Below are 144,179 nucleotides of genomic sequence, written 5' to 3' on the forward strand. Positions count from 1 at the left end.
GCATCACTAGGTATGTAAATCAGGTGTTAGATTAGTGGCACAAAGGCATTTAACCCCTTAAAAATTGCTGTTACTTATTCAAATCTGTGAAAATGTACGATTTGCCCACTTTGATGCCAGTTCTGATGCCCAGAACCCATTTGTGCCAGGCTGAAGTGATTTGACTTTGATGTGGGGCATCAGTAGGTATGTAAATCAGGTGTTAGATTAGTGGCACAAAGGCATTTAACCCCTTAAAAATTGCTGTTACTTATTCAAATCTGTGAAAATGTACGATTTGCCCACTTTGATGCCAGTTCTGATGCCCAGAACCCATTTGTGCCAGGCTGAAGTGATTTGACTTTGATGTGGGGCATCACTAGGTATGTAAATCAGGTGTTAGATTAGTGGCACAAAGGCATTTAACCCCTCAAAAATAGCTGTTACTTATTCGCATGTGTGAAAATTGGTTCTCTGCCCACTTTGATGCCAGTTTTGATGCCCAGAACCCATTTGTGCCAGGCTGGAGTGACATGGATTTCATGTGGGGCATCAGTAGGTATGTAAATCAGGTGTTAGATCAGTGGCACAAAGGCATTTAACCCCTTAAAAATAGCTGTTACTTATTCAAATCTGTGAAAATGTGCAATTTGCCCACTTTGATGCCAGTTCTGTTGCCCAGAACCCATTTGTGCCAGGCTGGAGTGACATGGATTTCATGTGGGGCATCAGTAAATATGTAAATCAGGTGTTAAATCAGTGGCACAAAGGCATTTAACCCCTTCAATACCATACCTCAGTGCCCACTTTGATGCCCATTTTTGTGCCAGCCTTCTAAATTTTGTTATTATATACTCAGAATGGTTTATTTTTATACCAAAACCTGAAAAAAACAGAAAATAAAAAATAGCCGAATAAGAAACTGCTGAATAAGAAACCAACTTCAGCCCGAATAAGAAACTGAACGAATAAGAAACCAACTTCAGCATCGTGGCTTATACTCGAGTATATACGGTATATATATTTGCATTTTTTACATTTTAAAAAGTACAAAAAGGAAAAGGGGGAGATGTGTGCGCTCAGATAACTTTGACCCAGGTTTCACACCTTAATTATCCTGTTAGGGTTATCGCTTGTTCGCTATCATTGTTAGGAAAGGTCAGGTGATGCAAATTTCCCAACTTTGTAAAAACCCAGCCTCCTCTAACCTTGTGCCAAAAACCAGCAGCCATGGGTTCTAAGCAGCTGCCGAGCTCTGACAATGGTGGAGGCCACAAAGCAGGAGGAGGATAGAAGAAGATAACAAAGTGTTTACAAGTTGCCCTTTCCTCAGGTTGGAATGTAATTAAGAAATAGCAGTTACCAGGAACAGTGGAGGTCAAGATAAGGTCTGGAAGACCAAGCAATATATTTCTAATATTAATGCGCCAGTAATGGGGAATCTCCACATACCTTCACCTGCAGAGCCGCACACCACATATATGGCAGTTCTGTGCGCACAGGACCTGTGATGAGGTCACAGGAGGGGAGGAGTCAGGGGTCACATGATCAGGGGCCTCAGTGTATGCAGGACTGTGCTGTGCTGGTTGTCATGGTGCTGGATGAGGGGAAGTTTATGTGTGAGGTCAGGAGGGGTTTACAGTGTGGATGTAGCTAAGCAGTGCGTACAAGGTGTACGGAGCGGAGCCGTGTGGGTACGAGGTGTACGGAGCAGAGCCGTGTGTGTATGAGGTGTATGGAGCGGAGCCGTGTGAGTACGAGGTGTATGAAGTGGAGCCATGTGTGTACGAGGTGTATGGAGCGGAGCCGTTTGTGTACGAGGTGTACTGAGCGGAGCCGTGTGGGTACGAGGTGTGCAGAGCGGAGCCATGTTGTACGGAGTGGAGCCGTGTGTGTACGAGGTGTACAGAGCGGAGCCGTGTGTGTACGAGGTGTACAGAGCGGAGCCGTGTGGGTACGAGGTGTGCAGAGCGAAGCCATTTGTGTACGGAGCGGAGCCATGTGTGTACGGAGTGGAGCCGTGTGTGTACGAGGTGTACGGAGCAGAGCCGTGTGTGTACGAGGTGTACGGAGCGGAGCCGTGTGGGTACGAGGTGTACTGAGCGGAGCCGTGTGGGTACGAGGTGTGCAGAGCGAAGCCATGTGTGTACGGAGCGGAGCCATGTGTGTACGAAGTGTACGGAGTGGAGCCGTGTGTGTACGAGGTGTACGGAGCGGAGCCGTGTGGGTACGAGGTGTACTGAGCGGAGCCGTGTGGGTACGAGGTGTGCAGAGCGAAGCCATGTGTGTACGGAGCGGAGCCATGTGTGTACGAAGTGTACAGAGCGGAGCCGTGTGTGTACGAGGTGTACGGAGCAGAGCCGTGTGGGTACGAGGTGTACAGAGTGGAGCCATGTGTGTACGAGGTGTATAGAGCGGAGCCATGTGTGTACGGAGCGGAGCCGTTTAGGTATGAGGTGTACAGAGCAGAGCCATGTGTGTATGGAGTGGAGCCGTGTGTGTACGAGGTGTACAAAGCAGAGCTGTGTGTGTACGAAGTGTGCGGAGCCATGTGGGGACGAGGTGTACAGAGCGGAGCCATGTGTGTACGGAGCGGAGCCGTGTGTGTAAGAGGTGTACAGAGCGGAGCCGTGTGTGTACGAGGTGTACAGAGCGGAGCCATGTGTGTACGGAGCGAAGCTGTGTGGGTACGAGGTGTACAGAGTGGAGCCATGTGTGTACGGAGCAGAGCCGTGTGTGTACGAGGTGTATAGAGCGGAGCCATGTGTGTACGGAGCGGAGCCGTTTGGGTATGAGGTGTACAGTGGGGAGCCATGTGTGTATGGAGCGGAGCCGTGTGTGTACGAGGTGTACAGAGCGGAGCTGTGTGTGTACGAGGTGTGCGGAGCCGTGTGTGTACAAAGTGTACGGAGCGGAGCCATGTGGGGACGAGGTGTACAGAGCGGAGCCGTGTGGGTACGAGGTGTGCAGAGCGAAGCCATTTGTGTACGGAGCGGAGCCATGTGTGTACGAAGTGTACGGAGTGGAGCCGTGTGTGTACGAGGTGTACGGAGCAGAGCCGTGTGGGTACGAGGTGTACAGAGCGGAGCCGTGTGGGTACAAGGTGTGCAGAGCGAAGCCATGTGTGTACGGAGCGGAGCCATGTGTGTACGGAGTGGAGCCGTGTGTGTACGAGGTGTACGGAGCAGAGCCGTGTGTGTACGAGGTGTACGGAGCGGAGCCGTGTGGGTACGAGGTGTGCAGAGCGAAGCCATGTGTGTACGGAGCGGAGCCATGTGTGTACGAAGTGTACGGAGTGGAGCCGTGTGTGTACGAGGTGTACGGAGCGGAGCCGTGTGGGTACGAGGTGTACTGAGCGGAGCCGTGTGGGTACGAGGTGTGCAGAGCGAAGCCATGTGTGTACGGAGCGGAGCCATGTGTGTACGAAGTGTACAGAGCGGAGCCGTGTGTGTACGAGGTGTACGGAGCAGAGCCGTGTGGGTACGAGGTGTACAGAGTGGAGCCATGTGTGTACGAGGTGTATAGAGCGGAGCCATGTGTGTACGGAGCGGAGCCGTTTAGGTATGAGGTGTACAGAGCAGAGCCATGTGTGTATGGAGTGGAGCCGTGTGTGTACGAGGTGTACAAAGCAGAGCTGTGTGCGGAGCCATGTGGGGACGAGGTGTACAGAGCGGAGCCATGTGTGTACGGAGCGAAGCTGTGTGGGTACGAGGTGTACAGAGCGGAGCCGTGTGTGTACGAGGTGTACAGAGCGGAGCCATGTGTGTAGACAGGTGCACGCAGCTCACACACACGCACGCAGCTCACACACGCACGCAGCTCACACACACACATGCACGCAGCTCACACACACACATGCACAGCCCCACTGTGTAATGACATACCCACACAGCCCCACTGTATAATGACACATGCACGCAGCTCTCACACACACACGCACGCAGCTCTCACACACACACGCACGCAGCTCTCACGCACACACGCACGCAGCTCTCACGCACACACGCACGCAGCTCTCACGCACACACGCACGCAGCTCTCACACACACACACACGCACGCAGCTCTCACACACACACACGCACGCAGCTCTCACACGCACTCAGCTCTCACACACACACGCACGCAGCTCACACACACGCAGCTCACACACACACGCACGCAGCTCACACACACATGCACGCAGCTCACACACACATGCACGCAGCTCACACACGCAGCTCACACACGCACGCAGCTCACACACACATGCACGCAGCTCACACACACAGCTCACACACATGCACGCAGCTCACACACACATGCACGCAGCTCACACACACATGCACGCAGCTCACACACGCAGCTCACACACGCACGCAGCTCACACACACACATGCACGCAGCTCACACACACACATGCACAGCCCCACTGTATAATGACAGGCACACGCACAACCCCACTGTATAATGACACACACATGCAGCTCACACACACGAACGCAGCTCTCACACACACACACGCACGCACGCAGCTCACACACACACACACGCACGCAGCTCTCACACACACACGAACGCAGCTCTCACACACACACACGCACGCAGCTCTCACACACACACGCACGCAGCTCTCACACACACACGCACGCAGCTCTCACACACACACGCAGCTCTCACACACACACGCACGCACACAGCTCACACACACATGCATGCAGCTCACACACACACCAGTTACCTCAAACACACACGCACGCAGCTCACACACACATCACACACCAGTTACCTCATACACACATCACACACACCAGTTACCTCATACACACATCACACACTCTCCTCATACACACATCACACACTCTTCTCTGTGGTGCAGGGGCGACTGATGTCCATGTGCAGCTCTTCAGTTTCTCCTGCTCACAGCTCTGCACTGTCCCGGGCCCCGGCACTTCCCCCGTCTCTCCTTCTCTGCCGGGATAGCAGATAAGAGCAGGAGAAGCCGGAGCTCTGTGCACACACAGGCCGGTATGCTGACCTTTCATCTTGGCTGCTGGCTCTCTCCCTCAGAGTGGCAGTGGCGCATAGGAGCCTGCTCATCACATACCCCTGCAGCCTGCATGTCAGGGCTGCTGGCGGGATGACACCACCGCGCACTACAGGTGCGCTATGTATTAGTCACTGCCAGACCTCCAGCGGCCCTGTGCAGCTGCTTAGACACCGGCCCGGGGGGCATATGCATTTCTGCCACCCAGCCCAGCCCGCCCCTGCTCCATAGTATACGCCTGCGCAAGGCAAGATTGCACTATGCAGGCGTGTACTACGGAGGACAGAGAATGAACTTCAATCCAATATTGCAGCCAACATGCAGCCAGCGGGTAAGGAAAGGGTGAATCAAAAACCCCAAAACCCCGCCTCCATGGCTGAAGATTGTTCCCTCCAAATTCAGGTGACAGAGTCCCTTTAAAATTTAAAGTTTATTTTAATACAGATATGGTAAGCAATAATCCACAAAAAATATATAATATTAAAAAAAAATATATATATCACATAATTAATACACAAACTACGCACGTATGTTGGACCAAGAAAACGTGCCAACTGCATCAATATAGGCCGAATTTTAATACAAGGGAACCCCTGGAAAAATAATAAATATAATAAAATCCATATGCTATAAAAATCGAAGGGTAAGGTAACACAATTGTGTGTACAAAAAAAGAGCGGGTGTTAATACCACATATAGTAAGGTGAGGACTAAAAAATATATATATAAGTAAAAAAAAGTTATATATAAAAAATTCATATGCCTCACAAAGTGCACAGTGACAAATACTCCTCAATATAAAGTGAAGGTCCGCTGACCCTGCACAGAGAGTGAGGGCCGTTACACCTCAGAACCAAAATAAAGTGAACCAGTGCATATAAAGGAAAAAGATCGTTCATACAGCAATAAAAAATATATATACCTTCCAGGGGTTAATAGGTCCAGTGGTACGTGCGCAAAATTCGGCCTATATTGATGTAGTTGGCACGTTTTCTTGGTCCAGCATACGTGCGTAGTTTGTGTATTAATTATGTGATATATATATATTTTTTAATATTATATATTTTTTGTGGATTATTGCTTACCATATCTGTATTAAAATAAACTTTAAATTTTAAACATCACCTATTTGCTTGATTGGGTCCCTTGTTTATCCATTGCTCACATTCTGGTGATATTGATATATGCTGAAGTGGGTTCCACTTATTCTTTTCTCTCTTTGGCACAATAGAAGAGATAGATGTGAATATATACGGATATATATGTGTATGTATTTAGGTATATATATATATATATACTTTCACCTTTTAATATAAATAAGTGCTACTGTGCCTTTTTGAGTGTCTTTATAATTAGTGTGTACTGGGTGTACGGTGCTGAGCCATGTGTGATATATGGAGTGAAGCCGCCTGTGTACTGGGTGTACGGTGCTGAGCCGTGAGTGTACTGTGTGTACAGAGCAGAGTTGTTTGTGTATGGACTGCAGCCATGTTTGTACGGCGCGAAGCTGTATGTCTACGACATGTACTGAGCAGAGCTGTGTGTATGAGGTGTATGGAGCGGAGCCGTGTGTGTATGGAGCGGAGCTTTTTTCGTTTAATAAGTAGATTTTTTTTTATAAAACAATGATTGGATCCATCTCAATATTACATGTATTGTTCTCCAATATTTCCTCCCTATTATTCCTATCTGTGTATTATCGTCTTGCGTCTTTTTCCTTCTTAATATTATTCTATGTTCCGCAGCAGCAGGAGTAAATGGCGAAAGTAATTACTATCATGAAGGAGAATCTTCTCCAGGCACAGGCAAGGGTCTATGCCCAATCAGCGAGACTGAGGCAGTTCCAGCCCGGGAACCCCATGCTAGTGCTTTCACATGTAAAGCGCCATGGATTAAATGGCGCTATAAAAATGTATAATAATAATAAAAAAATAATAATAGTGCTTATTTGTATGGCAGAGAGCAAGTTCTTAGCTAAGTGGAAAGGCCCATATGAGGTGGTGGAAAAACTGGGTGAAGTTATTTACAAGGTACACAGCTGGGCCGAAGGAAGCCGCACCAAGTCTCATCATGTGAACTTGCTAAAACCTTGGTGAGACCGAGAATCGCTGGACGTCCCTTGCCTGGGGGCCAGTCCCAAAGCCACAGTGGATGAAGTCACTGTTGCGGAGACTCTTACACCCACCCAGAGGCAACGGTGTCGGGAGCTGTTGCAGCAGAACCATGACCTGTTCTCGGAGCTGACAGGGCATACTCAGGTGGTAGAGCATGACATGTTAACAGGACCGCATGTCAGGGTGAACCTCAATCCCTATAGAATTCCGGAAGCACGTCAGGAGGTGATTTCAAATGAGGTGAAGAGGATGCTAGATCTCAGGGTCTTACTTGTGCCAAAGCCTGATGGTGAGTGGTTGTTCTGAAACGACTACAGCAAGCTGAATGAAGTCTAAAGATTTGATGCATACCCGATGTCTTATGTGGACGAGCTCATCGGGAGACTTGGTCCCGCAAGGTACATTACAACCCTAGACCTGACGAAGGGCTATTGGTAAATCCCCATGTCCCATAGTGTCAAGGAGAAGATGGCCTTCTCGATGCCTGATGGGTGTTTTCAATACACCAGAATGTCCTTCGGTCTTCAGTGGGCCACGGTAACCTTCCAGAGGGGGATGGATCGGATCCTGACTCTGCATAAGTATGCCGCAGTGTACATCGATGACATTGTGGTCTTTAGCCCTGACTGGGCTTGTCATCAGCCAAAAGTACAATTATGGATGCTTTAAGAAATGCGGGGTTCACCATAATTCTGAAAAAATATGCCAAGTACCTAGGCTATGTCGTTTGGAGGGGCGAAATTAAGCTACAAATAAACAAGATCGAGGCAATTCAAGACTGGATGCAACCACTTTCCAAGAAGCAAGTGAGGGCATTTCTTGGAATTGTGGGTACTATCTGCTATTCATTCTGAGTTTCGCTATAGCAGCCGCGCCATTGATAGATCTTCTTAAAGGCACCTGTTAGAAAAAATAACAATTTCTTACTTTTTAACTAAGAGCACAGTGAGGATAGAAATGAAAACAATATTGAATTGTGTGGATAAAACAAATATTGTTTAAAGTTTTTTCAAAAAATTGATTAGAAAAATGAAGAAAAGTAAGTTCATAGCACCCAAAAATATGTATTAGATTATAGAAGAGAAAACAAGCATTCAGTGGTTCTTACATATGGTCTTGAGGTTGTTGTGGTCTGGGTTGGAGATTCTCAAGGTATGAGAGCTCTGTCTGAACAGGAGTTAGGTCGGCTTATGTACTATTTTGACCCATAGACTTACATTGGTTGCTCTTTTTCCTGTCTCATAACCACATATGGCGATTTGCCGCTATATTCATAGCCTCTACCATATTAGAACAACACTAGTAACTTATGGAATATGATTTTTAATTATTTGCACATTACCTCATTTTATAATATAAACCTATGACCTTTGTGAACCATTTACTATCTCCAAATAGACACATATTGACAGTTCTGACAAAAGTCCTATAGTTCTGACAAACAGTGAACAGATGTATCTACCAAAGTCCTCAGAATAACTCAGTCGCCCACTAACCAGAGTTAGACTTAACTGCATATGTTAAGTAATCTATATTTTTTATAATTGAAATAAATATTTTGCATTCCCCCGATTATGATTTGAGAAATATTATAATCAATCCTAAACTCATTCTCTCACCATTCATATCACATTCATTCTTTATTCTGAAAACTTTGTATCAACCCCAAAATCGAAGGTGAGCTGAGCCCACCGGCATCAGGGGCTTATCTACAGCATTTTGCAATGCTGTAGATAAGCCTCCTTTGTATCCTGAAAGATGAGAAAAAGAGGTTAGATTATACTCACCTGGGCGGGCGGTCCGATCCGATGGGCGTCGCGGTCCAGGGCATCCCATCTTCTTACGATGACGTCATCTTCTTGTCATCATGCTGCGGCTCCGGCGCTGGTGTACTTTGTCTTCCCTGTTGAGGGCAGAGCAGAGTACTGCAGCGCCCACATGCTAGGACTCTCTGACCTTTCCCGGCGCCTGCGAACTGCAGTATTTTGCTCTGCCCTCAACAGGGGAGACAAAGTACGCCTGCGCCGAAGCTGCAGCATGAAGACAAGAAGAGGATATCATCGTAAGAAGATGGGAGGCCCTGGACCGTGACGCCCATCAGATCGGACCACAGCGGGACTGCCCCTGGGTGAGTATAATATAACCTATTTTTTTATCTTTCAGGATAAATCGAGGGCTTATCTACAGCATTACATAATGCTGTAGATATGCCCCTGATGCTGGTGGCCTTAGCTCACCTTCAATTTTGGGGGTGACAGGTTCCCTTTAACAAACTCTTGTCTTTCTTTATCTCATTTGTCCACATATCCCAAGGAAAATTATTTGTGACAAACTGAACTGTATCGGGACGATTTTCAGATTTCTTGTGCCTGTTGATGTAATATTCATACTTTCTTCCTTTTTTGAGAGTTTTCACATTTTCTTCAATACAATATAAACCTATTGTCAGACTTTCAGCTTGTACACAAGATGAAAAGAAGGCAGAAACAACTTTTTCTGCCATAACTTTGAAACAAATCTTGTCAGCGCTTACTGGTGTCACCAAGTCATGTATCGTGTGTACATTCTCCACTCTGGCATGTCATGAGGTATGATTATGGAAACATGAATAATAATGACTTTATCCTATCCAGGTAGACACATTACCTTAGAAACAACATTTAAGCATGAAGAAATGTCTAATTGTTCAGTGTTTGTGCCATCAAATGCAAAATCTGTGTCCTGTAATTGATAATATAGCAATTGTGTTGGACTAACAGGAATTCCCAGAAGTTATAGGAACCAGGGTTTCTTCTCTTCCCGACAACCATTGTTCTATTCCCATTTCCATGTTAATGAGATGTAATTGATACTGGGGATATCTAGAAGATTATTTTCCAGTTAGACATGTTAAAAGTCCATATCATAGTCATAAACACTCCATCTTGTAATAAAGGTTTAGATTGGAATTGATTGATTTGGAAAGGAGTAGATGGTTGAAACCTTGTCTACTGCTGACCATCCAGTTCACATTCACATCTTTACATTGTTTGTAGTTATTTTTACTTAAAAGCAACATTGGTACAGTCCAGATTCCTAAGGAGGTGGATTATCTACAGAGAAAATAAAATTCTTATTCAACCAACTCACATTACCGGATTCACCTCTGTGTATAACATTTATTGGACCATTCGAAAAACTTCCCAAAAATAATCTATCTTTGGTCCATGTCAACAGAGATTCTGAAGGTAATTCTAACCTTGTGTTGCATTTTAATAATAAAAGGAGACATATTTTCTTGACTATTTACTGCTTGTGGTGTAACCCTTACTTCTGGAGCTAGAGTATTTGTTACTGTAAAAACTACAGCTACCTGTACTTGTACTGGTTCTCTGTAAGTTCCATGTTTTTACCCAGTCTTCATCTCCTTCTGTAGCAGAAAGTAATGAAGGATCCAAAATTTTCCAAAAAAGTTGTGTCGTTAGCCAAATATGTTTTGGATCTTCCATCTTTCCGTTTTGTGATCATATCATTTGTTATATCACCTGAGCACACAGCTTTTTCTTCACCTCTTACCTCTATATTCCAGTATAACAGATCTGTAGGATTACATTCCCATGTGCCTGTCTTATTATTGTGTATATAATCTCCTTGTAACTGTATAAACCCAGTCTTAGGTCCTGTGGTAGCATGCAATATTATGTCAGTGTTGTGTATGAAGTGTAGCTCAATACAGCATTTTACACCATAACCTGTTGTGAATTCTGCTCTTGGGTTCCCTCCAGTGGTTGTAGGTGGGAATGCAGTTGTCTCTGAGTCACAGTCCTGGCCAGGTGTATCTGCTAATTGATGTTCGGACTGGGATATTTAAGTGTGCAGGATTCATTAGCCCTTGCTAGTTGTCAATGTTTCTTTAAAAGTATTGGATCTCTGCCTGGCCTCACCTGCTTAGCTGCCAGTTCAGCAAAGATAAGTGTCTGTTTCTTTTTCTGAAGCACACTTGCTGTGTGCTTATTTTCAGTGCTGATCTTTTGTTTCTATTTGTCCAACTTAGACTGTGTCAGCTGTTTTTCTCAGTCTGGTTGGATTCTCTGGAGTTGCAGTTATACTCTCCACGTCTTTAGTTAGATGGTGGAGTTTTTGTATTTTCTGCTGTGGATATTTTGGAAGGGTTTTAACACTAATTTCTAATTCTCTTAATCTCCTGGCTCTAACTGAAACCTGGATCCAGCAGTCAGACACCACCGCTGCTGCTGCTCTTTCATATGGTGGACTACACTTTTCTCATACCCCAAGATCAGACAACAGAGCAGGTGGAGGCGTTGGTCTGCTCCTTTCACCCAAATGTACTTTCCAAGTTATCCCCCAAGTACCCTCACTTGTCTTCCCTTCCTTTGAGGTCCATGTGGTCAGACTCTACGTCCCCTTCTCCATGCGAGTGGCGGTGGTGTATCGTCCTCCCGGCCCCTCTCATCAGTTCCTGGATCACTTTGCCACCTGGCTTCCACACTTTCTCTCCTGTGACACCCCCACCCTTATCATGGGTGATTTCAACATCCCCATTGCCTCTCCCCTCTCCCCATCTGCTTCTCACCTTTTATCTCTATCCTCCTCTTTTGGCCTCTCGCAGCATACTAACTCTCCAACACATGAGGATGGAAACTCCCTTGACTTGGTCTTCTCCCGACTTTGCTCAGTGGATGACTTCACAAACTCCCCTCTCCCGCTCTCTGACCACAACCTTCTTTCATTCTCTATCAAGAACTGCCATCCCGCTCAGGTCACCCCCACTTTCCACACCTATAGAAACATACAGGCCATTAACACCCAGAAACTTATGATGAACTTGCAGTCCTCATTGGCCCCTATTTCCTCCATCTCATGTCCTGATTCTGCATTGAAGCATTACAATGAAACCCTGCAAAGTGCTCTGGATGAAGCTGCTCCTCCTATACATAAAACAACTCGGCACAGACGGCAACAACCGTGGCACACGCTGCAAACACGTTTCCTGCAGCGGTGCTCCAGGTGCGCAGAACGTCTGTGGAGAAAATCTAATCTACCCGAAGATTTCATCCATTATAAGTTCATGCTAAAGACATACAATTCTGCCCTTCACCTCTCCAAACAAACCTACTTCAACACCCTCATCACCTCCCTGTCCAATAACCCTAAACGTCTCTTTGACACGTTCCAGTCCCTACTCAACCCAAGAGAGCAGGCCCCAACCACGGATCTCCGTGCTGACGATCTGGCCAATTACTTCAAAGAAAAAATTGACCACATTCGACAGGAAATCATCTCCCAATCTCTTCATACCATGCACTGTCCTCCCTCCCCCACTGCATCTAGTTCACTCTCTGACTTTGAAGCAGTTACAGAAGAAGAAGTAAGCAGGCTCCTTGCATCTTCGCGCCCGACCACTTGCACCAGTGACCCCATTCCGTCACATCTCCTCCAGTCCCTTTCCCCGGCTATCACCTCTCACCTAACAAAAATATTCAACCTTTCCCTCACTTCCGGTATTTTTCCCTCCTCATTTAAGCATGCCATCATACATCCATTACTTAAAAAACCATCCCTCGATCAAAACTGTGCCGCTAATTATAGACCTGTCTCTAATCTTCCCTTCATCTCTAAACTCCTCGAACGCCTGGTCCACTCCCGTCTTACCCGCTATCTCTCAGATAACTCTCTTCTCGACCCTCTTCAATCTGGCTTCCGCTCTTTACACTCTACTGAAACTGCCCTCATTAAAGTCTCTAATGACCTACTAACAGCTAAATCTAATGGTCACTACTCCATGCTAATTCTCTTGGATCTCTCTGCAGCATTTGACACTGTGGATCATCAGCTCCTCCTCACTATGCTCCGCTCCATCGGCCTCAAGGACACCGTTCTCTCCTGGTTCTCCTCCTATCTCTCTGACCGATCCTTCACTGTATGTTTTGCTGGTTCCTCCTCCTCTCACCTTCCCCTTACTGTTGGGGTTCCTCAAGGATCAGTCCTAGGCCCCCTACTCTTCTCGTTGTATACTGCCCCTATTGGACAAACAATCAGTAGATTTGGTTTCCAGTACCATCTCTATGCTGACGACACCCAATTATACACTTCTGCTCCCGATATCACACCGACCTTTTTAGAAAACACCAGTGATTGTCTTACCGCTGTCTCTAACATCATGTCCTCCCTCTATCTGAAACTAAACCTGTCAAAAACTGAACTCCTCGTGTTCTCTCCCTCTACTAACCTACCTTTGCCTGACATTGCCATCTCCGTGTGCGGTTCCACCATTACTCCAAAGCAACATGCCCGCTGCCTTGGGGTCATCCTTGATTCTGACCTTTCATTCACCCCCTACATCCGATCACTGGCTCGCTCTTCTTACCTGCATCTCAAAAACATTTCTAGAATTCGCCCTTTTCTTAATTTCGACTCTGCAAAAACTCTGACTGTTTCACTTATTCATTCTCGTCTGGACTATTGTAACTCTCTACTAATCGGTCTCCCTCTTGCAAAACTCTCCCCGCTCCAATCTGTCCTGAATGCTGCAGCCAGGATCATATTCCTCACCAACCGTTACACCGATGCCTCTACCCTGTGCCAGTCATTACACTGGCTACCCATCCACTCCAGAATCCAGTACAAAACTACTACCCTCATCCACAAAGCACTCCATGGCTCAGCACCACCCTACATCTCCTCCCTGGTATCAGTCTACCACCCTACCCGTGCCCTCCGCTCCGCTAATGACCTCAGGTTAGCATCCTCAATAATCAGAACCTCCCACTCCCGTCTCCAAGACTTTACACGTGCTGCGCCGATTCTTTGGAATGCACTACCTAGGTTAATACGATTAATCCCCAATCCCCACAGTTTTAAGCGTGCCCTAAAAACTCATTTGTTCAGACTGGCCTACCGCCTCAATGCATTAACCTAACGATCCCTGTGTGGCCTATTTATAATAAAAAAAAAAAAAAAAAAAGGTTCCTCGCATCATGTTCTCATACACTTTATGCAGTATTAGCCCTCTGTGTCTGTACTGCTACATACTTAGGCAGGTAACTGGTTCATGCAGCTTTACATGAACACCTGAGCCTTACACTATAGCTGGTCCGAATAACTAAAGCAATTGTTACCATCCACCTCTCGTGTCTCCCCTTTTCCCCATAGTTTGTAAGCTTGCGAGCAGGGCCCTCACTCCTCCTGGTATCTGTTTTGAACTGTATTTCTGTTATGCTGTAATGTTTATTGTCTGTACAAGTCCCCTCTATAATTTGTAAAGCGCTGCGGAATATGTTGGCGCTATATAAATAAAATTATTATTATTATAACACTGACCGCATAGAACTCTGTCCTGTCCTTTTCTATTTAGCTAGAAGTGGCCTCCTTTGCTAAGCCTGTTTTCTGCCTGCGTGTGTCTTTTCCTCTCCAACTCACAGTCAATATTTGTGGGGGGCTGCCTATCCTTTGGGGGTCTACTCTGAGGCAAGATAGTTTTCCTATTTCCATCTTTTGGGGTATTTAGTCCTCCGGCTGTGTCGAGGTGTCTAGGTTTTGTTAGGTACACCCCACGGCTACTTCTAGTTGCGGTGATAAGATCAGGGTTTGCGGTCAGTATAAGTTACCACCTACTCCAGAGAAGGTTTTCATGCTGCTCCAAGGCCACCTGATCATAACAATAACCCATGCAAATGTTTCGGGTAATATCTACTGAATCGTCCAGTATTTCTTTATCTATTAGGTTTTGTAGACTAGATCCTCTTGGTTTCTGTGAACGTAGAGTTCTTTTGAAAGGTTCATTCATTTCACTAGTATTCGTTCCATGATGTAAAATATCTTCGGCATAGATCACAGTTGAAATAGTACAAAGAAGCAGAAATTTAATTCCCATCAGATTGTAGGTTTTCCTGGGAAACCTTGTCCCATGGTTTCGATTATCTCAAAGGGACCTTCCCATTTACTTTCCCATGGTCCACTCTTCCTGAAAGTTTTAATCATCACTAGAGCCCCTTTCTTGAATTTGGATTCATATGGTGGCTCCATTCTCTGCATTCTTGATGCAACACGTGGAAGAATAGTTTTCAAGTTTTCTGGCAACAATTACAACCATTTGGATCTTGCAACAGCATCTTTTTGAGGTGTGGACAAAAATGGTTCATGTGGAAAAATCAATGGCATTTTTCTTCCTGTCATTAGTTCAAAAGGAGTAAATTGAGTTGTGGAAGAAGTTGTTCCTCTCACTCTCAACAGTACAAAAGGTACGGCATCAACCCAAGTATTGCCTTTGTCCAATAACATCTTGGCAATTCTCGATTTTATTGTTCTATTCATCCTTTCCACAATACCAGCAGACTGTGGATGGTAATGTACATGGGACTGTTGTTGTACCCCTAGAATAGCACATACTTGCATGATTTTTCCTGTAAAGTGACTTCCTTGATCAGAGGATATCATTCTTGGGATCCCCCAAGTACAAAAGACATGATTAACTAATGCTCTAGCTGTAGACAAAGCATCATCTTTCCTGACAGGTAAAATTTCTATCCATTTAGAAAAAACAACTACTACAATCAATACATACCTGAGACCATTTTTACCTGATGATAACAGACCAATGTAGTCGATTTGTAACATAGACCATGGACCATCTGCAGGTGTGGTTCAGAGTAGTTTCTTTCCTTTTGGTCTTGGAATAATTTGGGCACAAGTGAAACATAATTGAATAATACTTTGTACTGTCTCTTCCATCTTTACCCAGTAAAATTTCTCTCTGAGAATGCCTAACAAATACTGTTGGCCCAAATGACCCCAACTTTCATGATTATGGAGCGCCCCCAGACACAGGGCCACGCGTTTCGGTACCGGGCCTCTCTGGTTCGGTTCTGAGGCTGTCACGGTGGCTGGACCCGGTCATGACCCTGCTAAGGGGCGTCCAATGAAAATGGTAGTACAGTCTGTCAGGAGTTCGTGACACCACCTGTGGTGTTCGGTAAGGGTGACCGACGCTGCTGTGGGGTCCGCTGGGGTGATGGAATAGCAGCCGGATGGTATACCTTCCCACAGGTGAAGTATGTCCCTAGGGCTTCCCAGTAAGGTAGATGGTGATGGTGTGAGGTGCAGGCAATAACGAGGACACATGGTTGCAGTCTCTTTACCTTTTACTGAAGGCTTCAGTACACTCAGTCCAGAGAAAGTTCAACCGGGCTATCAGAGACCGGCCGGTCCGATGGGCACATCCAGAGTTTCCCTCGCAGATGGAAATCGTTGCCTACCAATAGCGCCTGTGTGTTGTAGTCCTACCCTGCTGAGCATTCGGAATAGTCCTCACAACTGCTGCTCTCGTTCGTTCGTTCTCTACAGCTTCCTCTCTCTCTCTCTCGTTCTTTGGTTCCAGATGTTGTTAGTTTCTAACGTCCCCCAGATAAAGTATGGCTAGGACGCCACCCGTTTGACGGGAAGGCTTGGAGGTCTTCCGGGACCCTAGAGACGCCCCTCTCCCAATGTTGCCCCCTATGTCTTCGTAGGTGTAGAAGGTAGACAGCCAACCTATAATTGACTGTCCAGCGGAATTTGAAGTAAGGCCTGAAGTCAGTTACTCCTACGGTGATCCGGCCACCGACTACTCGCCTCAGTAAGATGTTGCCTTCTTCTCTCGGCACGACTCTTACTGGCTCTCCTTTGTGCTGATCTCGTTTACACTGTTCCACAATATTCTTCCCCTCTTGTCTCTTTCTTAGGATACCGCCGCAAGGTGAGCAGGCGCGGTTCCGGAACGTTCTGTTCTGTTCGCTAGGCACCTGCCAGGTTCCCATGCCTGACAGGGACCCCCCTGTGTCTTCTCCCCGCAACACCCCCTGCCACGGGATGTTGCCTGGTTCCAACCCAGTCAGCTTCTCTCTAACTTCCTCCCCAGCCCCTAGTTTTACCAGTGTGGGGAGTGGCCCAATAAATGAAGCCTTTTCCTCCCCCTAGTGGCCGGAGTGTGAAGTGTAATGTGTTCTGGTGATACCTGGTCAGGAGAGCTCCTTAGTGCCATCGGACGTACCGCTACTCGCCTTGGGGCCATACTGCAACGACCAGGTCTCTGGGGCGCTGCACTTATATCTTGTGAACTCAACTTGCAGATGTTTTGGTACAACAGGACACAACTCCCCATTTAAGTCATGACACAAAACCCTGTTTTCACAAACAAAGGGAGGTTTTGGATAAACCTGGTAAGCAACAAGAGATGTGTCTTCTTGTTTTTCCACAAAAGAAGGGATATTCGTGTCTGTTCTTTGAACTGCTGAAACCTCTAGAGGCTCAGGTTCAAACACTTCTTTTCCTGTCAGGCTGCCTCTTTGGCAAAAATATCTGTGGTGGCATTTCCAACAGATAATTCATCATCAGATTTTTTATGGGCAGGGACTTTGCAATAGCGAAAACATTAGGGTTTTTTGATGCCATCTCAAAACTTGTTTTCAGCATATCACTATGTACAAAAGTCTTATTAGAAGAATCTACATAGCCTGTTTTTTTCCCAAACTGGCAAGTAATCTGTCAATGATCTAACAACATAGGAGCTATTGATTATTATTATTATTTATTTATATAGCACCATTGATTCCATGGTGCTGTACATAAGAAGGGGTTACATACAAAATACAGTAAGCAAACTAACAATTACAGACTGATACAGAGGGGCGAGGACCCTGCCTTTGCTGGCTTACATTCTACAGGATGGTGGGGATTGAGACAATAGGACGAGGGTTGCAGGAGCTCCGGTAGTGGTGAGGCGGTAGCTGCAGTAGTGTTGAGGCAGCGGGGTCAGTGCAGGCTGTAAGCTTTCCTGAAGAGGTGGGTTTTCAGGTTCCGTCTGAAGGATTCGAAAGTGGTTGATAGTCGGACATGTTGGGCAAAGAATTCCAGAGGATGGGGGATATTCCGGAGAAGTCTTGGAGGCGGTTGCATGAGGAGCGAATAAGTGTGGAGGACAGGAGGTCTTGGGAGGACAGGAAATTACGCAAGGGAAGCTATCGGGAGATTAGTTCAGAGATATATGGAGGAGACAGGTTATGGATGGCTTTGTAGGTCAGTATTAGTAATTTGAACTAAATAAGCTGAGGGAATGGGAGCCAGTGAAGAGCTATCACTGTAGATTACAATGGGACACTGATATCAGCTTTGTTCACCTGTAGTACCATTTTTTACCGCTTCTAGCACTGCCCTTTGAGCTGAAAAATGACTCAGCAATTTGCGTTTCACAACCTGTCCTCTTTTGAGATAAAAAATGGCATATCCTGAATAATGGTGCCCATCTGAATAGAATCTGGAACCATCTACAAAAATTGTTTCATCTGTTACCTCTGCCTTCCGTCTGAAAAGCGATGGACTAGGATCCTGAAAATACTGTAGACAATCAAGAGTTTGCCCTTCATATTGTATCAACAGAGGAAGAACATATTTGGCCTTATAATCTACCCAGAGGTGTAGCTAGGGTTTTGGTCCATGGGGGTTCGAAGCTTCTGAGTGGGCCCCTAGCCAGGTAACCTTGATTACAACTGGATGACGCACCCTTAGGGTATGTACACATGTCCGGACTTTTAGCGTTTTTTTGCGGAATTTCCCGATAAAAACGCTATAAAATCGCTAAAAAAACGCAAACATTATGCATCCTATCATTTAGAATGCATTCCGCATTTTTTGTGCATATGTTTGCGTTTTTTTCCGCAAAAAAAAACGCATACCGCAAAAAAAACGGACATGTTCATTATTTTTGCAGATTTTTTACAGATTTCCTATCAAATTGGAGTGTCCGGAAAAAAACGCAAAAAATCCGCAAAAAAAGCGTCAAAAACGCGCAAATTCCGCACAAAAAAGCACGCGAATTTCTGGCAGAAAATTCAGGATTTTGTCAGGAAAAAATCCTGACGTGTGCACATAGCCTAATAGTGGAGGAGAACCTCAGCAGATGACCGCGCTGTTGCTGAAGATAATCTCTATATAAAGACCAATATGGATATTACCACCATATGGTCAGTGGTAGATACCAGCCCTACAGAACATATAACAGATCACAGCACAGTTACAGATAATGACTTACCGCTGAAGTCCTTTCTGATGGAATCGTTCATTTTTCCCATCTTTTCCATCTGGCCCAGACTGACATGACAACTTCTTCCAGCAACGACTCACCTGCAGAGAATACAACAAAGACCCATTTCACTTATATTACAGCCCCATCACCATCTATTCCCAACCTGCACAATCTCCTCATCCTGCTGAAACCCCAATACTGAGCCGCTGCTGCCGTATGTGTCCCTATTACTGCCCCTGATACCCCAATACTGAGCCGCTGCTGCCATGTGTCCCTATTACTGCCCCTGATACCCCAATACTGAGCCGCTGCTGCCGTATGTGTCCCCATTACTGCACCTGATATCCCAATACTGAGCCGCTGCTGCCATGTGTCCCTATTACTCCACCTGATACCCCAATACTGAGCCGCTGCTGCCGTATGTGTCCCTATTACTGCACCTGATACCCCAATACTGAACCGCTGCTGCCGTATGTGTCCCTATTACTCCACTGATACCCCAATACTGAGCCGCTGCTGCCGTATGTGTCCCTATTACTGCCCCTGATACCCCAATAGTGAGCCGCTGCTGTCATATGTATCCCTATTACTGCACCTGCTACCCCAAGACTGAGCCAGCGGCTGCTGTATGTGTCCCTATTACTCCACCTGATACCCCAATACTGAGCCGCTGCTGTCGTATGTGTCCCTATTACTCCACCTGATACCCCAATACTGAGCTGCTGCTGCCGTATGTGTCCCTATTACTCCACCTGATAACCCAATACTGAGCCGCTGCTGCCGTATGTGTCCCTATTACTGCACCTGATACCCCAATACTGAGTCGCTGCTGCTGTATGTGTCCCTATTACTCCACCTGATACCCCAATACTGAGCCGCTGCTGCCGTATGTGTCCCTATTACTGCACCTGATACCCCAATACTGAGTCGCTGCTGCCGTATGTGTCCCTATTACTCCACCTTATACCCCAATATTGAGCTGCTGATGCCGTATGTGTCCCTATTACTCCACCTGATACCCCAATACTGAGCCGCTGCTGCCGTATGTGTCCCTATTACTGCACCTGATACCCCAATACTGAGTCGCTGCTGCCATATGTGTCCCTATTACTGCCCCTGATACCCCAATACTGAGGCGCTGTTGCCGTATGTGTCCCTATTAGGGTTGAGCGAAACGGATCGTTCATTTTCATAAGTCGCCGACTTTTGGCAAAGTCGGGTTTCATGAAACCCGACCCGATCCCTGTGTGGGGTCGGCCATGCGGTACGCGATTTTCGCGCCAAAGTCGCGTTTCAATGACATGAAAAGCGCCATTTCTCAGCCAATGAAGGTGGACGCAGAGTGTGGGCAGCGTGATGACATAGGTCTCAGTCCCCACCATCTTAGAGAAGGGCATTGCAGTGATTGGCTTGCTGTCTGCGGCGTCACAGGGGCTATAAAGGGGCGTTCCCGCCGACCGCCATCTTACTGCTGCTGATCTGAGCATAGGGAGAGGTTGCTGCCGCTTCGTCAGAAGCAGGGATAGCGTTAGGCAGGGTACATTAACCCCCAAACCGCTTGTGCTGTAGCGATTTCCACTGTCCAGCACCACCTTTTCTTAGCAGGGACAGTGGAGGCTAGATTTTTGTTCCTCAGCTCTGTAGCTCATTGGGCTGCCCTAGAAGGCTCCCTGATAGCTGCATTGCTGTTTGTACACCGCTGTGCAAACCAACTGCTTTTTTCAAAGCACAAATCCTGTTGTTCCTTCCTTTCTGCACAGCTATCTTGTTTGTTTGTCCACACTTTTGATTTAATTTGTGCAGCAGTCCACTCCTTGTTATTGCTGCCTGCCATACCTGGCAGAGATTACTGCAGGGAGATAGTAATTGTAGGACAGTCCCTTTTTTTTTTTTTTCTCGTTACATCTCTTCAAGCCACTTTCTGCCACAGAAAATATACTCTAATACAGTGGCCCACATTTATTCACTAGTCTCCCTGAATTAAAAAAAAGGGTGCAGATTAAAATTGGCAAATCTGCATCAGTGGCAGTCCTGTGTGTAGCATCTGTGTCTCATTTTCTGGCACGGAAAACATACAGTCTAACAGTGGGCCTGATTTCTTGCCAATTCTCCCAGAAATAAAAAAAAAAAAAATAGTGGGAGATTAAGATTGGCATTTCTGCTTGAGTGGCAGTCCTGTGTGTGCCATCTCTCTCAAATTTTGGTGCACAGAAAGCCTAGTGTCTAATACTGTTTTTTTTTTTTTTTTTTAAATTCTCCCTGAAAAAAAAAAAAAATAGTGGGAGATTAATATTGGCATTTGTGCTTGAGTGCCAGTCGTGTGTGCCATCTCTCTCAAATTGTGGGGCACAGAAAACCTAGTGTCTAAGGCTGGTTTCACACATGCGTTTGGTAGAAAAAATGCATGGTGAAAAAACGCATGTAAACGCATGCACAAAAAAACGCATGCGTTTTTATATTAAAAAAACAGAAAACAGACTGATATGCCACCCTCCACCATAAAGGTGATAAAGGGGATCATAAACCTAACCCTAACCCTAAAGGGATCCTAACCCTAACCCTAAAGAGATCCTAACCCTAACCCTAACTGTTACTGTGATTCAGAGCCACAATAGACCTAGTGATTAAGAGCACACAAAGTGACCTGATAGTTACTAACATAGGACGAGCTCTGAGACGTGGTAACTCTGCTGACCGCAATCCCTAATCCTATCACACCACACTAGAGGTAGCCATGGAGCGCTCCTGACCAGACCTAGGCGCCTCGGGCACAGCTTGAGAAACTAGCTAGCCCTGAAGATAGAAAAATAAGCCTACCTTGCCTCAGAGAAATTCCCCAAAGGAAAAGGCAGCCCCCACATATAATGACTGTGAGTTAAGATGAAAATACAAACACAGAGATGAAATAGATTTTAGCAAAGTGAGGCCCGACTTACTGAATAGACCGAGTATAGGAAAAATAGCTTTGCGGTCAACACATAAACCTACAAACAACCACGCAGAGGGCGCAAAAAGACCCTCCGCACTGACTAACGGTACAGAGGTGCTCCCTCTGCGTCTCAGAGCTTCCAGCAAGCAAGAAAAACCAATATAGCAAGCTGGACAGAAAATATAGCAAACAAAAGTAACACAAGCAAAACTTAGCTTATGCAGAGCAGACAGGCCACAAGAACGATCCAGGAGAGAGAGCAAGACCAATACTGTAACATTGACTGGAGGCCAGGAACAAAGAACTAGGTGGAGTTAAATAGAGCAGCACCTAACGACTTAACCTCGTCACCTGAGGAAGGAAACTCAGAAGCCGCAGCCACACTCACATCCACCAGAGGAAGCTCATAGACAGAACCAGCCGAAGTACCACTCATGACCACAGGAGGGAGCTTGACCACAATATTCACAACAGTACCCCCCCCCCCTTGAGGAGGGGTCACCGAACCCTCACCAGAGCCCCCAGGCCGACCAGGATGAGCCAAATGAAAGGCACGAACCAGATCGGCAGCATGAACATCAGAGGCAAAGACCCAGGAATTATCTTCCTGACCATAACCCTTCCACTTAACCAGGTACTGGAGTTTCCGTCTCGAAATACGAGAATCCAAAATCTTCTCCACTATATACTCCAACTCCCCCTCAACCAAAACCGGGGCAGGAGGATCAACGGATGGAACCACAGGTGCCACGTATCTCCGCAACAATGACCTATGGAATAGGTTATGGATGGAAAAAGAGGCTGGAAGGGTCAAACGAAAAGACACAGGATTAAGAACCTCAGAAATCCTATACGGACCAATGAAACGAGGCTTAAACTTAGGAGTGGAAACTTTCATAGGAATATAACGAAATGACAACCAAACCAAATCCCCAACACGAAGTCGGGGACCCACACAGCGCCTGCGGTTAGCGAAACGTTGAGCCTTCTCCTGGAACAATGTCAAATTGTCCACTACATGAGTCCAAATCTGCTGCAACCTATCCACCACAGTATCCACACCAGGACAGTCTGAAGACTCAACCTGTCCTGAAGAGAAACGAGGATGGAAACCAGAATTACAGAAAAACGGCGAAACCAAAGTAGCCGAGCTGGCCCGATTATTAAGGGCGAACTCAGCCAAAGGCAAAAAGGACACCCAATCATCCTGATCAGCAGAAACAAAGCATCTCAGATATGTTTCCAAGGTCTGATTGGTTCGTTCAGTCTGGCCATTTGTCTGAGGATGGAAAGCCGAGGAAAAAGAAAAATCAATGCCCATCCTAGCACAAAAGGCTCGCCAAAACCTCGAAACAAACTGGGAACCCCTGTCAGAAACAATGTTCTCCGGAATGCCATGTAAACGAACCACATGCTGGAAAAACAATGGCACCAAATCAGAGGAGGAAGGCAATTTAGACAAGGGTACCAAATGGACCATCTTAGAGAAACTATCACAAACCACCCAAATGACCAACATTTTTTGAGAGACGGGGAGATCCGAAATAAAATCCATAGAGATATGTGTCCAAGGCCTCTTCGGGACTGGCAAGGGCAAAAGCAACCCACTGGCACGAGAACAGCAGGGCTTAGCCCGAGCACAAATCCCACAGGACTGCACAAACGAACGCACATCCCGCGACAGAGACGGCCACCAAAAGGATCTAGCCACCAAATCTCTGGTACCAAAGATTCCAGGGTGACCAGACAACACCGAACAATGAACCTCAGAGATAACTCTACTCGTCCATTTATCAGGAACAAACAGTTTCTCCGCTGGGCAACGGTCAGGTCTATTAGCCTGAAATTTTTGCAGCACCCGCCGCAAATCAGGGGAGATGGCAGGCAAAATCACCCCCTCTTTGAGAATACCTGCCGACTCACGCAAACCCGGAGAGTCGGGCACAAAACTCCTAGACAGGGCATCCGCCTTCACATTTTTAGAGCCCGGAAGGTACGAAACCACAAAGTCAAAACGGGAGAAAAACAGCGACCAACGAGCCTGTCTAGGATTCAACCGTTTGGCAGACTCAAAATAAGTCAGGTTCTTGTGATCAGTCAAGACCACCACGCGATGCTTAGCTCCTTCAAGCCAATGACGCCACTCCTCGAATGCCCACTTCATGGCCAGCAACTCTCGATTGCCAACATCATAATTACGCTCAGCAGGCAAAAACTTCCTGGAAAAGAAGGCACACGGTTTCATCACTGAGCCATCGGAACTTCTTTGCGACAAAACAGCCCCTGCTCCAATTTCAGAAGCATCCTCCTCGACCTGGAACGGGAGCGAAACATCTGGCTGGCACAACACAGGGGCAGAAGAAAAACGACACTTCAACTCCTGAAAAGCTTCCACAGCAGCAGAAGACCAATTGACCACATTAGCACCCTTCTTGGTTAAATCAGTCAACGGTTTAGCAATACTAGAAAAATTATTGATGAAGCGACGATAAAAATTAGCAAAGCCCAGGAACTTTTGCAGACTCTTCAGAGATGTCGGCTGAGTCCAATCATAAATGGCCTGAACTTTAACAGGGTCCATCTCGATAGTAGAAGGGGAAAAAATGAAACCCAAAAATGAAATCTTCTGAACACCAAAGAGACACTTTGACCCCTTCACAAACAAAGAATTCGCACGCAGGACCTGGAACACCATTCTAACCTGCTTCACGTGTGACTCCCAATCATCCGAGAAGACCAAAATATCATCCAAGTATACAATCAGGAATTTATCCAGGTACTCTCGGAAGATGTCATGCATAAAGGACTGAAATACTGATGGAGCATTGGAAAGCCCGAATGGCATAACCAGATACTCAAAATGACCTTCGGGCGTATTAAATGCTGTTTTCCATTCATCGCCCTGTTTTATACGCACAAGATTATACGCACCACGAAGATCTATCTTGGTGAACCAACTAGCCCCCTTAATCCGAGCAAACAAATCAGACAGCAGTGGCAAGGGGTACTGAAATTTGACTGTGATTTTATTTAGAAGGCGGTAATCAATACAAGGTCTCAACGAACCATCCTTCTTGGCCACAAAAAAGAACCCTGCCCCCAATGGCGACGACGACGGGCGAATATGACCCTTCTCCAAGGATTCCTTTACGTAACTCCGCATAGCGGCGTGCTCAGGTACAGACAAATTAAACAGTCGACCTTTAGGAAACTTACTACCAGGAATCAAATCGATAGCACAATCACAATTCCTATGCGGAGGTAGGGCATTGGACTTGGGCTCATCAAATACATCCCGGTAATCTGACAAGAACTCTGGGACCTCAGAAGGAGTAGATGATGAAATAGACAGAAATGGAACATCACCATGTACCCCCTGACAACCCCAGCTGGACACAGACATTGATCTCCAATCCAATACTGGGTCATGGACTTGTAGCCATGGCAACCCCAACACGACCACATCATGCAGATTCTGCAACACCAAAAAGCGAATATCCTCCTGATGCGCAGGAGCCATGCACATGGTCAGATGGGTCCAATACTGAGGCTTATTCTTGGCCAAAGGTGTAGCATCAATTCCTCTCAATGGAATAGGATGCTGCAAGGGCTCCAAGAAAAACCCACAGCACCTAGCAAACTCCAAGTCCATCAAATTCAGGGCAGCGCCTGAATCCACAAATGCCATGACAGAATAGGATGACAAAGAGCAGATCAAAGTAACGGACAAAAGAAATTTTGACTGTACCGTACCAATGGTGGCAGACCTAGCGAACCGCTTAGTGCGCTTAGGACAATCGGAGATAGCATGAGTGGAATCACCACAGTAAAAACACAGCCCATTCCGACGTCTGTGTTCTTGCCGTTCAGCTCTAGTCAAAGTCCTATTACATTGCATAGGCTCAGGTTTATGCTCAGATAATACCGCCAAATGGTGCACAGTTTTACGCTCACGTAAGCGTCGATCGATCTGAATGGCCAAAGACATAGACTCATTCAGACCAGCAGGCATAGGAAATCCCACCATGATATCCTTAAGGGCTTCAGAGAGACCCTTTCTGAAAATTGCTGCCAGAGCACATTCATTCCATTGAGTGAGCACAGACCACTTCCTAAACTTCTGACAATATATCTCAACCTCATCTTGACCCTGACACAGAGCCAGCAAGATTTTCTCTGCCTGATCCACTGAATTAGGTTCATAATAAAGTAACCCGAGCGCCAGAAAAAACGCATCAGTATCACAATCAGTATCACATAATGCATGATCTGCTGGCGCAAGGGAAAATGCCCAGTCTTGAGGATCGCCACGTAATAAAGAAATATTGATCTTTACTTGTTGAACTGGGTCACCAGAGGAGCGGGGTTTCAAAGCCAGAAATAGTTTACAATTATTTTTGAAATTCAGAAACTTAGCTCTATCTCCAGAAAATAACTCAGGAATAGGAATTTTAGGTTCTAACATAGGATTCTGAACCACTAAATCTTGAATGTTCTGTACACTTATAGCGAGATTATCCATCAAAGAGGACAGACCCTGAATGTCCATGTCTACACCTGTGTTCTGAACCACCCTGATGTAAAGGGGAAAAGAAAGACAAAACACAGTGCAAAGAAAAAAAAATGGTCTCAGAACTTCTCTTTTCCCTCTATTGAGAAGCATTAGTACTTTGGGCCTCCAGTACTGTTATGAACTGGTGATTCAGAACCACAATAGACCTAGTGATTAACCCCTTCCCGACCTTTGACGCATACGCTGCGTCATGAAAGTCGGTGCCATTCCGACCCATGACGCAGCATATGCGTCATGGAATGATCGCGTCCCTGCAGATCGGGTGAAAGGGTTAACTCCCATTTCACCCGATCTGCAGGGACAGGGGGAGTGGTAGTTTAGCCCAGGGGGGGTGGCTTCACCCCCTCGTGGCTACGATCGCTCTGATTGGCTGTTGAAAGTGAAACTGCCAATCAGAGCGATTTGTAATATTTCACCTAAAAAAATGGTGAAATATTACAATCCAGCCATGGCCGATGCTGCAATATCATCGGCCATGGCTGGACACACTAATGTGCACCCACCCCACCGATCGCCCCCCCAGCCCCCCGATCTGTGGTCCGCTCCCCTCGGTCCTGCGCTCCGCTCCCCCGTCCTCCTGCCCGCTCCCCCTGTGCTCCAATCACACCCCCCGTGCTCCAATCAAACCCCCCCGCACTCCGATCCCCCCCGCACAGCGATCCCCCCCCCGCACAGCGATCCCCCCCGTGCTCCGATCCACCCGCCCGCACAGCGATCCCCCACTCCGTGCTGCAATCCAGCTCCCCGTGTTCCGATCCACCCCCCCGTGCTCCGACGCCCCCCCATGGTCCCCCCCCACCCCATCATACTTACCGATCCAGCCGGGGTCCCGTCCGTCTTCTGCCTGGGCGCCGCCATCTTCCAAAATGGCGGGCGCATGTGCAGTGCGCCCGCCGAATCTGCCGGCCGGCAGATTCGTTCCAGAGTGAATTTTGATCACTGAGATAGGTTATATCTCAGTGATCAAAATAAAAAAAAAAGTAAATGACCCCCCCCCCCCTTTGTCACCCCCATAGGTAGGGACAATAAAAACATTTTTTTTTTTCCACTAAGGTTGGGGTAAGGACTAGGGTTAGGGTTAGGGTTAGGGGTAGGGTTAGGGGTAGGGTTAGGGGTAGGGTTAGGGTTTCGGTATGTGCACACGTATTCTGGTCCTCTGCGGATTTTTCTGCTGCGGATTTGATAAATCCGCAGTGCTAAACCGCTGCGGATTTATGACGGATTTACAATGTTTTTTCTGCGCATTTCAATGCGGTTTTACAACAGCGATTTTCTATTTGAGCAGTTGTAAAACCGCTGCGGAATCCGCACAAAGAAGTGACATGCTGTGGAATGTAAACCGCTGCGTTTCCGTGCAGTTTTTCTGCAGCATGTGTACAGCGATTTTTGTTTCCCGTAGGTTTGCATTGAACTGTAAACTCATGGGAAACTGCTGCGGATCCGCAGCGTGTGCACATACCTTTAGAATTAGGCTATGTGCACACGGTGCAGATTTGGCTGCGGATCCGCAGCAGTGTTCCATCAGGTTTACAGTACCATGTAAACATATGGAAAGCCAAATCCGCTGTGCCCATGGTGCGGAAAATACCGCGCGGAAACGCTGCGTTGTATTTTCCGCAGCATGTCAATTCTTTGTGCGGATTCCGCAGCGTTTTACACCTGTTCCTCAATAGGAATCCACAGGTGAAATCCGGACAAAAAACACTGGAAATCCGCGGTAAATCCGCAGGTAAAACACAGTGCCTTTTACCCGCGGATTTTTCAAAAATGGTGCGGAAATATCTCACACGAATCCGCAACGGGGGCACATAGCCTTAGGGCTAGGGTTGGGTTGGAATTAGGGTTGTGGTTAGGGTTAGGGGTGTGTTGGGGTTACGGGTGTGTTGGGGTTAGGGTTGTGATTAGGGTTACGGCTACAGTTGGGATAAGGTTTAGGGGTGTGTTGGAGTTAGAATTGAGGGGTTTCCACTGTTTAGGCACATCAGGGGGTCTCCAAACGCAACATGGCGCCACCATTGATTCCAGCCAATCTTGTATTCAAAAAGTCAAATGGTGCTCCCTCACTTCCGAGCCCCGACGTGTGCCCAAACAGTGGTTTACCCCCACATATGGGGTACCAGCATACTCAGGACAAACTGCGCAACAATTACTGGGGTCCAATTTCTACTGTTACCCTTGAGAAAATAAAAAATTGCTTGCTAAAACATCATTTTTGAGGAAAGAAAAATGATTTTTTATTTTCATGGCTCTGCGTTGTAAACGTCTGTGAAGCACTTGGGGGTTCAAAGTGCTCACCACATATCTAGATAAGTTCCTTGGGGGGTCTAGTTTCCAAAATGGGGTCACTTGTGGGGGGTTTCTACTGTTTAGGCACACCAGGGGCTCTGCAAACGCAACATGACGTCCGCAGACCATTCCATCAAAGTCTGCATTTCAAAAGTCACTACTTCCCTTCTGAGCCCCGACGTGTGCCCAAACAGTGGTTTACCCCCACATATGGGGTATCAGCGTACTCAGGAGAAACTGGACAACAACTTTTGGGGTCCAATTTCTCCTGTAACCCTTGGGAAAAAAAAAATTCTGGGCTAAAAAATTATTTTTGAGGAAAGAAAACGTATTTATTATTTTCACGGCTCTGTTATAAACTTCTGTAAAGCACTTGGGGGTTGAAAGTGCTCACCACATATCTAGATAAGTTCCTTTGGGGGTCTAGTTTCCAAAATGGGGTCACTTGTGTGGGGTTTCTACTGTTTAGGCACACCAGGGGCTCTGCAAACGCAACGTGACGCCCGCAGACCATTCCATCAAAGTCTGCATTTCAAAAGTCACTACTTCCCTTCTGAGCCCCGACGTGTGCCCAAACAGTGGTTTACCCCCACACATGGGGTATCAGCTTACTCAGGAGAAACTGGACAACAACTTTTGGGGTCCAATTTCTCCTGTAACCCTTGGGAAAATAAAAAATTCTGGGCTAAAAAATTATTTTTGAGGAAAGAAAACGTATTTATTATTTTCACTGCTCTGTGTTATGAACTTCTGTGAAGCACTTGGGGGTTCAAAGTGCTCACCTCACATCTAGATAAGTTCCTTTCGGGGTCTAGTTTCCAAAATGGGGTCACTTGTGGGGGGTTTCTACTGTTTAGCCACATCAGGGGCTCTGCAAACGCAACGTGACGCCCGAAGAGCATTCCATCAAAGTCTGCATTTCAAAACGTCACTTCTTCACTTCCGAGCCCCAGCATGTGCCTAAACAGTGGTTTACACCCACATATTGGGTATCAGCGTACTCAGGAGAAACTGGACAACAACTTTTGGGGTCAAATTTCTCCTGTTACCCTTGGGAAAATAAAAAATTGCGGGCTAAAAAATTATTTTTGAGAAAAGAATTTTTTTTTTTTTCATGGCTCTGTGTTATAAACTTCTGTGAAGCACTTGAGGGTTCAAAGTGCTCACCACACATCTAGATTAGTTCCTTTGGGGGTCTAGTTTCCAAAATGGGGTCATTTGTGGGGGATCTCTAATGTTTAGGCACACAGGGGCTCTCCAAACGCGACATGGTGTCCGCTAATGATTGGAGCTAATTTTCCATTTAAAAAGCCAAATGGCGTGCCTTCCCTTCTGAGCCCTCCCGTGCGCCCAAACAGTGGTTTACCCCCACATATGGGGTATCAGCATACTCAGGACAAACTGGACAACAACATTTGTGGTCCAATTTCTCCTATTACCATTGGAAAAATAGGAAATTCCAGGCTAAAAAATCATTTTTGAGAAAAGAAAAATTATTTTTTATTTTCATGGCCCTGCATTATAAACTTCTGTGAAGCACCTGGGGGTTTAAAGTGCTCAGTATGCATCTAGATAAGTTCCTTGGGGGGTCTAGTTTCCAAAATGGGGTCACTTGTGGGGGAGCTCCATTGCATAGGCACACAGGGGCTCTCCAAATTCGACATGGTGTCCGCTAACAAATGGAGCTAATTTTTCATTCAAAAAGTCAAAAGGCGCGCCTTCCCTCCCGAGCCCTGTCGTGTGCCCAAACAGTGGTTTACCCCCACATATGAGGTATCGGCGTACTCGGGAGAAATTGCTCAACAAATTTTAGAATCCATTTTATCCTATTTCCCATGTGAAAATGAAAAAATTGAGACGAAAAGAAATTTTTTGTGAAAAAAAAGCACTTTTTCATTTTTACGGATCAATTTGTGAAGCACCTGAGGGTTTAAAGTGCTCACTAGGCATCTAGATAAGTTCCTTGGGGGGTCCAGTTTCCAAAATGGGGTCACTTGTGGGGGAGCTCCAATGTTTAAGCACACAGGGTCTCTCCAAACGCGACATGGTGTCCGCTAACGATGGAGATAATTTTTCATTCAAAAAGTCAAATGGCGCTCCTTCCCTTCCGAGCCTTACCATGTGCCCAAACAGTGGTTTACCCCCACATGTGAGGTATCGGTGTGCTCAGGAGAAATTGCCAAACAAATTTTAGGATCCATTTTATCCTGTTGTCCATGTGAAAATGAAAAAATTGAGGCTAAAAGAATTTTTTTTGTGAAAAAATAGTACTTTTTCATTTTTAAGGATCAATTTGTGAAGCAGCTGGGGGTTTAAAGGGCTCACTATGCATCTAGATAAGTTCCTTGGGGCGTCTAGTTTCCAAAATGGGGTCACTTGTGGGGGAGCTCCAATTTTTAGGCACACGGGGGCTCTCCAAACTTGACATGGTGTCAGCTAAAGAGTGCAGCCAATTTTTCATTCAAAAAGTCAAATGGCGCTCCTTCCCTTCCAAGCACTGACGTGCGCCCAAACAGTGGTTTACCCCCACATATGAGGTATCAGCGTACTCAGGACAAATTGGACAACAACTTCCGTGGTTCAGTTTCTCCTTTTACCATTGGGAAAATACAAAAATTGTTGCTGAAAAATCATTTTTGTGACTAAAAAGTTAAATGTTCATTTTTTCCTTCCATGTTGCTTCTGCTGCTGTGAAGCACCTGAAGGGTTAATAAACTTCTTGAATGTGGTTTTGTGCACCTTGAGGGGTGCAGTTTTTAGAATGGTGTCACTTTTGGGTATTTTCAGCCATATAGACCCCTCAAACTGACTTCAAATGTGAGGTGGTCCCTAAAAAAAATGGTTTTGTAAATTTCGTTGTAAAAATGAGAAATCGCTGGTCAAATTTTAACCCTTATAACTTCCTAGCAAAAAAAAATTTTGTTTCCAAAATTGTGCTGATGGAAAGTAGACGTGTGGGAAATGTTATTTATTAACTATTTTGTGTCACATACCTCTCTGGTTTAACAGAATAAAAATTCAAAATGTGAAAATTGCGAAATTTTCAAAATTTTCGCCAAATTTCCGTTTTTATCACAAATAAACACAGAATTTATTGACCTAAATTTACCACTAACATGAAGCCCAATATGTCACGAAAAAACAATCTCAGAACCGCTAGGATCCATTGAAGCGTTCCTGAGTTATTACCTCATAAAGGGACACTGGTCAGAATTGCAAAAAACGGCAAGGTCTTTAAGGTCAAAATAGGCTGGGTCATGAAGGGGTTAAGAGCACACAAAGTGACCTGATAGTTACTAACATAGGACGAGCTCTGAGACGTGGGAACTCTGCTGACCGCAATCCCTAATCCTATCACACCACACTAGAGGTAGCCTGTTGTGAATTCTGTGGCAGAGCTCCCTCCTGTGGTCACAAGTGGTACTTCGGCTGATTCTGTCTATGAGCTTCCGTTGGTGGATGTGAGTGGTACTGCGGCTTCTGAGTTTCCTTCCTCAGGTGATGTGGTGAAGTCGTTAGGTGCTGCTCTATTTAACTCCACCTAGTGCTTTGCTCCTGGCCTCCAGTCAATGTTCTAGTATTGGTCTTGCTTCCTCCTGGATCGTTCCTGTGGCCTGTCTGCTCTGCATAAGCTAAGTTTTGCTTGTGTTATTTTTGTTTGCTATTTTTTCTGTCCAGCTTGCTTAATTGGTTTTTCTGGCTTGCTGGAAGCTCTGGGACGCAGAGGGAGCACCTCCGTACCGTAAGTCGGTGTGGAGGGTCTTTTTGCCCCCTCTGCGTGGTTGTTTGTAGGGTTTTGTGTTGACCGCAAAGTTATCTTTCCTATCTTCGGTCTGTACAGTAAGTTGGGCCTCACTTTGCTAAATCTATTTCATCTCTGCGTTTGTATTTTCATCTCTACTCACAGTCATTATATGTGGGGGGCTGCCTTTTACTTTGGGGTATTTCTCTGAGGCAAGGTAGGCTTATTTTTCTATTTTAGGCCTAGCTAGTTTCTCAGGCTGTGCCGAGTTGCATAGGGAGCGTTAGACGCAATCCACGGCTGCCTCTAGTGTGGTTGGATAGGATTAGGGATTGCGGTCAGAAGAGTTCCCACGTCTCAGAGCTCGTCCTATGTCTTTTGGTTATTGTCAGGTCACTTTGTGTGCTCTGAACTTCAAGGTCCATTGTGGTTCTGAATTACCTAATCATAACAGTACTGGAGGCCCAAAGTACTAATGCTTCTCAATAGAGGGAAAAAAGAAGTTCTGAGACCATTTTTTTTTTTCTTTGCACTGTGTTTTGCCTTTTTTTCCCCCTAGACATTTGGGTGGTTCAGGACACAGGTGTAGTGATGCACATTAAAGGTCTGTCTTCATGTGTGGATCATCTCACTGCAAGAGTACAAAATATTCAAGACTTTGTGGTTCAGAATTCTATGTTAGAACCAAGAATTCCTATTCCTGATTTGTTTTCTGGAGATAGAGCTAAATTTCTGAGTTTTAAAAATAATTGTAAACTGTTTCTGGCTTTGAAACCTCGCTCCTCTGGTGACCCAGTTCAACAAGTTAGGATAATTATTTCTTTATTACGTGGCGACCCTCAAGACTGGGCATTTTCCCTTGCGCCAGGAGATCCTGCATTATGTAATATTGATGCGTTTTTCCTGGCGCTCGGATTGCTGTACGATGAACCTAATTCGGTGGATCAGGCAGAGAAAAATTTGCTGGCTCTGTGTCAGGGTCAGGATGAGATAGAGATTTATTGTCAGAAGTTTAGAAAGTGGTCCGTGCTCACTCAATGGAATGAAGGTGCGCTGGCAGCTATTTTCATGGCATTTGTGGATTCAGGCGCTGCCCTGAATTTGATGGACTTGGAGTATGCTAGGCGTTGTGGGTTTTTCTTGGAGCCCTTGCAGTGTCCTATTCCATTGAGAGGAATTGATGCTACGCCTTTGGCCAAGAATAAGCCTCAGTACTGGACCCAGCTGACCATGTGCATGGCTCCTGCACATCAGGAGGATATTCGCTTTCTGGTGTTGCATAATCTGCATGATGTGGTCGTGTTGGGGTTGCCACGGCTACAAGTCCATAACCCAGTATTAGATTGGAAATCAATGTCTGTGTCCAGCTGGGGTTGTCAGGGGGTACATGGTGATGTTCCATTTCTGTCTATTTCGTCATCCACCCCTTCTGAGGTCCCAGAGTTCTTGTCTGATTACCGGGATGTATTTGATGAGCCCAAGTCCAATGCCCTACCTCCGCATAGGGATTGTGATTGTGCTATCGATTTGATTCCTGGTAGTAAGTTTCCTAAATGTCGACTGTTTAGTTTATCTGTACCTGAGCACGCCGCTATGCGGAGTTACGTGAAGGAGTCCTTGGAGAAAGGTCATATTCGCCCATCATCGTCGCCATTGGGAGCGGGGTTCTTTTTTGTGGCCAAGAAGGATGGTTCGCTGAGACCTTGTATAGATTACCGCCTTCTAAATAAAATCACGGTCAAATTTCAGAATCCTTTGCCGCTGCTATCTGATTTGTTTGCTCGGATCAAGGGGGCTAGTTGGTTCACCAAGATAGATCTTCGTGGTGCATATAATCTTGTGCGTATTAAGCGGGCCGATGAATGGAAAACAGCATTTAATACGCCCGAGGGCCATTTTGAGTACCTAGTTATGCCATTCGGACTTGCCAATGCTCCATCGGTGTTTCAGTCCTTTATGCATGACATCTTCCGAGAGTACCTGGATAAATTCCTGATTGTATACTTGGATGATATTTTGGTCTTCTCGGATGATTGGGAGTATCATGTGAAGCAGGTCAGAATGGTGTTCCAGGTCCTGCGTGCTAATTCTTTGTTTGTGAAGGGATCAAAGTGTCTCTTTGGTGTTCAGAAGGTTTCATTTTTGGGGTTCATTTTTTCCCCTTCTACTATCGAGATGGACCCTGTTAAGGTCCAGGCCATCTATGATTGGACTCAGCCGACATCTCTGAAAAGTCTGCAAAAGTTCCTGGGCTTTGCTAATTTTTATCGTCGCTTCATCTGTAATTTTTCTAGTATTGCTAAACCATTGACCGATTTGACCAAGAAGGGTGCTGATGTGGTCAATTAGTCTTCTGCTGCTGTGGAAGCTTTTCAAGAGTTAAAGCGTCGTTTTTCTTCTGCCCCTGTGTTGTGTCAACCAGATGTTTCGCTTCCGTTCCAGGTCGAGGTTGATGCTTCTGAAATTGGAGCGGGGGCTGTTTTGTCGCAGAGAAGTTCTGATTGCTCGGTGATGAAACCATGCGCCTTCTTTTCCAGGAAGTTTTCGCCTGCTGAGCGAAATTATGATGTTGGCAATCGAGAGTTGCTGGCCATGAAGTGGGCATTCGAGGAGTGGCATCATTGGCTTGAAGGAGCTAAGCATCGATTGGTGGTCTTGACTGATCACAAGAACCTGACTTATCTCGAGTCTGCCTAACGGTTGAATCCTAGACAGGCTCGTTGGTCGCTGTTTTTCTCCCGTTTTGACTTTGTGGTTTCGTACCTTCCGGGCTCTAAAAATGTGAAGGCGGATGCCCTGTCTAGGAGTTTTGTGCCCGACTCTCCGAGTGTGTCTGAGCCGGCGGGTATTCTCAAAGAGGGAGTAATTTTGTCTGCCATCTCCCCTGATTTGCGGCGGGTGCTGCAAAAATTTCAGGCTAATAAACCTGATCGTTGCCCAGCGGAGAAACTGTTTGTCCCTGATAGGTGGACGAATAAAGTTATCTCTGAGGTTCATTGTTCGGTGTTGGCTGGTCATCCTGGAATCTTTGGTACCAGAGATTTAGTGGCTAGATCCTTTTGGTGGCCGTCTCTGTCGCGGGATGTGCGTTCTTTTGTGCAGTCATGTGGGATTTGTGCTCGGGCTAAGCCCTGCTGTTCTCGTGCCAGTGGGTTGCTTTTGCCCTTGCCGGTCCCGAAGAGGCCTTGGACACATATCTCTATGGATTTTATTTCGGATCTCCCCGTCTCTCAAAAAATGTCGGTCATTTGGGTGGTTTGTGATCGCTTCTCTAAGATGATCCATTTGGTACCCTTGTCTAAATTACCTTCCTCCTCTGATTTGGTGCCATTGTTCTTCCAGCATGTGGTTCGTTTACATGGCATTCCAGAGAACATCGTTTCTGACAGAGGTTCCCAGTTTGTTTCGAGGTTTTGGCGAGCTTTTTGTGCTAGGATGGGCATTGATTTTTCTTTTTCCTCAGCTTTCCATCCTCAGACTAATGGCCAGATCGAACGAACCAATCAGACCTTGGAAACATATCTGAGATGCTTTGTTTCTGCTGATCAGGATGATTGGGTGTCCTTCTTGCCTTTGGCTGAGTTCGCCCTTAATAATCGGGCCAGCTCAGCTACCTTGGTTTCGCCGTTTTTCTGCAACTCTGGGTTCCATCCTCGTTTCTCTTCAGGGCAGGTTGAGTCTTTGGACTGTCCTGGTGTGGATACGGTGGTGGACAGGTTACAGCAGATTTGGACTCATGTAGTGGACAATTTGACCTTGTCCCAGGAGAAGGCTCAACGTTTCGCTAATCGCAGACGCTGTGTGGGTCCCCGACTTCGTGTTGGGGATTTGGTTTGGTTGTCATCTCGTCATATTCCTATGAAGGTTTCCTCTCCTAAGTTTAAGCCTCGTTTCATTGGTCCGTATAGGATTTCTGAGGTTCTTAATCCTGTGTCTTTTCGTTTGACCCTTCCAGATTCTTTTTCCATCCATAACGTATTCCATAGGTCATTGTTGCGGAGATACGTGGCACCTATGGTTCCATCTGTTGATCCTCCTGCCCCGGTTTTGGTGGAGGGGGAGTTGGAGTATATTGTGGAGAAGATTTTGGATTCTCGTGTTTCGAGACGGAAACTCCAGTATCTGGTTAAGTGGAAGGGTTATGGTCAGGAAGATAATTCCTGGGTATTTGCCTCTGATGTCCATGCTGCCGATCTTGTTCGTGCCTTTCATATGGCTCATCCTGGTCGGCCTGGGGGCTCTGGTGAGGGTTCGGTGACCCCTCCTCAAGGGGAGGGTACGGTTGTGAATTCTGTGGCAGAGCTCCCTCCTGTGGTCACAAGTGGTACTTCGGCTGATTCTGTCTATGAGCTTCCGTTGGTGGATGTGAGTGGTACTGCGGCTTCTGAGTTTCCTTCCTCAGGTGATGTGGTGAAGTCGTTAGGTGCTGCTCTATTTAACTCCACCTCGTGCTTTGCTCCTGGCCTCCAGTCAATGTTCTAGTATTGGTCTTGCTTCCTCCTGGATCGTTCCTGTGGCCTGTCTGCTCTGCATAAGCTAAGTTTTGCTTGTATTATTTTTGTTTGCTATTTTTTCTGTCCAGCTTGCTTAATTGGTTTTTCTGGCTTGCTGGAAGCTCTGGGACGCAGAGGGAGCACCTCCGTACCGTCAGTCGGTGCGGAGGGTCTTTTTGCCCCCTCTGCGTGGTTGTTTGTAGGGTTTTGTGTTGACCGCAAAGTTATCTTTCCTATCTTCGGTCTGTTTAGTAAGTTGGGCCTCACTTTGCTAAATCTATTTCATCTCTGCGTTTGTATTTTCATCTCTACTCACAGTCATTATATGTGGGGGGCTGCCTTTTCCTTTGGGGTATTTCTCTGAGGCAAGGTAGGCTTATTTTTCTATCTTAGGCCTAGCTAGTTTTACAGGCTGTGCGGAGTTGCATAGGGAGCGTTAGGCGCAATCCACGGCTGCCTCTAGTGTGGTTGGATAGGATTAGGGATTGCGGTCAGCAGAGTTCCCAAGTCTCAGAGCTCGTCCTATGTCTTTTGGTTATTGTCAGGTCACTTTGTGTGCTCTGAACTTCAAGGTCCATTGTGGTTCTGAATTACCTAATCATAACAGTAGCCGTGGAGCGCTCCTGACCAGACCTAGGCGCCTCGGGCACAGCTTGAGAAACTAGCTAGCCCTGAAGATAGAAAAATAAGCCTACCTTGCCTCAGAGAAATTCACCAAAGGAAAAGGCAGCCCTCCACATATAATGACTGTGAGTTAAGATGAAAATACAAACACAGAGATGAAATAGATTTTAGCAAAGTGAGGCCCGACTTACTGAATAGACCGAGGATAGGAAAGATAGCTTTGCGGTCAACACAAAAAAATACAAACAACCACGCAGAGGGCGCAAAAAGACCCTCCGCACCGACTAGCGGTACGGAGGTGCTCCCTCTGGGTCTCAGAGCTTCCAGCAAGCAAGAAAAACCAATATAGCAAGCTGGACAGAAAATATAGCAAACAAAAGTAACACAAGCAAAACTTAGCTTATGCAGGGCAGACAGGCCACAAGAACGATCCAGGAGAGAGAGCAAGACCAATACTGGAACATTGACTGGAGGCCAGGAACAAAGAACTAGGTGGAGTTAAATAGAGCAGCACCTAACGACTTAACCTCGTCACCTGAGGAAGGAAACTCAGAAGCCGCAGCCCCACTCACATCCACCAGAGGAAGCTCATAGACAGAACCAGCCGAAGTACCACTCATGACCACAGGAGGGAGCTTGACCACAGAATTCACAACACCTAACCCTAAAGGGATCCTAACCCTAACCCTAAAGGGATCCTAACCCTAACCCTACCCCTAACCCTACCCCTAATCCCTTTATTGTTAGGGGTAGGGTTAGGGTTAGGATCCCTTTAGGGTTAGGGTTAGGATCCCTTTAGGGTTAGGGTTATGGTTAGGATCCCTTTAGGGTTAGGGTTAGGATCCCCTTAGGGGTAGGGGTAGGATCCCTTTAGGGTTAGGGGTAGGGTTAGGATCCCTGTAAGGTTAGGGTTAGGATCCCTTTAGGGTTAGGGTTAGGATCCCCTTTATCACCTTTATGGTGGAGGGTGGCAAATCAGTGTGTTTTCTGTTTTTTTAATATAAAAACGCATGCGTTTTTAACGCAAACAAACGCATGCACAAAAAACGCATGCGTTTCCATTGACTCCAATGTATTTTTTGGCCCTCAAAAAACGCATGAAAACGCATTTGTGCTTGAGTGCCAGTCGTGTGTGCCATCTCTCTCAAATTGTGGGGCACAGAAAGCCTAGTGTCTATAAGGCCGGTGTCACACTAGTGAGTTTTACGGACGTATGAGTGCATAAAATACGTCCGTAAAACTCGCCTAACAAACGTCCCAATTATTCTCTGTGCCCCTGCTCCTATCTGCCGTATTTTACTGATCAGTATTATACGGCCGAAGAAAATCGCAGCATGCTGCTTTTGTCACCTTATTGTGCAAAAAAAATGAAAGTCTATGGAAGCCCCAAAAATACGGATTACACACGGACCAGCAGTGTGACTTGCGAGAAATACGCAGCGCTGTTAGAGAGAAAAGCCGGCAATTCAGTGCAGTGTACAGTAAAATCACACTGACAGCTTACAATAGAATAGGTAGAATAAATGTGTACACATAGAATAGTTATATATATATATATATCAGTGAGACACATATATGTATATATATTATTACTTCATACAGTGCCAGATAGCTTTAAAGCCGGTAATTCAATTACCGGCTTTTGCTATCTCCTTCCTAAACCCGACATGATATGAGACATGGTTTACATACAGTAAACCATCTCATATCACCATTTTTTTTGCATATTCCACACTACTGATGTTAGTAGTGTGTATGTGCAAAATTTGGCCGTTCTAGCTATTAAATTAAAGGGTTAAATGGCGGAAAAAATTGGCGTGGGCTCACGCGCAATTTTCTCCGCCAGAGTGGTAAAGCCAGTGACTGAGGGCAGATATTAATAGCCTGGAGAGTCCCCCAGCCACCCCAGAAAAGGCACATCTGGAAGATGCGCCTATTCTGGCACTTGGCCACTCTCTTCCCATTCCCGTGTAGCGGTAGGATATGGGGTAATGAAGGGTTAATTCCTAGAAAGCTCCCAGGCTCGAGTTCATATGAGGACAACCAGCAGAGGGCGCCCTCATATGAACTCGAGCCTGGGAGCTTTCTAGGAAAGTTCCCACTCTCCAGGAACAGCCAGCAGAGGGCGCCTCACCGCAAATGAAGGTAAATATAGGTCATTGACCTACTTTACTTTCATTCTCCGGGGTTTTGCAGCACGGAGCAGCGCTGCATTAGCAGAGCTCCTGGCTGCAAAATATTTTAACCCCTTCAGATGGATTTACATCGTGGGACCTTACAGATCTTCGGAAGGTATGTATATTGTTGGTTTATTATTTTTACTTTGTTACAGAGCGAAGGTCTTCAGAAGGATTGAGCAAAGAATAAATTATTACAACAACCTTTGTTTTTATTTCATTAAAATAATTTTTAATAATGTGTGTGTGTTTTTTTTTAACCCTTTACTAGTATTGGATTAATAATGGATAGGTGTCATAATTGACGCCTCTCCATTATTAATTTGGCTTAATGTCACCTTACAATAGCAAGGTGGCATTAACCCTTCATTACCCCATATCCCACCGCTACACGGGAATGGGAAGAGGGTGGCCAAGTGCCAGAATAAGCGCATCTTCCAGATGTGCCTTTTCTGGGGTGGCTGGGGGCAGGTGTTTTTAGCCAGGGGGGGGGCAATAACCGTGGACCCTCTCCAGGCTATTAATATCTGCCCTCAGTCACTGGCTTTACTACTCTGGCGGAGAAAATTGCGTGGGAGGCCACGCCAATTTTTTCCGCCATGTAACCCTTTAATTTAATAGCTAGAACGGCCAAATTTTGCACATACACACTACTAACATCAGTAGTGTGGAATATGCAAAAAATGGTGATATGAGATGGTTTACTGTATGTAAACCATGTCTCATATCATGTCGGGTTTAGGAAGGAGAGAGCAAAAGCCGGTAATTGAATTACCGGCTTTAAAGCTATCTAGCGCTTTATGAAGTAATAATATATATACATATATGTGTCTACTGACTATATATATATATATATATATATATATATATATACACAGTATATATGGTTTTTTTTTTTTAATCACATGGATCCCTTGTATAGCCGTATTTCGGTTTTGCAAGCCAGCGAGAAAAACGCGCAGTACGGATGCCATACGGATTACATACGGAGGATGCCATGCGCAAAAGACGCTGAAACACCCTGCCTACGGAGGAGCTACGGACCACTATTTTGGGGACTTTTCAGCGTATTACGGCCGTAATATACGGACCGTATTGTCTTACGCTGAGTGTGACTCCAGCCTAATACTGTTTTTTTTTTTTTTTTAATTCTCCGTTTAAAAAAATAAATTGTGGGAGATTAATATTGGCATTTGTGCTTGAGTGCCAGTCCTGCGTGTGTAGCATCTCTCTCATTTTGTGCCACAGAAAACCTAGTGTTTAACATTGTGCCTGATTTTCCTTGCAGTCTCACCCACCTATAAAGGGATATCTAAATCCTACAGAAGTTAGAGTTCACCTTGTAAGTTGTTTTACAGTAACAAATACCTTTACTTTGGTTACGTTTTTCAAACAATGAGGAAGTCTGGTGGAAGAGGTCGTGGCCGTGGGCCAGCTGGTAATGATGGTAGTGGTAGTGGAGCATCAGGTGGTCGTGGGATAAGCAATATAGCACCTAAGTCTCGAGTTGTGGAGCCAGGTTCGTCGTCTGGCTACACAAGGCCTCGAACGCTCCCTTTTCTGGGAGTAGGAAAACCGCTTTTAAAGCCGAAGCAGCAAGAGCAAGTTTTGGCTTTCCTTGCTGACTCAGACTCTAGCTCTTTTGCCTCCTCTTCTGAAACTGGTAAATGTAAAAGCAGCGCGTCGTTAGTGGATGTTCACGGTCAGGGACAAGTCGCTTCCTTGTCCTCTTCAGCAAAAACAACAACAGAGAAGGATGCGTCAGGCGACACAACGGGTTACTCCATGGAGCTCTTTACATATACCGTTCCTGGGTTAGAAAGTGAAACAGTTAACAGGCCATGCCCATTACAAGTTGAATCGGACATGGAGTGCACAGATGCACAGCCAGATTACTATGCTGTTCCTTTGACTTAGACCACAACATTGATCCAGAATCAGACCCTGTTGAGACTATGGTGTCCCGTCACGAACGCTATACCACCGGCTTACATGGTGACACAGACGAAGTTACACACGAGATAGAAGAGGAGGTCATAGATGACCCAGTTGTTGACCCCGATTGGCAGCCATTGGGGGAACAGGGTGCAGGCAGCAGTAGTTCTGAAGCGGAGGAGGAGGGGCCGCAGCAGGCATCAACATCGCAACAGGTTCCATCTGCCGGGCCCATATCTGGCCCAAAACGCGTGGCAAAGCCAAAACCAGTTGGAGGACAGCGTGGCCATCCGGTTAAAGAAGCTCAGTCTGCAATGCCTGAAAAGGTATCCGATGGTAGAAAGAGTGCAGTCTGGCATTTTTTTAAACAACATCCAAATGATCAGCGCAAAGTCATCTGTCAAAAATGTTCAACTACCTTAAGCAGAGGTCAGAATCTGAAAAGTCTAAATACAAGTTGCATGCATAGACATTTAACCACCATGCATTTGCAAGCCTGGACTAACTACCAAACGTCAATTAAGGTTGTAGCACCCTCGGCCAATGAAGCTAGTCAGCAACGCTACATCCCTTCCGTCACTGTAAGGCCACCATTTCCCGCACCACCTGCAGTATCTGTGCAGGTTTTGTTGCCAGGCCAAAGCAGTCAGGGTCAGGGAATCACCAGTTTCGTAGTAGGAAACACCGGCAAGAATACCGTCTCCAACCGTCTCTCAGTCTGCCATGTCCACCGGCACCCCAGCTAGTTCCACGATCTCCAGCTCTCCAGTCCAGCTCACCCTACATGAGACTCTTGTTAGAAAAAGGAAGTACTTAGCCTCGCATCCGCGTACACAGGGTTTGAACGCCCACATTGCTAGACTAATCTCGTTAGAGATGATGCCCTACCGGTTAGTTGAAAGCAAAGCTTTCAAAGCCCTGATGGACTACGCTGTACCACGCTACGAGCAACCCAGTCGACACTTCTTTTTGAGAAAAGCCATCCCAGCCCTCCACCAGCATGTTAAAGAGCGCATCGTCCATGCACTCAGGCAATCTGTGAGTACAAAGGTGCACCTGACAACAGATGCATGGACCAGTAGGCATGGCCAGGGACGTTACGTGTCCATCACGGCACACTGGTTGAATGTGGTGGATGCAGGGTCCACAGGGGACAGTTCTGCCTAGCCCACGGTCTAGGAAACAGTTGGCTGTAGCCGTTTGCACCCCCTCCTCCTCCTTCTCCTGCAGAAGAGAGAGCTCGTCCACAGACTGCAGTCGCACAACCACTCCATCCGCAGCTGCCACTGTTGCACACCAGGTGTCCCATTATGGGGGAGCTACTGGCAAGCGTCAGCAGGCTGTATTGGCTATAAAGTGTTTGGGCGACAAAAGACACACCGCGGAAGTTCTGTCCGAGTTCTTGCAGAAAGAAACGCAGTCGTGGCTGGGCACTGTAGATCTTGAGGCAGGCAAGGTAGTGAGTGATAACGGAAGGAATTTCATGGCTGCCATCTCCCTTTCCCAACTGAAACACATTCCTTGCCTGGCTCACACCTTAAACCTGGTGGTGCAGTGCTTCCTGAAAAGTTATCCAGGGTTATCCGACCTGCTCCTCAAAGTGCGCAGACTTTGCTTGCATATCCGCCGTTCGCCCGTACACTCCAGCCGTATGCAGAACTATCAGCGGTCTTTGAACCTTCCCCAGCATCGCCTAATCATCGACGTTGCAACAAGGTGGAACTCAACACTGCACATGCTTCAGAGACTGTGCGAACACAGGCGTGCTGTTATGTATTTGTGGGAGGATACACATACACGGGCAGGCAGTTGGATGGCAAACATGGAGTTGTCAGGTGTGCAGTGGTCGAAGGTACAAGACATGTGTCAAGTCCTTCAGTGTTTTGAGGAATGCACACGGCTGGTTAGTGCAGACAACGCCATAATAAGCATGAGCATCCCCCTAATGCGTCTGCTGATGCAAAGTTTGACGCACATAAAGGAGCAGGCGTCTGCAGCAGAGGAAGAGGAAAGCCTTGATGACAGTCAGCCATTGTCTGGTCAGGTCAGTGTACAGGACGAGGTAGCGGGCGAACAGGAGGAAGAGGACGAGGAGGATGATGGGGATGAGTATTTTTTTAATGAGGAAGCTTCTCCGGGGCCAATGGAAAGTAGTGGCGTGGCAAGGCCGGGTTCTGTTTTTTTGAGGGACACAAGTGACGTAGATTTGCCTGTAACTGCCCCTCAACCCAGCACAACCGCAGATTTGACAACTGGAACTTTGGCCCACATGGCGGATTCTGCCTTACGTATCCTCAAAAGGGACCCATGCATTATTAAAATGATGACCGATGACGATTACTGGTTGGCCTGCCTCATTGATCCTCACTATAAAGGCAAATTGCAAAATATTATGCCACATGAGAACCTGGAACAAATATTAGCAACCAAACAATCAACTCTTGTTGACCGTTTGATTCAGGCATTCCCTGCACACAGCGCCGGTGATGGTTCTCACACGAGCTGCAGGGGCAGCAGACCAGAGGTGTTAGAGGTGCACAAATCAGAAGTGGCGTTGGACAGAGGGGTTTTCTGACCAGGTTGTGGAGTGATTTTGCTATGACCGCAGACAGGACAGGTACTGCAGCATCAATTCAAAGTGACAGGAGACAACATTTGTCCAGTATGGTTACTAACTATTTTTCATCCCTTATCGATGTTTTCCCTCAACCGTCATTCCCATTTGATTACTGGGCATCCAAATTAGACACCTGGCCAGAATTGGCAGAATATGCATTGCAGGAGCTTGCTTGCCCAGCAGCTAGTGTGCTATCAGAAAGAGTATTCAGTGCTGCTGGTTCAATATTAACCGAAAAAAGGACTCGTCTGGCTACCCAAAATGTTGATGATCTAACCTTCATTAAAATGAACCACTCCTGGATTTCAAATTATTTTGCCCCACCTTTCCCGGTTGACACCTAGCTTTCCTATGAAAAGGTCTTGCTTGTGGACTGGTCAAACTGAGTTTTCCAATCTCGTAATTTGCAGCAGCTGTTTGTCCAGCATACGACATGTTTACACCTCCCTAAATGGGCAAACTCCCCCCAAGGGGCCGTGGTCTCGCCACTTGGCGCAAGCACCCGTGAGAATGCCGTTTGTCTGAAGAGGTGGGTGTGCACGCTTTTGGTCGACGGCACTGCCACTGGGTCCCTCATAGTACAATAAAGTGTCTCTGGCGGTGGTGGCGCGCAACCAACGTCAAACACACCGTTGTAACATGAGGGGCCCTGGGCCTGTACCGCCGGCCACAAGACAGTTCCCCCCCCCCAGCTCAAACAGTGCTCTACGATTTGCAAAATTATCTCTCACAGCTCCACCAATGTTTAGTCTATGCGCTGACATCCTTCAATGCCTGGCACTGACAATACCAATGTTTTGACATGTATGATGCTACTTAAAATAGTCAGGGGCAGTGTCCTATATTTACACCAGTAAATACTTAGCGCCAAATTACTAGGTCTGAAACTCAGCAGAGGAGCCCACCCCTGTACCTAAGTATGCCACCATTTTGTTTTTTGGTTTTGTTGTATTGCGAGACATTAACATCTATTTATTTTTTGTGAGTACTAACTGTCAGACACTCCTTACAATCGGCCTCCGCTGACAACACCAATGCTGCCTGTGTACCCCTGCAAGATAATTCCAAGTGCATAGAGCCTACTTTTGTTATGTTAGGCCTACTAAGTCTGTCTGCGGTCCATAATAGAAATTGTCCTTCACTGACCACACCACTGCTGCCCGTGTACCCCTGGAACCTATTTTAAATTGCATGGAGCATACTTTTTTTAATTGTAGGCGTACTAAGTCTGTCTGCGGTCCATAATTGAAATTGTCCTCCACTGACCAGAACAATGCTGGCCGTGTACCCCTGGAACCTAGTTGAAAGTGCATACAGCCTACTTTTTTTCTTTATTTTATATTTATAAAGCCCAGATGAACTACGCTGTACCACTGTACAAGCCACCCAGTCGACACTTCTTTTGCGAGAAAAGCCATCCCAGCCCTACACCAGCATGTAAAAGTCCGCATTGTCCATGCACTCAGGCAATCTAAGAGTAGAAAGGTGCACCTGACAACAGATGCATGGACCAGTAGGCATGTCCACGGAAGGTTACGTGTCCATTACGGCGCACTGGGTTAATGTGGTGGATGCATGGTCCACAGGGGACAGCCTACTATGTCTGTCTGCAGTCGCTAATTCAAATTGTCCTCCGCTGACCACACCAATGCTGCCTGTGTACCACTGTAACCTTTTTTAAACTGCATTGAGCCAAATTTTTTGTTTAAGGCCTACTACCTGTGTCTGTCTGCGCCACTCAATACAGCTGTCCTCCTCTGAAAAAAGCTGAGCGTCAATTGTCTGGTCTTCAGCCTATAGGAATTTGAAAACTGCATTGGGGCTACTACTTCGGTAGGGCCTACTAACGGTGTCTGCCGTTCCAAGGTGTTCTCCTGGTAGCATTTCCTGAGCTTCAATTTTCAGGCTCTCATTGAAGAGTTTTTTTTAATTTAAAAACTGCAGTGGGCGTACTTGTTTGGTTGGGTTCTAGAAACGGTGTCTGCCGCTCCAAGGTGTTCTCCAGGTTGCCTTTCCTTAGCTTCAATTTTGAGGCTCTCGTTAAATTTTGTAATCTAACAATGCATTTGGCCTATTGTTTTGTTGGCCCTACTAACGGTGTCTGCCGCTCCTTGCTGTTCTCCACTGAACAAACCAGTGCCGCCTGTTTACTTCTGTTTCCAATTTTGAACTGCATTTAGCCTACTTACTGATTTGGGCCTACTCAGTGTGTCAGCCTCTCACTACAGTTGTCCTCCACTGAACAAAGCAATGCCCCCTGGTTAGTCCTGTTACCAATTTTGAACTGCATTTAGCCCACTTTATTCTTTGGGCCTATATCTGTGTTTCCTCCTCATCCTGCCCATTGCCCAGCCAGTGATAGATGAGTCTGCTGGTACATTGCCCCAGACCACTACATTTTCCTTGCACGCTACACAGCCAGAATCTGACCCTGCTGAAATTCAGGTTCCCCTTCCCACATACTATACCACCTTACAAGGGGACAAAGAGGAAGGTGAAGATGAAAGTGCAAGTTCCATCATCAGGTGGGGGGGGCATACTCGTTGGCGGCGTCACTGGCACAGGGCCCCTCATAGTACGCAAAAGTGTCGCTGCCGGTGGGAGGCGACCCCGCCGTGCAAACACACCGCCGTACTTTGAGGGGCCCTGTGCCAGTGCCAACAAGTGCCCCCCCCCCCTGCTTGCTCAGGATCACAGCACTTGCAAAGTTTAAATACTTACCTCGCCCTGCTCCACTGCCGTGACGTGGTCCAGATTTCCTGGGCCCACAAAATACTTGAACCAGCCCTACCCCCAACAACTTTAGCCAAATGACCCCCAGTTTCCAATGCCTAACTATTATTGTAAGGGAAATTAAGATTGACAAGCTTCATTCAGAAGAATGGATGTTTTTGCCATTAAAATGGGCACTCTAGGTGTTTTCCTGGCCCCCACTCACTGCCGACTATGCTGCCCCATTGACTTGCATTGGGTTTCGTATTTCGGTCGATCCCGACTTTACGACATAATCAGCCGATTTCACTCGACCCGACTTTTGAGATAGTCGGGTTTTGGAAAACCCGACTCGACTCTAAAAAAGTCAAGGTCGCTCAACCCTAGTCCCTATTACTGCACCTGACACCCCAATACTGAGCCGCTGCTGCCATATGTGTCCCTATTACTGGTTCTCTGTGCCCTCTAAATTCTAAAGCAACGCTCTATAATATAGTAATGCCAGGTGCAAGTGCCTTAGAAAACAGTGCCCATATTTTGCCCCTAGAAAGTAATAATGTCCTGTGTGCCCCTTTGATGGCAACAGTAACCTGAGTTCCCCTATAACAATAAGTGCCCACTTTACATTTAATAAAGTACCGAGTCTCCCCCTGTACAGCTCCACTATACACAGCATAATGCTCTCTTATACACAGTATACTGACTCTTTAGTAGCCCCCAAACTGTTTGATGGCTCAAACAAGGTATAATGACCCCCACACTGTAATCTCCATATTGTATGATGGCCCCCTAGATATCCTCCATATACAGTAGCATAATGCACCAAATAGTCCACAATATAGTATAATGCACTCGCCATAGGCAGACTCTATAGCATACGGCAGCCCCCATAGGCAGACACTGTAATAAGGCAGCACCCCTATAGTCAGACCCTGTAATAAGGCAGCACCCCTATAGTTAGACCTTGCAATAAGGCAGCCCCCCATAGACAGACCCTGTAATAAGGCAGCCCCCCAAAGACAGACCCTGTAATAAGGCAGCACCCCCATAGGCAGCCCCTGTAATGAGGCAGCACCCCTACAGTCAGACCCTGAAATAATAGTAGAAATACACCGCACACTCTTGTTTGTCAGTTTGCAAGCGTGTTTTCACAATTTTATTCCAAAGATAGTCTCAAACAGATAAATAAACCACAAGCAGTGCAGTGATATACTTGATATAAAACCCTTTTATATCAAGTATATCACTGCACTGCTTGAGGTTTATTTATCTGTTTGAGACCATTTTTGGAATAAAATTGTGAAAACACGCTTGCAAACTGACAAACAAAAGTGTGCGGTGAATTTCTACTACTATTTACGGGGGCCACCTGGTTCGTTCCACCTGCACCTCGTACCTTAGACTAGAGTGCACACCATTTTTTCCTTATCGCAGACCCTGAAATAAGGCAGCCCCCACAGTCAGACCCTGTAATAAGGCAGCCCCCCATAGACAGACCCTGTAATAAGGCAGCACCCCCATAGGCAGCCCCTGTAATAAGGCAGCACCCCCATAGTCAGACCCTGTAATAAGGCAGCACCCCCATAGTCACACCCTGTAATAAGGCAGCACCCCCATAGTTAGACCCTGTAATGAGGCAGCCCCCATATAGTCAGACCTTGCAATAAGGCAGACCCCATAGTCAGACCCTGTAATAAGGCAGCACCCCTATAGGCAGACCGTGTAATAAGGCAGCCTCCATAGTCAGACCCTGTAATGAGGCAGCTCCCCTACAGTCAGACCCTGTAATAAGGCAGCCCCCCACAGTCAGACCCTGTAATAAGGCAGCCCCCCATAGACAGACCCTGTAATAAGGCAGCACCCCCATAGGCAGCCGCTGTAATAAGGCAGCACCCCCATAGTCAGACCCTGTAATGAGGCAGCCCCCTATAGTCAGACCCTGTAATAAGGCAGCCCTCCTATAGTCAGACCCAGTAATAAGGCAGCACCCCCATAGTCAGACGTTGCAATAAGGCAGCCCCTGTAATAAGGCAGCACCCCTATAGGCAGACCCTGTAATAAGGCAGCACCCCTATAGTCAGACCCTGAAATAAGGCACCCCTATAGGCAGACCCTGTAATGAGGCAGCACCCCCATAGGCAGACCCTGTAATAAGGCAGCCCTCCATAGGCAACCCCCCACCCATTGCCAGACCCTGTAATAAGGCAGCAGCACCTATTAAAAAAATAAATACTCACCTCTCTTCTTCTCACCCCTATAGGCAGACCCTGAAATGAGGCAGCACCCCCATAGGCAGACCCTGAAATGAGGCAGCACCCCCATAGGCAGACCCTGAAATGAGGCAGCACCCCCATAGGCAGACCCTGTAATAAGGCAGCCCCCCATAGGCAAACCCCCACCCATAGGCAGACCCTGCAATAAGGCAGCAGCACCTATTAAAAAAAATAAATACTCACCTCTTTTCTTCCTGGTTCCTGCACTGCTCCCGCTGATCTCCTGACAGCGGGCGCCGGGCAGTAACGTAATCGAGCCTGCTGTCAGTGTCGGCGATGTCAGATGCTGGCACTGACAGGGATGATGGGAGAAGGACCGTAGCACTCCTTCTCCCATCATTGCGATCAGCTGTATCGGCTACATGCCAGTACAGCTGATCTTCCTATGATGGTGGGGGGCCCACTGCTGGCACCGGGCCCCCCGCCTGCTCAGGGGCCCATAGCGGCTTGGCGGCAGAGCAGGGAGATCGATTCTCCCTGCTGTGCCGCACAATGTAACTGTATCAGTGCGCGCAGCGCCCACACCCTCTGCCCCGGTAGCTACGCTACTGAATCTACATCAAATACACCGCCCTTTCGGATTCACGGGTGCCAAACCCTATCTGTAAGTAATTGCATAAATCCATATACTGAAGAGAAAAAAGGGTGGCACTCACCGTTTCTAACATCTAATCTTTATTGTGACCATTTAAAAGATCTTCAGCAGAGGGGTGTAGAATGGGAAGAAAAAAATCAGACGATGGCCGTTTTGATTCTACGGGTCCTGTTGGTACTGGGAAGTGACAAGGCAGAACAAATACCCTATGGCAAATAGGATCCTCCCCCATTGTGGGCGTGCGCTAGCGATGCGCTCGCCATTTAAAGTAATGGCGGCGTTAATGGACTACGTTACACCTCGTTATGCCGCGGTGTAACGTAGTCCGTTAAACGGGTTCAAACAACACAGTGTGAACCCAGCCTTACGAGTGCCCATAACCAGCCAGTCTTTTTTATCAGCCCTCATGCGATTATGAAGAAGTACATCTCGCAGACTCGTATTTCTCCTATAAGTAACCAATGATCCCCTATTGGCCATTTCTGCTATATCTGAATCTCGTTCCAAGATATGCCAACTTTTCCTAATAGTCGTACAAATCTGTCTGTCCATTAGACCATACTTGAAGCAAAATACAAATCTATCATTGGAATTTTTCTTTCTCCTCCTACCATCATGTGTTAAATTCTCCAAATTCTCTGATCTTTCTAAGCCTGTATCTAATAATTCTTTGGGGTACCCCTTTCCCTAAACCTATCATATATCTCAGCAGATTGTTTTTTGAAACCTTCAACATTATTATTCACCCTCTTAAGTCTGAGAAACTGACTAAAAGGTAATGATTTTTTTTACATGCAGGCGATGCGTACTATTAGGATGTAGAAGGGAGTTTGTCGAGGTAGGCTTGCGATAAACTTCCGTGGTGATTGTACCGTGATCGATGTGAATTTTAACATCCAAAAACTCAAGGGATAAACCTCCAAAATTGGAAGTGAATTTCATGTTCATGGTGTTGGATAGATTTGAGGAACTCCACGAATCCCTGGAAATCCTCCCTGCTTTTATGCCACACCATGAACATGTCATCCACAAATTGCATATATAATTTGATGTGTTTCAAAAGACTGTTTTGATCAGAACAGACATATTTCTCTTCGAAAACTGCCAAAAAAAGATTAGCAAACGTACCTGAACTCCTGGGGTGCCACATGTACCATGGTGGTGCTGCCTTCCTCTCTGGGAAAGTAACGTCATGCCTGGAGACAGGAGGGATCCCTTTGGCAGGTAATCTTACATGCAACATATTTTGACTTCAGGCCAGAAGGGGGAGCTTTAAAGCCGGTTTAAGGGGAGCTTCCCTATATACATCCTGGTCTGGAAGAGGAGTTAGACAGTCTGGTGCAGACAAGAGACAGAGAAGGAGCAGAGGAGTGATCAGGAGTGATCAGGAAATAGAGGATGGCTGCGATTGGGCCTCCTCTAAGCCAGAGCACAGAAATCAGTCCCACGGCATAACCTGAGGGCAAGAAGCTAACAGTGACTTGACCAAATAACACCTGAGGTACAGCAACATTCAGAGCCCGGAGTCACTGTGCACAGAGACCCCAAGGGAACGGCTCAAGTTGCCAACCGTGCAAGTACTGTCCCAGGATAGGAGAAAAAGGGTACCTTGTCAGACAACCACATTTACTAAGGGACCAGAAACCAGAACAAAGTGGAGGCTCCCAAACTGACCTGTCAAAGGGATTCCCACTTGTTTCTGGGCTGCCTGGACTCTATTGACACCTGTTGCCGATACCCTGGACTGAGGCTAACTGCAACATCAATAAACCAGGTAAAGAATCCAACCCTTTGTCCTTCATTTATTTGCCAGCATTCACCATCCCTAACACACCGGAAGCCATGGGGATCCCGCTTTACCTGTGGGAAGCGTCACCATCTTTGCTGCAGTAACATCGTCCCAGGGGACCCCTTTAAGCAGCGTCAGTCCCTTCTGACCGAGAACCACAGGTGGCGTCACAAACACAAACTTTATTCCTATAATCCCTTTTAAGAATTTACCCTTAACTTGGGCACCCAGGGCCACAGACCGGGTCGCTGCCACCGTGACCACCCCTTTAATTGCGACCAGACCCGGTACCGAGTACCCCACTGCCCTGGCGGGCAACTCATACATGCTACCAGAGTTCCCATCGTAGTACCGGTTCTTTGCATACTCCCCTCCAGTCACCGCTCACAAAGGGTTAATGCCAGCGGTAACGGACCGCGTTATGCTGCGGGTAACGCACTCCGCTACCGCTGCTATTAACCCTGTGTGTCCCCAACTTTTTTTCTGTTGATGCTGCCTGTTATGACCTGGTGGTTAGGAGCACCCAGAATGACCTGATAGTTAAACCTCATACAGGACGAGCTCTGGGATGTGGGAGCTCTGCTGACCGCAATCCCTAATGCTATCACACACACTAGAAATAGCGGTGGAGCGTACCTGACTCTCCCTAAACGCCTCTGCACCGCCTAAAGGTACTGTCACACTAGACGATATCGCTAGCGATCCGTGACGTTGCAGCGTCCTCGCTAGCGATATCGTCCAGTGTGACAGGCAGCAGCGATCAGGCCCCTGCTGGGAGATCGCTGGTCGGGGAAGAAAGTCCAGAACTTTATTTTGTCGCTGGACTCCCCGTAGACATCGCTGAATCGGCGTGTGTGACACCGATTCAGCGATGTCTTTGCTGGTAACCAGGGTAAACATCGGGTAACTAAGCGCAGGGCCGCGCTTAGTAACCCGCTGTTTACCCTGGTTACCATCCTAAAAGTAAAAAAACAAACACTACATACTTACCTACCGCTGTCTGTCCTCCAGCGCTGTGCTCTGCTCTCCTCCTGCTCTGGCTGTGAGCGTCGGTCAGCCGGAAAGCACAGCGGTGACGTCACCGCTCTGCTTTCTGGCAGCCCGGCGCTCACAGCCAGACCAGAGAAGCAGAGCGCCGAGGACAGACGGCTGTAGGTAAGTATGTAGCGTTTGTTTTTTTACTTTTTAGGATGGTAACCAGGGTAAACATCGGGTTACTAAGCGCGGCCCTGCGCTTAGTTACCCGATGTTTACCCTGGTTACCGGGGACCTCGGTGAGTCGGTGCGGAGGAGCCACTCTGCATCCCAGAGCTTCCAGCTAGCAAGACAAAATCATGAAAACCAGCTGGACAAGAAAACAGAGAACAAACAATGACTATCAGGAACTTAGCTTCTGCAAGAGAAGACAGGTCACCAGGGAGATCCTGGAGCGAACTGAACCAATGCAAATACATTGACAGCTGGCATGGAGTAACGATCTAGGTGGAGTTAAATAGAGCAGCCAACCAAAGGACAAACCACGTCACCTGTGCAAGGAACCTCAGAAGCCGCAGCTTCACTCATAGCCACCAGAGGGAGCCCATAGACAGAACTTTTTTTCTGTTGATGCTGCCTGTTATGACCTGGTGGTTAGGAGCACCCAGAATGACCTGATAGTTAAACCTCATACAGGACGAGCTCTGGGATGTGGGAGCTCTGCTGACCGCAATCCCTAATGCTATCACACACACTAGAAATAGCGGTGGAGCGTACCTGACTCTCCCTAAACGCCTCTGCACCGCCTAAAGGTACTGTCACACTAGACGATATCGCTAGCGATCCGTGACGTTGCAGCGTCCTCGCTAGCGATATCGTCCAGTGTGACAGGCAGCAGCGATCAGGCCCCTGCTGGGAGATCGCTGGTCGGGGAAGAAAGTCCAGAACTTTATTTTGTCGCTGGACTCCCCGTAGACATCGCTGAATCGGCGTGTGTGACACCGATTCAGCGATGTCTTTGCTGGTAACCAGGGTAAACATCGGGTAACTAAGCGCAGGGCCGCGCTTAGTAACCCGCTGTTTACCCTGGTTACCATCCTAAAAGTAAAAAAACAAACACTACATACTTACCTACCGCTGTCTGTCCTCCAGCGCTGTGCTCTGCTCTCCTCCTGCTCTGGCTGTGAGCGTCGGTCAGCCGGAAAGCACAGCGGTGACGTCACCGCTCTGCTTTCTGGCAGCCCGGCGCTCACAGCCAGACCAGAGAAGCAGAGCGCCGAGGACAGACGGCTGTAGGTAAGTATGTAGCGTTTGTTTTTTTACTTTTTAGGATGGTAACCAGGGTAAACATCGGGTTACTAAGCGCGGCCCTGCGCTTAGTTACCCGATGTTTACCCTGGTTACCGGGGACCTCGGTGAGTCGGTGCGGAGGAGCCACTCTGCATCCCAGAGCTTCCAGCTAGCAAGACAAAATCATGAAAACCAGCTGGACAAGAAAACAGAGAACAAACAATGACTATCAGGAACTTAGCTTCTGCAAGAGAAGACAGGTCACCAGGGAGATCCTGGAGCGAACTGAACCAATGCAAATACATTGACAGCTGGCATGGAGTAACGATCTAGGTGGAGTTAAATAGAGCAGCCAACCAAAGGACAAACCACGTCACCTGTGCAAGGAACCTCAGAAGCCGCAGCTTCACTCATAGCCACCAGAGGGAGCCCATAGACAGAACTCGCCGAAGTACCATTCACGACCACAGGAGGGAGTTCGACAACAGAATTCACAACAGCTGCCTATGCAGCATCAATAGTAAAAAGATGTAATGTTAAAAATAATAAAAAAACAAGAACCCTGCTATTCTCACCTTCCGTCGTCTGACGATGCGCTCGCGCCTGCCGTCATCTGGGTAATGTCGTAATGCATCCTGGAAACGGAAGATGGCGGCAGCCGTGCGCGCATTGCCAGAGCTTCGCTGGATCCCGGCGGGTGTGTATATAACTTTTTTATTTTAATTATTTTTTTTTTTTTTAACAGGGATATGGTGCCCACACTGCTATATACTATGTGGGCTGTGTTATATACTGCGTGGCTGCTATATAATACGTGGCCAGTGTTATATACTGTGTGGGCTGTGCTATATACTACGTGCCCTGTGTTATATACTGCGTGGCCTGTGTTATATACTAAGTCAAGAGAAAAAAAGAAAATGTGGAAAACCAGCTCACCTAATAGGCATGTATTGTGGGGAAGCCCGGATACCGTGCAGTCATCACGTGGAATGATAAGGCAAACAAAAAAACGGAAAATCCAGCTTCCAAAAATATCCAAATTTTATTGAGAATAAAATCCAAAGTCCAATCACATGGTTCACAGGAGAATGGGTAGTAGCAGGATACGCGTTTCGAACAGTGTGTTCTTTTTCAAAGCTGATATATATACTAAGTCGCCTGTGTTAGATACTGCGTGGCTGCTATATACTGCGTGGGCCGTGTTATATAGTATGTGGGCTGTGTTTTATACTGCGTGGGTTGTGCTATATACTACGTCGCCTGAGTTAGATACTGTGTGGCAGTTATATACTGCGTGGGCCATGTTATATAGTACTATTCTGCGATTTAGCTACGGTCGCATGCCGACCAGTGGATCTGCGGCAGCCAACAATTTATGCCTGTGAATATTCTACATCAGGTGAGCAGTTAATTTTACAGGTAAATCTTCTATAATTTGTGAGATAAAACACTATCTGCGCTCTTACAAGTTATTTTACTGGTCCTAATTTTTGGCAGCTCTTGCACTTAGTGTTTAGGCTTTATGAGGAGGCTATATTATTGTAGGGCTAGCTGCTGGATCAGGGATAGTTTAGCATTAGAGGCATATAGGCAGGTTTATTGCTTTACAGTCCTTGCTGCTGCAAGTTAAAACCAAAAGTCCTTTTTTCGGGCTACATCTATTCTTTTCCAAGATGTTCCAATCATCACGCAATTTAATGCAAATCCTCACCTCCTTAGAAAGATAGTAAATAGACATTGGGATATTTTAAAGGAGGACAAGATCATTGGCGAAAAGTTACCGGAACGTCCAAGATTTATCTATAAAAAGGCAAACAATCTGGGCAATAAAATAGCTCCTACTGTCCCAAACCTCCATGTTCAAATAACGTATTCTTTTCATTACAAGTGCTCAGGCTTTTATCCGTGCTTAAAATGCAAACCTTGCAAGCAACGTAAGACAAAAAAACAATTCTCGATCTCTAACGGTACTATGGACTGGTCAATTAAAGACTATTTATCATGCAATACATAAGGAGTCATTTATTCAATGAAGTGCACTTGTGATAAACTATATACAGGGAGAACGAAACGTCCCCTTCATGTAAGAATAAAAGAACATCTACGGAACATTAACAATAAATTCCTATGCCCTCCGTTATCAAAACATTGTGTGACTCATCATGGATGTTCAATAAAAGGTACCATTATCACTGGCTTGAAACTAGTTCATAAAAGCTGGAGAAAAGGTAATTATATTCAGCAAATGTCAAGGGAAGAGAGCAAGATGATATTTGAATTGGACACTTTGATGCCTAAAGGTCTCAACAGCGAAATTGAGCTGTTTGCATTTAATACATAAATAGGTCAGGTGATCGCCGCTGGAGATATAGGTACAGACATCCTTCTATGGACCACCCTGAGGAAGGAATACGTCTATTCCGAAACGCGTAGGAATTGGTCCACCGCGCTCTCCTTAGCCAGTCACGTGAGCAATCACGCAAGGTCCTGTACCTACAGTAAACTGAGTGGCTACACAAGCGCAGCGTTCATAGTACATAGTTCATAGGCTTTAGCAGTCTAGGAGTCCCACTGTTTTGAAAATTCTTTCTTTCCTTCAAGTTAAGTTCTTGCTTTTTCCCATCTTGTTCTATTTCTCATTGTCTCATGTCAGTATCATCTAATGGAAATGAGTTTTCCTTCTGGTCAGATAAATCTCCTCCACAGTCATGACAGCTGTTTCCATGAATTCTTGGACAAATGTAGGCTGTTTGTGATCATCTGTAGACATTTACAATGCAGCAAAACGTAACGTGGCCCAAGGAGGTCGTCATGGAAGAGGGCTCCATCACAATCTTTATAAAATTGGCAAAAAAATTATCCCGACGTCATCCTCTAAGTGTCTTTGTAAGGGATCTCACAGGGGAAGGGGGTGGGTCAACTTCGCTCACCTCGGGGGAGGGGAGAGAAGGACCCAGCAGGGATTGGCTCTCTGGCGCCACCACCTGCCTCAGGTCAGTCAGGGAACTGAACCGAAGGCAGATAGTCGCTGGAAAGGCTTCCATTATAGATACGAGTTAGTGAGGGGGAAAATATCACTAGTCCAGGTTGGGGATATATATCTAAACCTCCAGGACGTCGCTGCCAGAGTTCTTAACTAAAACAGTATGGTATTCTGCCACTAGTTCCTCATTTGAAATAAGCCCCTTCCGACAGCAGGCTTATATCGGGCCAACTGAGCGTGAGGACGTGGGGATTCGTGGATAGAGATAAAAGAGCAGCCCAAGATTAATTTTATATTTAATTGCTGACGAGGAGCACTAGAAACTACAGTTATATATACAAGAGCAAATATATACAGTCAGGAGTGTAGTACAAAGATAGGGTATAGATAGGTTGAAATTACCGTGTTATGTAGCATGTGACCACAGGAAGGCGCTGATGGATCACAGGTCCAAATCTTAGTAACAAGCTTTTAGGGCTACGTCAGCTAATATATCCTCCAGCCATCAGAAAAACTAAGCCTAAAATGAGGGGCTACCTTATTTCTCCTAGGCTGCTACCTCACACATTTGCTCCCACCCCTGGGTGGTGCAGCCTCTCTCCTCCCATCTCTGACAACATGATTATCTGTCCAGAATGGTGGCTGGCCCATAACTTTGCGGCCAAAGCTCTGAATGGGTTGGTTGCACCGCCACTAGATTCCGCTGGATGTTATCTGTGCATAGAGACTAAATTTGCCTACCGTATGTAATTCCTGTTAGCTATGCTTTATATCTACATAATCCAGAGTGCTACATGTGGCTAAATAATATGGGCGCGTGGGGAAAGGAACGATGATTCGGATTATATGCTTGGCTAGTCCAGAGATATTTCATTCTGCTATTATAAATCATTTTCCAGATTCAATACCTCAGAGCTTGCTGCGACTTGTTGTACCATGTGCTTAGTCACACAAAGGGGCCAGCTGGCTTGCAGCTGCAGAAGATTTCACACCATTGTGTCAAGAGCTTCAAAGAGCTTGAGTTAATTAAAGGTAAACAATGATACTGGGGAATGAATGCCAAGGGTGGGGGCAAATTTCAGGAGTGGAGAGACATTTACTTTGTCCCTCACAGTCTTCCATAGTGTATTGCAGTCCCTCTGTAGAGACATTGGGGCCAGCGGGTGCTCTAGTCCGCTAGCCAAAATCGCATGGACCACTGAATACCCGCTCTCTTTTTACCGTGTGCACAATACTACTCAGACAACACAGGATGAGGATAAAACAATGTGGCAATTCTTTATTGAACCACAAAACAGGCAAATAACTAATTAGATAAGTATTATGAATATTCGCGCTTATACACCTTGGTAAAATTGAAAAATGACTGGTGAACAGTGTGAGCTAGCTTTGGGCCTTGTAGAGCTAGCTTTGGGCCTTGTACCTGTTCACTCTAGTCAGTACAAAGAGGACCCATAAGATAGTATAACATATAGAATGATCTGTGGGCAGTGTGGATAAAGGGGGGAAGTGAACAGGATTAAAATACTGTAGACCTTGCACCTATTCACACTAGTTTAATTGTGAAAGATGCCCAGTTAGTTGTTCATGCATATAAATACTGGTAGGTACTGTTAGATGAAAGGGCTGTACTCATTAACCCCTATTTCCACAAGAAAAAGTTATGCAATTATACACAATAAAGAACAATGCATATTCATTATGATGCACGGGGTCTATTAAAGGTAGATGTTTCAAGTCACCATATCCCATGCCAGACCCCCATGTTTTCCAACAAAATGTTTAGAGAAAGGGTGGCCTTTTTTCCGAAATGCATTGGTTTGAATGGTCATTACTATGTTCCCTACCTCTTTCATGTCACGCAGACATCATCTGGTCTAACACATCACACAGGCCCTGCTCCAGCCGCAGCAATTGCCTTACTGGCACGTGGAGTACACAGGAACTGAGAAGCATCATCGGAACCTGCACTAGCCACAGCGATCGCAGTATTGAGGCGCAGCACCAAGGCACTGTGACCGGACCCACCGCTGATCTTAGAAGATACTGAACAGAGATTTGCTGGCACTGGCCGGGGCAGCTCTCCGCTATTTCTCTTGTGCAATTGCCTGGCAGACAACAATCCAAGGAAGACATTTGATCCTTCAGTGCTGAGACTGAGCCATATTCTATACGGTAGCAGTCAGGCTAATACTGCTTTTACCGTACCAACATCTACCTTTTATACACTCTGTGCAGCATAATGAATGTGCATTGTTCTTTATTGTGAAATTCAAAAAATATGGAGTCAAAACTACTGTCTACAAAATACAAAAAAGCATTTATTAAATAGCAATGTCACATAATAAAGTAAAAGTTACAAAAGTACAATTAGATACATATAACCATCACATGGGTATCAAAAGCAAGAAGGACACCGGTAAAGAGAAACCACACTGAAAGTCCGGCCAGAGGATTCAAGTTCTTAAGGCTAGTAAGCCTTATAATGAAGTATATGTAGGTCTTAAAAAACGCTAGTCAGATAAATGAGCCCCAGATTGATCCTCACCCATAATGGTCGCAGTGTGGAAGTGGACTGTCAGCCCCTCTTCCACACTGCGACCAATATGGGTGAGGATCAATCTTGGGCTAATTGATCTGACTAGAGGTTTTTTAAGACATACATATACTTCATTATACGGCTTATTAGCCTTAAGAACTTGAATCCTGTGGTCGGACTTTATCGGTGTTATTTATTTAATAAATGCTTTTTGAATTTTGTAGACAGTAGTTTTTCGAACTTTGCATGTAATTAGGAGTTCCTGTCAATATTTCCAGATTTTCTATGATACTTTTATTGCTCTGATCTATATATTTACATTGTTCTTTATCTACTATATAATTGTCTATGGGTCACTTCCATCTGTCTGTCCTTCTGTCTGTCTTTCCGTCTGTCACGAATATTAATTGGTCGCGGCCTCTGTCTGTCATGGAATCCAAGTCGCTGATTGGTCGTGGCAAAGTGCCCACGACCAATCAGCGACGGCCACAGTCCAGCGGCAATATGGCCGCTCTTTCTTGCCCGCAGTCAGTGCCCGCTCCATACTCCCCTCCAGTCATCCAGTCAGCCCTCACACAGGGTTAATGCCAGCATTAGCGGAGCGCGGTGTAACGCACTCCGGTTACTCAGCTATTAACCCTGTGTGACCAACTTTTTACTATTGAGGCTGCGTATGCAGCCTCAATAGTAAAAAGATCTAATGTTACAAATAATAATAATAAAGAAAAAACGTTATTCTCACCCTCCGACGTCGCGTCCTGTCCTCGGTAGTGCAAGCGGCAGGTTCCGGTGCCAAGGATGCTATGCGAGAAGGACCTCCCATGACGTCACGGTCATGTGACCGCAACGTCATTACAGGTCCTGCGCTCATACCAACCCTGGGAACGGAAGCTGCCGCGTGCACCGCACACAGGCGACAGGACTACAAGGGGCCCTCGGAAGGTGAGTATATGTTTCTTTTTTATTTTTTAACCTGTTACATACGTGACTGGCCAATATACTACTTTAATGGGCAGTACACTACGTGGGGCTGTGCTGTATACTACGTCGCTGGGCAATATACTACGTCGCTGGGCAATATACTACGTGGCTGGGCAATATACTACGTGGCTGGGCAATATACTTCGTCGCTGGGCAACATACTACGTGGCTGGGCAATATACTACATGGGCTGTGCAATATACTACGTGGACATGCATATTCTAGAATACCTGATGCGTTAGAATCGGGCCACCATCTAGTTGTGTATAATTGCATAACTTTATCTTGTGGAAATAGGGTTTAATGAATACAGCCCTTTTATCTAACAGTACCTACCAGCATTTATATGCACAACTTTTCAATTAAACTAGTGTGAATAGGCCAAGGTCTACAGTATTTTAATCCTGTTCCCTTCCCCTCTTTATCCACACTGCCCACAGATCATTCTATATGTTATACTATCTTATGGATCCTCTTTGTACTGACTGGTGTGAACAGGTACAAGGCCCAATGCTAGCTCACACTGTTCACCAGTCAATTTTCAATTTTTGCCAAGGTGTATCAGCGCGAATATTCATAATACTTATTTAGTTTTCCGGTAATTGTCTTATTCACTGCAGATAAAACCTTAACACTTGCGCCACTATTTTCATTTTATACTTCTAAATAACACATAGAACAGTACCAGCAAAATACCCAAGATGGTGCAAATTACAGTCTCACCCACTGACTCGCTGGGATAATAGCAGCTGTGAATTCAGAGCTTCCAGGGCCAACTACCTCGATATCTCCCTCGGACAGGGAGGAGGTAACGGCAAGAATAGGAAGCTGACAGTCCATTGAGGTACAAGGCCAGGTGCCAGGAAGGTCACAACCTGGCTTCTCCGAACATCTCCATGGAGCCAGGTGACCGGTGAGTCCCATTCCTGGCTTTCACAAATGTATCCATGGGCCTCCGGTGAGTCCAAATCCTGACTACCCCAAATGTATTCATGGGTTCAGTGATGGTCAATGAAGCAGATGTATATTCTTTCAGCTAGGGCCTGGCTGGCATCCTGTAGAATGTCTGATCTGTGTCACTCGTGATAGCTGCCAGATTGTGGCTCTATCCTGTAAAGTGTTCCTAGCTGTGGTTATGTAAAAAGTCTCTGGTTCTTTGGATCTCTTGGCTGTCAGGATGCATATTGTTAGAGGCATATCCCACTTATATAGCTCACAATTGTTGTCTTTCAAGCCAGCATCCAGAGGTCAAGAGGAAGACTTGATGAGGTTAACTTGTATAGTTTGAATATTTAATCTATTTGCATAGTTCTTATTCCTTTGTTTTGTAAGTCAACAAGCCACAAGACCCACACAATGGTCATTCAATAAATTAAGCAAACATCCATTGTTCAATGACCCTGCATCAGTGTCTTGCACAGAAAGCAGACAATAAGTTGTAGGAGCTGATGTAAAGGTACCTTCACACATAACGATATTGTTAACGATATCGTTGCTTTTTGTGACGTAGCAATGATATCGTTAATGAAATCGTTATGTGTGACAGCGACCAACGATCAGGCCCCTGCTGGGAGATCGTTGGTCGCTGAATAAAGTCCAGAACTTTATTTCGTCGCTGGACTCCTGCTGACATCGCTGGATCGGCGTGTGTGACACCGATCCAGCGGTCTTCACTGGTAACCAGGGTAAACATCGGGTTACTAAGCGCAGGGCCGCGCTTAGTAACCCGATGTTTACCCTGGTTACCATCCTAAAAGTAAAAAAAAACAAACACTACATACTTACCTACAGCCGTCTGTCCTCCAGCGCTGTGCTCTGCACTCCTCCTGTACTGGCTGTGAGCGTCGGTCAGCCGGAAAGCAGAGCGGTGACGTCACCGCTCTGCTTTCCGGCCGCTGTGCTCACAGCCAGTACAGGAGGAGTGCAGAGAAGCACAGCGCTGGAGGACAGACGGCTGTAGGTAAGTATGTAGTGTTTGTTTTTTTTTACTTTTAGGATGGTAACCAGGGTAAACATCGGGTTACTAAGCGCGGCCCTGCGCTTAGTTACCCGATTTTTACCCTGGTTACCAGCATCGTTGGTCGCTGGAGAGTGGTCTGTGTGACAGCTCTCCAGCGACCAAACAGCGACGCTGCAGCGATCCGGATCGTTGTCGGTATCGCTGCAGCGTCGCTTAATGTGAAGGGGCCTTAAGAGACAAACATTAGCCATTTGAAATGATCAAAAATCAACATTTAAGACTCATGACAACAGTGTATGGTTTTTGACCAACTGAAGAACAATTGCATAAATTCAAAAGTCGTCATATAGATAACAGTCTATTCCTCCTGGCTTACTGAAAATAGACATTTGGTTAACTAAAATAAAATGCTGTGTCATCTCACCCTCAATTAAATTTTTGTTAGACCTTGCACCATGCATAAACTTTATGAGTCTAGAAGTCCCACTTCCTAATAATTTTAAAAGAATGTTTATGAGACCCTCCTTTATGTCTAATACAGGGTGTATCAGAGTCCCTCTTCCTACTAATTTTTGGAAGATCTTACATTGTCCGCATAGGATTTGTGATTTTCAGAGTCCCTTTATAAAGTAAACAGGATGTGTCTCACTATGTCACACACCACATGTCCAGATAAGGTATTAAAATATTAAAATTACATTTACAATGAATGTTTTTTTCACCATTGAAAGCAATGAGAAAATGGAAAAATGCAGCAAAGAGGCTACGTGTAAACACAAACTACGGGGTGAAGGAAGCTTATTTTTTCTCTTTTTTAAATTGCCTTATATACAAGAACAACTGTTTTTACTTGTAAAACACATTTTATTTTTGTAATGCAAATGCTGAACCAGCAAATCACAATGGCGCTAGTCACAATGTGCCTGAAGCCAAAGCAGCAGGCAATCCGACAGGTGTGTTGTATAAAACTGCCTTAAAACGAGAAATAAATGAACAGTAAAAGTTAGATTGCTGCGCTGAGAGGCACTTACAGGTGCACGTGTGGTCCTGTAAAGGGTGGTCGGACTTGCGTGGTAGTTTCCTGCCCAATGTCCACTTGTATCAGATGCGGGAGCGTCCTCCCAAAGCTGCAACACCCCGTGAAAATGCTGGTGTTCACAGCGGTTACCCTCAGCCGATGGCGCCGCTGTAGGAGAAGCGTGGTGAGCGGGGGGGTGTGACTGAACGGTGACGTCACCTGTCCGTTAATGACGGACATGTGTAGGGGCCAATCCCCCTGTACATTTAATTTTCGGTTTTGAATGTTTTGTTGTCACTCCTTAAAAGTGGCGTAATACTCCGACAACATTGATCCCAAAAGCGACACGAGAGTCAGAGATGCATCCAGCCATCTTCCCCATGCTGTTCTCACTCCAATTTAGCGCTGTTTTCATCCATTTCAGCAATTTTCCTGCCCCCTCAGTCTTCCTGGAAACGCCTGCTGAGCATGCGACCCGTTGACTCAAATATTTTAGTGTTCGCTCATCGCTAATAATGACTGCTATCTGTGTGGGATTTTAGATATTTAAAAGGGTTGTCCACTACTAGGACAACCCCTTCTTATTCCTCATGATTGGTCTATTTAACCCCTTAAGAACCAGGGTTATTTCTGTTTTTGAGTTTCCATTTTTTGCTCCCCTTGTTCACACAGCAATAGCTTTTTTATTTTTCCGTCAATATGGCCATGTGAGGGCTTGTTTTTTGCAGGACAATTTGTACTTTTGAAAGGCTCCATTTATTTTACCATACCATGTAAGGGAAAATGGGAAAAAAAATCCAAATGCGGTGAAATTGCATGAAAAGTGCAATTCCACAACAGTTTTTTTTTATTTATTTTTTTTACCATGTTTACTAAATGCTAAAACTGACCTGACATTATGATTTTCCAGGTCATTACAAGCTCACAGACACTAAACTTTTTTATTTAAGTGGTGAAAAAAAATTCCAAAGTTTGTGAAAAAAAAAAAAGTTGCCATTTTCCGAGACCCATAGTGTCTCCATTTTTCGGGAACTGGGGCTGGATGAGAGCTTATTTTTTGTGCACCGGTCTGACGTTTTTATTGTTACCATTTTGGTGTAGATACGATCTTTTGATTGCATTTTATTGCAATATTGCAGCAACCAAAAAAACATAATTCTGACGTTTCAATTTTTTTTCTCGCTACACTGTTTACTGATTGGATAAATTCTTTTTATATATTGATAGAGCAGGCGATTCTGAATGTGGTGATCCCAAATATGTGTATATTTGTTTTTATTTTTTATTTTTTTTGAATGGGGAGAGAGGGGGTGATATGAACTTTTATATTTTATATTTCTTAATATTTTTAAAAACATTTTTTTTTAAACTTTTTTACTTGCTTCAATAGTCCCCATGGGAGACTAGAAGCTGCACTTGTCTGTTTGCTTTTGCTACATAGAGTAGGGCTACAAAATATTTTCCACATTCTGAACATGAAAAAGGTTTCTCCCCTGTGTGGAGTCTCTGGTGTCTAACAAGATCTGATTTCTTCAGAAAAACGTTTTCCACATTATGAACAGGAAAAAGGCTTCTGCACTGTGTGGGTTCTCTGGTGTCTAACAAGGAGATATTTCTCTGCAAAATATTTTCCACATTCTGAACATGAAAAAGGCTTCTCCCCTGTGTGGAGTCTCTGGTGTCTAACAAGATCTGCTTTCGTCACAAAACATTTTCCACATTCTGAACAAAAAAAAGGCTTCTCCCCTGTGTGGGTTCTCTGGTGGTTATCAAGATGCGATTTCTGGATAAAACATTTCCCACATTTTGAACATGAAAAAGGCTTCTCTCCTGTGTGGGTTCTCTGGTGTCTAACAAGACCTGATTTCTTCACAAAACGTTTTCCACATTCTGAACATGAAAAAGGCTTCTCCCCTGTGTGGAGTCTCTGGTGGTTATAAAGATACGATTTCTTGATAAAACATTTCCCACATTTTGAACATGAAAAAGGCTTCTCTCCTGTGTGGGTTCTCTGGTGTATAACAAGATCTGATTTCTTCACAAAACGTTTTCCACATTCTGAACATGAAAAAGGCTTCTCCCCTGTGTGGAGTCTCTGGTGTCTAACAAGATATGATTTTGTCACAAAACTTTTTGCACATTCTGAACAGAAAAATGGCTTCTGCGCTGCGTGGAGTTTCTGGTGTCTAACAAGATCTCCTTTTGTCACAAAACATTTTCCACATTCTGAACATGAAAAAGGCTTCTCCCCTGTGTGGAGTCTCTGGTGGTTATAAAGATGCGATCTCTGGATAAAACATTTCCCACATTTTGAACATGAAAAAGGCTTCTCTCCTGTGTGGGTTCTCTGGTGTATAACAAGATCTGATTTCTTCACAAAACGTTTTCCACATTCTGAACATGAAAAAGGCTTCTCCCCTGTGTGGAATCTCTGGTGTCTAACAAGATCTGATTTTGTCACAAAACTTTTTCCACATTCTGAACAGAAAAAAGGCTTCTCCCCTGTGTGGAGTTTCTGGTGTATAACAAGATGTGATTTTGTCACAAAACATTTTCCACATTCTGAACAGAAAAAAGGCTTCTCCCCTGTGTGGAGTTTCTGGTGTCTATCAAGATGTGATTTCGTCATAAAACATTTTCCACATTCTAAACATGAAAAAGGCTTCTCCCCTGTGTGGATTCTCTGGTGGATATCAAGATTCACTTTGTGGAAAAAGCATTTCCCACATTCTGAACAGGAAAAAGGCTTTTCTCCTGTGTGGATTCTTTGGTGTCGATCAAGATGAGGTTTCCAATTAAAACATTTCCCACATTCTGAACATGAAAAGGACTTCCTTGCTTTAGGAGCAGTTTGTTTTTTAATGCCTCTTTTGGGTCTTTGATTTTCCTTAGTAGTCGGTACTGAATCAGATGGCAGATATTTGCTGTGAAGGGATGATACTCCAGATACACTAATGGCATTCACTTCAATTGTATCCTGTGAGATCTCAAGATCATCTGATTTTAAAATTGAAGATGTTAGCTGTCCCTCTGATCTCCAGGTACAGTCATCTGTCAAGAATAAAACCAATTATTTTTCAATAAAATATCCTTGAAGTTTATATTTATATTTTGAACATTTCTCCTAAAACTGTCTGTAAAAATGGTAAGTTGATGTATATATTCGAGTATAAGTAGAGGTTTTCAGCACATTTTTTTGTGCTGAAATCACCCCCCTCAGCTTATACTCGAGTGAGGTGTCCAGAACATGGAGGGGGAGAGGCAGCGGCGGAGCATCGGGTCACAGAGATAGGACCCGGCTGCTGCAGCTTACTCCGATGCCCACTGCTAAAAATAAATTAATATTCATTTCTCTGTAAAACTTTGATCAGTGTCAGCTGCAGCAGCCGGTCCTGCAGCTACCGGGAGGTCATGTGTGCCGCTACTTAACAGAGATGAATATTCATTCTGAATATTAATTTCTCTTAAGTAGCGGAACACATGACCGCCTGGCGTTTGACGCTGTGTGCGCTACTTAAAGGGAACCTGTCACCTGAATTTGGCGGGACCAGTTTTGGGTCATATGGGCGGAGTTTTCGGGTGTTTGATTCACCCTTTCCTTACCTGCTGGCTGCATGCTGGCCGAAATATTGGATTGAAGTTCATTCTCTGTCTTCCATAGTACACACCTGCACAAGGTAAGATTACTTTGCGCAGGCATGTACTACGGAGGACAGAGAATGAACTTCAATCCAATATTGCAGCCAGCATGCAGCCAGAAGGTAAGGAAAGGGTGAATCAAACACCCGAAAACTCCGCCCATATGACCCAAAACCAGTCCCGCCAAATTCAGGTGACAGGTACCCTTTAATACTCACTGCCCCACACACATAGTTCCGGCATTGGGAGCGGTGAGTATTCTGGACGCTGTGCTCTGCTTGTGAGCAGCGCATGACGTCCCTGCCATGCAATGCTTACAAGCATAAAGCAGCTGCTGGCATCGAGACAAGACACTGCGAGGGAGCGAAGGAAGGTAAGTGTAATGGTTTATTTTTTTATGCTTTTTGATGGAGGCCAATCATACAAGGATAGGGATGGGGCCGTGCATACAAGGATAGGGATGAGGCCATGTATACAAGGATAGGGATGGGGCCCATGCTTACAAGGATAGGGGTGGAGCCATTCATACAAGGATAGGACTGGAGCCATGCATACAAGGATAGGGATGGAGTCATGCATACAAGGATAGGGATGGGGTCATGCATACAAGGATAGGACTGGAGCCTTGCATACAAGCATAGGAATGGGGCCATGCATACAAGCATAGGGATGGGCCGTGCATACAAGGATAGGGATGGGGCCGTGCATACAAGGATAGGAATGGGGCCATGCATACAAGGATAGGGATGGGGCCGTGCATACAAGGATAGGGATGGGGCCGTGCATACAAGGATAGGGATGGGGCCGTGCATACAAGGAAAGGGATGGGGCCGTGCATACAAGGATAGGTATGGGGCCGTGCATACAAGCATAGGGATGGGGGCCAATCATACCAGGATAGGGATAAGGAGCCTTGCATACAAGGATAGGGAAGAGGAGCCTCGCATACAAGGATAGGGATGGGAGCCAATCATACCAGAATAGGGATAAGGAGCCTTGCATACAAGAATAGGGATGAGGAGCCTCGCATACAAGGATAGGGATGAGGAGCCATGCATACAAGGATAGGGGTGAGGGGACAATGCATACCCGGCTTATACTCGAGTCAATAAGTTTCCCACTTTTTTTAGGTAAAATTAGGCGATTCGGCTTATACTGAAACTTAAGTGGAGGAGACACAGATTGGATATTAGAAAAAAACCTTTTGACAGTGAGGGTGATCAATCAGTGGAACAGGCTGCCACGAGAGGTGGTGAGTTCTTCTTCAATGGAAGTGTTCAAATAGCAATATGACTTTTATAAACCAATCCATCTATATCCACTTTCACAAAGTCAAATCTTCCCATTGCTTCTGAGCCTTTCAGTGTGCCCAAATCAAAATTAGGACCCATGTAGTTGTCATTATTATAGTGAGAAGAACCCACTTAATTTACGGTGTGTGTCTCTTGGAGCACAATCTGGGCACTATGTGGTGAGTAATAAAATGGTAAATTCAGTTTTCACTCTCCAACATCCACTGCGTGCTAATTTTTGGAAAGTGGCTATGGAGTCAAAATAGTCACTACTATAGATTAATTCACTGAAGGTTAATGTAGCACCCCAGGTAACCGGTTGCTACAGTGATGTTACTTTTCCTTCGGGGAAGGTAATGTCATGATCAGAGGCAAGGGAGTTCTCTTCACCAGGTAAGGCACCCACATGCAACACATTCTGAATCCAGGCCAGGAGGGGGAGCTCAAGACCCGGATTCAGGGGAGCATCCCCCAGCCATATGTATCCTGACCTGGAGGAGGAGTTAGGTTAGTTGGAGAGGAACAATGAAGTGGACGGACATCTAGGAGAGACGCAGAGAGGTCTGACAGCCATGAAGGAGCTGCAGCCTCTGGGAAAGGAGAAAGAACCTGGAGGGTTGATGTGGTGTACCTGGAGAGGAAAGGAGCAAAGGTTATGAACAGGGCTCAGAGGGGAACTGTGACCGGGCACCCTCAGAGCCGAAGCGCTGGAACCAGGTACCGGGAGCCCGAAACTTTTGTGGAACTCTAAGACAAAGAGCAGAACCGGAGGGCCAGGAACTGTATGTAATTGGCCCACACCTCGCCTGAGATGCAGCACCATTTAAGGAGCCCGGGGCATGATAGAGTCCCTGTAAAACAGCTCGAACTCTCGAACTGCCCGTCGTGCAGGTACCTGTCCCAGGACAGGGGGAAAGTGGAGGACCCTGTAGGAAATTTCAGGCAGCAGGGACTTCATCTTTAAGAGGCGCTAGAGGAAAGGCTCATGGACCTCACATGGAGAAGGGGACCCTCCATTGCCTCTGAGCTGGCCGGGCCATACCACCACCCGTGCCTGGTGCCCTGGACTGTGGCCAGCCAACTGCAGTAAAATAGGTAAAGACTTACAACTTGTGTCCTATCTTTATTCACCGGCACATAACATGCACGCCTTACATCTTAGGACCCTGCTTCACCTGTGGGAAGAGTAACATCAGTGCTGCCAACATATCCCCCAGAGGACACCTTTAATGCAGCGTCGGTCCCACTATTGACAGAACTCCACAAATTGCATCACGACAAACTTTAGACACTTTTCCCTTAAAAGACCGTTCCCCTTTAACGTTGAGGCCCAGGGCCACGGAACAGATCGCAGCCACCGTGACATTCCCCCTCGAGACCGGACCCGATACAGAGTATCCCACTGCCCTGGGGGTGACTCATTATCATTTCCAAAATGAAGTCATTTTATGAGATTTTAACCCCTTCACCCCCGGAGCTTTTTCCGCTTTTTCATTTTCGTTTTTTGCTCCCCTCCTTCCCAGAGCCATAACTTTTTTATTTTTCCGTCAATATGGCCATGTGAGGGCTTATTTTTTGCGGGACGAGATGTACTTTTGAACGATACCATTGGTTTTACCATGCCATGTAACAGAAAACGGGAAAAAAATTCCAAGTGTGATGAAATTGCAAAAAAAGTGCAATATCACACTAGTTTTTTGTATGGCTTTTATGCTAGGTTCACCAAATGCTAAATCTAATCTGACATTATGATTCTCCAGGTCAGTATGAGTTCATAGACACCTAATATGTCTAGGTTATTTTTTATCTAAGTGATGAAAAAAAATTCCAAAGTTTGCTAAAAAAAAAAATTGCGTGATTTTCCAATACCCGTAGCGTCTCCAATTTTCGTGATCTGGGGTCAGGTGAGGGCTTATTTTTTGCGTGCCGAGCTGACGTTTTTAATGATACCATTTTGGTGTAGATACGTTCTTTTCATCCCCCGTTATTGCATTTTAATGCAATGTCACGGCGACAAAAAAAACGTAATTTTGGCGTTTTGATTTTTTTTCTCGCTACGCCATTTAGCGGTCAGGTTAATCCTTTTTTTTTATTGATAGATCGGGCGATTCTGAACGCGGCGATACCAAATATGTGTATGTTTGATTTTTTTTTAATTGTTTTATTTTGATTGAGGCGAAAGGGATGTGATTTGAACTTTTATATATTTTTTATGTTATTTTATATTTTTAATCACTTTTTTTAATTTATTTTGGCATGCTTCAATAGCCTCCATAGGAGGCTAGAAGCATGCATAACTCGATCGGCTCTGCTACATAGAGGTGAAGTACAGATCACCTCTATGTAGCAGAAATGCAGGGTTGCTTTGAACGCCGACCACAGGGTAGCGCTCAAAGCAATCGGCCATCAACAACCATAGAGGTCTCAAGGAGACCTCTGGTTGTTATGCCAATGCACTGCTGACCCCCGATCATGTGACGGGGGTCAGCAGTGCGAGTATCTCCGGCCGCGCGGCCGGGAGCGCTAGTTAAATGCCGCTGTCAGCGCTTGACGGCGACATTTAACTAGTTAATGGGCGCGGGCGGATCGTGATTCTGCTCGCGCGCATTGCACGCACATGTCAGCTGTACATGTCGCGGCTTTGAGGTGGGCTCACCGCCAGAGCCCACCTCAAAGCAGGGGATCTGCCAGCTGACGTATTATTCCATCAGCTGGCAGAAAGGGGTTAATCTGCTCTGGTTTTCTGCATTTTGTCATATTAAGGCTTGTGAAAATGTTGTGTACCATCTCGCCTGGGATCCGCTCCTGCCACCCATGGCCTCATTCATTCTGCAGGCAGCACTGGGGATGGAAGAGATATCGGAACCAGAAGCTCTGAATGGTGCAGGCTCTGTTCAGCCTCTTAGATTAGGGTTGCTGTGAACTGTAGTACCATCTAGTCAGGCATTATGGGTGTGTGTGCTGTCCATCTGGAGTAATCTGCTTCCTGCTTTCGCCAATTGGAAAGCACCCCACCCTACTAAAGCTCAAAGCAAATTGCAGGAAGATGCCAGATACAGCCTTGTTCTCCTCTGGTTCAGTCCTCTCTGTTCTAAGCTGCTGTGACCCCTTAATCTTGCTTCTTATGATTTTGTATTTTCTCTGCCCTCGTGGATCTGACCCAACTACTTGACTATTCGTCATCCCACCTCCCTCCACAGAACAGCAGGTAACACCATGGCCCAAGCCTAGGGATCTCTGTATAAGAACAGATCCATGTAAAGAATGTTGAGCAAGGCAATCCTTGGGATCTGCAAAGCTGAGTAGATAGTGCCAAGCCTGATTGTGGGAGCCATATTTTGAGCTGCCAGGTAACCAATACATTGTGTCTGGAATCTATTCCAACAAGATATGCATTCAAATAGCTAAATGGTGCTCCTTCCCTTCTTAACCCTGCCATGTGCCCAGACAGTAGTGTACGACCGTACAACCGTATACAGGGTATTGTTGGATTCAAGAGACGTTGGAAAATAATTTGTGAGGTCCATTTGTTTCCTATTATCCTTTGTGAAGAATTCTAAAGTTATCACCACAAAAAGCGACATATCAGATGTGAAAAATGGGAGTATGTTGGGCAGTAACTACTGTAGTCAAAAACTGTGACTATGGACAATAACATCTATCAAAATGTTCAAATTCAACAGTCTTCATCTGTAAAATATGAGTAGTGGTATCAACTCTCTGGAGTAATTAGAGTATGGTGCTCGGAGGCTCTTGGCAATCTAAACTATCGTAAGGGCCAATATTTTCTATCAGATGAGTTACAAGAAAAAATATTAGACATTTAAAGAGAACTTTTTATAATACTGCAGAGCTTGGGCATCTTCAATTTAGATCACGTACAATTTGAAGAGGTAATGGAGACAAACTCACCTAACTGAGGCAGGCTGATCCTACCAAAATCAAACTATCAACCAGAATGAACGTAAAAAAACAAACAAACCATACAACAAAAAATATGTTACATCTCCCCCAAAAAAGTATGTACGAGGGGAGAACTCCAACACTAAACTGGAGTTGCACTCGTTTATGGTGGACCATTGGAGCTACTGAGTCATGACCAGAAGAGTAGAGAAAGTATTAGTGCTCCCATTTCAGGAGAGATTGTGCAGTAATCTGAATTTCTTATGATTGAAAACATAATGTAATTTATGACATGGAGTGAATCTATAAAACCAGGACTCGAGCCATGCCAACACATCTCCTGCAGGCATGCTATTCCATCCACTTTGCGTTTAGTTGGACCATCATTTATTTTTCAACAGGACAATGACCCCAAACACACCTCCAGGCTGTGTAAGGGCTATTTGACCAAGAAGGAGAGTGATGGGGTGCTACGCCAGATGACCTGGCCTCCACAATCACCAGACCTGAACCCAATCAAGATGGTTTGGTGTGAGCTGGACCGCAGAGTGAAGGCAAAAGGGCCAACAAGTGCTAAGCATCTCTGGGAACTCCTTCAAGATTGTTGGAAGACCATTTCCAGTGACTACCTCTTGAAGCTCATCAAGAGAATGTAGTGATAGATGATATCATAGAATAGAGCAGGAGGTAGGCAGCACAGGGGTTAACTAAAGGGGAGGTACAGCAAGGAGCAGGGAAGTATAATCAGGATACTTCCTGATTAGAGACAGACACCCGGGCAGCCTTGCCAAGGGCAGGATGCATGCAGTGTATGAGACAGCTAGAGGTCCTGGGGGTAAAGCTGCAGATGGGAATAAGGGGCCCCAGGCTAGAGAATAGTACAGTCGGGCATCAGTTCAATAGGATCATCCTCAGGGCGGTTCCGGGGTCTACGACTGGGGCTGGAGTCAGTAAGATGAACTCCTGGCACCTTTGCAAGATGGAATCGGACAAGCGGCTGACAGGGAGCTTGTGATGCAGGTAGTACGGAAGGGGCACGGATTGTCCTCAGAAATTGCATGGATTGCCGGGAGAGAAGAAGGAGAGGTTATAAAGGAAATGGAGTCTGCCCAGAAGGCAGGGAAAGTGCAAGATATGATGCTTTGTGTGAAATATGTTGCAAAAGTGATGGGTGCCCAGTAAAGTTGAACTGTTTGAAAAGTACTGTGATGCTGCAGTGTTTTATGGAACCTGGAATCCTGAAGCTGGAGTGAAAGAAACCGAGGGAACTGAAATGAGTACTCTGCTGCACACATCACACACACAAACACACACACACCAGAAAGGACTTTGTATTTCATCTGCGGGGCGCCAGGGTGTGAAAACACTACAGCTCGCTGCCAAGACTACCACCCTGGCTGCCTTACACTTGCAGGTTGTAAGCGCTATACAAAAGAGTTTTCACAATTTCACCAAGCCATTTAAACATTTTCGGATGGAGGAGAATGTTATGCTCTACCCGCAAAATGGGGATCACATGATGCCACGTCCGAACTACACCATTGATAAAGCAGCCACAGCCGGTGACTGAGAAGAATCTGTGACTTCTCTGTAGTTAGTGGTCACTACTCACCTGGGTAGTCATATGTAGGAGTCTCCTCTTTACACCACTGATCACCCCTCAAATATGTCTCTGTAGTATTAATATGGGTCAGCTCTTCACCCTGAAACAAATATTGTAAAAGTCACAGACAGATGGAGAAGTCACATCTATGATCAGCTCTAATCCTGCCATCTCCACCGTTCTCATGAAACCAGTATGAAACATGTAATACTGGTGGATAAAACAAGACTGAGTACAAGACCTTCACCATCGTCTACACATCATAGGAGAGATCTCAGGATCTACCTGATGATCCTGAGAAACGTTGTGATCTTCTTGTTTACAGTCCTGTGGAAGAAGAGGACGGGGACATCTCTCTGGTGTTGTCCTCTTACTGAATAGATCTGGAGGAAACACACACAGGGACTGAATTCATTCCTTACATACAGATAATACAGATAATTATAGGCTGTGTGTATTTAATCCTATTACCTGGTGATGTAAGGGGCTGGGGAACCTCCATCATGACGTCCTCATACAGATTATTGTGCAATTCTAAATACTCCCACTCCTCCATGGAGAAATAGACAGCGACATCCTGACACCTTATAGGAACCTGACACATACAATGATACCGTCATCACTCCAATCCCTTCATAGTTTTACTGTATAATGTCCCAGCATTCCCAGCAGTGTCACCTCTCCAGTCAGCAGCTCAATCATCTTGTAGGTGAGTTCTAGGATCTTTTGGTTATTGATGTCCTCATGTATCAGTGGGTGAGGTGGAGGCTTTGTGATTGGGCTCAGGGGTCTTTCCCATCCTTCAGACACAGGGTCCTGACAGCGCTCACTAGAGGTCTTCTTCACTAATGTGTAATCCTGGTTATGGAGAGACACATTAATAAATCTCACTACAGACATTTCCAGATTCCTCACCTCTTGAGTTCTGTCCAACAGTTTCATTGCCATAAATAAGAATTATGTAATGTGACGCTATCAAAATCTCTCACCTCTCCAGTAAGACGGAAGAGGATCTCTAGGGTGAGGTGTAATATCCTCTCTGCCATCTTGTCCCTCTTCATATCCATTCTTGATGGGTAGTTAAGAAAAATTCTCTTAATATAGAAGATATCTACTGAAAGGATCGGATATTGTAGGGACCTGAAGAGGAAGACGATGAGAGGATGAATCATTATAAAGAATTCTGTGTAATAATAAAATTACTGCAGATAACAAGGGAAACATTTCAGAAGACAGAACGTGTACATGTTGTATTCTCTAGTCTTGTATGGACTGGAACATAAGCTGAGTTACTGAGTAAGACATCTCCTCCATGCAACCAATCACTGGCTATGTTACTCACTGCTTCGGCAATTCATTTGCTGTAGGAATCACAAGTTCGTTGGGACAGACCAGAAAATACAGAGTCTGGCGGGGACCCAAGCAGCAATTACTAGGGTTGAGCGAAACGGATCGTTCATTTTCAAAAGTCGCCGACTTTTGGCACAGTCGGGTTTCATGAAACCCGACCCGATCCCTGTGTGGGGTCGGCCATGCGGTACGCGACTTTCGCGCCAAAGTCGCGTTTCAATGACGCGAAAAGCGCCATTTCTCAGCCAATGAAGGTGGACGCAGAGTGTGGGCAGCGTGATGACATAGGTCCTGGTCCCCAACATCTTACAGAAGGGCATTGCAGTGATTGGCTTGCTGTCTGCGGCGTCACAGGGGGTATAAAGGGGCGTTGCCGCTGACCGCCATCTTACTGCTGCTGATCTGAGCATAGGGAGAGGTTGCTGCCGCTTCGTCAGAAGCAGAGATAGCGTTAGGCAGGGTCCATTAACCCCCAAACCGTTTGTGCTGTAGCGATTTCCACTGTCCAACATCACCTTTTGTTTGCAGGGACAGTGGTAGCTAAAATTTTTTTCCTCAGCGCTGTAGCTCATTGGGCTGCCCTAGAAGGCTCCCTGATAGCTGCATTGCTGTGTGTACGCCGCTGTGCAAACCAACTGCTTTTTTCAAAGCACAAATCCTGTTGTTCCTTCCTTTCTGCATAGCTATCTTGTTTGTCCACACTTTTGATTTAATTTGTGCAGCAGTCCACTCCTTGTTATTGCTGCCTGCCATACCTGGCTGAGATTACTGCAGGGAGATAGTAATTGTAGGACAGTCCCTGTTTTTTTTTTGTTTTTTTTTAATTCTCCCTGAAAAAAAAATAAATAGTGGGAGATAAAGATTGGCATTTCTGCTAGAGTGCCAGTCCTGTGTGTGCCATCTCTCTCCAATTTTGGGGCACAGAAAGCCTAGTGTGTAATACTGGCCCTGATTTCTTGGCAATTCTCCCTAACCAAAAAAAGTAGTGGGGGATTAAGATTGACATTTCTGCTAGAGTGCCAGTCCTGTGTGTGCCATCTCTCTCCAATTTTGGGGCTCAGAAAGCCTAGTGTGTAATACTGGCCCTGATTTCTTGGCAATTCTCCCTAACCAAAAAAAGTAGTGGGAGATTAAGATTGGCATTTCTGCTAGAGTGCCAGTCCTGTGTGTGCCATCTCTCTCAAATTGTGGGCCACAGAAAGCCTAGTGTGTTTTTTTTTTTTTTTTGGTTTTTAAATTCTCCCTGACAAAAAATAAATAGTGGGAGATTAATATTGCCATTTGTGCTTGAGTGACAGTCCTGCGTGTGTGGCATCTCTCTCATTTTGTGCTACAGAAAACCGAGTGTGTAACATTGTGCCTGATTTTCCTTGCAGTCTCACCCACCTATAAAGGGATATCTAAATCCTACAGAAGTTTGAGTTCACCTTGTAAGTTGTTTTACAGTAACAAATACCATTACTTTGGTTACGTTTTTAAAACAATGAGGAAGTCTGGTGGAAGAGGTCGTGGCCGTGGGCGTTCATTGCCAGCTGGTAATGATGGTAGTGGTGGTGGAGCATCAGGTGGTCGTGGGAAAAACAATATAGCACCTAAGTCTCGGGCTGTGGAGCCAGGTTCGTCGTCTGGCTACACAAGGCCTCGAACGACCCTTTTATGGGAGTAGGAAAACCGCTTTTAAAGCCGGAGCAGCAGGAGCAAGTTTTGGCTTTCCTTGCTGATTCAGCCTCTAGCTCTTTTGCCTCCTCTTCTGAAACTGGTAAATGTAAAAGCAGCGCGTCGTTAGTGGATGTTCACGGTCAGGGACAAGTCGCTTCCTTGTCCTCTTCAGCAAAAACAACAACAGAGAAGGATGCGTCAGGCGACACAACGGGTTACTCCATGGAGCTCCTTACACTCCTTACACTTAGTTCCTGGGTTAGAAAGTGAAACAGTTAACAGGCCATGCCCATTACAAGTTGAATCGGACATGGAGTGCACAGATGCACAGCCACAGCCAGATTACTATGCTGTTCCTTTGACTCAGACCACAACATTGCCCTCGCAGTGTACTGATCCAGAATCAGACCCTGATGAGACTATGGTGCCCCATCACGAACGCTATACCACCGGCTTACACGGTGACACAGACGAAGTTGCACACGAGATAGAAGAGGAGGTCATAGATGACCCAGTTGTTGACCCCGATTGGCAGCCATTGGGGGAACAGGGTGCAGGCGGCAGTAGTTCTGAAGCGGAGGAGGAGGGGCCGCAGCAGGCATCAACATCGCAACAGGTTCCATCTGCCGGGCCCGTATCTGGCCCAAAACGCGTGGCAAAGCCAAAACCTGTTGGAGGACAGCGTGGCCATCCGGTTAAAGCTCAGTCTGCAATGCCTGAAAAGGTATCCGATGCTAGAAAGAGTGCAGTCTGGCATTTTTTTAAACAACATCCAATTGATCAGCGCAAAGTCATCTTTCAAAAATGTTCAACTACCTTAAGCAGAGGTCAGAATCTGAAAAGTCTAAATACAAGTTGCATGCATAGACATTTAACCACCATGCATTTGCAAGCCTGGACTAACTACCAAACGTCCCTTAAGGTTGTAGCACCCTCGGCCAATGAAGCTAGTCAGCAACGCTACATCCCTTCCGTCACTGTAAGGCCACCATTTTCCGCACCACCTGCAGTATCTGTGCAGGTTTCGTTGCCAGGCCAAAGCAGTCAGGGTCAGGGAATCATCAGTTTCGTAGTTGGAAACACCGGCAAGAATACCGTCTCCAACCGTCTCTCAGTCTGCCATGTTCACTGGCACCCCAGCTAGTTCCACGATCTCCAGCTCTCCAGTCCAGCTCACCCTACATGAGACTCTTGTTAGAAAAAGGAAGTACTTAGCCTCGCATCCGCGTACACAGGGTTTGAACGCCCACATTGCTAGACTAATCTCGTTAGAGATGATGCCCTACCGGTTAGTTGAAAGCAAAGCTTTCAAAGCCCTGATGGACTACGCTGTACCACGCTACGAGCTACCCAGTCGACACTTCTTTTTGAGAAAAGCCATCCCAGCCCTCCACCAGCATGTTAAAGAGCGCATCGTCCATGCACTCAGGCAATCTGTGAGTACAAAGGTGCACCTGACAACAGATGCATGGACCAGTAGGCATGGCCAGGGACGTTACGTGTCCATCACGGCACACTGGTTGAATGTGGTGGATGCAGGGTCCACAGGGGACAGTTCTGCCTAGCCCACGGTCTAGGAAACAGTTGGCTGTAGCCGTTTGCACCCCCTCCTCCTCCTTCTCCTGCAGAAGAGAGAGCTCGTCCACAGACTGCAGTCGCACAACCACTCCATCCGCAGCTGCCACTGTTGCACACCAGGTGTCCCATTATGGGGGAGCTACTGGCAAGCGTCAGCAGGCTGTATTGGCTATGAAGTGTTTGGGCGACAAAAGACACACCGCGGAAGTTCTGTTCGAGTTCTTGCAGAAAGAAACGCAGTCGTGGCTGGGCACTGTAGATCTTGAGGCAGGCAAGGTAGTGAGTGATAACGGAAGGAATTTCATGGCTGCCATCTCCCTTTCCCAACTGAAACACATTCCTTGCCTGGCTCACACCTTAAACCTGGTGGTGCAGTGCTTCCTGAAAAGTTATCCGTGGTTATCCTACCTGCTCCTCAAAGTGCGTGGACTTTGCTCGCATATCCGCCGTTCGCCCGTACACTCCAGCCGTATGCAGACCTATCAGCGGTCTTTGAACCTTCCCCAGCATCGCCTAATCATCGACGTTGCAACAAGGTGGAACTCAACACTGCACATGCTTCAGAGACTGTGCAAACAGAGGCGTGCTGTTATGTTTTTGTGGGAGGATACACATACACGGGCAGGCAGTAGGATGGCAGACATGGAGTTGTCAGGTGTGCAGTGGTCGAAGGTACAAGACATGTGTCAAGTCCTTCAGTGTTTTGAGGAATGCACACGGCTGGTTAGTGCAGACAACGCCATAATAAGCATGAGCATCCCCCTAATGCGTCTGCTGATGCAAAGTTTGACGCACATAAAGGAGCAGGCGTCTGCAGCAGAGGAAGAGGAATGCCTTGATGACAGTCAGTCATTGTCTGGTCAGGGCAGTGTACAGGAGGAGGTAGCGGGCGAACAGGAGGAGGAGGAGGACGAGGAGGATGATGGGGATGAGTATTTTTTTAATGAGGAAGCTTCTACGGGGCCAATAGCAACTGGTGGCGTTGCAAGGCCGGGTTCCGGTTTTTTTAGGGGGCCTGAAACTGCCCCTCAACCCAGCACAACCGCAGATTTGACAACTGGAACTTTGGCCCACATGGCGGATTATGCCTTACGTATCCTGAAAAGGGACCCACGCATTATTAAAATGATGACCGATGACGATTACTGGTTGGCCTGCCTCCTTGATCCTCGGTATAAAGGAAAATTGCAAAATATTATGCCACATGAGAACCTGGAACAAATATTAGCAACCAAACAATCAACTCTTGTTGACCGTTTGATTCAGGCATTCCTAGCACACAGCGCCGGTGATAGTTATCACACGAGCTGCAGGGGGCAGCAGACCAGAGGTGTTAGAGGTGCACAAATCAGAAGTGGCATTGGACAGAGGGATTTTCTGACCAGGTTGTGGAGTGATTTTGCTATGACCGCAGACAGGACAGGTACTGCAGCATCAATTCAAAGTGACAGGAGACAACATTTGTCCAGTATGGTTACTAACTATTTTTCATCCCTTATTGATGTTCTCCCTCAACCGTCATTCCCATTTGATTACTGGGCATCCAAATTAGACACCTGGCCAGAATTGGCAGAATATGCATTGCAGGAGCTTGCTTGCCCAGCAGCTAGTGTGCTATCAGAAAGAGTATTCAGTGCTGCTGGTTCAATATTAACCGAAAAAAGGACTCGTCTGGCTACCCAAAATGTTGATGATCTAACCTTCATTAAAATGAACCACTCCTGGATTTCGAATTCTTTTGCCCCACCTTTCCCGGCTGACACCTAGCTTTCCTATGAAAAGGTCTTGCTTGTGGACTGCTCTGACTGACTTTTCCAATCTCGTAATTTGCAGCAGCTGTTTGTCCAGCATACGACATGTTTACACCTCCCTAAATGGGCAAACTCCCCCCACGGGGCCGTGGTCTCGCCACTTGGCGCAAGCACCCGTGAGAGTGCCGTTTGTCTGAAGAGGTGGGTGTGCACGCTTTTGGTCGACGGCACTGCCACTGGGTCCCTCATAGTACAATAAAGTGTCTCTGGCGGTGGTGGTGCGCAACCAACGTCAGACACACCGATGTAACATGAGGGACCCTGGGCCTGTACCGCCGGCCACAAGAGAGTTCCCCCCCAGCTCAAACAGTGCTCTACCACTTGCAAAATTATCTCTCACAGCTCCACCAATGTTTATTCTATGCGCTGACATCCTTCAATGCCTGGCACTGACAACACCAATGTGTTGACATGTATGATGCAACTTAAAATAGTCAGGGGCAGTGTCCTATATTTACACCAGTAAATACTTTGCGCCAAATTACTAGGTCTGAAACTCAGCAGTGGAGCCTGTTGTGAATTCCGTTCTTGGTTGTAGGTAGTATTTTTGTGAGTTCTGCTCTTGGGCTCCTCCTGTGGTCTTTAGTGGTATTGCTGCTTCTTGGATTTAGCTTCTCAGCTGTTTCCTTTGATTGTCCTTTGGGCTCGGCTATATTAGTCTGGCCTTAGCCCTCAATCAATGCCAGTTGTCAATTGTCTCTGCCTGGAGTCATTGCTCTTTGGATTGTCCTGACTCTCTGACCAAGTTCTGCAAGTCCTTCTATGTCCTTTGCGGTTCACTTATTGTGGACTTGTTGTTTTGTACTGTCTTGTTTTTTGCTCATTTGTCCAGTTTATCAGTATGGATCTATTTAGCTAAACTGGAAGCTCTGGGCAGCAGAGTTTGCCCTCCACACCTTTAGTTAGGTGTGGAGATTTTTGCATTTCTCTGCGGTGGACTTTTTCTAGTTTTTTCTACTGACCGCACAGAGCTCTTTTCTGTACTTTCCTTTTTAGCTACAAGTGGCCTCCTGTGCTCAATCTTGTTTCATACTGCGTATGTCATTTCATTCTCCTCTCGCAGTCATTACATGTGGGGGGCTGTCTTTCCTTTGGGGATTTTCTCCGAGGCAAGATAGTTTTCCTGCTTCTATCTTTAGGGGAAGTTAGCTACTAGGCTGTGACGAGTTGCCTAGGGAGCGTTAGGAGCAATCCACGGCTGCTTCTAGTTGTGTGTAGAGCTTAGGGTCTGCGGTCAGTATAGATACCACCTGCTCAGAGCTAGTCTCATGTCGCTCCATAATCACCAGACCACAACAGTACAACTGGACCCTTCCTGAGTACAACTGGCCAAAATTGAACTGAATGCCTCTCAAAAGAAGGAAAAGAAAAGGAGTTTTGAGTCATTTTTTTTTCTTGGGTTGGTTTTGTCTTTTTTTTTTCCTCTTGATTTCTGGGTGATTCTGGATTTGGATGCAGGCATGGATGTTCAAGGGTTATTTTCTCGTGTGGATCAGCTTGCTGCAAGAGTACAAAATATCCAAGATTTTGTTGTTCAGACTCCGGCCTTAGAGCCTAGAATTCCTACTCCGGATTTGTTTTACGGGGATAGATCTAAGTTTCTGAACAAGGAGCGCGCGATCTGCGCTATCACCCCCTGTCATCGGTGGGGGCGGTCATCTTCCTGGGGCTGCGCGTGCGCAGATGGAGTGCTCTGCTGCACGGGGCTTCAGGAAAATGGCCGCGGGATGCCGCGCGTGCGCACAAGAGATCGCGGCGGCCATTTTCCCAAAGCCGAGTTTGCATCTCGGCTTTGGGAAAATGGCCGCCGCGATCTCTTGTGCGCACGCGCGGCATCCCGCGGCCATTTTCCTGAAGCCCCGTGCAGCAGAGCACTCCATCTGCGCATGCGCGGCCCCAGGAAGATGGCCACCCCCACTGATGACAGGGGGTGATAGCGCAGATCGCGCGCTCCTTGTTCACGTGCCCACAGTGGATTAGTCACTTCAACATGCGCACACCACTACGCCACCAACGTAAAGCTGAGGAAGAAACAGCGCTGTGAACACGCCCACCCGACCTGACCAGCCTGATTGACAGGCGAAAACGGCGACTTTGGTAATGTATTTTGCAGCATAGGTGGGGAATCAGGGTACACTACATACACTATTGTAACGCACAGCGCAGGCCCTATTTAACAGTATTTATATCTCAATCTGAAAAAACGGGGTGACAGGTTCCCTTTAATGTAGATGCATTTTTTCAATCGCTCGGATTATTGTATGACGAACCTAACTCTGTAGAGCATGCTGAGAAAACACTGTTGGCCCTGTGTCAGGGTCAGGAAGCAGCAGAGTTATACTGCCAGAAATTTAGAAAATGGTCTGTGCTCCCTGGATGGAATGAGGACGCTCTGACAGCCATTTTCAGGAAGGGTCTTTCTGAAGCCCTTAAAGATGTTATGGTGGGGTTTCCCACGCCTATTGGTTTGAGCGAGTTTATGTCTCTAGCCATTCAGATTGATCGTCACCTGCGTGAGCGCAGGGTGGTGCACCATATGGCAGTGTCCTCTGAGCAGAGTCCTGAGTCCATGCAATGTGATAGGATTTTGACTAGAGCGGAACAGAGGGGATACAGACGTCAGAATGGGTTGTGTTTTTACTGTGGTGATTCAGCTCATGCTATTTCTGATTGCCCTACACGTATTAAGAAGGTCGCCAGATCTGTTACCATTAGTGCTGTGCACCCTAAATTTCTCCTGTCTGTAACCCTGATTTGCTCATTGTCATCTTTTTCTGTCATGGCATTTGTGGATTCAGGCGCTGCTCTGAACTTAATGGACTTAGAATTCGCTAGGCGCTGTGGTTTTTCTTTGCAGCCTTTGCAGAGTCCCATACCCTTGAGGGGTATTGATGCTACACCATTGGCCAAGAATAAACCTCAGTATTGGACTCAGCTGACTATGTGCATGACTCCTGCACATCAGGAAGATTGCCGTTTTCTGGTGTTGCACAATTTACATGATGATGTTGTACTGGGTTTTCCATGGTTACAAGTACACAATCCAGTGCTGGATTGGAAATCAATGTCTGTGACTAGTTGGGGTTGTCAAGGGGTACATAGTGACGTTCCTCTGATGTCTATTTCCTCTTTCCCCTCTTCTGATGTTCCTGAATGATTTCCAGGATGTATTCGATGAGCCCAAGTCCAGTTCCCTTCCTCCACACAGGGACTGTGATTGTGCTATTGACTTAATTCCTGGTTGTAAATTCCCTAAGGGCCGACTTTTCAATCTGTCTGTACCAGAGCATGCCGCCAAGCGGAGCTATGTTAAGGAGTCTTTAGAGAAGGGGCATATTCGGCCGTCTTCGTCACCATTGGGAGCGGGATTTTTTTTTGTTGCCAAGAAGGATGGCTCCTTAAGACCCTGTATTGATTATCGCCTTCTTAATAAGATCACGGTCAAATTCCAATATCCTTTACCTTTGCTCTCTGATTTATTTGCTAGGATTAAGGGGGCTAGTTGGTTTACCAAGATTGACCTTCGAGGGGCATATAATCTTGTTCGTATTAGAAAGGGTGACGAATGGAAAACTGCATTCAATACGCCCGAAGGCCATTTTGAATACCTGGTGATGCCTTTCGGGCTTTCTAATGCTCCTTCTGTGTTTCAGTCCTTTATGCATGATATTTTCCGCAATTATCTTGACCAATTCTTGATTGTGTATTTGGATGATATTTTGATTTTTTCTGATGATTGGGAGTCTCATGTGAGGGAGGTCAGGATGGTGTTCCAGATCCTTCGTGATAATGCTCTATTTGTGAAGGGGTCTAAGTGCCTATTTGGAGTTCAGAAGGTTTCTTTTTTGGGGTTTATTTTTTCCCCTTCGTCTATAGAAATGGATCCTTTTTATGGTCCAAGCCATTCATGACTGGATTCAACCCACATCTGTGAAGAGCCTTCAGAAATTTTTGGGCTTTGCTAATTTTTATCGTTGCTTCATTGCTAGCTTCTCTAGTGTGGTTAAACCCCTGACCGATTTGACTAAGAAAGGCGCTGTTGTGACTAACTGGTCCTCTGAGGCTGTCGAGGCTTTTCAGGAACTTAAACGCCGATTTACTTCTGCCCCTGTCTTGCGTCAGCCGGATGTTTCTCTTCCTTTTCAGGTTGAGGTTGACGCTTCCGAGATTGGGGCAGGGGCCGTTTTGTCACAGAGGAATTCTGATGGTTCCTTGATGAAGCCATGTGCCTTCTTTTCTCAGAAGTTTTCGCCTGCGGAACGCAATTATGATGTTGGCAATCGGGAGTTGTTGGCTATGAAGTGGGCATTTGAGGAGTGGCGTCATTGGCTTGAGGGAGCCAAGCACCGCATTGTGGTCTTGACCGATCATAAGAATCTGATTTACCTTGAGTCGGCCAAGTGGCTGAACCCTAGACAGACGCGGTGGTCCCTGTTTTTCTCCCGTTTTGATTTTGTGGTCTCGTATCTTCCGGGATCTAAGAATATTAAGGCTGATGCCCTCTCTAGGAGTTTTTTGCCTTATTCCCCTGGAGTCCTTGAGCCGGTTGGCATTCTTAGGGAAGGGGTGATTTTATCTGCCATCTCCCCTGATTTACGGCGGGCGCTTCAGGAGTTTCAGGCTGATAAGCCTGACCGCTGTCCTGTGGGGAAGCTGTTTGTCCCTGATAGATGGACAAGTAAGGTAATTTCTGAGGTCCATTGTTCTGTGTTGGCCGGTCATCATGGAATTTTTGGTACCAGAGATTTGGTTGCTAGGTCCTTTTGGTGGCCTTCCTTGTCGCGGGATGTGCGTGCTTTTGTGCAGTCCTGTGGGACCTGTGCCCGGGCTAAGCCTTGCTGTTCCCGTGCTAGTGGGTTGCTTACACCTTTGCCCATTCCGGAGAGGCCTTGGACGCATATTTCCATGGATTTTATTTCAGATCTTCCTGTGTCCCAGAGGATGTCTGTTATCTGGGTGGTTTGTGACCGGTTCTCTAAAATGGTCCATTTGGTACCTTTGCCTAAATTGCCTTCCTCCTCTGATTTGGTTTCATTGTTTTTTAAACATGTGGTTCGTTTGCATGGTATTCCGGAGAATATTGTGTCTGATAGAGGTTCCCAGTTTGTTTCCAGGTTTTGGCGGGCCTTTTGTGCTAGGATGGGTATTGATTTGTCTTTTTCTTCAGCGTTCCATCCTCAGACAAATGGCCAAACTGAGCGAACTAATCAAACCTTGGAAACCTATTTGAGATGCTTTGTGTCTGCTGATCAGGATGATTGGGTGACTTTTTTGCCGTTGGCCGAGTTTGCCCTTAATAATCGGGCCAGTTCGGCTACTTTGGTTTCGCCTTTCTTTTGTAATTTTGGTTTCCATCCTCGTTTTTCTTCAGGGCAGGTTGAGTCTTCTGATTGTCCTGGTGTGGATTCTGTGGTGGACAGGTTGCAGCGGATTTGGGCTCATGTGGTGGACAATTTGACGTTGTCCCAGGAAAGGGTTCAGCGTTTTGCTAACCGCCGTCGGTGTGTTGGTCCTCGGCTTCGTGTGGGGATTTGGTCTGATTATCCTCTTGTCATTTCCCTATGAAGGTTTCTTCCCCTAAGTTCAAGCCTCGGTTTATTGGTCCTTATAAGATTTCTGAGATTATCTATCCTGTGTCTTTTCGTTTGGCCCTTCCAGCTTCTTTTTCCATCCACAATGTTTTCCATAGATCTTTGTTGCGGAGATATGTGAAGCCCGTTGTTCCATCTGTTGATCCTCCTGCCCCGGTGTTGGTTGAGGGGGAGTTGGAATATGTGGTTGAGAAAATTTTGGATTCTCGTTTTTCAAGGCGGAAGCTTCAGTATCTTGTCAAGTGGAAGGGTTATGGCCAGGAAGATAATTCTTGGGTTGTTGCCTCCGATGTTCATGCTGCCGAGTTGGTTCGTGCTTTTCATTTGGCTCGTCCTGATAGGCCGGGGGGCTCTGGTGAGGGATCGGTGACCACTCCTCAAGGGGGGGGGGGTACTGTTGTGAATTCCGTTCTTGGTTGTAGGTAGTATTTTTGTGAGTTCTGCTCTTGGGCTCCTCCTGTGGTCTTTAGTGGTATTGCTGCTTCTTGGATTTAGCTTCTCAGCTGTTTCCTTTGATTGTCCTTTGGGCTCGGCTATATTAGTCTGGCCTTAGCCCTCAATCAATGCCAGTTGTCAATTGTCTCTGCCTGGAGTCATTGCTCTTTGGATTGTCCTGACTCTCTGACCAAGTTCTGCAAGTCCTTCTATGTCCTTTGCGGTTCACTTATTGTGGACTTGTTGTTTTGTACTGTCTTGTTTTTTGCTCATTTGTCCAGTTTATCAGTATGGATCTATTTAGCTAAACTGGAAGCTCTGGGCAGCAGAGTTTGCCCTCCACACCTTTAGTTAGGTGTGGAGATTTTTGCATTTCTCTGCGGTGGACTTTTTCTAGTTTTTTCTACTGACCGCACAGAGCTCTTTTCTGTACTTTCCTTTTTAGCTACAAGTGGCCTCCTGTGTTCAGTCTTGTTTCATACTGCGTATGTCATTTCATTCTCCTCTCGCAGTCATTACATGTGGGGGGCTGTCTTTCCTTTGGGGATTTTCTCTGAGGCAAGATAGTTTTCCTGCTTCTATCTTTAGGGGAAGTTAGCTACTAGGCTGTGACGAGTTGCCTAGGGAGCGTTAGGAGCAATCCACGGCTGCTTCTAGTTGTGTGTTGAGCTTAGGGTCTGCGGTCAGTATAGATACCACCTGCTTAGAGCTAGTCTTATGTCGCTCCATAATCACCAGACCACAACAGGAGCCCACCCCTGTACCTAAGTATGCCACCCTTTTGTGTTTTGGTTTTGTTGTATTGCGAGACATTAACATTTTTTGTGAGTACTAACTGTCAGACACTCATTACAATCGGCCTCCGCTGACAACACCAATGCTGCCTGTGTACCCCTGCAAGATAATTCCAAGTGTCTACAGCCTAGTTTTGTTATGTTAGGCCTACTAAGCCTGCCTGCGGTCCCTCCTTCCAATAGTCCTCCACTGACCAGACCACTGCTGCCCGTGTACCCCTGGAAGCTATTTTAAAGTGCCTACTGCCCACTTTTGTTATGTTAGGCCTACTAAGCCTGTCTGCGGTCCCTCATTCCACTAGTCCTCCACTGACCACACCACTGCTGCCCGTGTACCCCTGGAACCTATTTTAAAGTGCCTACAGCCTACTTTTGTTATGTTAGGCCTACTAAGCCTGTCTGCGTTCCCTCCTTCCAATAGTCCTCCACTGACCAGACCACTGCTGCCCGTGTACCCCTGGAAGCTATTTTAAAGTGCCTACTGCCCACTTTTGTTATGTTAGGCCTACTAAGCCTGTCTGCGGTCCCTCATTCCACTAGTCCTCCACTGACCACACCACTGCTGCCCGTGTACCCCTGGAACCTATTTTAAAGTGCCTACAGCCTACTTTTGTTATGTTAGGCCTACTAAGCCTGTCTGCGTTCCCTCCTTCCAATAGTCCTCCACTGACCAGACCACTGCTGCCCGTGTACCCCTGGAAGCTATTTTAAAGTGCCTACTGCCCACTTTTGTTATGTTAGGCCTACTAAGCCTGTCTGCGGTCCCTCATTCCACTAGTCCTCCACTGACCACACCACTGCTGCCCGTGTACCCCTGGAACCTATTTTAAAGTGCATACACCCTACTTTTGTTATGTTAGGCCTACTAAGCCTGTCTGCGTTCCCTCCTTCCAATAGTCCTCCACTGACCAGACCACTGCTGCCCGTGTACCCCTGGAAGCTATTTTAAAGTGCCTACTGCCCACTTTTGTTATGTTAGGCCTACTAAGCCTGTCTGCGGTCCCTCATTCCACTAGTCCTCCACTGACCACACCACTGCTGCCCGTGTACCCCTGGAACCTATTTTAAATTGCATTGAGCCAAATTTTGTGTTTAAGGCCTACTACCTGTGTCTGTCTGCGCCACTCAATACAGCTGTCCTCCTCTGAAAAAAGCTGAGCGTCAATAGTCTGGTTTTCAGCCTATAGGAATTTGAAAACTGCATTTGGGCTACTACTTCGGTAGGGCTTACTAACGGTGTCTGCCGCTCCAAGGGGCTCTCCTGGTTGCCTTTCCTGAGCTTCAATCTTCAGGCTCATCTTAAATAGTTTTTTAATCGAACAACTGCAGTGGGGCTACTAGTTTGGTTGGGGCCTACTAAGATTGTCTGCCGCTCCAAGGTGTTCTCCAGGTTGCCTCTCCATTGCTTCAATCTTCATGCTCGTGTTAAGTAGTTGTTGAAACAACACTACATTAGGCCTACAAGTTGGGTCTGGGTCGTAGAGACGGTGTCTGCCGCTCCAAGGTGTTGTCCAGGTTGCCTCTCCATAGCTTCAATCTTCATGCTTGTGTTAAGTAGTTGTTGAAACAACACTACATTAGGCCTACAAGTTGGGTCTGGGTCGTAGAAACGGTGTCTGCCGCTCCAAGGTGTTCTCCAGGTTGCCTCTCCATAGCTTCAATCTTCATGCTTGTGTTAAGTAGTTGTTGAAACAATACTACATTAGGCCTACAAGTTGGGTCTGGGTCGTAGAGATGGTGTCTGCCGCTCCAAGGTGTTCTCCAGGTTGCCACATAATCGAAGCTGCATAGAGCCTATTTTGTTATTTTACGCCTACTAAGTCTTTCTGCGGTCCCTCCTTCCAATTGTCCTCCACTGAGCACACCAATGCAGACCGTGTACCCATGTAACCTTTTTTAAACCTGCGTCAAGCCAACTTTGTGGTGTAAGGCCTACTTGTAGTGTCTGGCTGCGCCACTCAATACAGCTGTCCTCTTTACAAAAAATGACCTACAATTATCTGGTTTTCAGCCTATCGGAATTTTAAAGCTGCAGTGGGCCTATTAGTTGGGTTGGGGCCTTCTATCAGTGTCTGCCGCTCCTTGCTGTTCTCCTCCAGTGAACAAAGCTGTGCCGCCTGTTTACTACTCTTGCCAATTTTGAACTGCATTTAGACTACTTACTGATTTGGGCCTACTCTCTGTGTCAGCCTCTCATTCCAGTTGTCCTCCACTGAACAAAGCAATGCCCCCTGGTTAGTCCTGTTACCAATTTTGAACTGCATTTAGCCCACTTTATTCTTTGGGCCCATATCTGTTTCCTCCTCATCCTGCCCATTGCCCAGCCAGTGATAGATGAGTCTGCTGGTACACTGACCCATAACGCAACATTCCCCATGCACGCTACACTGCAAGATTGTGACCCTGCTGAAAGTCAGGTTCCCCTTCCCGCATACCATACCACCTTACACGGGGACAAAGAGGAAGGGGCAGATGAAGGTGCAGGTTCCTTCATCAGGTGGGGGGAGGAATACTTGTTGGCGACGTCACTGGCACAGGGCCCCTCATAGTACGCAAAAGGGTCGCTGCCGGTGGGAGGTGCCCCCGCCGTGCAAACACACCGCCGTACTTTGAGGGGCCCTGTGCCAGTGCAAAATGCCAATGAGTGCCCCCCCCCCATGCTTGCTCAGGATCACAGCACTTGCAAAGTTGAAATACTTACCTTTCCCTGCTCCACTGCCGTGACGTGGTCCAGATTTCCTGGGCCCACTAAATACTTGAACCAGCCCTACCCCCCACAACTTTAGCCAAATGACCCCCAATTTCCAATGCCTTACTATTATTATAAGGTAAATTAAGATTGACAAGCTTCAGTAACAAGAATGTATGTTTTTGCCATTAAAATGGGCACTGTACATGTTTTCCTGGCCTCCACTCACTGCCGACTATGCTTCCTCATTGACTTGCATTGGGTTTCGTGTTTCGGTCAATCCCCGACATTGACTTGCATTGGGTTTCGTGCTTCGGTCGATCCCCGACTTTTCGCGATAATCGGCCGATTCCACTCGACTCGACTTTTGAGATAGTCGGGTTTTGCGAAACCTGACTCGACTCTAAAAAAGTCAAGGTCGCTCAACCCCAGCAATTACCATATTTTTCGGACTGCAAGATGCACTTTTTCCCCAAAAATGTTTGGGTGGAAAATGGGCGTGCGTCTTCTAGTCGGAATATACTTACAATTAGTGTGACGGCAGTAGGAGTCGGGTGATTCTACGGCGGTCCGACACTGCAGGGAGATCACACTCCCTTCCTAGGCTGGTGCGGCAGTATTCGGCGGTGTGCAATGGTGCGGGGCTCCGCCAACATTTTTGGAAAGCCCGAAGCACTGCTCATCCACACTGCTGCCATGCGGTAGCCCCTGATAAAATGGACTCTGGGAAAAAAGCCACCGGGTTGGCACATGCATACATTGAGATCTCGGGAGATGAGATCTTGGAGCCGAGATCTTAATTTGCAGCGGCATTTTCCCAGATGCCAGTTTGATCCTCGGAGTCGGCAGCTGAATACGTTTCTCATAGACTCATCTTCCATAACGCTAATTCTCGTCTCATTTACAGACCCTGAAATCGGCATTAACAATACTGCAGGAGATATTCATTACACGTGACAGGAGAAATAACGACTTCATGATGAGGATGACGTCATCTTCTACTACGGCTCTAGGAACATACTACATGACTACATCACCACCAGCCGTCTATATGAATGTTTCCAGTCTTCCATGCACTGTAATCTTTTATCACGTGAGATCTCATGCCTGATTTACACACATAAGTTTGAGGCTTTTATAAAAAAAAAAAAATGTTGTTTTTGAAAACACCATGGTCAGAAATTACCATATTTTTTGGATTATAAGACACACTGGACCATAAGACGCACCCAGGTTTTAAATTTAAATATATACAGCTCTGGCAAAAATTACGAGACCACTGCAAAATTTTCAGTTTCTCTGATTTTTCTCTTTATAGGTATGTTTTTTGAGTAAAATGTACACTGTTTAATTTTATAAAGTACTGACAACATGTCTCCGAAATTTAAAGCTAAAAATGTTGTATTTATTTTCAGCAAATAATAAAAAAGAAACAGTGCTTTCAAACCTCAAATAATGCAAAGAAAACAAGTTCTCATTCATGTAGAAACAACAATACTAATATTTTAACTTAGGATGAGTTCAGAAATGAATATTTGGTGGAATAACCATGATTTTTAATCACAGTTTTCATGCGTCTTGGCATGCTTTCCACCAGTCTTTCCCACTGCTTTTGGGTGACATTATACCACTCCTGGAACAAAAATGTAAGCAGTTCTTTGTTTGATGGTTTGTGACTATCCATCTTCCTCTTGGTCACATTCAAGAGGTTTTCAATGGGGCTCAAGTCTGGAGATTGGGCTGGCCATGACAGGGTCTTGATGTGGTGCTCCTTCATCCACACATTGATTGACCTAGCTGTATGGCATGGGGCATTCTCCTGCTGGAAAAACCAGCCCCCAGAGTAAGGGAGCATTGCCTGAGCAGAAGGAAGCAAGTGGTTTTCAAGGATAACCTTCTATGCAGCTTGATTCATACTTCCTTCGCAAAGATTAACCTGCCCAATTCCAGCCTTGCTGAAGCATCCCCAGATCATCACCGATCCTCCACCAAATGTCACAGTGGGTGCAAGACGCTGTGGTTTGTACGCCCCTCCAGGTCTCCGTCTAACTATTAGATGACCAGGTGTTGGGCAAAGCTGAAAATTAGACACATCAGAGAAGATTACCTTACTCCTGTCCTCTATGGTCCAATCCTTAGGGTCTTTGACAAACTTCAGCCTGGCTCTCCTAAACTCCTCATTGATGAAAGGCTTTTTTATAGCTTTACATGACTTGAGGCCTGCCTCTAGGAGTCTGTTCTTGCCATACACTTCACCACAGCTGCTATTTGCCATTCCTTTTGTAGGTCACTTGATGTCATCCTGGGGTTGCTGAGTGACATTCGAATAAGAGGACAGTCATCCCGGTCAGTGGAGAGTTGCTTTCACCCTCTGCCGGTCTGTAGCTTTGTTGTCCCCAATGTCTGCTGCTTGACTTTGTTGTAATGGACTACAGTCCGTCTATTAGTAAAGCCAGAATTGAGCCCATCTTTTCCTCACTCAAGACTTTTCTTTTCAACTTCTTTGACATGGTTACAAATTATTTTTTCATTCAAATTACCGTACTTTTGGACTATTTCTAGCACTTGTTTGGTCATCCAGCTTGTCCTATTGCAAGAGGATTGTGAAGACCACAACAGTGTTTTTTTATACTTTCCCTCGTTAAATAAGATTTGGTTCAGGTGATCACCAAATCAGAAGCACATTAAGGAGAATGAGGTGTACTTCGGTTGGAAAGGAACTGACCTTGGAATGGAATGGCTGTCAGACATGTAGAGATGGTGATTTTTAGAAAACTGTGCAGTGGTCTCTTGATTTTTGCCAGAGCTGTGTATGTTTTAATCCTGATATAAGTGGCTCCATTCAGGTATATATAACATCTATCATGGTATGTATGTCCTCATTTAGTTATATTTGGCCACCAATCCAGGTATACGTGCCCCCCACTGAGTATACATGGCCCCTTATCCTGGTGTATATGGCCCCCACCCCCATCCTGGTTTACATGGTTAACCATCCTGGTATATATGGCTGGCCCCATCCCGGTATACATAGCTGATTTCAGAGTGCAAGCAGCGCACAACGTGTAAGTAGTCTCCACACGCCAAGGTCAGCTTCCAGAATATTCAATGCTCCCCATGCCCATATTTTTGGGCGTGGTGAGCAGTGAATATTCATTTTCTTTAATAGTGGGTGGGCGATCATGTGTGCCCGCTATTAAAGAGAATGAATATTCACTGCTCCACAGGCCCAGTGAGAGGGACTGTGGGCGAGAGGGACTATGGTGTTATGGTCTGGTGGCCTAGGAGCAGCATGTGACGTACTCTGGAGAAGGTGGTACCTGTACTGACAGCAGACCCTGAACTTAGCAGCGCAACTAGAAATAGCCGTGGGATGTACCTAACACTCCCTAGACACCTCGACACAGCCTAAGGACTAACTTCCCCTAAAGATAGAAACGGAAAACTATCTTGCCTCAGAGAAAATCCCCAAAGGATAGACAGCCCCCCACAAATATTGACTCTGAGAGGAGAGGGAAATGACAAACGCAGACTGAAAACAGGATTAGCAAAGGAGGCCTTACTAGCTAAAAAGAGAGAATAGGACAGAGTACTATGCGGTCAGTATTAAAACACTAGAAAATATCTACCACAGAAAATACAAAACTCCACATCTGACTAAAGACATGGAGGGTATATCTGCATCTCCAGAGATACCGCTTGGCTGCAAAAAATCCTTTCACAGACAAACTGGACAAGACAAAAAATGAAAATGCACTGAACTATAAGGCCCACAACATGTGGACAGCAGAAACAAAGCCAGGACTTATCTTTGTGGAAAAGCACAGCAAACAGGAGAGACCAGTAAGGGATGTGAATCCTCCAAAAAACAATGGATAACTGGCACTGACTAAAGGATCAAGCAGGACTAAATAGCTGAGTCCAAATTGCAAAAAGTGAACACACCTGATAAATGCTGCGATCCACAGACAGCAGCACTACCACTCATAACCACCGAAGGGAGCCCAGGAGCAGAATTCACAACAGTACCCCCCCATAAGGAGGGGTCACCGAACCCTCACCAGAGCCCCCAGGCCGATCAGGACGAGCCAAATGAAAGGCACGAACCAAATCGTCAGCATGAACATCGGAGGCAACAACCCAAGAATTATCCTCCTGGCCATAACCCTTCCATTTGACCAGATACTGAAAAACGAGAATCCCAAATCTTCTCAACCACATACTCCAACTCCCCATCAATCAACACCGGAGCCGGAGGATCAAAAGAGGGAACAACGGGCACCACATACTTCCACAACAAAGATCTATGGAAAACATTATGGATGGAAAAAGAGGCTGGAAGGGCCAAACGAAAAGACACTGGATTGATAATCTCAGAAATCCTATAAGGACCAATAAACCGAGGCTTAAACTTAGGGGAAAAAACCTTCATAGGAACATGACGGGAAGACAACCAGACCAAATCCCCAACCCGAAGCCGGGAACCAACACACAGACGACGGTTAGCAAAACGCTGAGCCTCCTCCTGAGACAACACCAAATTGTCCACCACATGAGCCCAAATCTGCTGCAGCCTGTCAACCACAGAATCCACACCAGGACAATCAGAAGGCTCAACCTGCCCTGAAGAAAAACAAGGATGAAAACCAAAATTACAAAAAAAAGGCGAAACCAAGGTAGCAGAACTAGCCCGATTATTAAGGGCAAACTCGGCCAATGGCAAGAAAGCCACCCAATCATCCTGATCAGCAGACACAAAGCATCTCAAATAAGTTTCCAAAGTCTGATTAGTTCGCTCGGTTTGGCCATTTGTCTGAGGATGAAATGCGGAAGAAAAAGACCAATGCCCATCCTAGCACAAAAGGCCCGGCAAAACCTAGAAACAAACTGGGAACCTCTATCGGACACAATATTCTCCGGAATGCCATGCAAACGGACCACATGCTGAAAAAACAACGGAACCAAATCAGAAGAGGAAGGCAATTTAGGCAAAGGTACCAAATGAACCATCTTAGAAAACCGATCACAAACCACCCAGATATCAGACATCCTCTGGGAAACCGGAAGCTCTGAAATAAAATCCATAGAAATATACGTCCAAGGTCTCTCAGGGATCGGCAAAGGCAGAAGCAACCCACTAGCGCGGGAACAGCAAGGCTTAGCCCGCGCACAAATCCCACAGGACTGCACAAAAGAACGCACATCCCGCGACAAAGAAGGCCACCAAAAGGACCTACCAATCAAATCTCTGGTACCAAAAATTCCATGATGACCGGCCAACACAGAACAATGGACCTCAGAAATTACCTTACTTGTCCATCTATCAGGGACAAACAGCTTCCCCACAGGACAGCGGTCAGGCTTATCAGCCTGAAACTCCTGAAGCGCCCGCCGTAAATCAGGGGAGATGGCAGATAAAATCACCCCTTCCCTAAGAATGCCAACCGGCTCAAGGACTCCAGGGGAGTAAGGTAAAAAAAATTCCTAGAGAGGGCATCAGCCTTAATATTCTTAGATCCCGGAAGATACAAGACCACAAAATCAAAACGGGAGAAAAACAGGGACCACCGCGCCTGTCTAGGGTTCTGCACAAAAGAACGCACATCCCGCGACAAAGAAGGCCACCAAAAGGACCTACCAACCAAATCTCTGGTACCAAAAATCCCAGGATGGCCAGCCAACACAGAACAATGAACCTCAGAAATCACTTTACTAGTCCATCTATTAGGAACAAACAGTTTCCCCACTGGACAGCGGTCAGGTTTATTAGCCTAAAATTCCTGAAGAACCCGTCGTAAATCAGGGGAGATGGCAGAAAGAATCACCCCTTCCTTCAGAATGCCGACCGGCTCAAGAACCCCAGGGGAATCAGGAAAAAAACTCCTAGAGAGGGCATCCGCCTTAACATTCTTAGTACCAGGAATGTACGAGACCACAAAATCAAAACAGGAGAAAAACAGGGACTATCTAGCCTGTCTAGGATTCAGCCGTTTGGCAGACTCGAGGTAAATCAGATTCTTATGATCGGTCAGGACCACAATACGGTGCTTGGCCCCCTCAAGCCAATGTCGCCACTCCTCAAATGCCCACTTCATAGCCAACAACTCCCGATTGCCAACATCATAATTGCGTTCCGCAGGCGAAAACTTCCGAGAAAAGAAGGCACACGGTTTCATCAAGGAACCATCAGAATTCCTCTGAGACAAAACGGCCCCTGCCCCAATCTCAGACGCATCAACCTCAACCTGAAATGGAAGAGAAACATCCGGCTGACGCAACATAGGGGCAGAAGTAAATCGGCGTTTAAGCTCCTGAAAGGCAGAAACAGCCGCGGAGGACCAATTCGTCACATCAGCGCCTTTCTTCATCAAATCGGTCAGAGGTTTAACCACACTGGAGAAGTTGGCAATGAAACGACGATAAAAATTAGCAAAGCCCAAGAATTTCTGAAGGCTTTTCACAGATGTGGGCTGAATCCAATCAAGAATGGCCTGAGCCTTAACCGGATCCATTTCTACAGATGAGGGAGAAAAAATGAAGCCCAAAAAAGAAACCTTCTGCACTCCAAAGAGGCACTTCGACCCCCTCACAAATAAAGCTTTATCACGGAGGATCTGAAATACCATCCTGACCTGCTTCACATGAGACTCCCAATCATCGGAAAAAATCAAAATATCGTCCAAATATACAACCATGAATTTATCAAGATAACTCCGAAAGATATCATGCATGAAGGACTGGAACACAGATGGGGCATTAGAGAGTCCGAATGGCATCACTAGGTATTCAAAATGGCCTTCGGGCGTATTAAATGCAGTTTTCCATTCGTCACCCTGCTTAATACGAATAAGATTATATGCCCCTCGAAGGTCAATCTTAGTAAACCAGCTAGCCCCCTAAATCCTAGCAAACAAATCAGTAAGCAAAGGCAAAGGGTATTGAAATTTGACCGTGATCTTATTCAAGAGGCGATAATCAATACAGGGTCTCAAGGAGCCATCCTTCTTGGCAACAAAAAAAAAAACCTGCTCCCAATGGTGAAGAAGATGGCCCAATATGCCCCTTCTCCAAAGACTCCTTAATATAGCTCCGCATGGCGGCATGTTCTGGCACAGACAGGTTGAAAAGTCGGCCCTTCGGGAACTTACAACCTGGAATCAAGTCAATAGCACAATCACAGTCCCTATGCGGTGGAAGGGAACTGGATTTGGGCTCATCGAATACATCCTGGAAATCTGACAAAAACTCAGGAATTTCAGAAGAGGGGGAAGAGGAAATTGACATCAAAGGAACGTGACCATGAACCCCCTGGCAACCCCAACTAGTCACAGACATAGATCTCCAATCTATCACCGGATTATGTACCTGTAACCATGGAAAACCCAGCACAATATCATCATGCAAATTATGCCACACCAGAAAATGACAATCTTCCTGATGGGCTGGCGCCATGCGCATGGTCAGCTGTGTCCAAAACTGAGGTTTATTTATAGCCAACGGTGTAGCATCAATGCCCCTTAAAGGAATAGGGTTCTGCAAAGGTTGTAAGGGGAAACCACAATGTCTGGCAAATTCTAAGTCCATTAATTTCAGAGCGGCGCCTGAATCCACAAATGCCATGTCAGAAAATGATGATAATGAGCAGATCAAGGTCACAGATAACAGAAATTTAGGTTGTATAGCACTGATGGTAACAGAACTAGCGATTCTCTTAGTACGCTTAGGGAAATCAGAAATAACATGAGCAGAATCGCCGCAGTAAAAACACAACCCATTCTGACGCCTGAATCCTTGACGTTCAGCTCTAGACAAAATCCTATCACACTGTATAGGCTCAGGACTCCGCTCAGAGGACAACGCCACAGTGTGCACAACTCTGCGCTCGCGCAAGCGCCGATCAATCTGAATGGCCAGAGACATAGAAACACTCAGACCAGCAGGCGTGGGGAACCCCACCATAACATCTTTAACGGATTCAGAAAGACCCTTTCTGAAAATTGCCGCCAAGGCATCCTCATTCCATTTAGTCAGTACAGACCATTTTCTAAATTTCTGGCAATACGATTCTGCCGCTTCTACCCCGACACAGGGCCAACAAGATCTTCTCAGCTTGATCCACAGAATTAGGCTCATCATACAATAACCCCAATGCTTGAAAGAAAGAATAAACATTAAGCAAAGCAGGATTGCCAGTTTCCAGGGAAAATGCCCAATCCTGTGGGTCACCAAGCAGCAGGGATATGATGATTTTAACCTGTTGAATGGGATCACCAGAGGACCGGGGGCTCAATGCAAAAAACAGTTTACAGTTATTTTTGAAACTCATAAATTTGGATCTGTCACCAAAGAATAAATCAGGAGTTGGAATCTTAGGTTCTAAGGCAGGAGTCTGAACAATATAATCTGAAATACCCTGTACCCTAGCAGCAAGCTGATCCACACGAGAAACTAACATTCATGTTATTACTAGGTTCCGCAGCCACCCAGAGATTAAGAGGGAGGAAAAGAAAAAACAGGCTAAGAAAAAAAAAATGGCTCAAAACCTTTCCTCACTTCTTCTGAGATGCAATTAACTCATTGTTGGCCAGTTGTACTGTTATGGTCTGGTGGCCTAGGAGCAGCATGTGACGTACTCTGGAGAAGGTGGTACCTGTACTGACCGCAGACCCTGAACTTAGCAGCGCAACTAGAAATAGCCGTGGGATGTACCTAATACTCCCTAGACACCTCAACACAGCCTAAGGACTAACTTCCCCTAAAGATAGAAACGGAAAACAATCTTGCCTCAGAGAAAATCCCCAAAGGATAGACAGCCCCCCACAAATATTGACTGTGAGAGGAGAGGGAAATGACAAACACAGACTGAAAACAGGATTAGCAAAGGAGGCCTTACTAGCTAAAAAGAAAGAATAGGACAGAGTACTATGCGGTCAGTATTAAAACACTAGAAAATATCCACCACAGAAAATACAAAACTCCACATCTGACTAAAGACATGGAGGGTATATCTGCATCTCCAGAGATACCGCTTGGCTGCAAAAAATCCTTTCACAGACAAACTGGACAAGACAAACATGAAAATGCACTGAACTATAAGGCCCACAACATGTGGACAGCAGAAACAAAGCCAGGACTTATCTTTGTTGAAAAGCACAGCAAACAAGAGAGACCAGTAAGGGATGTGAATCCTCCAAAAACAATGGACAACTGGCACTGACTAAAGGATCAAGCAGGACTAAATAGCTGAGTCCAAATTGCAAAAAGTGAACACACCTGATAAATGCTGCGATCCACAGACAGCCGCACTAACACTCATAACCACCGGAGGGAGCCCAAGAGCAGAATTCACAACACTATGGGCGTGGGGAGCAGTGAGTATTCATGTTCTTTAACAGTGGGCAAATGTGTTAGCCGCAGCTGCTGGCTCCTGCCTCCTGTAACCTGCTCCTCTGTCTCTGCCACTTCCCCCCTGCCCATAGCCACTATAAAGTACATCTGGGCTATAAGACGCACCCTTTTCTCTAAAATTTTGGAGGGAAAAAGTGCATCTTATTGTCCAAAAAAAATGGTACTTGACAACAAAGTCTCCATATACAGTGTTTTATGGGGTTTATTTCTGGCCTTAGGCTTTCCTACATTACAAGAAAGACACTAGAAAAAAAGCAAATATTAAAATGTTTAAAAAAAGAGAAAATAGACACCAACAATTCTTGGAAGAAGAAAAAAAACCATAAAAAAGCAGAAGACACATTCTATTATTTTTAACACGCTGAACATTTGTTTTTAAATAAACTCTTTTGGACCCCAGAACATAGATGTACACCGCAGGGACAGAACAGGTGTGGCTGCAACAAAAACCCTGGCAGTTTAGGGGTGGATGACTGTATGAAAATAGTCGTGCGTTCAGGCTTTCACTAAGTGCGCCTAGTGGATCCTGTGCCTCGGGCAGGTATTGTCAACCCACAGGATATTAACCTAAATGAGACCCAACTGAGGTCTCATTTAGCGGTAACCTTGATGAAGAAGGATGCTACTCCTTCGAAACGCATCGGATACCATCTTGGCCTCAGCACTGCTCCATCACATGCCACGCTTTCCCACGGCCACTCTTCCCCCGCTCGTATCCACGGACGCCACCGGCCGGGGCTCTCCCTGGCTCTACGCAGCTTCTTTGCATTCCTGCTGTGCCGCGGCTGCCACTAATCCGCCTTCCTGCCATCTGAACACCAGGACCGCCACCACGGATCTTTTCAGGCAGCAACATATAAAGCAGAACCACATCCACAACTCATTTGGATCCTGTTGAGTCCTCAGCCGGCCCTACCGGTGTATGTGGTTTACACAATATACATGTGTGCATATATACGCCACACACCCATACCCTGTAGTGTGCAGAGCACCTTAGTCGGGTCACATTTAGTTTAATATCCTGTGGGTTGACAATACCTGCGCGAGGCACAGGATCCCCTAGGCGCACATAGTGGAAGCCTGAACGCACGACTATTTTCATATAGTCATCCACCTAGAATATAAGACATAATTTCAATTATTGCACACTTTTTTGTTAAGTATATAATTCCACATGTGTTTATTCATAGTTTTGATGCCTTCAGTGTGAATTTACAATTTTCATAGTAATGAAAATACAGAAAAATCTTTAAATGAGAAGGTGTGTTCAAACTTTTGGTCTGTACTGTAGATGTCCATCTGTAGCCACGCGCCCCGAAGCGCGTTTCGCAATGTCTTCCTTGGGGGGCTGGGATTTAATTAGAATCACCTGGAAAACTAATTATCACATGTGTTTAAACCCTTCATGACCCAGCCTATTTTGACCTTAATGACCTGGCCGTTTTTTGCAGTTCTGACCAGTGTCCCTTTCTGGGGTAATAACTTAGGAACGCTTCAACGGATCCTAGCGATTATGAAATTGTTTTTTCGTGACATAATGGGCTTCATGTTAGTGGTAAATTTAGGTCGAAAACTTTTGCGTTTATTAATGAAAAAAATGGAAATTTGGCTAAAATTTTGAAAATTTCGCAATTTTCAAATTTTGAATTTTTATTCTGTTAAACGAGAGAGTTATGTGACACAAAATAGTTAATAAATAACATTACCCATATATCTTCTTTACATCAGCACAATTTTGGAAACAAAATTTTTTTTTGCTAGGAAGTTATAAAGGTCAAAATTTGACCAGCGATTTCAAATTTTTACAGCAAAATTTACAAAACCATTTTTTTAGGGACCACCTCACATTTGAAGTCAGTTTGAGGGGTCTATATGGCCCCATTCTAAAAACTGCACCCCTCAAGATTCTCAAAACTACATTCAAGAAGTTTATTAACCCTTCAGGTGCTTCACAGCAGCTTTTTGGAAGTGCATTTGAACAGCAAGGTGGATTGCTGTTAACCCCTTCATGACCCAGCCTATTTTGACCTTAAAGACCTTGCCATTTTTTGCAATTCTGACCAGTGTCCCTTTATGAGGTAATAACTCGGGAACGCTTCAACGGATCCTAGCGATTCTGAGATTGTTTTCTCGTGACATATTGGGCTTCATGTTAGTCGTAAATTTAGGTCAATAAATTCTGTGTTTATTTGTGATAAAAATGGAAATGTGGTGAAAATTTTGAAAATTTAGCAATTTTCACATTTTGAATTTTTATTCTGTTAAACCAGAGAGTTATGTGACACAAAATAGTTAATAAATAACATTTCCCACACGTCTAATTTACATCAGCACCATTTTGGAAACAAAATTTTTTTTTGCTAGGAAGTTATAAGGATTAAAATTTGACCAGCGATTTCTCATTTTTACAACGAAATTTACAAAACCATTTTTTTTAGGGACCACCTCACATTTGAAGTCAGTTTGAGGGGTCTATATGGCTGAAAATACCCAAAAGTGACACCATTCTAAAAAATGCACCCCTCAAGGTGCACAAAACCACATTCCAGAAGTTTATTAACCCTTCAGGTGCTTCAAAGCAGCAGAAGCAACATGGAAGGAAAAAATGAACATTTAACTTTTTAGTCACAAAAATGATCTTTGAGCAACAATTTTTTTATTTTCCCAATGGTAAAAGGAGAAACTGAACAACGAAAGTTGTTGTCCAATTTGTCCTGAGTACGCTAATACCTCATATGTGGGGGTAAACCACTGTTTGGGCGCACGGCAGGGCTTGGAAGGGAAGGAGTGCCATTTGACTTTTTGAATGAAAAATTGGCTGCACTCTTTAGCTGACACCATGTCACATTTGGAGAGCCCCCGTGTGCCTAAAAATTGGAGCTCCCCCACAAGTGACCCCATTTTGGAAACTAGACGCCCCAAGGAACTTATCTAGATGCGTAGTGAGCACTTTAAACCCCCAGGTGCTTCACAAATTGATCTGTAAAAATGATAAAGTACTTTTTTTTCACAAAAAAAAATTTTTAGCCTCAATTTTTTCATTTTCACATGGGCAACAGGATAAAATGGATCCTAAAATTTGTTGGGCAATTTCTCCTGAGTACACCGATACCTCACATGTGGGGGTAAACCACTGTTTGGGCACATGGTAAGGCTCGGAAGGGAAGGAGCGCCATTTGACTTTTTGAATGAAAAATTAGCTCCAATTGTTAGCGGACACCATGTCGCGTTTTGAGAGCCCCTGTGTGCCTAAACATTGGAGCTCCCCCACAAGTGACCCCATTTTGGAAACTAGACCCCCCATGGAACTTATCTAGATACATACTGAGCACTTTAAACCCCCAGGTGCTTCACAGAAGTTTATAACGCAGAGCCATGAAAATAAAAAATAATTTTTCTTTCCTCAAAAATGATTTTTTAGCCTGGAATTTCCTATTTTGCCAACGGTAATAGGAGAAATTGGACCACAAATTTTGTTGTCCAGTTTGTTCTGAGTACGCAGATACCCTATATGTGGGGGTCAACCACTGTATGGGCGCACGGCAGGGCTCAGAAGGGAAGGCACGCCATTTGGCTTTTTAAATGGAAAATTAGTTCCAATCATTAGCGGACACCATGTCGCGTTTGGAGAGCCCCTGTGTGCCTAAACATTGGAGATCCCCCACAAATGACCCCATTTTGGAAACTAGACCCCCAGAGGAACTAATCTAGATGTGTGGTGAGCACTTTGAACCCTCAAGTGCTTCACAGAAGTTTATAACGCAGAGCCATGAAAATAAAAAAATAAAAATTTATTTTCTCAAAAATGATTTTTTAGCCCGCAATTTTTTATTTTCCCAAGGGTAACAGGAGAAATTGGACCCCAAAAGTTGTTATCCAGTTTCTCCTGAGTACGCTGATACCCCAAATGTGGGGGTAAACCACTGTTTGGGCACATGCTGGGGCTCGAAAGTGAAGTAGTGACGCTTTGAAATGCAGACTTTGATGGAATGCTCTGCGGGCGTCACGTTGCGTTTGCAGAGCCCCTGATGTGGCTGAACAGTAGAAACCCCCCACAAGTGACCCCATTTTGGAAACTAGACCCCGAAAGGAAGTTATCTAGATGTGAGGTGAGCACTTTGAACCCCCAAGTGCTTCACAGATGTTTATAACACAGAGCAGTGAAAATAATAAATACGTTTTCTTTCCTCAAAAATAATTTTTTAGCCCAGAATTTTTAAATTTTCCCAAGGGTAACAGGAGAAATTTGACCCCAATATTTGTTGTCCAGTTTCTCCTGAGTACGGTGATACCCCATATGTGGGGGTAAACTACTGTTTGGGCACATGCCGGGGCTCGGAAGTGAAGTAGTGACGTTTTGAAATGCAGACTTTGATGGAATGCTCTACGGGCTTCACGTTGCGTTTGCAGAGCCCCTGATGTGGCTTAACAGTAGAAACCCCCCACAAGTGACCCTATTTTGGAAACCAGACACCGAAAGGAACTTATGTAGATATGTGGTGAGCACTTTCAACCCCCAAGTGCTTCACAGAAGTTTATAACGCAGAGCCGTGAAAATAATAAATACGTTTTCTTTCCTCAAAAATAATTTTTTAGCCCAGAATTTTTTATTTTCCCAAGGGTTACAGGAGAAATTGGACCACAAAAGTTGTTGTCCAGTTTCTCCTGAGTACGCTGATACCCCATGTGTGGGGGTAAACCACTGTTTGGGCACACGTCGGGGCTCAGAAGGGAAGTAGTGACTTTTGAAATGCAGACTTTGATGGAATGGTCTGCGGACATCACGTTGCGTTTGCAGAGCCCCTGGTGTGCCTAAACAGTAGAAACCCTCCACAAGTGACCCCATTTTGTAAACTAGACCCCCCAAGGAACTTATCTAAATATGTGGTGAGCACTTTGAACCCCCAAATGCTTCACAAACGTTTACAACGCAGAGCCGTGAAAATAAAAAATCATTTTTCTTTCCTCAAAAATGATGTTTTAGCAAGCAATTTTTTTATTTTCTCAAGGGTAACAGGAGAAATTGGACCCCAGTAATTGTTGCGCAGTTTGTCCTGAGTATGCTGGTACCCCATATGTGGGGGTAAACCACTGTTTGGGCACACGTCGGGGCTCGAAGTGAGGGAGCACCATTTGACTTTTTGAATACAAGATTGGCTGGAATCAATGGTGGCGCCATGTTGCGTTTGGAGACCCCCTGATGTGCCTAAACAGTGGAAACCCCTCAATTCTAACTCCATCACTAACCCCCCCCACACCCCTAACCCTAATCTCAACTGTAGCCGTAACCCTAATCACAACCCTAACCCCAACACACCCCTAACCACAACCCTAACCCCAACACGCCCCTAACCCTAACCACAACCCTAATTCCAACCCTAACCCTAAGGCTATGTGCCCACGTTCCGGATTCGTGTGAGATTTTTCAGCACCATTTTTGAAAAATCCGCGGATAAAAGGCACTGCGTTTTACCTGAGGATTTACCACGGAATTCCAGTGTTTTTTGTGCGGATTTCACCTGCGGATTCCTATTGAGGAACAGGTGTAAAACGCTGCGGAATCCGCACAAAGAATTGACATGCTGCGGAAAATACAACGCAGCGTTTCCGCGTGGTATTTTCCGCACCATGGGCACAGCGGATTTGGTTTTCCATATGTTTACATGGTACTGTAAACCTGATGGACCTCTGCTGCGGATCCGCAGTGGCCAATCCGCTGTGGATCCGCAGCCAAATCCGCAACGTGTGCACATAGCCTAATTCTAAAGGTATGTGCACACACTGCGGAAAACGCTGCGGATCCGCAGCAGTTTCCCATGAGTTTACAGTTCAATGTAAACCTATGGGAAACAAAAATCGCTGTGCAAATTGTTGTGAATTCTGTGGCAGAGCTCCCTCCTGTGGTCACAAGTGGTACTTCGGCTGGTTCTCTCTGTGAGCTTCCGTTGGTGGAGGAAAGTGGTACTGCGGCTTCTGAGTTTCCTTCCTCAGGTGATGTGGTGAAGTCGTTAGGTGCTTCTCTATTTAACTCCACCTGGTGCTCTGATCCTGGCCTCCAGTCAATGTTCTAGTATTGGACCTGTTTCCTCCTGGATCGTTCCTGTGGCCTGCTGCTCTGCATGGCTAAGTTCCTCTTTGCTATTTGTTTGCTGTTTTTTCTGTCCAGCTTGTCAATTTGTTTTTTTCTGCTTGCTGGAAGCTCTGGGACGCAGAGGGTGTACCTCCGTGCCGCTAGTTCGGTACGGAGGGTCTTTTTGTCCCCTTTGCGTGGTTTTTGTAGGGTTTTGTGTTGACCGCAAAGTTACCTTTCCTATCCTCGCTCTGTTCATAAAGTTGGGCCTCACTTTGCTAAATCTATTTCATCTCTACGTTTGTCTTTTCATCTTTACTCACAGTCATTATATGTGGGGGCTGCCTTTTCCTTTGGGGTATTTCTCTGAGGCAAGGTAGGCTTATTTTCTATCTTCAGGCTAGCTAGTTTCTCAGGCCGTGCCGAGTTGCATAGGCAGCGTTAGACGCAATCCACGGCTGCCTCTAGTGTGGTTGGAGAGGATTAGGGATTGCGGTCAACAGAGTTCCCACGTCTCAGAGCTCGTTCTTGTTTTTTGGGTTATTGCCAGGTCACTGTATGTGCGCTGACCTCTATGTCCATTGTGGTACTGAATTACCTTTCATAACAGCACATGCTGCAGAAAAACTGCACGGAAACGCAGCGGTTTACATTCTGCAGCATGTCACTTCTTTCTGCGGATTCCGCAGCGGTTTTACAACTGCTCCAATAGAAAATCGCAGTTGTAAAACCGCAGTGAAATGCGCAGAAAAACCGCGGTAAATCCGCGATAAATCCACAGCGGTTTAGCACTGCGGATTTATGAAATCCGCTGTGGAAAAATCCGCAGAGGACCAGAATACGTGTGCACATTCCTAACCCTAACCCTAACCCTACCCCTAACCCTACCCCTAGTTCTAACTCCAACCTTAGTGGGGAAAAAAAAAAATTCTTTATTTTATTATTGTCCCTACCTATGGGGGTGACAAAGGGGGGGGGTTATTTACTTTTTTTTTTTTTATTTTGATCACTGTGAGGTTTTATCACAGTGATCAAAATTCACTCTGGAACGAATCTGCCGGCCGACAGATTCGGCGGGCGCACTGCGCATGCGCCCGCCATTTTGGAAGATGGCGGCGCCCAGGAAAGAAGACGGACGGACCCCGGGAGGCTAGATAAGTATAAGGGGAGGGGGAGATCAGGGCACGGGGGGGGGCGTCGGAGCACGGGGGGAGGGATCGGAGCATGGGGGGGTGGATCGGTGTGCGGGCGGGTGGATCGGTGTGCGGGGTGTGGATCGGTGTGCGGGAGGGTGGATCGCAGTGCGGGGGGGTGGATCGCAGTGCAGGGAGGGGTGGATCTTAGTGCGGCGCGGTGGATCGGAGTGCAGGGGGTGGGATTGGAGCAAGGGGGGTGGGATTGGAGCACGGGGGGAGCGGACAGGAGGACGGGGGAGCGGAGCACAGGACGGAGGGGAGCGGACCACAGATCGGTGGCTTGGGGGGGCGATCGGTGGGGTGGGGGCACATTAGTGTTTCCAGCCATGGCCGATGATATTGCAGCATCGGCCATGGCTGGATTGTAATATTTCACCAGTTTTAATAGGTGAAATATTACAAATCGCTCTGATTGGCAGTTTCACTTTCAACAGCCAATCAGAGCGATCGTAGCCACGGGGGGGGGGGGTGAAGCCACCCCCCCTGGGCTAAAGTACAACTCCTCCTGTCCCTGCAGGCTGGGTGAAATTACAGTTAACCCTTTCACCCGGCCTGCAGGAACGCGATTCCGCCATGACGCATACGCTGCGTCATGGGTCGGAATGGCACCGACTTTCATGACGCAGCGTATGCGTCAAAGGTCGGGAAGGGGTTAAGGGGAACTAGAGAAAAAAAAATCTATAAATCTTCAGCACAGCGAGTGTGAAAGAGCTGAGTGTGAGCTGAGCATAAGTGTGAACGGCGGTAAGTGGAACTTGTGATTCAGTGACTTTGGATTTAGGGAGTTTCCAAGGGAGGAATTGCTGTCTGTTTTTTATTAATACTTTGTATTTATTTATTTTTTTATTATTTAACTTTTTTGTCTGGTGCAATCCCCATTAGGAAATGTGCTCCACTATTGTTAATGCCATCCAGTGCACGTCTTGCCACATGTATGCAGTCCTTGATCAGCCGGTCGAGGGTGCATACTGCTGTGCGAGATGTGAGCACGTTGTGCATTTGGAAACCCAGATTCTGAATCTAAATGTGCAGCTGGCAACACTGAGATCCATAGACAATATGGAGAGGAGTCTTCTGCTCACAGAGCAGATGCTCAATGGGATAGATGAGGGGGGGAATGGTAGGATGGAGCTGCAGGACGATGAAGTAGCAAGCTGGGTGACAGTTAGGAAGCGGGGTAGAGGGAAGAGTGCCAGGGAGGCTAGTCGTGATCTGGAACACCCCAATAAGTTTGCTAAGTTGGCAGATGAGGGGGTGCCAGTACAGGGGTAGCACTGCTGCAGCCAGGCATGTCCTCTGACAGCCGGGGGAGTGACTCCTCCAGTAAGGAGGGAAATAGGAGAGCAGGGCAGGCCAGACAGGTGCTGGTAGTAGGGGACTCAATTATTAGGGGAACAGATAGGGCAATCTGTCACAAAGACAGGGATCGTCGAACGGTGTGCTGCCTACCTGGCGCTCGAGTCTGACACATTGCTGATCGGGTGGACAGATTACTGGGAGGGGCTGGTGAGGACCCAGCGGTCATGGTGCACATTGGCACAAATGACGAAGTTAGAGGTAGGTGGAAGGTCCTTAAAGATGATTTCAGGGAATTAGGCTGCAAGCTGAAAGCAAGGACCTCCAACATGGTATTTTCCGAAATACTGCCTGTACCACGTGCCACGACAGAAAGGCAACGGGAGATTAGGGAGGTTAATAAGTGGCTCAAGAATTGGTGTAGGAAGGAGGGGTTTGGGTTCCTGCAGAACTGGGCTGACTTCTCAGTTGGCTACAGGCTCTACGCTAGGGACGGGCTGCACCTCAATGGGGAAGGTGCAGCTGTGCTGGGGGAGAAAATGGCTACAAGGTTGGAGGAGTGTTTAAACTAGGGATTGGGGGGGAGGGTATTCAATTTATAGGAGGGGAAGATAGTCCACACAGAGACCTGGGCACAAATAAGGAAGTTGGGGGTGACGGTGGCATGGGGGGTGGGGTTAGAACAGTTAATAATTTAAGAAAGAATAGAGGTACAGAGAGGAACATCAAGTGCATGTATACTAATGCCAGAAGCCTCGCCAACAAAATGGACGAATTAGAACTAGTGTTGTTGGAGCATAATTATGACATGGTGGGGATATCTGAAACATGGCTGGACGAGAGCAATGACTGGGCTGTTAACTTGCAGGGCTATAGCCTGTTCAGAAATGACCGTACAGATAAGCGAGGGGGAGGGGTGTGTCTGTATGTAAAATCATCCTTAAAACCCATCCTGCGTGATAATATAGGTGAATTTAATGAAAATGTAGAATCCCTGTGGGTGGAGATGAGGGGAGGGGGGGAAAATAATAAATTACTGATAGGGGTTTGTTATAAATCTCCAAAAATAATGGAAGCAATGGAGAATATCCTCGTAAAGCAAATAGATGAAGCTGCGACTCAAGGAGAAGTTATTATTATGGGGGACTTCAACTACCCTGAAATAGATTGGGGAACAGAAACCTGCAGTTCCAGCAAAGATAATCGGTAGGGTTGGGCGACTTTTCTTTTTATAGGATCGGGTCGGGTTTCACGAAACCCGACTTTCTCAAAAGTCGGGTCGAGTGAAATCGGCCGATCCTATAGAAAATTCGGTCGGGGTCGGCCGAAACACGAAACCCAATGCAGTGCATTGGGATACTAATGGTTCCCAGGGTCTGAAGGAGAGGAAATTCTCCTTCAGGCCCTGGGATCCATATTTAAGTGTAAAATAAAGAATCAAAATAAAAAATATTGATATACTTACCCTCGGACGCACCCTGGTTCTCACCGGCAGCCTTCCTTCCTAAGAATGAGCGCCTGAAGGACCTTCGATGAAGTCGCGGCTTGTGATTGGTCACGTGAGCGGTCACGCGACCAATCACAAGCCGCGACGCCATCTAAGGTCCGTAAGGCGCTCATTCTTAGGAAGGAAGGCTGCCAGTTAGAACCAGGGCGCGTCCGAAGGTGAGTATATTCCTATTAGGAATATCCTCGGACGCGCCCTCGGACGCTTCCTTCCTAAGAATGAGCGCCTGAAGGACCTCAGATGACGTCGCGGCTTGTGATTGGTCGCGTGACCGCTCATGTGACCGCTCACGCGACAAATCACAAGCCGCGACGTCATCGAAGGTCCTTCAGGCGCTCATTCTTAGGAAGGAAGGTGCCGGTGAGAACCAGGGCGCGTCCGAGGGTGAGAATATCAATATTTTTTTATTTTTATTCTTTATTTTACACTTAAACATGGATTTCGATACCGATTCCCGATATCTTAAACATATCGGAACTCGGTATCGGAATTCCGATACCAGATCAGAAGATCGCCGACCTCATTGCCGACCCCACACAGGGGTCGGGTCGGGTTTCATGAAACTCGACTTTGCCAAAAGTCGGCGACTTCTGAAAATGGCCGACCCGTTTCGCTCAACCCTAGTAATCGGTTTTTGACAACTATGAGAGACAATTACCTTTCACAACTGGTTCAGGATCCAACAAGAAGGGGGGCACTGCTAGACCTAATATTAACCAACAGGCCAGACCGCATAGCAAATATAAGGGTTGGGGGTTACTTGGGTAATAGCGATCACAAAATAATAAGTTTTCATGTATCCTTTAAAAAGATGTGTAATAGAGGGGTTACAAAGACACTAAACTTCAGGAGGGCAAATTTCCAACGGATGAGAGAGGATCTTGGTGCAATTAACTGGGACGATATCCTGAGACACAAAAATACACAAAGAAAATGGGAGATGTTTATTAGCATCCTGGATAGGACCTGTGCACAGTGTATATTGTATGGGAATAAACATACTAGGAATAGGAGGAAACCAATATGGCTAAATAGAGCTGTAAGGGGCACAATAAGTGACAAAAAGAAAGCATTTAGAGAATAAAAGGAAGTAGGTAGTGAGGAGGCATTAAATAAATACAGAAAATTAAATACATTCCGTAAAAAGCAAATCAAGGCAGCAAAGATTGAGACAGAGAGACTCATTGCCAGAGAGAGAGTAAAATATTCTTTAACTACATAAATAGTAAGAAACTAAAAAATGATAGTGTTGGCCCCCTTAAAAATAGTCTGGGTGAAATGGTGGATGAGGATGAGGAAAAAGCCAATATGCTAAATGACTTTTTTTTATCAGTATTTACACAAGAAAATACCATGGCAGACAAAATGGCTAGTGATAAAAATTCCCAATTAAATGTCACCTGCTTAATTCAGAAGGAAGTGCGGCGGCCTCTAAAAATCACTAAAATTGACAAATCTCCGGGCCCGGATAGGATACACCCTCGAGTACTGCAGGAATTAAGTACAGTCATTGATAGACCATTATTTTTAATCTTTAAAGACTCCATAATAACAGCGTCTGTACCACAGGACTGGAGTATAGCAAATGTGGTGCCAATATTCAAAAAGGGGACAAAAACTGAACTCGGTAATTATAGGCCAGTAAGCTTAACCTCTACTGTGGGTAAAATCCTGGAGGGCATTCTAAGGGATGCTATACTGGAGTATCTGAAGAGGAATAACCTCATGACCCAGTATCAGCACGGGTTTACTAGGGACCGTTCATGTCAGACTAATCTGATCAGTTTCTATGAAGAGGTAAGTTCTGGACTAGACCAAGGGAACCCAGTGGATGTAGTGTATATGGACTTTTCAAAAGCTTTTGATACGGTGCCACACAAAAGGTTGATACATAAAATGAGAATAATGGGGATAGGGGAAAATATGTGCAAGTGGGTTGAGAGCTGGCTCAGGTATAGGAAACAAAGGGTGGTTATTAATGGAGCACACTCGGACTGGGTCGCGGTTAGCAGTGGGGTACCACAGGGGTCAGTATTGGGCCCTCTTCTTTTTAACATATTTATTAATGAGTCATGACCTTGTAAGGGGCATTCAGAGTAGAATTTCAATATTTGTAGATGACACTAAACTCTGCGGGGTAATCAATACAGAGGAGGACAATATTATATTTCAGGATGATTTATGTAAACTAGAAGCTTGGGCTGATAAATGGCAAATGAGCTTTAATGGGGATAAATGTAAGGCCATGCACTTGGGTAGAAGTAATAAGATGTATAACTATGTGCTTATTTCCAAAACTCTGGGCAAAACCGTCAATGAAAAAGACCTGGGTGTATGGGTGGATGACAAACTCATATTCCATGGCCAGTGTCAGGCAGCTGCTACAAAGGAAAATAAAATAATGGGATGCATTAAAAGAGGCATAGATGCTCATGAGGAGAACATAATTTTACCTCTATACAAGTCACTAGTTCGACCACACTTAGAATACTGTGTACAGTTCTGGTCTCCGGTGTATAAGAAAGACATAGCTGAACTGGAGCGGGTGCAGAGAAGAGCGACCAAGGTTATTAGAGGACTGGGGGGTCTGCAATACCAAGATAGGTTATTACACTTGGGTCTATTTAGTTTGGAAAAACGAAGACTAAGGGGTGATCTTATTTTAATGTATAAATATATGAGGGGACAGTACAAAGACCTTTCTGATGATCTTTTTAATCATAGACCAAAGACAGGGACAAGGGGGCATCCTCTACGTCTGGAGGAAAGAAGGTTTAAGCATAAAAACAGACGCGGGTTCTTTACTGTAAGAGCAGTGAGACTATGGAACTCTCTGCCGTATGATGTTGTAATGAGTGATTTGTTACTTAAATTTAAGAGGGGACTGGATACCTTTCTGGAAAAGTATAATGTTAGAGGGTATATACACTAGATTCCTTGATAGGGCGTTGATCCAGGGAATTAGTCTGATTGCCGTATGTGGAGTCGGGAAGGAATTTTTTTCCCCAATGTGGATCTTACTCTTTGCCACATGGGTTTTTTTTGCCTTCCTCTGGATCAATATGTTAGGGCATGTTAGGTTAGGCTATGGGTTAAACTAGATGGACTTAAAGTCTTCCTTCAACCTTAATAACTATTAAAATATGCCCCATATAATCCTGCATAAAGGGTAATAAGGGCCCCATAAGATGCTCCATAGAGATATTTGCCCTATATGGTGCTGCACAAATGTTATGGCCGCATAAGATCATCCATACAGTCACTTGCCCCATATAGTGCTGCACAAGCTTTATGGCCCCATAAGACGCTCTGTACAGTCACTTGCCCCATATAATGCTGCACAAGTGTTATGGCCCGATAAGATGCTCCACATAAAGCTGTGCCATATACAATGCTCTGTACCGTTCATTATTGCCCCATAAGATGCTCCATGTAAAGCTGTGCCCCATATATAATGCTGCTGCTGCAATAAACATCCTGTATTATACCAATAGGAACCCTTTATGTACTAAAGATAACACAGATAAAATATAGCTTTTAATTAATATACCAATTAAACCCATGCCACAAATACAACCAGATAAACACATAAAACACACAACCGTGCACTCTGGGATAACCCTGCCAAACAATACCTCTTAGTACTGCCTACCTATCAGTGGAGGTTGGCACCCTAAACACAGATACGAGATTGGCGCCCCCACTCACCGTCGGCTGTCCCTATGTCTCCTAGTATGGATCCTAATATAGGTGTCACATACAGACCAGCACTTACACTAGACAGGAAAAAGATAGGCAGACTAACTGGTTGATTGTATATATATATATATATATATATATATATATATATATATATATATATATATATATATATATATATATACAGTGGGGCAAAAAAGTATTTAGTCAGTCAGCAATAGTGCAAGTTCCACCACTTAAAAAGATGAGAGGCGTCTGTAATTTACATCATAGGTAGACCTCAACTATGGGAGACAAACTGAGAAAAAAAAAATCCAGAAAATCACATTGTCTGTTTTTTAACAATTTATTTGCATATTATGGTGGAAAATAAGTATTTGGTCAGAAACAAACAATCAAGCTTTCTGGCTCTCACAGACCTGTACCTTCTTCTTTAAGAGTCTCCTCTTTCCTCCACTCATTACCTGTAGTAATGGCACCTGTTTAAACTTGTTATCAATATAAAAAGACACCTGTGCACACCCTCAAACAGTCTGACTCCAAACTCGACTATGGTGAAGACCAAAGCTGTCAAAGGACACCAGAAACAAAATTGTAGCCCTGCACCAGGCTGGGAAGACTGAATCTGCAATAGCCAACCAGCTTGGAGTGAAGAAATCAACAGTGGGAGCAATAATTAGAAAATGGAAGACATACAAGACCACTGATAATCTCCCTCGATCTGGGGCTCCACGCAAAATCCCACCCCGTGGGGTCAGAATGATCACAAGAACGGTGAGCAAAAATCCCAGAACCATGCGGGGGGACCTAGTGAATGAACTGCAGAGAGCTGGGACCAATGTAACAAGGCCTACCATAAGTAACACACTACGCCACCATGGATTCAGATCCTGCAGTGCCAGACGTGTCCCACTGCTTAAGCCAGTACATGTCCGGGCCCGTCTGAAGTTTGCTAGAGAGCATTTGGATGATCCAGAGGAGTTTTGGGAGAATGTCCTATGGTCTGATGAAACCAAACTGGAACTGTTTGGTAGAAACACAACTTGTCGTGTTTGGAGGAAAAAGAATACTGAGTTGCATCCATCAAACACCATACCTACTGTAAAGCATGGTGGTGGAAACATCATGCTTTGGGACAGTTTCTCTGCAAAGGGGCCAGGACGACTGATCCGGGTACATGAAAGAATGAATGGGGCCATGTATCGTGAGATTTTGAGTGCAAACCTCCTTCCATCAGCAAGGGCATTGAAGATGAAACGTGGCTGGGTCTTTCAACATGACAATGATCCAAAGCACACCGCCAGGGCAATGAAGGAGTGGCTTCGTAAGAAGCATTTCAAGGTCCTGGAGTGGCCTGGCCAGTCTCCAGATCTCAACCCTATAGAAAACCTTTGGAGGGAGTTGAAAGTCCGTGTTGCCAAGCGAAAAGCCAAAAACATCACTGCTCTAGAGGAGATCTGCATGGAGGAATGGGCCAACATACCAACAACAGTGTGTGGCAACCTTGTGAAGACTTACAGAAAACGTTTGACCTCTGTCATTGCCAACAAAGGATATATTACAAAGTATTGAGATGAAATTTTGTTTCTGACCAAATACTTATTTTCCACCATAATATGCAAATAAATTGTTAAAAAAACAGACAATGTGATTTTCCGGATTTTTTTTTCTCAGTTTGTTTCCCATAGTTGAGGTCTACCTATGATGTAAATTACAGACGCCTCTCATCTTTTTAAGTGGTGGAACTTGCACTATTGCTGACTGACTAAATACTTTTTTGCCCCACTGTATATATACACATATATACATATATATATATATATTTATGATTAATCATATATATAAACTAGGTTTGTGACAGGCTGAGATACACGGACTAAAGACCAACAATGTGCATAACAAAAAAGTGCTCGTGTATTAAAAATCGGCCTCACTACCTCTGTCCCCTACTGCTGTGCAGCCTGCCTAGCTGTGGAGGTTGGCACCCTACTGGTCAGCGGAATGGCGCCCCCACTCAGCGACGACTGGCCCTGGGAAGCCCTAATATTAAATCCCAGCCTGATAATGATCAGACACAGATGTGTAAATACACAAAAATGGCAAGGCACAAAAACATATATAGCTGCAGGGAGAAAAAAGAAAAAAAAAAACCCTTATCTTCAGCCTAAGATAGCCTAGTGCTTAAATATATGCATGGTAAACAGAGGGTGAGACCGATACTTATCAGTGTTGATATTTCATACGCCTCTACGCGTTTCACCCCAGCGGATCATCAGGAGGCCTTGATATGTACATATCTACATATGGTCATCTATATCGGTCTCACCCTCTGTTTACCATGCATATATCTAAGCACTAGGCTATCTTCGGCTGAAGATAAGGGTTTTTTCTTTTCTCCCTGCAGCTATATATGTTTTTGTGCCTTGCCATTTTTGTGTATTTACACATCTGTGTCTGATCATTATCAGGCTGGGATTTAATATTAGGGCTTCCCAGGGCCAGTCGTCGCTGAGTGGGGGCGCCATTCCGCTGACCAGTAGGGTGCCAACCTCCACAGCTAGGCAGGCTGCACAGCAGTAGGGGACAGAGGTAGTGAGGCCTATTTTTAATACACGAGCACTTTTTTGTTATGCACATTGTTGGTCTTTAGTCCGTGTATCTCACCCTGTCACAAACCTAGTTTATATATATGATTATTCATAAATATATATATATATACAATCAGCCAGTTAGTCTGCCTATCTTTTTCCTGTCTAGTGTAAGTGCTGGTCTGTATGTGACACCTATATTAGGATCCATACTAGGAGACATAGGGACAGCCGACGGTGAGTGGGGGCACCAATCTCGTATCTGTGTTTAGGGTGCCAACCTCCACTGATAGGTAGGCAGTACTAAGAGGTATTGTTTGGCAGGGTTATCCCAGAGTGCACGGTTGTGTGTTTTATGTGTTTATCTGGTTGTATTTGTGGCATGGTTCTAATTGGTATATTAATTAAAAGCTATACACTGTGTTCCAAATTATTATGCACAAAGAGTTTAGGGGTGATAAGGTTAGAATTTTTTGTTTGTCATTTAAACTCATTGATGGTGATGTGTGTCAAGGTTGTTTATATCACTAAAAGCAATTGCAGATACCTGTGCAAAGTAGTTTGGCAGGTGTGTCCAAATAAAGGCAAGACTACTTAAGAGGGCTGTTCCACATTATTAAGCAGCCTACATTTTTAGCCAAAATGGGAAAGAAAAAGGATGTGTCTGCTGAGAAGCAACAAATTGTGGAGTATTTAGGTCAAGGCATGACTACAATCAACATTGCCAAGACACTTCATCGTGATCATTGCACAATCAAGAAGTATGTAGCTGGTTCCCAGCATACACGTTTGCGTGCTGATAAGGAAAAATTGAGGACTCTTTCCAACAGGCAATTGCATAAGGTTAAAAAAGCAGCTGCAAAAATACCTTGTCATAGCAGCAGGCAAGTTTTTGAAGCTGCTGGTGCCTCCAATGTCCCCAGAACAACAAGATGCAGGGTCCTTCAGAGGTTTGCAGCTGTGCGTAAGCCATCCTGTCGACCACCTCTATCCACTGCACACAAGCAGAAATGGCTCCAGTGGGCCAAATGATACATGAAGACTGACTTCCAAACTGTTTTGTTCACCGATGAGTGCCGTGCAACGCTCGATGGTCCAGATGGATGGAGTGGAGGATGGCTGGTTGATGGACACCCCATGAAAACGCCAACAAGGAGGAGGTGGAGTAATGTTTTGGGCTGGAATCATAGGGAGAGAAATTGTCGGCCCCTTTATGATCCCTGAAGGGGTAACGATGAACTCCATAATCTATGTGGAGTTTCTAAAACAACACTTCCTGCCATGGTTCAAGAGGAAGAACCGTGCTTTCCGCAGCAAGATCATTTTCATGCATGATAATGCACCGTCTCATGCTGCAAAAAACACATCTGCATCTCTGGCTGCTCTGGGCATAAAAGAGGACAAACTCATGGTATGGCCACCATCTTCCCCTGACCTCAACCCCATTGAGAACCTCTGGAGCATCATCAAAAGGAGTGTCTAGGATGGCGGGAGGCAGTTCACATCTAAGCAACAGCTCTGGGAGGGTATTCTGTCCACATGCAAAACAATTGAAGCAGAAACTATCCAAAAACTAACAAATTCAATGGACGAGAGAGTTCAGCAGCTTCTTTCGAACAAGGGGTCCTATGTGCAAATGTAACATCACCTAGAATAAAGTTTTCACTTGAAAACTGTTTGATTTCATTTTGTAATAAGCTGATAATGCTTATAACTTCACAATTGACCATTTTTTTGTTCAAAATTAAATAAAAAAGGTTGAAAACTCTGCTGTGCATAATAATTTGGAACATGCATTTTGAGTGTTTATTTTTTTTTTAAAGATACTGTTTTCATAGGCAGTTTGTTCCACAACATTGCAATTATACTAGAATAGTAGATGACTGGAAAATAACAATGACTGCAATTCAGATAGGTAATTTAGAGAAAATATGAGGAAATATTATTTGCATAATAATTTGGAACACAGTGTATTTTATCTGTGTTATCTTTAGTACATAAAGGGTTCCTATTGGGATAATACAGATTGTCGTTGACCTTTAAGTAGCTGCTAAGACAGCTCCAAGTGGTGTTGTTGCTGCAATAAACATGACATACTTACCTGCTCCCGGCGTCCCTGGAACCTTATCCCGGACAGATGGTCTCCGGGCACTGCAGCCTCTTCCTCAGTCAGCGGTCACGTGGCACCGCTCATTACAGTTATGAATATGCGGCTCCACCCCTATGGAAGTGGAGTCCATATTCATAACTTTAATGAGCGGTACCATGTGACCGCTGAACATGGGAAGAGCTGCGGCACCAGAATACCGTGGGACAGGCAGGGACAGCGCCAGGAGCGCCGGAAGCAGGTCAGTATACGACAGACCTCTCTCCCCCTCACCCGCCGACCGTGACTCGAGTATAAGCCGAGAGGGGCACTTTCAGCCCAAAAATTTGGGCTGAAAATCTCAGCTTATACTCGAGTATATACGGTATATATATTTGCATTTTTTACATTTTAAAAAGTACAAAAAGGAAAAGGCCGTGATGAAAAAGTTTGGGCACGCTTGGAGAGGTGTGCGCTCAGATAACTTTGACCCAGGTTTCACACCTTAATTAACCTGTTAAGGCCCCTTCACATTAAGCGACGCTGCAGCGATACCGACAACGATCCGGATGGCTGCAGCGTCGCTGTTTGGTCGCTGGAGAGCTGTCACACAGACAGCTCTCCAGCGACCAACGATGCCGGTAACCAGGGTAAACATCGGGTAACTAAGCGCAGGGCCGCGCTTAGTAACCCGATGTTTACCCTGGTTACCATCCTAAAAGTAAAAAAAAAACAAACACTACATACTTACCTACCGCCGTCTGTCCTCCAGCGCTGTGCTTCTCTGCACTCCTCCTGTACTGTCTGTGAGCACAGCGGCCGGAAAGCAGAGCGGTGACGTCACCGCTCTGCTTTCCGGCTGACCGACGCTCACAGCCAGTACAGGAGGAGTGCAGAGCACAGCGCTGGAGGACAGACAGCGGTAGGTAAGTATGTAGTGTTTGTTTTTTTTTACTTTTAGGATGGTAACCAGGGTAAACATCGGGTTACTAAGCGCAGCCCTGCACTTAGTTACCCGATGTTTACCCTGGTTACCAGTGAAGACATCGCTGGATTGGTGTCACACACGCCGATCCAGCGATGTCAGCAGGAATCCAGCGGCGAAATAAAGTTCTGGACTTTATTCAGCGACAAACGATCTCCCAGCAGGGGCCTGATCGTTGGTCGCTGTCACACATAACGATTTCATTAACGATATCGTTGCTACGTCACAAAAAGCAACGATATCGTTAATAATATCGTTATGTGTGAAGGTACCTTTAGGGTTATCGCTTGTTCACTATCATTGTTAGGAAAGGTCAGGTGATGCAAATTTCCCAGCTTTGTAAAAACCCGTCCTCCTCCAACCTTGTGCCAAAAACCAGCAGCCATGGGCTCTAAGCAGCTGCCGAGCTCTGACAATGGCGGAGGCCACAAAGCAGGAGAAGGATAGAAGATAACAAAGTGTTTACAAGTTGCCCCTTCCTCAGGTTGGAATGTAATTAAGAAATAGCAGTTACCAGGAACAGTGGAGGTCAAGATAAGGTCTGGAAGACCAAGCAATATATTTCTAATATTAATGCGCCAGTAATGGGGAATCTCCACATACCTTCACCTGCAGAGCCGCACACCACATATATGGCAGTTCTGTGCGCACAGGACCTGTGATGAGGTCACAGGAGGGGAGGAGTCAGGGGTCACATGATCAGGGGCCTCAGTGTATGCAGGACTCTGCTGTGCTGGTTGTCATGGTGCTGGATGAGGGGAAGTTTATGTGTGAGGTCAGGAGGGGTTTACAGTGTGGATGTAGCTGAGCCGTGTGTATGAGGTGTACGGAGCGGAGCTGTGGGTGTGTGGCGCGGAGCCGTGTGTATATGAGGTGTATGAAGTGGAGCCATGTGTGTACGAGGTGTACAGAGCAGAGCCGTGTGTGTACGAGGTGTACTGAGCAGAGCCATGTGTGTACAAGGTGTACAGAGCAGAGCCGTGTGTGTACAAGGTGTACGGAGCAGAGCCGTGTGTGTACAAGGTGTACGGAGCAGAGCCATGTGTGTACAAGGTGTACGGAGCAGAGCCATGTGTGTACAAGGTGTATGGAGCAGAGCCATGTGTGTACGAGGTGTACGGAGCACAGCCATGTGTGTACGAGGTGTACGGAGCACAGCCATGTGTGTACGAGGTGTACGGAGCACAGCCATGTGTGTACAAGGTGTACGGAGCAGAGCCATGTGTGTACAAGGTGTACAGAGCAGAGCCGTGTGTGTACGAGGTGTACGGAGCAGAGCCGTGTGTGTACGAGGTGTACGGAGCAGAGCCGTGTGTGTACGGGGTGTACAGAGCGGAGCCATGTGTGTACAAGGTGTACGGAGCGGAGCCATGTGTGTACGAGGTGTACGGAGCGGAGCCATGTGTATGGAGCGGAGCCGTGTGTGTACGAGGTGTACTGAGCGGAGCCGTGTGGGTACGAGGTGTGCAGAGCGCAACCATGTGTGTACAGAGCGGAGCCATGTGTGTACGGAGTGGAGCCGTGTGTGTACGAGTTGTACGGAGCAGAGCCATGTGTGTACGAGGTGTACGGAGCAGAGCCATGTGTGTACGAGGTGTACGGAGCAGAGCCGTGTGTGTACGAGTTGTACGGAGCGGAGCCGTGTGGGTACGAGGTGTACAGAGCAGAGCCATGTGTGTACAAGGTGTACGGAGCAGAGCCATGTGTGTACAAGGTGTACGGAGCAGAGCCATGTGTGTACAAGGTGTACGGAGCAGAGCCATGTGTGTACGAGGTGTACGGAGCACAGCCATGTGTGTACGAGGTGTACAGAGCAGAGCCGTGTGTGTACGAGGTGTACGGAGCAGAGCCGTGTGTGTACGAGGTGTACGGAGCAGAGCCGTGTGTGTACAAGGTGTACAGAACAGAGCCGTGTGTGTACGAGGTGTACGGAGCAGAGCCGTGTGTGTACGAGGTGTACGGAGCAGAGCCATGTGTGTACGAGGTGTACGGAGCAGAGCCATGTGTCATATATGGAGTGGAGCTGCCTGTGTACAGGGTGTGTTGAGTGGAGCTGCGTGTGTACTGGGTTACAACCAATGCAATACAACACAGACCAAAATCCAGAAAAAATATATAAGCATGGGAATATTAAAATATATCTTTATTATTAGGAATGGCAATGATTACATAATTAAAAAATAGAAGTGTATAAAAACATACAAATATTGCGCAACACATGCTGAAAACATATAAGTGTGAGATAGTACAGCAAAAATACGTTACATGTACCTGGGGGGCTGAATCCTGTACCTGCGCACACCCTTTGTATGTTTTTATACACTTATTTTTTTTTATTATTTAATCATTGCCATTCCTAATAATAAAGCTATATTTTAATATTCCCATGCTTACATATTTTTTCTGGATTTTGGTCCATGTTGTATTGCATTGGTTTTAACTCTTCTCTTGCAGTGGTCTCCACTGCAGTTTTGCACAGCGCACCCTTGGTGGTCTATTTTATATTATCTCTATATATATTTTTCTATTCATTGATATGTGATATGGTGGATTTATGATCAACTGTGGGTATATTGTGATATATACTTAGTGTGTACTGGGTGTACGGTGCTGAGCCGTGCGTGTACTGTGTGTATAGAGCAGAGTTGTTTGTGTATGGACAGGAGCCATGTTTGTACGGCGCGAAGCTGTGTGTCTACGACATGTACTGAGCAGAATTGTGTGTATGGAGCGGAGCCGTGTGTGTATGGAGCGGAGCTTTTTTCATTTAATAAATAGATTTTTTTTATAAAACAATGATTGTTTCTATCTCAATATTACATGTATTGTTCTCCAATATTTCCTCTCTATAATTCCTATCTGTGTATTATCTGTGCAAGTTCCTAGCTAAGTGGAAAGGCCCATATGAGGGGGTGGAAAAACTGGGTGAAGTTAATTACAAGGTACACAGCTGGGCCGAAGGAAGCTGCACCAAGTCTTATCATGTGAACTTGCTAGAACCTTGGCGAGACCGAGAATCGCTGGACGTCCCTTGCCTGGGAGCCAGTCCCAAAGCCACAGTGGACAATGTCACTGTTCCAGAGACTCTAACACCCGCCCAGAGGCAATGGTGTCGGGAGCTGTTGCAGCAGAACCATGACCTGTTCTCGGAGCTGTCAGGGCATACTCAGATGGTAGAGCATGACATGTTAACAGGACCGCATGTCAGGGTGAACCTCAATCCCTATAGAATTCCGGAAGCACGTCAGGAGGTGATTTCAAATGAGATGAAGAGGATGCTAGATCTCAGGGTCTTCCTTGTGCCAAAGCCTGATGGTGAGTGGCGGTTCTGAAATGACTACTGCAAGCTGAATGAAGTCTAAAGATTTGATGCATACCCGATGTCTTATGTGGCCGAGCTCATCGGGAGACTTGGTCCCGCAAGGTACATTACAACCCTAGACCTGACGAAGGGCTATTGGTAAATCCCCATGTCCCATAGTGTCAAGGAGAAGATGGCCTTCTCGATGCCTGATGGGTGTTTTCAATACACCAGAATGTCCTTCGGTCTTCAGTGGGCCCCGGTAACCTTCCAGAGGGGGATGGATCGGATCCTGACTCTGCATAAGAAGTTTGCCGCAGCGTACCTCGATGACATTGTGGTCTTTAGCCCTGACTGGGCTTGTCATCTGCCAAAGGTACAGTTATGGATCCTTTAAGAAATGCGGGGTTCACCATAATTCCGAAAAAATATGCCAAGTACCTAGGCTATGTCGTTTGGAGGGGCGAAATTAAGCTACAAATAAACAAGATCGAGGCGATTGAAGAGTGGCTGCAACCACTTTCCAAGAAACAAGTGAGGGCGTTTCTTGGAATTGTGGGTACTATCTGCTATTCATTCTGAGTTTCGCTATAGCAGCCGCGCCATTGATAGATCTGCTTAAAGGCACCTGTTAGAAAAAATAACAATTTCTTACTTTTTAACTAAGAGCACAGTGAGGATAGAAATGAAAACAATATTGAATTGTGTGGATAAAACAAATCTTGTTTAAAGTTCATTCAAAAAATTGATTAAAAAAATGAAGAAAAGTAAGTTCATAGCACCCAAAAATATGTATTAGATTATAGAAGAGAAAACAAGCATTCATTGGTTCTTACATATGGTCTTGAGGTTGTTGTGGTCTGGGTTGGAGGGTCTCAAGGTATGAGAGCTCTGTCTGAACAGGAGTTAGGTCGGCTTATGTACTATTTTGACCCATAGACTTACATTGGTTGCTCTTTTTCCTGTCTCATAACCACATATGGCGATTTGCCGCTATATTCATAGCCTCTACTATATTAAAACAACACTAGTAACTTATGGAATATGATTTTTAATTACCTCATTTTGAAATACTTAAGCCTATAGCCTATGACCTTTGGGAACCATTTACTATCTCCAAATAGACACATATTGACAGTTCTGACAAAAGCCCTATAGTTCTTACAGAGAACAGCTGTATCTACCAAAGTCCTCAGAATAACTCAGTCGCCCACTAACCAGAGTTAGACTTAACTGCATATGGTAAGTAATCTATATTTTTTATTATTGAAATAGATATTTTGCAGTCCCCCCTGATTATGATTTGAGAAATATTATAATCAATCCTAAACTCATTCTCTCACCATTCATACCACATTCATTCTTTATTCTGAAAACTTTGTATCAACCCCAAAATCGAAGGTGAGCTAAGCCCACCGGCATCAGGGGCTTATCTACAGCATTCTGCAATGCTGTAGATAAGCCTCCGTTGTACCCTGAAAGATGAGAAAAAGAGGTTAGATTATACTCACCTGGGCGGGCGGTCCGATCCGATGGGCGTCGCGGTCCGGGGCCTCCAATCTTCTTATGATGACGTCATCTTCTTGTCTTCACGCTGCGGCTCTGGCACAGGCATACTTTGTCTTCCCTGTTGAGGGCAGAGCAAAGTACTGCAGCGCCCAAGAGCCGGGCCTCTCTGACCTTTCCCGGTGCCTGCGCACTGCAGTATTTTGCTCTGCCCTCAACAGAGCAGACAAAGTACGCCTGTGCCAGAGCCGCAGCGTGAAGACAAGAAGAGGACATCATCGTAAGATGGGAGGCCCCGGACCGCGACGCCCATCGGACCGGACCGCAGCGGGACCGCCCCTGGGTGAGTATAATATAACCTCTTTTTTTTATCTTTCAGGATAAATCTGGGGCTTATCTACAGCATTACATAATGTTGTAGATAAGCCCCTGATGCTGGTGGCCTTAGCTCACCTTCGATTTTGGGGGTGACAGTTTCCCTTTAACAAACCCTTGTCTTTCTTTATCTCAATTGTCCACATATCCCAAGGAAAATTATTTATTTGTGACAAACTGAACTGTATCGGGAGGATTTTCAGATTTCTTGTGCCTGTTGATGTAATATTTATACTTCCTTCCTTTTTTGAGAGTTTTCACATTTTCCTCAATACAATATAAACCTATTGTCAGACTTTCGGCTTGTACACAATGCAGAAACAACTTCTTTTTCTGACATAACTTGGAAACAAATCTTGTTAGCGCTTACTGGTGTCACCAAGTCCTGGATTGTGTGTACATTCTCCACTCTGGCAGGTCATGAGGTATGATTATGGAAACATGAATAATAATTAATGACTTTATCCTGTCCAGGTAGACACATTACCTTAGGCCGGTTTCACATTTGCGGTTGTGTCCGCAGCGTTTTATACCGCATATATCCGCATGTGTTGTGTATTCCTATATTTAACATTAGGGACGCATGCGTTTTTGATTGTTCACGTTTTGCCGCGTTTGCGACGCATGCGTCGTTTCGTCGTCTGCGGCTTGGCGCGGAAATGCAACATGTAGTAATTTTTAGTCATCAATTTGCCGCCAGGAAACGTATGCGGTCTATTGCGCAAGGATTGCGTCAAAAAACCACATTGCTGTCTATATGAACGCATGCATTCACAAGCACATGCGTTTGCTTGCGTTCGTGAACGCATGCATTTCACAAGAGAAAAGCATGTCTAGACACTGATAAGCCACCCCCACATAGAAGGAGATAAAGGGAGGGAGTGGACATTGGCAGGTCACTACTCAGCAGACAGCCAAGCAGAGCAGACAGCCAACAGCACCATGGAGCAAACAAGCCTCGCCTCTGAGCAATGTGAGTATATCCTAGCAAATGCCTTTATTTTCTATTTTCTTTCTCTACATGTCCTAATTTCCCGCATTTCTTTCTTTCTACATGATCAGAATGTCTTTTTCTTCTGATGAGTAGCAACGTCCTGGGCCTTCGGAAGTTGAAAATGTCAGTGAGGTGAGTACTTGCCTCGTCCGATTGGTAAGTATTCACTGTCACATCTACACATATGACAATTTTTCTTTTTAATTTTTTTTAGAACTCTTCTTCTACTGTGGCAGAGACTGGGCAGGAGCAGCGGAGTCAAGGTCGGGTTGGAAGCCGGCAGCGTGTATGTATACAAGGCTGACTGTTTACTGTATCCTCAGTGTAATATTCTTGAATCTACCTTTCTTTCCATTCCTATTTCTTTACTTTTTTCTTCTGGGATCCTTTTGTATGTTGACTTTCCTATTCATGCCATTTCTCAGCCTCTGTTTTCTTTCTTTTCCTTATGTTAATTGACCAAACTTTAATGACTTTATTTAATTTTTAGGTTCCACAACGGGAGGATGATCTAATCGAAAATGACCTCCTCATCTCCCTGGTCCAGGAGCGAGTCCCGTTGTGGGACACCCGGGATCAACTGCACTCAAACAACGTCACGAGCCAGCGCTTATGGAATGAGGTGGCCAAAGAGATGTGGGATGGCTGGGACAACGCCCCAACTCAGGTCCGAAATGCATTTGGTAAGTATTGCACTGCAGTGTGAAGCAGCAGAGACCTTGGCCGTGCTCACTCGACTGTGTGTGATGAAAGAAACTCTCAGGAGTTTCTGTCATCACACACAGATGTGTGAGCATGGCCAAAAGTCCTTTTTCTGACCATAATATATATTTTTTTAACAGTGGCCAAAGTCAAAACACGTTGGCGTTCGATGAAGGACCGCTTCAACAAGGACCTGCGTCAAGAGAGCCGTGTTCCCAATGGTTCAGGAGCAAGGATCAGAAGATACAAATATCATTGAGTTCTGGCATTTTTAAGACCGGTCCTTGCCCAAAGAACGTAAGTATTTATCACGTGCATAAGGTTGTATTGTAATGCCATAATCTGTATTTTTCTATTCCACAAGATTTTGCGTCCACAGGATTTTTGGTTAATTTTTGGTATTAATTTTCTTTTCCCTTTTTTCACAGCACATGGAGCGCTACTGTTGGCCCAGGTTCTGGAGCGGTCCTTCATCAGACAGCCACGGACCCGTCCCAGCCATCCAGCAGCGCTGCAGCAAGTGGGCCTGCCACACTAACTGGAGACCAGGAAGCTGGTCCATCAGGTGTTCCTCTTTCGCAGTCCTCTGCCACTGCCCCTTTTTGGGGGGCTCCTCCCGGCAGTGGCAGAAGGCATCGGACAGGGTCCCTTATGCCCGAGTTTTTGCACTTGAGCTCGGTTTTTCATGAAGGAATCAAGGCTTTGGGTGACCGAATGGATATTTCACATAGCCTCTTGAATGCACGTATCCAGGAGGTCAGCAAAAGCCTTGACCAAGTGAAAGCCGACCTCCAGAGGCCAGCACATCATTTTTTTAACCAAATTGAGCAGGGCATGTCGGAACCTTACTCCTGATCTCCAGCTTAGTGTCAAGCAGGCCTGCAATGTGCTTACGTGCAGGCTATGCAGCAGAGTCGGTATTTCCAGCAGACAGTGTCGGCATATCCACCTGTGCCTTCACTGTCACGATTAACCTCAATGCTGACCTCTGCTGCATACAACTGCACGGCCACCTCAATTCTTAGCACTGCCGGACACCACTACAGCACCACCACCATGCCCAGTGCAGTTGGACAGCCCACCGCCACCACCATGATGACCGCTGCTCCTGCTTGGACCTCCTCCACTGACACCACGATGCAGCAGGACCCCGGCATAACCTTCCATACCGCCAACACCACAATGCAGCAGGACCCTGGCATGGCCTTCCATACCGCCACCATGACGATGCAGCAGGACCCTGGCATGGCCTTCCGTACCGCCACAACGATGCAGCAGGACCCTGGCATGGCCTTCCGCTCTACAAGCGCTATGGACTTTGGCATGGCTGCACACTCTACGAGCACTATGGACTCTTGCATGGCTGCACGCTCTACGAGTACTATGGACTTTGGCATGGCTGCACGCTCTACGAGCACTATGGACTCTGGCATAGCTGCATGTTCTATGAGTACTATGGACTCTGGCACCCACAACCACCATGTCACACCATATGAGCCCACCAAGGCTTCCCAGAACCCAGCAAACCCCCCAAAAAACAAAAAAAAGTGGACTTTTCGTATTCCTCCCCCTTCACCTCCCAATGTGTCTGTAATGTCAGGTTTGTCTCACCCTTCCAGTGCGTCTCAAGCTTCTCATGTGTCAAGCCCCATCCCCGAACTACCAGACCCCACTAGTTTCATTGCCCCTTCTGCCACCTCTGCGTCGTCCACGGTTTGCCAGGCCTCAGTGCTTCAGACCCCCCGTTTACATCACTCTACCCAAAGCCAGCGCAGTTAAATACATTTTTTGGTTGTTAAAAAATAAATACAATTTTATTTGCCCCAATTATGTTTGGTTTATTGTGTCTTTCGCCGCCGGCAACACACACCGTGCGCCAAATAAGAAACTTCGCCGCACACTTAATTTTTGGGCCACATCATATCTCCAGTAGTTATCAAATAAAAGACTACAGCTTTGTGTGTCTTTAGTATAAAGATATGAGGTGGGCCAAAAAAATAATTGATGTATTATTTCCATAATCTATTCTTTCTGCTTAGTCTGTGACTAGTGTTGCAGTCTGAAGAGAAAATGGCGGAAATACAATGCAGAACTCTACTCAACAGGTCAGGTGTCAAAAAACTCATTAGTTAGGACACCTCATCTGGTGAGTAGAGAACTGCCTTGTATAACCTCCATTTTCTCTTCTGTGTACATAATCTATTACACACAAAGTGAAGGGACGATGGTGGTCACACACAGCATATCTATGCTCACCTGCACAGGTGTCAGAAATAGTGAATTCATGAGGCTGTTATATGTGCATCATGAATTCATTATTTAGGACACCTGACTTGATCAGTATAGATCTCTTTAGTGTGACAGTCATTGTCTCTTCAGTCTGTGTCCAATGGATACAGCAGAACAGAATCAGGACGCAATGACTTCAACAAGCTTACCAATAAAGCAACATGGCTGCCGTCACACTAGCAGTATTTGGTCAGTGTTTTATATCAGTATTTGTAAGCCAAAACAAGGAGTGGAACAATTAGAGGTAAATTATGATATTAACATAATAACTAGCACCTCTGCCTTTATCACCCATTCCTGGTTTTGGATTACAAATACTGATATTAAATACAGACCAAATACTGCTAGTTTGAGGACAGCCTTGGTTTGTAGAGGAAAACATAGGAGACACGGTCAACACAACCAAAACTAAAGTTTATTAATGAGAAATGTTATTATCATTTAAGAAAATTACTTGTACAGATATAATTACAACAGGACATTTACACAACATTGTCCTGCCATGACACACGTCCAATATCAGAATAAAAAAAGGCAGCAAATTGGTCCCGCATGTGAACAACTGCTGCAGTTGACCACAGCGGGTGATGCTGGAAATCGGGCAGTGGGTGTGCAACTGGTTCATCCATTTCAATGTTGGGTTGCTCCTTAGCCATTATATAATTGTGCAGAACCACACAGGCTTTGACCACCTCGTCGACTGTCTCCACTTTTAGATTTATGGCTGATGCAAGAATGCGCCATTTAGAGACTAGAATGCCAAAGGAACACTCTACTGTTCTTCGGGCCCTGGTCAGTCTGTAGTTAAAGATCCTTCTAGTGTGGTTCAAGTCCCGACTGGAATAGGGCTTTAGTAGGTTTTCACACATCTGAAAGGCCTCATCCCCAACCATAACAAATGGCATCGGTGGACCTTGAGTGTTGGGGAGAGGTTGTGGCGGTGGAAAATTTAAATTTTTGCCATACACACGCCGGCCTATAGCCGAGTTCTTGAAAGTCTGGGAATCGTTGCCACGGCCAAAAGCTCCAATGTCCACGGCGATGAAACAACAGTCCGCATCAGCTATTGCCATGAGCACAACAGAAAAATATTTTTTATAGTTGAAATACTCCGATCCTGTTCTGGCTGGTTTGATAATGCAGATGTGCTTTCCATCCACCGCTCCTAAACAGTTGGGGAAATCACACACACTCCAGAATTTTTCTGCAATTTCAAGCCACATGTCTGCGGTGGGTAGGGGTATAAACTCATCCCGGAGTACATTCCACAAAGCCCGGCAGGTGTCCACAACTATTCCGGACAGGGTGGATATTCCAAGCCGGTATTGGAAGTGGAAGTGGAGGGATAATAAACTCTCTCCGGTTGCCAGAAATCTGTAAGAAAAACAAACTCCCCAAAAATTGGTGTGGTTACGGTAAAGAAAGAAAGGAAAATACCCAAAACATACATGTCAGAAAACACAAAATTTGGACTGTCATTGGTTTAAAAAACGAGCCGTGATACAGCATCATCAGCAAAGAAATAAAAAAGTTATAGTCCTGAGAATAAAGCGATGCCAAAATAATTTTTTCTATAAAATAGTTTTTATCATATAAAAAAAGCGACAGAACATAAAAAAATGATATAAATGAGATATCGCTGTAATCGTACTGACCCGAAGAATAAAACTGCTTTATCCATTTTACCAAACGCGGAACGGTATAAACACCTTCCCCAAAAGAAATTCATGAATAGCTGGTTTTTGGTCATTCTGCCTCACAAAAATCGGAATAAAAAGCGATCAAAAAATGTCACGTGCCCAAAAATGTTACCAATAAAAACATCAACTTGTCCCGCAAACAACAAGACCTCACATGACTCTGTTGACTCAAATATAGAAAATACTCCGCAACAGATACAAAAAATGCGAGCGGCACAGTCCCACATCCCAAATGATACCAAAACTGTTGTGAGTTCCGTTCTGGAGCTCCCTCCTGTGGTTGTTAATGGTATTTTTGCGAGTTCTGCCCTTGGGCTCCCTCTGGTGGTTTCAAGTGGAACTGCTGCCCCGTTAGGTAGTTGTAGCAGCTGCCTTCACTAATCGCCTTGCCTGGGTTTGTTATTTAAACCTGCTCTGGGCTTTAGTCCATGCCTGCTGTCAATGTTCTTGGTTGGATTTGATTCTTCCCTTGGATTTCTCATATGGACAGTCCTTGTCTGCAAAAGATAAGTTTTGCTAGTTTTGTTTGTCCATTTGTTTGGGCTCTATTGCTTTGCATTTTGTCTCTTTTGTCCAGCTTGCCACTATGTCTTATTCAGGCTAGCTGGAAGCTCTGGGAAAGCAGATTTGCCCCTCCACACCGTGAGTCGGTGTGGAGTTCATTTTTGTAAACTCTGCGTGGATTTTGTAGTTTTTAATACTGACCGCACAGTATCCTTTGCTCTCTGTCTATCTAGTTTAGTTTTGGCCTTCCTTTGCTGAAATCTAATTTCATTTCTGTGTTCGTCATTTCCCTCTCCTTTCACAGTCTATATTTGTGGGGGGCTGTCTTTCCTTTTGGGGGTTTCTCTGAGGCAAGATAGCTTTCTATTTCCTTCTTTAGGGGTAGTGATATCTGAGGCTGTGACGAGGTGTCTAGGGAGTGTCAGGAACATCCCACGGCTATTTCTAGTTGTGTTGTTAGGATTAGGGACTGCGGTCAGTAGAGATACCACCTTCTCAGAGCTCGCTCCATGTTGCGTTTTAGCCACCAGGTCATTTCAGTGTGGCCTCTTAACCACCAGGTCATAACAGTACAGCAGGCCAAGAATAAATTGAATGCATCTCAAAAGAAGGAAAAAAGAAGAGTTCTGAACCATTTTTTTTTCTGTGCTCTGTTCTGTCTTCTTTTTTTCTCTTGATATCTGGGTGGTGCTGGATATATGCTCTGGTATGGAGGTTCAGGGTTTGTTTTCTCGTGTGGATCAACTTGCTGCAAGAGTCCAGAGTATCCAAGATTATATTGTTCAGACTCCGGCTCTAGAGCCAAGCGGTCTTGACTGATCACAAGAATCTGATTTACCTCGAGACTGCTAAGCGGTTGAATCCTAGACAGGCTCGGTGGTCTTTGTTTTTCTCACGTTTTGATTTTGTGGTCTCGTATATTCCTGGATCTAAGAATGTGAAGGCTGATGCCCTTTCTAGGAGTTTTTTGCCTGATTCTCTGGGAGTTCTTGAGCCGGCTGGAATCCTCAAGGAGGGGGTGATTCTTTCTGCCATCTCCCCTGATTTACGGCGGGTACTTCAGGAGTTTCAGGCTGATAAACCTGACCGCTGTCCTGTGGGGAAATTGTTTGTTCCTGATAGATGGACTAGTAGGGTAATTTCTGAGGTTCATTGTTCGGTGTTGGCTGGTCACCCTGGGATTTTCGGTACCAGAGATTTGGTGGCTGGGTCCTTTTGGTGGCCTTCCTTGTCGTGGGATGTGCGTTCGTTTGTGCAGTCCTGTGGGACCTGTGCTCGGGCTAAGCCTTGCTGTTCCCATGCCAGCGGGTTGCTTTTGCCTTTGCCTATTCCTGAGAGGCCCTGGACGCATATTTCCATGGATTTTTTTTCTGATCTTCCTGTTTCTCAGAAGATGTCTGTCATCTGGTTGGTTTGTGACCGGTTTTCTAAGATGGTCAATTTGGTGCCGTTGCCTAAGTTGCCTTCCTCTTCTGATTTGGTTCCATTATTTTTTCAGCATGTGGTTCGTTTGCATGGTATTCCGGAGAATATTGTGTCTGACAGAGATTCCCAGTTCGTTTCTAGGTTTTGGCTGTCCTTTTGTGCTAGAATGGGCATTGATTTGTCTTTTTCTTCTGCATTCCATCCTCAGACAAATGGCCAAACAGAGCGAACCAATCAGACCTTGGAAACCTATTTAAGATGCTTCGTGTCTGCTGATCAGGATGATTGGGTGACCTTTTTGCCGTTGGCCGAGTTTGCCCTTAATAATCGGGCTAGTTCGGCTACCTTGGTTTCGCCTTTTTTTTGTAACTTTGGTTTTCATCCTCGTTTTTCTTCAGGGCAGCTTGAGCCTTCTGACTGTCCTAGTGTGGATTCCGTGGAGGACAGGTTGCAGCAAATTTGGACTCATGTGGTGGACAATTTGACGTTGTCTCAGGAGAAGGCTCAGCGTTTTGCTAACCGTCGTCGGTGTGTTGGTCCCCGGCTTCGTGTTGGGGATTTGGTCTGGTTGTCTTCTCGTCATGTTCCTATGAAGGTTTCTTCCCCTAAGTTCAAGCCTCGCTTTATTGGGCCTTATAAGATTTCTGAAATTATCAATCCAGTGTCTTTTCGTTTGACCCTTCCAGCTTCCTTTTCCATTCATAATGTGTTCCATAGATCCTTGTTGCGGAGATATGTGGTACCTATGGTTCCCTCCGTTGATCCTCCTGCTCCGGTGTTGGTTGAGGGGGAATTGGAATATGTGGTAGAGAAGATTTTGGATTCTCGTTTTTCAAGGCGGAAGCTTCAGTATCTGGTCAAGTGGAAGGGTTATGGCCAGGAGGATAATTCTTGGGTTGTTGCCTCCGATGTTCATGCTCCCGATTTGGTTCGTGCTTTCCATTTGGCTCGTCCTGCGAGCTCTGGTGAGGGTTCGGTGACCCCTCCTCAAGGGGGGGTACTTTTGTGAGTTCCGTTCTGGAGCTCCTTCCTGTGGTTGCTAATGGTATTTTTGCGAGTTCTGCCCTTGGGCTCCTTCTGGTGGTTTCAAGTGGAACTGCTGCTCCGTTAGGTAGTTGTAGCAGCTGCCTTCACTAATCGCCTTGCCTGGGTTTGTTATTTAAACCTCCTCTGGGCTTTAGTCCATGCCTGCTGTCAATGTTCTTGGTTGGATTTGATTCTTCCCTTGGATTTCTCATATGGCCAGTCCTTGTCTGCAAAAGATAAGTTTTGCTAGTTTTGTTTGTCCATTTGTTTGGACTCTATTGCTTTGCATTTTGTCTCTTTTGTCCAGCTTGTCACTGTCTTATTCAGGCTAGCTGGAAGCTCTGGGAAAGCAGATTTGCCCCTCCACACCGTGAGTCGGTGTGGTGTTCATTTTTGTAAACTCTGCGTGGATTTTGTAGTTTTTAATACTGACCGCACAGTATCCTTTGCTCTCTGTCTATCTAGTTTAGTTTTGGCCTTCCTTTGCTGAAATCTAATTTCATTTCTGTGTTCGTCATTTCCCTCTCCATTCACAGTCTATATTTGTAGGGGGCTGTCTTTCCTTTTGGGGGTTTCTCTGAGGCAAGATAGCTTTCTATTTCCTTCTTTAGGGGTAGTTATATCTGAGGCTGTGACGAGGTGTCTAGGGAGTTATTATTATTATTTATTTATATAGCACCATTGATTCCATGGTGCTGTACATGAGAAGGGGTTACATACAAGTTACAAATATCACATACAGTAAACAAACTAACAATGACGGACTGATACAGAGGGGCGAGGACCCTGCCCTTGCGGGCTTACATTCTACAGGATTATGGGGAAGGAGACAGTAGGTTGAGGGTTGCAGGAGCTCCGGTGTTGGTGAGGCGGTAGCTCCGGTGTTGGTGAGGCGGTAGCTTTGTTGGTGATGAGGCAGCAGCGGTGTCAGTGCAGGCTGTAGGCTTTCCTGAAGAGATGAGTTTTCAGGTTCCGTCTGAAGGATCCGACTGTGGTTGATAGTCGGACGTGTTGGGGCAGAGAGTTCCAGAGGATGGGGGATATTCGGGAGAAGTCTTGGAGGCGATTGGATGAGGAGCGAATAAGTGTGGAGGAGAGAAGGAGGTCTTGGGAGGACCGGAGGTCACGTGAGGGAAGATATCGAGAGATTAGTTCAGAGATATATGGAGGAGACAGGTTGTGGATGGCTTTGTAGGTCAGTATTAGCAATTTGAACTGGATACGCTGAGGGAATGGGACCCAGTGAAGAGATTTGCAGAGGGGGGAAGCGGAGGAGTAGCGAGGAGAGAGAGGAGTGTCAGGAACATCCCACGGCTATTTCTAGTTGTGTTGTTAGGATTAGGGACTGCGGTCAGTAGAGATACCACCTTCTCAGAGCTCGCTCTATCTTGCGTTTTAGCCACCAGGTCATTTCAGTGTGGCCTCTTAACCACCAGGTCATAACACAAAACACACCCAGGGTCTGCCACGAGCTTCGGCTCCCTCTCCCCCGGCCATGAATTTTATCTGGAGTTGATATTAATAAAGAAGTGACCTTTGAAAACTGGTGAGTGCCCTCAGCTTTCAAATATAGAAAAATTATAGCTCTCAAAATGTGGTAACGCAAAAAATATTTTTTGCAATAAAAAGCGTCTTTCAGTGTGTGACGGCTGCCAATCATAAAAATCCGCTAAATAACCTGCTATGACAGTAAATCAAACCCCCTGTTAGGAGTCGAGTTTCCTCTGCTGCACAGGGGGAATCTCGATCCGTGTCTGCTGCGGTCTCCCATTCTGCTTCGGCCGCAGTGGGCTCTGCTCAGTGGAGGCGTCGCTCCCAGCGTCTCGCTGGGACTGATTCTGTGCAGAGGGTTACTGCTGCCTTTTCTGGCTCTCCTGTTGTACCCTGCGCTGATCTGCGGCGAGCGAGCTTCTCTGGGACTAAGTCCTTATTTGCACACACTGAGCATGCCCAGGGCAAGATCTCCCGTTGGAGATCGAGGGTCACATGCTCAGGTACTGCAGCACATCCCATTGGTCCTCCTGGCAGGTCCTGAAAGGGCAAAACTTCTGTAGCAGCTTCCTGTGCTGCAACTATATAAACTGCGCATGACTGCACGGCCATGCGCTAGTATTGTCTTGATAATGTGTGTGTGTAGATGGATGTATGTCGATGGATGAAAGCTCCTAAGTATCCCTCCCTAGTGTTGTTGACTGCTCGCGGATGATGGTAGCTATCTAGCGCCCGACTAGCCATCTGCACGTAACACACATCACAGCGTCCAGTTGCTGTGTCCGCCAGTACGGCGCCGTGCGCTTCCTCTGCGCTTTCCTTACCCAAGCCTGGGTGGTTAGTGGTGTCCGTCAGTGCGGCACCGCACGCACTCTCGTGCCTTTATATTCTATTTATTAGTTTCCTTACACACCCAGTTGCGGTGTTGTGCCAGCAAGTGTCTAATCGGACTTCAATCCTGAGTAGGGGTTGAGTTCGCTGACTTCTTGCTCGCGCTCTATGTGCGGTACTGCGGTCCTGTGACGCAACAGGATCGTTTCCTTCATGCAGGGTGAAGTTAACCCATGTGTGTATACTTAGTACCGCCATATAGTCCATCTTACTAGCAGCAGGGTTTTTACCTGCACGGTGGACCTCGGACTGCGAACGCACCTAGTTTCATATCATCTATACTTGGTGCGTTCCGCCGGTCCTTAAAATAATACTAGCGCCAAGGTCTGGCTAGTAATGACAGACGATCAGCGTCTACAGCGGTACAAGGGCAGTGAGAATCTGGAATTGCTTGCCTGAGGAGGTGGTGATGGCGAACTCAGTCGAGGGGTTCAAGAGAGGCCTGGATGTCTTCCTGGAGCAGAACAATATTGTATCATACAATTATTAGGTTCTGTAGAAGGACGTAGATCTGGGGATTTATTATGATGGAATATAGGCTGAACTGGATGGACAAATGTCTTTTTTCGGCCTTACTATGTTACTATGTTACATCCAGCAGCTGGAGGGAAGGTTGGCGGCTCTAGAGCGTTCAACCTCAGCTGTGGATGTTACTGCTGTCGCTGTTCAGGCTGCAAGTGTGGCTGCAGCTACCTTGTCCACTGCCGCCCCTGTACCGACGCTATCTCGCCTCCCGCTACCAGAGAAATTTTCTGGTGACAGTAAGTCCTGTAGGGGTTTCGTGAGTCAGTGCTCAATACATCTCGAGCTTCTGGCCTCTCGTTTCCCTACAGAGCGGGCTAAGGTGGGCTTTATAATTTCCTTATTGTCGGACAGGGCGTTGCAGTGGGCTACGCCGCTGTGGGAGTGTGGCGATCATGTGGTGCAGAGTGCTCCGTTATTCCTGAGCACTCTGAAACAGGTCTTTCTAGGACCTCGTGTCACCCATGACACGGCGCTCCAACTGTTGGCACTGACTCAGGGCTCGTCCTTGGTAAGCCTTTTTGCCGTCCACTTCCGCACTCTAGCATCTGAGCTGGAGTGGTCGGATAAAGCCCTTATCCCTATATTTTGGAGGGGGCTGGCTGACCACGTTAAGGATGCTCTGGTCACTAGGGAGATTCCCGTCACACTGGAAGAGTTAATAACAGTATCTACTCGCATTGACCTCCGTTTTCACGAGCGGAGGTTAGAGCGAGCCCAGTGTAGGCAGAGGTTTCGGCTGGCTCCCACCTTCGCCAAACCTTTTGAATCTCCAGTCCAGGCTCCTGAGTTCCATGAACCTAAGGTGGTGTCACGAGCGGGATCTAAGTCCCAGACCGCTCGTGCACTCCAGGGTTGCCATGTATGCCAACAGTCAGGACATCTTGCCACCAGATGTCATCAGCGGTCGAGGAAACGTCAGCATCTAGTGGTAGTAGGTGGAGGTGCACTAGACACTGCGACGTTTGCCTCCAAATTGTCCTTTAAGGGGACAATTACCTTTGGCTCATCCTCCCACTCGGTAGACCTCTGCGTGGATTCTGGGGCGGAGGGCAATTTTATGTCTTCTGCCTACACCCAACGTCACGCAATACCCCTGGTTAGGCTACCTCAACCAGTAACGGTACGAGTGGTGAATGGGTCGACACTCCCCGCACAGATAACACATCAGACCATCCCTTTTACTCTGTCCATGTCGCCATCCCATCAGGAGATTATTTCTCTGCTCATCATTCCTGAGGGTATTGATGAGGTCCTGTTGGGGATACCTTGGCTACGGTACCACTCTCCTCACATCGAGTGGTCCTCAGGCAGAATTCTGGGATGGGGTGAATCATGTGGGGGTAGGTGTCACCGAGAGTGCGTTCAGGTTGCTACTACTGAGGTACCCGCAGATCTATCCTCTCTCCCCAAGCAATATTGGTCTTACGCAGACGTGTTCTCCAAAAAGGCGGCGGAGACCCTTCCGCCCCATCGCCCCTATGACTGTCCTATCGATCTCTTGCCTGGTGCGGAGCCTCCCCGGGGTCGAGTTTATCCATTATCTCTCCCGGAGACGGAGGCCATGTCCCAGTACATTCAAGAGAATCTGGCAAGAGGGTTTATCAGGAAGTCAGTGTCACCTGCTGGGGCAGGGTTCTTCTTCGTGCAGAAGAAGAATGGGGAACTACGTCCATGTATAGACTACAGGGGTCTTAACGCTATCACCGTTAAGAACAAGTATCCTTTGCCCTTGATATCCGAGCTCTTCGATAGGCTTCGGGGAGCTAGAATGTTTACTAAATTAGATCTGCGGGGTGCTTACAACCTGATTCGCATCCGTGAGGGGGACGAATGGAAAACGGTGTTTAACACCAGAGATGGGCACTATGAGTATCTGGTGATGCCCTTCGGGCTCTGTAATGCCCCAGCCGTTTTTCAAGACTTTGTCAACGACATCTTCCGGGATATGCTTTCCACCTCAGTTGTAGTCTATCTGGATGATATTCTCATCTTTTCTCCAGATATTGTCTCCCACCCGAGAGATGTTGGCAGAGTCTTCGACCTCCTACGGGCAAACTCTCTTTACGCTAAGTTGGAGAAGTGTATGTTTGAGCATGAGTCTTTACCGTTCCTGGGCTATATCATCTCCGCCCAGGGATTGGCTATGGATCCTGCCAAACTACAGGCTGTGATGGACTGGGAAGAGCCCCATTCTCTTAAAGCGGTGCAGCGCTTTATGGGGTTCATTAACTATTACCGCCAGTTCATTCCCCACTTCTCAACTCTGGTAGCTCCCTTGGTAGCCCTCACCAAGAAGGGAGCGAATCCTAAATTGTGGTCGGAAGAGGTCTCCAAGGCCTTCACTTCTATTAAGTCCCACTTTGCTGGCGCTCCCATCTTACATCGTCCCGATGTGGATAAGCCGTTCCTAATGGAGGTGGATGCCTCATCCGTTGGTGCTGGAGCAGTCCTCTATCAGAAGGATGCTCAAGGTCGGAAGCATCCATGCTTCTTCTTCTCTAAGACCTTCTCGCCAGCGGAGAGAAACTACTCCATCGGGGATAGGGAGATGCTAGCAATGAAGTTGGCCTTTTCAGAGTGGAGACATCTTCTGGAAGGTGCGCGGTTTCCCTTCCAGGTTTACATGGACCACAAAAATTTGGTCTACTTACAAACAGCCCAGCGGCTAAATTCTCGCCAAGCCAGATGGTCCTTGTTCTTTTCCCGGTTCCACTTTTCTCTTCATTTTCTCGCCGGGGAGAAGAATATTCGTGCTGACGCTCTCTCTCGCTCCCTTATGTCAACTGAAGAGGAGGAAGAGGAGCCTCGGCTTATTGTCCCTTCTGAGAGCCTGAGAACCGTAGTGCCGGTTTCGCTGGAGTCTGTGCCTCCGGGCAAGACTTTTGTGCCCATTAATGTGCGACCGGAGGTTCTCTCTTGGGCTCATTCGTCCAGGGTGGGTGGACACTTTGGGACAAAGAGGACATCTGAGCTACTGGCGAGGACGTACTGGTGGCCGCATATGGTCCGGGATGTCAGGGATTATGTTCTGGCGTGTGTCTCCTGTGCCAAAAATAAATCTCCGCGTCAAAGGCCAGCTGGGTTGCTCTATCCCTTGCCGGTGGCAGATAGGCCCTGGGAGATGGTCGGGATGGACTTTGTCGTGGGTTTGCCCAAGTCTCGCGGCTGTACCATCATTTGGGTCATCACCGATCATTTCTCGAAAATGGTGCATTTGGTGCCGCTACCACGGTTACCTTCTGCACGGGCCTTGGCTGCGTTGTTCATTAAGCACATCTTCCGCCTACATGGTATGCCTGACAAAATTGTCAGTGACCGGGGTCCCCAGTTTGCGTCTCGGTTCTGGAGAGAGCTGTGTTGTCTTCTCAGTATTGAGTTGAATCTCTCTTCCGCTTATCATCCCGAGATGAATGGGTTGGTAGAGAGGGCTAACCAGACCTTGGTCACATACCTGCGACATTTTGTTTCAGCCAGGCAGGATGACTGGGCATCTTTGCTATCATGGGCAGAGTTTGCGCTGAACAACGCCGTAGCCGACTCCACTGGACAAACTCCATTCCTCCTCAACTATGGTCAGCATCCACGGGTACCTGTGCCTATGCCCGTGTCTTCCGCAGACTCCAGGGTGGCAGACTGGGCTGTGGAGGCACGGGATATTTGGGACCGCACTCAGGATGCCATTCGGGCCTCTAAGGAGAGAATGAGGTCTTTCGCCGATGCTCATCGGCGCCCCGCCCCGACCTTTGCTCCTGGCGACTTGGTGTGGCTCTCCGCCCGTAAAATCACGCTGCGAGTTGAGTCCACTAAATTTGCTCCTCGCTACTTGGCTCCCTTCAAGGTCCTCGAACAGGTTAATCCTGTGGTCTACCGTCTGGCCCTTCCTCCACGCCTTGGTATCACCGACACCTTTCATGTGTCCCTCCTTAAGCCCGTATACATGTCCCGGTTTTCTGAGTCATTTGCCAGGACATCGGGTTCGTCTACGGACGATTTCGAGGTGAAGCTATCTTGGGGTTCAAGGTGGTACGTGGCAAAAAAATTTTTTGGGTGGACTGGAAGGGTTACGGTCCTGAGGATAGGTCCTGGGAGCCTGCTGAGCACATTCGGGCTCCGCAGCTTATTGCTGCCTTCGAACGTAGCGAAGCCCAGGGAGGGGGGGCCCTAGGAAGGGGGGTGATGTTAGGAGTCGAGTTTCCTCTGCTGCACAGGGGGAATCTCGATCCGTGTCTGCTGCGGTCTCCCATTCTGCTTCGGCCGCAGTGGGCTCTGCTCAGCGGAGGCGTCGCTCCCAGCATCTCGCTGGGACTGATTCTGTGCAGAGGGTTACTGCTGCCTTTTCTGGCTCTCCTGTTGTACCCTGCACTGATCTGCGGCGAGCGAGCTTCTCTGGGACTAAGTCCTTATTTGCACACACTGAGCATGCCCAGGGCAAGATCTCCCGTTGGAGATCGAGGGTCACATGCTCAGGTACTGCAGCACATCCCATTGGTCCTCCTGGCAGGTCCTGAAAGGGCAAAACTTCTGTAGCAGCTTCCTGTGCTGCAACTATATAAACTGCGCATGACCGCACGGCCATGCGCTAGTATTGTCTTGATAATGTGTGTGTGTAGATGGATGTATGTCGATGGATGAAAGCTCCTAAGTATCCCTCCCTAGTGTTGTTGACTGCTCGCGGATGATGGTAGCTATCTAGCGCCCGACTAGCCATCTGCACGTAACACACATCACAGCGTCCAGTTGCTGTGTCCGCCAGTACGGCGCCGTGCGCTTCCTCTGCGCTTTCCTTACCCAAGCCTGGGTGGTTAGTGGTGTCCGTCAGTGCGGCACCGCACGCATTCTCGTGCCTTTATATTCTATTTATTAGTTTCCTTACACACCCAGTTGCGTTGTTGTGCCAGCAAGTGTCTAATCGGACTTCAATCCTGAGTAGGGGTTGAGTTCGCTGACTTCTTGCTCGCGCTCTATGTGCGGTACTGCAGTCCTGTGACGCAACAGGATCGCTTCCTTCACGCAGGGTGAAGTTAACCCATGTGTGTATACTTAGTACCGCCATATAGTCCGTCTTACTAGCAGCAGGGTTTTTACCTGCACGGTGGACCTCGGACTGCGAACGCACCTAGTTTCATATCATCTATACTTGGTGCGTTCCGCCGGTCCTTAACACCCCCCTTCATCACCCACTTAGTTAGGGAAAATGAAAAAAAATGTATTTATTTCCATTTTCCCATTAGGGCTAGGGTTGGGGCTAGGGTTAAGGCTACAGTTAGGGTTGGGGCTAAAGTTAGGGTTAGGGTTTGGATTACATTTAGGGTTGGGATTAGGGTTAGGGGTGTGTCTGGGTTAGAGGTGTGGTTAGGGTTACCATTGGGATTAGGGTTAGGGGTGTGTTTGGATTAGTGTTTCAGTTATACAGTCATGGCCAAAAGTATTAACACCCCTGCAATTCTGTCAGATAATACTCAGTTTCTTCCTGAAAATGATTGCAATCACAAATTCTTTGGTATTATCTTCATTTAAGTTGTCTTAAATGAAAAAACACAAAATAGAATGAAGCAAAAAGCAAAACATTGATCTTTTCACAGAAAACTCCAAAAATGGGCGAGACAAAAGTATTGGCACCCTCAGCCTAATACTTGGTTGCACAACCTTTAGCCAAAATAACTGCGACCAACCGCTTCCGGTAACCATCTGCTGGAATTTTAGACCATTCTTCTTTGGCAAACTGCTCCAGGTCCCTGATATTTGAAGGATGCCTTCTCCAAACTGCCATTTTTAGATCTCTTCACAGGTGTTCTGTGGGATTCAGGTCTGGACTCATTGCTGGCCACCTTAGAAGTCTCCAATGCTTTCTCTCAAACCATTTTCTAGTGCTTTTTGAAGTGTGTTTTGGGTCATTGTCCTGCTGGAAGACCCATGACCTCTGAGGGAGACCCAGCTTTCTCACACTGGACCCTACATTATGCTGCAAAATTTGTTGGTAGTCTTCAGACTTCATAATGCCATGCACACGGTCAAGCAGTCCAGTGCCAGAGGCAGCAAAGCAACCCCAAAACATCAGGGAACCTCAGCCATGTTTGACTGCAGGGACCGTGTTCTTTTCTTTGAATGCCTCTTTTTTTCTCCTGTAAACTCTATGTTGATGTCTTTGCCCAAAAAGCTCTACTTTTGTCTCATCTGACCAGAGAACATTCTTCCAAAACATTTTAGGCTTTTTCAGGTAAGTTTTAGCAAACTCCAGCCTGGCTTTTTTATGTCTCGAGGTAAGAAGAGGGGTCTTCCTGAGTCTCCTATCATACAGTCCCTTTTCATTCAGATGCCGACGGATAGTACAGGTTGACACTGTTGTACCCTCAAACTGCAGGGCAGCTTAAACTTGTTTGGATGTTAGTCGAGGTTCTTTATCCAACATCCGCACAATCTTGCGTTGAAACCTCTTGTCAATTTTTCTTTTCCGTCCACATCTAGGGAGGTTAGCCACAGTGCCATGGGCTTTAAATTTCTTGATGACACTGCGCACGGTAGACACAGGAACATTCAGGTCTTTGCAGATGGACTTGTAGCCTTGAGATTGCTCATGCTTCCTCACAATTTGGTTTCTCAAGTCCTCAGACAGTTCTTTGGTCTTCTTTCTTTTCTCCATGCGCAATGTGGTACACACAAGGACACAGGACAGAGGTTGAGTCAACTTTAATCCATGTCAACTGGCTGCAAGTGTGATTTAGTTATTGCCAACACCTGTTAGGTGCCACAGGTAAGTTACAGGTGCTGTTAATTACACAAATTAGAGAAGCATCACATGATTTTTCGAACAGTGTGAATACTTTTGTCCACCCCCTTTTTTATGTTTGGTGTGGAATTATATCCAATTTGGCTTTAGGACAATTCTTTTTGTGTTTTTTTTCATTTAAGACAAATTCAATGAAGATAATAATACCAAATAATTTGTGATTGCAATCATTTTCAGGAAGAAAATGAGTATTATCTGACAGAATTGCAGGGGTGTTAATACTTTTGGCCATGACTGTAATTGGGGGGTTTCCACTGTTTAGGCACATCAAGGGCTCTCCAAACGCGACATGGCGTCCGATCTCAATTCCAGCCAATTCTGCGTTGAAAAAGTAAAACAGTGCTCCTTCCCTTCCGAGCTCTCTCGTGTGCCCAAACAGGGGTTTACCCCAACATATGGGGTATCAGCGGACTCAGGACAAATTGGACATCAGCATTTGGGGTCCAATTTCTCCTTTTACCCTTGGGAAAATACAAAACTTGGGGCTAAAAAATAATTTTTTATTTTCACGGCTCTGCGTTATAAACTGTAGTGAAACACTTGGGGGTTCAAAATTCTCATAACACATCTAGATAAGTTCCTTGGGGGGTCTAGTTTCCAATATGGGTCACTGGTGGGGGGTTTCTACTGTTTAGTTACATTAGGGCTCTGTAAACGCAATGTGATGCCTGCATTCCAAATGATGCTCCTTCCCTTGCGAGCTCTGCCATGCGCTCAAACGGTGGTTCCCCCCACATAACAGGTATCAGCGTACTCAGGACAAATTGGACAAACAACATTTAGTGTCCAATTTCTCCTGTTACCCTTGGAAAAATACAAAACTGGGGGCTAAAAAATAATTTTTGTGGAAAAAAATATTTTTTATTTGCACAGCTCTGCGTTATAAACTGTAGTGAAACACTTGGGGGTTCAAAGCTCTCACAACACATCTAGATGAGTTCCTTAGGGGGTCTACTTTCCAAAATGGTGTCACTTGTGGGGGGTTTCTACTGTTTAGGTACATTAGGGGCTCTGCAAACGCAATGTGACGCCTGCAAACCATTCCATCTAAGTCTGCATTCCAAATGGTGCTTCTTCCCTTCCGAGCCCTCCCATGCGCCCAAACGGTGGTCCCCTCACATATGGGGTATCAGCGTACTCAGGACAACAACTTTTGGGGTCCAATTTCTCCTGTTACCCTCGGGTAAAAGTGCTCACCACACATCTTGATAAGTTCCTTAGGGTGTCTACTTTCCAAAATGGTGTCACTTGTGGGGGGGTTTCAATGTTTAGGCACATCAGTGGCTCCCCAAACGAAACATGGCATCCCATCTCAATTCTTGTCAATTTTGAATTGAAAAGTCAAATCGCTTCCGAGCTCTGTCATGCGCCCAAACAGTGGTTTACCCCCACATATGTGGTATCAGCGTACTCAGGACAAATTGTACAACAAACGTTGGGGTCCATTTTCTCCTGTTACCCTTGGTAAAATAAAAGAAATTGGAGCTGAAGTAAATTTTTTGTGAAAAAAAGTTAAATGTTCATTTGTATTTAAACATTTCAAAAATTCCTGCGAAACACTTGAATGGTTAATAAACTTTTTGAATGTGGTTTTTAGCACCATGAGGGGTGCAGTTTTTAGAATGGTGTCACACTTGGGTATTTTTTTATCATATAGACCCCTCAAAATTACTTCAAATGAGATGCAGTCCCTAAAAAAAATGGTGTTGTAAAAATGAGAAATTGCTGGTCAAATTTTAACCCTTATAACTCCCTAACAAAAAAAAATTTTGGCTCCAAAATTGTGCTGATGTAAAGTAGACATGTGGGAAATGTTA

General features: G+C 46.1%; 1 protein-coding gene across 1 annotated transcript; it reads right to left on the bottom strand.

Annotated features, from left to right (window-relative positions):
• Positions 1 to 62,933: 62,933 nt before the first annotated feature.
• On the bottom strand, positions 62,934 to 119,515 carry LOC138663379 (oocyte zinc finger protein XlCOF7.1-like). The gene is made up of 7 exons (XM_069749555.1): positions 119,450 to 119,515; positions 75,094 to 75,244; positions 74,783 to 74,962; positions 74,576 to 74,699; positions 74,390 to 74,487; positions 74,114 to 74,204; positions 62,934 to 66,718 (listed from the first exon to the last, which is right to left on the bottom strand). The coding sequence occupies exons 2-7, from the start codon at positions 75,169 to 75,171 to the stop codon at positions 65,220 to 65,222; spliced, it is 2,070 nt and encodes a 689-aa protein (XP_069605656.1). The 5' UTR covers positions 75,172 to 75,244; positions 119,450 to 119,515; the 3' UTR covers positions 62,934 to 65,219.
• Between the last annotated feature and the right edge of the window lie 24,664 nt (positions 119,516 to 144,179).

The sequence above is a fragment of the Ranitomeya imitator genome, chromosome 2 (genome assembly GCF_032444005.1).
Source record: "Ranitomeya imitator isolate aRanImi1 chromosome 2, aRanImi1.pri, whole genome shotgun sequence".
Lineage (NCBI taxonomy): Eukaryota > Metazoa > Chordata > Amphibia > Anura > Dendrobatidae > Ranitomeya > Ranitomeya imitator.

Bases quoted from the DNA above. Each gene is read 5' to 3' on its own strand.
- LOC138663379 (XM_069749555.1), bottom strand. From the start codon at position 75,171: ATGGATATGAAGAGGGACAAGATGGCAGAGAGGATATTACACCTCACC. The intron at 74,488-74,575 runs GTAATAGGATTA...TGTTTCCTCCAG, and splicing joins CCAGCCCCTTACATCACCAG to ATCTATTCAGTAAGAGGACA. The intron at 66,719-74,113 runs GTGAGTAGTGAC...TATTCTTGACAG, and splicing joins TCCTACATATGACTACCCAG to ATGACTGTACCTGGAGATCA.